The 144,179-nt window shown below is 36.0% G+C and overlaps 2 protein-coding genes and 1 long non-coding RNA gene across 7 annotated transcripts; 1 reads left to right on the top strand and 2 right to left on the bottom strand.

Annotated features, from left to right (window-relative positions):
• Window positions 1–25,320: 25,320 nt before the first annotated feature.
• Window positions 25,321–32,833, bottom strand: LOC105488975 (uncharacterized). Its single transcript, XR_011623052.1, has 3 exons — window positions 32,370–32,833; window positions 31,034–31,123; window positions 25,321–26,180 (listed from the first exon to the last, which is right to left on the bottom strand). It is a non-coding gene; the product is annotated as an uncharacterized lncRNA (long non-coding RNA).
• Window positions 32,834–37,383: 4,550 nt separating this feature from the next.
• Window positions 37,384–134,134, top strand: LOC105488977 (SNF2 histone linker PHD RING helicase). 5 transcript variants are annotated; one of them, XM_011753526.3, is made up of 30 exons: window positions 37,384–37,558; window positions 58,557–59,221; window positions 61,428–61,557; window positions 63,463–63,681; window positions 65,589–65,667; window positions 66,294–66,444; window positions 67,904–68,012; window positions 68,611–68,867; window positions 70,443–71,102; window positions 72,363–72,614; window positions 73,433–73,511; window positions 78,838–79,001; window positions 79,114–79,370; window positions 81,045–81,166; window positions 87,259–87,347; window positions 88,247–88,339; window positions 90,761–90,868; window positions 94,759–94,901; window positions 95,678–95,851; window positions 96,161–96,223; window positions 97,815–98,040; window positions 99,715–99,858; window positions 100,962–101,063; window positions 105,416–105,487; window positions 108,304–108,492; window positions 123,748–123,840; window positions 124,467–124,553; window positions 125,342–125,520; window positions 130,657–130,737; window positions 132,164–134,118. In XM_011753526.3, the coding sequence occupies exons 2-30, from the start codon at window positions 58,589–58,591 to the stop codon at window positions 132,258–132,260; spliced, it is 5,052 nt and encodes a 1,683-aa protein (XP_011751828.2). In that variant the 5' UTR covers window positions 37,384–37,558; window positions 58,557–58,588; the 3' UTR covers window positions 132,261–134,118. The 5 variants fall into 5 exon arrangements, 4 of the variants coding, with proteins under 4 accessions (XP_011751828.2, XP_011751826.2, XP_011751827.2 ...); XM_011753524.3 differs by lacking the exon at window positions 37,384–37,558 and adding an exon at window positions 49,616–49,818 and having other exon boundaries at window positions 132,164–134,134; XM_011753525.3 differs by lacking the exon at window positions 37,384–37,558 and adding an exon at window positions 49,616–50,237 and having other exon boundaries at window positions 132,164–134,134.
• LOC105488976 (nuclear envelope integral membrane protein 2-like) lies at window positions 92,330–94,009 on the bottom strand. The gene is given in 1 exon segment (XM_011753523.3): window positions 92,330–94,009. A coding segment is annotated over 1 exon segment (1,191 nt). The 5' UTR covers window positions 93,959–94,009; the 3' UTR covers window positions 92,330–92,767.
• Window positions 134,135–144,179: the final 10,045 nt, after the last annotated feature.

Below are 144,179 nucleotides of genomic sequence, written 5' to 3'. Positions count from 1 at the left end.
ATCAGGGTGGAATTTGAGCCAGTGTAGCTCATATTCATAGCTGTCAGAAGATAATTTGGGAGATAATTAATACCGGAAGAGGTTTCTACTTTGGACAGAAATATGTTCTGGTTTGCCCAGAACAGACTCGGTGTATACCTCTTATAGATTAATTCATGACTTTATTTTGTAGCATTCCCTTTTTTCATTCTCAAAAGTGTCCTGATTTGAATGACCAATGTCCCCAGGGATAGAAGGGAAGGTAAATTTAGTCCACAACACAGCTTGGAGAAAGACTTTAAAATAGTCCTGACAGTATTCTTCTGTGGCCCAGGGATTACAAGGTAAATTCGACTTCCTTTGTCTCCTGATAAGTAGATGTCAAATTCAGTACGTATATCTGCAACAGTAAAAGTGAGCAACTATAACATCTTTATAGGGTAGCAACCATTTTAAGGAAATAGGGCCAATGCTCTCTGAGAGATTTTTATTTCTACTGATTCAACTCTAGCAAGCATTGGTTACATAGGACATCCCCATTTTAAATTTTGATTGAGATTATATTATATTTAAAAATGACCTTTAAAAAAAAATCTGTAACTGTTTCCCCTCATTCTTCCCTGACAATTAGTGTAAATGAGATTAACTCTTATCACATTCCTGAGGCAATTCAAGCTTTAGATGAAAATTGTTCTCTTATTGCAGGAAGCAAAAAAAGCAAATATAATAGACACATTAATGGAATACAGAAGTTTTATAGGTCATGACTCCTAATTCAAATCCTGTAACTCCCAAGAATGTCTTCAACTATCATTAGAGAATGTCTTGGGAAAGAGTGCAGAAAATCAATCAGTCCATCAGTAGATTAACCTATCAATTGATATTCCCATAAAGAGATAAGAAAATACAAATGCTGGTATAGCTGCAGGATAAACAAAAAATAAATGCCAAAATTAATTAAGTAATTTAAACATTGTATGAGAGTGAAATTACATGAACTAAGGTACATTCCAACTTTGAAAATGAAGTTATCAGTATCAATACTGCTGAGCTATATTAATACCTGTATAGGGAGACTTGTGATATATGCAGTACATGTGCAATACAAATAGACCAAATAATTTGTTCCCCATATTTTATAAATTGGGGGGTTAGATTTCATAAAGGGATTTTTCTACTTCAAAAAACCATGAGTTCCTTTCAATTAATAAAGAGTTTATTCTTCCATAAGACTTTATAGAACACAACACAATACTTCTAGGATGATTTAAATGTGGATCTCTCCAACCTAACTTGTACCCCACAGTTGATCTTTACTTACCTACGCATTCCTCCACTCCCTCCATGAACGTACTCTTATTCCTACCTCTTTATCTCAGGCTTGTCTTCTCCCTGCCATGCTGGTCTCTCTCCTCCTGGAAAGCCCAGGTCTAGCCCCCTCTTCTACTTGGAGACCTTCAGAAAACATTGATTTTTACTGATTGCTGTTTGTTCTGATCCCTTCTGAACTGTGCCACTTTAATTAACACCAAGAAAATATCTGCATTGTACATGCCTCACATAATCAAGAAGAAAGACTACAGAACTCTTGGTTTTAAGAATCAGATCAAATTGTATACTTGTAATCAATAGTACAGATCCATGCACACAATAGGGTCTCAATAAAAATGAGTTTTATTTAAAAAGGTGAAAGAGAATTCTGTGACCAGCATGAGAGAAAAGATTCAAGCTTGAAATGCAAGGGACTTCTAGCTTTTCTTCCATTTTAGGCAAGTAGTATTTTTTTCTCAAATTACTATTATACTTTAAGTTCTAGGGTGGTTTTTAAGTGGTTCCAAATTAATTAGCTTTTATGAGGATTCCTAATTTCTTTCAAATCACACTTGGCTACACTGTAAAGCTGAGTTCTCAACTTCTGACTCCAACTCATCTAGCAATTTTACTTTTAGTCTTCATTCTATGACTATACTGACATTTCTATTTTCTTATCTCTTTGTGGGGGTGATTATTTTGCAAGTGATTTGCTAAGTCAAAGTTTTAATAGCACTTTGAAGAAGGGCCCATATAAAGGTGCATCTTCACTGATGCAAATAATGTCCAAACAATATGTGTTGTATGCTTTCCTCACATGTGGATACACAAGTGCTTATATCATCAATTGACTGATGCATTAGCATTTTACCACACCAGAAATATTGAAAACAGACCATTAAAAAATAGTTTGAGTTATATACAAAAGGAAAACTAATTTCAGAGCTGAATACAAACAATAAATTAGGCACATTACATTGAATTTGTATTTATAATAAATTATATGTATTTTATATGCATCTATTTTTGTATTATTGTGTAATATGTACACCTCAAATGATTAATAAGTATTACAAAGTGTATCCTGGAAAACTTAGTTTCAACACTAGATTCACTATCAAAACATACAAGTTCACCTTTTAAAGCCAAAAAATTTGTTTGCTGTGGATGTAACAACAGAAATTCTTTCATATATTTTTATCAGGTTATTTACGGGTGTGGTCTAGAAACAAAAGAAAGGGAGAGGAATCAAAATCTTTTTAAACATACTATATTTATAGATATCTATATATCTCATAAACATGTTAGAAGTGTGATAGTTTTCCCTGAAGAATCTAAAAGATATTTTTCTTCATATTCAATCACAAAAACAGAAACTGACATGAAAGAAATCACTCAAAAGAAATGAGACATCTTAAAATTTCACAGCTCGGAAAAGTCTTAGTTCCACTCTCATAGTACACAGATGGGTAAGTTGAGGATCAAAGTGTCATCTGGTCAAACTTTTAAGTAGCAGGACCAAATATATAATACCAATAAACTGACTCTAAGCAAGGCTTGCTATGTCATCTGATAGTCTATTATTATTTATTTATTTATTCATTCATTCATTCAATAAATATGGGGCAGTCGCTGTATGCCAGATACCATGCTAAGTGTGAAGGATAAAATAAAACTAAGTTCTTATTCTTAGCCTGGACAAGTTCAGAGCTTTTAAAGAAGATAAAGAGTTGAAGAAATAAATTGAAATAAAATTTGGTAAATGCTATAATACAAAAGCGGAATGAGCACAAAATCAGATAATCCTTCGTAAAATTACACTTGAGCTGGGTATTTTAGAGGATATATTATTTTTCCAGGGCTGCTATAATAAATCACCACAAACAGTGGCTGAAAACAACAGAAATTTATTTTCTCATAGTTCTGGAGGCCAGATCCCTGAAATGAAGATGTGAGCTTACTTGGTTGCTTCTAGACGTTCTGAGGAAGAACAGCTTTCATGTGTCACTCCTAGCACAGGATGGCTGCTGGCTTCTAGGCACATCACTCCAAACTCTGCGTCTGTCTTTGTATCACTTCTTCCTCTGTATGTTCCTTCCCCTTATCTTCTCTTATAAGGAAACTTGTCATTGGATATGGGGCCTAGCCAGGTTGATCTCACCTCAAGGTCTTTATCTTAATTACATCTACTAAGACCTTTTTTCCAAATAAGATCACATTCACTGGTTCCAGGTGGACTTCTCTCTTGGGGCTGGAGGGGGTGGGGCCGCTATTCCACCTACTCCAGAGACAATCAGGATTTCACAGGTTAAAAAAGTCTAAAAGGGTATCCCAAGAAATAAAAGCATATGCCAATGCATAAACATTCATGAAAAAAAAATGCCATTTAGGGGGAAGAGTAAGAAGTGTAATGTAATTAGAGTGAACCTAGAGAAATGATGGGAGATGAGGCTTAAGCAGCAGGTTGGGTCAAATTGAGAAGCACATTGTAGATCAAATTAAAAAGATTTGAGATAAATTAAAATTATTTTGAACAAAGATGTCAATAACAACTTGGAGGCTATAAGAGGTAGAGAGGACACTGGAAGCTGAAAGGTTTTAAAATGGGCTGGCAATTTTTTTCTGTTAAGGGTCAGATTGTAAATATTTTAGGCTTGCAGACCACATTATTTCTGTCAAAACTACTCAACTCTGCTATTGTAGCACTGAAGCAGGCATAGATAATATGTAAATGAATTAGTGTAGACATGTCCCGATAAATATTTATGGACACCAAACTTGGAATTTCATATAATACTCACAGGCCATAAAATAGTATTCTTTTGATTTTTAAAAATGTCTTACTGTAGTCCTGTAATATAGTATTAAGTCAGGTAACTTGATGCATCCAGCTTTGTTCTTTTTGGTTCCATATGATTTTTAAAATGGTTTTTATTTTTTAATCCTGTGAAGAATGTCATTGGTAGTTTGATAGGAATAGCATTGAATCTGTAAATTGGTTTGGGCAGCATAGCCATTTTAATGATATTGATTCTTCCTATCTATGAACATTGAATGTTTTTCCATTTGTTTATATCTTCTTTGATTTCTTTGAGCAATGTTTTGTAATTCTCATTGTAGAAATCTTTCACCTCCCTGGTTACCTATGGTACTTATACAAAAACAGGCACATAGACCAATGGAACAGAACAGATAGTTTGGAAAAAAAGGTCACACATCTACAACCATCTGATCTTTGATAAAGCTGATGAAACAAGCAATGGAGTAAAGGCTACCTATTCAATAAATAGTGCTAGGTTACCTGGCTAGCCTCCATATATAGAAGATTGAAGCTGAACATGTTTCTTATACCATATACAAAACTCAACTCAAAATAAAGACTTAATTGTAAAACCCAAAACTGTAAAAACTCCTGAAGACTATCCAGACAATACCATCCTGGACACAGGAACAGGCAAAGATTTCATGACAAAGACACCAAAAGCAACTGCAACAAAAGCAAACATTGACAAGTGGGATGTAGCAGAAGAAACTATCAACAGAGTAAACAGACAAGCTACAGAATGGGAGAAAATATCTGCAAACTATGCATCTGACAATGGTCTAATATCCAGCATCTATATAAAGCTTAAACAACCCCATTAAACAACCCCATTAAAAAGTGGGCAAAGGACATGAACAGACACTTCTCAAAAGAAGACATACTTGCCACCAGCTAGCATATGAAAAAAAGCCTAGTAACACCAATCATCAGAGAAATGCAAACCAAAACCACAATGAGATACGATCTCACACCAGTCAGAATGGCTATTAATAAAAAGTCAAAAAATAACAGATGCTGGTGAGGTTGTGGAGAAAAAGGAACACTTATAGACTGTTGGGGGAAGTGTAAATTAGCTAAACCATTGTGGAAAGCAATACGGCAATTCCTCAAAGAGCTAAAAGCAGAACTAACATTTGAACCAGCAATCCTATTACTGGGTTTATAACCAGAGGAATATAAATCATTCTACCATAAAGACACATGCATGCCAATGTTCATTGCAGCATTATTCACAATAGCAAAAACATGGAATCAACCTAAGTGCCCATCAATGACAGATTGGATTAAGAAAATGTGGGACATATATAACATGGAATGCTGTGCAGCCATAAAAAAGAATGAGATCATGTCTTTTGCAGGAAGATGGATGAAGCTTGAAGTCATCATCCTCAGCAAACTAACAGAGGAACAGAAAACCAAACGCCACGTGTTCTCACTTATAAGTGGGAGCTAAATGATAAGAATTTATGAACACAAAGAAGGAAACAACAGACACTGCAGGGAGAGTGACAGAAGGGAGAGGAGCAGAAAAGATAACTATTGGGTACTGGGCCTAATACCTGGGTGATGAAGTAATATGTACAACAAGCCTACATGACATGTTTTTACCTATGTAACAAACCATCACATGTACCCCCAGACCTAAAATAAAAGATTTTTTAAGTCTTAAAATAAAAAACCATTTATAGAGATAATGTTAGCAAAAACGGTAGGATAGCTAGCTTCAAGGGCCCATTTCAGTATAGAAACACCAAAAACTCAAGTAAAACTGTCAAAATCAACTTTGTCAGAACTCTGAAAAACAGGTAACAATTTATATCAATCAAGCAAATATTTAATCAAGAAAAAAAAAGCATCATGAAAATGGTAGGGCACTTATACTTGCTCTTGCGCAACTCCTTCTTAAGCTTGGTGATGATATTGAAGAGGGTAGGAAGCCCACTGGAAATGTGGGACTCTGGCCTCTGGTTTGTGAGAAAGCAGAGAAGACCCCATTCTCAAAAGAATTGTGTTTATCAGTTTTGTACTTTCCAGGGGCTACCAAAGGACTGATACAAGGTGCTTACCTTTGTTTAAGCTAACTTGGAATGCTCTCAGGTGGAAAAGGAGTCATGCTGAGGGAATTCTTTGAAAACACTGTAAGACAAAGGAGCAACCTACTACCATGTGAGGCAAGAGATTCCAGCTGAGGTAAACAGTAGACATGCCAAAAGCATGAGAAGAAAAGAAGGAGAGTTTTCTTGGGAAATAAGGGCATTGAAAAGCTCCCATGTAAACAGGAAAATTTAGAAAACCATGCACATGACGAGGACAGAACACAGACTTAGAAAAGATCTGAGAACACTCTAGGCTTTCACCACTGACTTATGTCTAGATTTAGCATAAACAGGAAGTGAAGGCTAAGGCAGAGTTGTAAACACCCTGGCTGAGTTGGAGTGTCCCAATGGAGCAAAAGCTGCAAAGTATAGGAGGGTTTCTCTCTTTTCTTTTTTACATTTTCTTCCTTCTTTCCTTCTTTTGTTTTCTTTTTTGTTATTGTTGTTCCATTCTGTTTTTGGAGCCAGGCATTTAAGGAAAACTCTGTCAAAATATTAGCTGAATAGAAGCTAAAGAAACAGATTGGAGACTACACGCAATAAAGAATACAGACGTTGCAAAATGACTTAGAAAAGTGACTAAACAAGCAACCAACTAAAACCCACAAAAAACTGCAAAACCAAACCCTGGGGAAGGGGAGAATTTGATTTCCAGAGGTACCACATTACAATATTTAAAATGTCCAGTTTGCAACAAAAAATACAAAGTATGAAAAAATAAGAAATATGCCCTAATCACAGAAATAATTAACAGAAACTGACCCTGTGAAGCAAAAACATTGGACTTACTAGAAAAAAACTTTAAATCAGCTGTCTTAAATATATTTAAAGAACTAAAGAAAACCATTGAAAAAGAGTGTAATGAAACCAAAATAACAATGTCTCAGCAAGTAGAGAATATTAATGAAGGGATTAAAAATTATAAAAGAAAGGTACCAAAAGTATAAAAAATGGAGCTCAAAGTATAATAACTGAAATGAAAAATCCACAAGTGTTTCCATAGCAGATTTGAACAGGCAGAAGAAAGAAACAGCATACCTGAGGATAGGTCAATTGAAATGATTTAGTCCAAGGTGTACAAAAAAGAAATAAATAAAGCCTCAAAGAACTATGGAACACCATCAAGTGTACAATAATACAAATAATAGGAGCCCCACAAGGAGAAAATAAAGAGACAGAAAGAATATTTAAAGAAATAATGGTCACAAACTTCCCAGTGTTGATAAAGACACAAATGTAGATATCCAAGAATCTGAAAAAACTCAAAAAAGGACAACACAAAGCATTCCATATCAAAACACATTGTAGTCAAACTGTCAGAAGTAAAAGAGATAAAATCTTGAAGGCAGCAAGAGAAAAGTAAATTACAGGTACAAGGAATCCTCAACAACATTAGCAGTCAGTTTCTCAGCAGAAACTATAAAGGCCAGAAAACAGGAATGACAGAGTTAAAATGCTGAAAGAAAATACTGTCATTTAAGTATTGTATATTCAACAAAACTGTTTTTCAGAAATGAATACAAAATTAAGATATTATTTGATGAACATAAGCTATGGGAGTTTGTCACCAGTAGCACTACCCTATAATAAATGCTAAAAAGGAGTTCTATTCTTCAGATGGAAATGAAAGGACTCTAGACAGTAACTTGAAGCCATACAAATAATTAATGTTACTGAGATAACCACATAGGTAAACACAAAGATTAGTATTATTGTATTTTTGGTTTGAAACTCTTCCTTCTTTTCCTATATGATTTAATGCCACAGGTATAAAACAATAATTAAAAATCCATGTCAATGCACACACGATGCAAAATGTATTTTGTAAAAACAACATAAAGGGGGTGGTAGAGCTGTAGGGAGCAAAGTTTTTGTATACTATTGAAGATAAGGTGGTGTTAATTCATAATATATTTTTATTAGTTTAAGGGATTAATATTCCTTGTGAATATAGATACAAAAATTTTCAAAAATATTGGTAAACTGAACACAGAAGCCCAGTAAAAGGATTATATGCGATAAGCATGATTCATCCCAGAAATGCAAGTTATTCAATATACAAGAATCGCTCAATGTAATTACCACATTAATCAAAATTTTTAAAAATTTACCACCTTAATTTATACAGGAAAAGCATTTGGAAAAATCCAACATCCTTTAATACTTAAAATAATTTAATTTAAAAATCAGAGATAAAATAGGACTTCCTCAACCTTATAAAGCACATTCATTTTAAAAAAGCTAATATTATACTCAATAGTGGAAAACATAAAGTTTCCCTAAAATCAGGAAAAAGATGTGGATGCTCACTTTTACCACTGCTATTCAATAATGCACTGAAAATTTTAGACAAAGACTACTAGACAAGGAAAAAGAAACAAAATCATTCAAATTGGGAAAAAAGAAGTAAAACTATTCCTGTCCATAGCAAAAATGGATATTTACAAAATACATACATAAAAAAATTCTAAAGAATTCACACAAAAAACTACAAAATGTAATAAATAAATTTAGCAAAGTTGAAGGATACAAGATCAACACACAAAAATTAGGTGCATTTTTAAAAACTTTTTATTTTCAATTGTGGGTATATAGTAGGTATACGTATTTATGGGGTACATGCAATGTTTTAATACAGGCATGCAATGCATAATAATCACATCATGGAGAATGGGGTATCCATCTCCTCAACCATTTATCCTTTTTGTAATAAACAATCCAATTGTACTCTTTTAGTTATTTTGAAGTGTAGTTATTATTTACTGTAGTCACCCTGTTGTGTTATCAAATAGTAGGTGTTATTCATTCTTACTAGCTATTTTTTGGTATGCATTAACAATTCCCACCCCTATCCACCCCCAATACCCTTCCCAGTTTCTGATAATCATTCTTCTACTCTCTCTGTCCATGAGTTCAATTGTTTTAACTTTTAGATCCCACAAATAAGAGAGAATACATGATGTTTCTTTCTGTTCTTTTATTTCATTTAACATAATGACCTCCACTTCCATCCATGTTATTGCAAATGACAGGATCACATTTTTTTATGGCTGAATAGTACTCCATTGTGTATATGTACCACATTTTCTTTATCTATTCATCTGTTGATGGACACTTAGATTGCTTCCAAACCTTGGATATTGTGGACAGTGCAGCAACAAACATGGGAGTGCAGCTATCTCTTTGAATATACTGATTTCCTTTCCTTTGAGTATAGAGTCAACAATAAGAAGATTGCTGGATCATATGGTAGTGCTATTTTTAGTGTTTTTGAGAAATCTTCAAACTACTTTCCATAGTGGTTATACTAATTTACATTCCCACTAACAGCATATGAGGGTTCCCTTTTCTGCACATTCTTGCCAGAATTTGTTATTGTCTGTCTTTTGGATTTAAGCCATTTTAACTGGGGTAAGATAATATCTCATTGTGGTTTTGACTTGCATTTATCTGACGATTAATGATGTTGAGCCCCTTTTCAAATGCCTGTTTGCCATTTGTTTGTCTGAGAAATGTCTATTCAGATCTTTTGCCCAGTTTTTGACTGGATAATTATATTTTTCCTATAGAGTTGTTTGAGCTCCTTATATATTCTAGTTATTAATATTTTGTCAGATAAGCAGTCTGCAAATATTGTCTACCATTATGTGGGTTGTCTCCTTCCTTTCTTGACTATATCCTTTGGTATGCAGAAGCTTGTTACTTGATGTGAACCCATTTGTCCTTTTTTGCTTTAGTTGCCTGTGCTTGTGGGGTATTACTCAAGAAATTTTTTGCCCAGGCCAATGTCTTGCATGGAGAGTACCTCCAATGTTGTCTTGTAGTCGTTTATAGTCTGAGGTCTTAGATTTAAGTCTTTAATCTTTTTTGATTGAATTTTTGTATACGGTGAGAAATAGGGTCTAGTTTCATTCTTCTGCATATGAATATCCAGTTTTCCCGGCAGCGTGTATTGAAGACTGTCTTTGCCCCAGCGCATGTTCTTGGCACCTTTGTCGAAAATGAATTCACTGTAGGTGTGTGGATTTGTTTCTGGGTTCTTTATTCTGTTCCATTGGTCTATGTGTCTGTATTTACATGAGCACCATGCTTATTTGGTTATTATAGCTCTATATTTGAAGTCAGTTAATGTGATTCCTCTAGTTTTGCTATTTTTGCTTAGAATAGCTTTGGTTATTCTAGGTCTTTTGCGGTTCCATATAAATTTTAGGTTTGTCTTTTCTATTTCCATGAAGAATGCTATTGGTATGTTTATGAGGATTGGGTTGAATCTGTAGATTGAGTAGTATGGACATTTTAGCAATATTGATTTTTCCAACCCATGAACATGGGTTCTCTTCAATTTCTTTCATGGGTGTTTTATAATTTTCATTATAGAGGTCCTTCACTACTTTGGTTAAGTTAATTACTAAGTGTTTAATTTTATTTGTGGCTATTGTAAATGGGATTACTTTATTGATTTCTTTTTCAGATGGTTCATCATAGAAGTGCTACTGATTTTTGTATGTTAATTTTGCATCCTGAAACTTTACTGAATTTGTTTATCAGTTCTAATAGTTTTCCTGTGGAATCCTTAGGTTTTTCCAAATATAAGATCATATCATCTGCCAAAAAGGATAATTTGACTTCTTTCTTTCCAATTTGCATGCCCTTTATTTGTTTATCTTGTCTGATTGCTTTACTAGAATTTTCAGTACTATGTTGAATTACAGTGGTGAAAGTGGGAATCCTTGCTTTATTCCAGATCTTAAAGGAAAGACTTTCAGTTTTATCCCATTCAGTATGATACCAGCTATGAGTCTGCAGTATGTTACTTTTATTATGTTAAAGTATGTTCCTTCTATACCCAGTTTCTTGAGGGGTTTTATCATGAAGGGATATTGAACTTTATCAAATGCTTTTTCAGCATAAATTGAAATGATCATAATGGTTTTTGTCCTTCATTCTGTTGAGCGATGTATCACGTTGATTGATTTGCATATGCTAAACAATCTTTGAATCCCAGGGATAAGTCTCACTTGGTCACGATGAATGATCTTTTTAATGTATTGTTGCATTTGGTTTGCCAGTATTTTTTTGATAATGTTTAAATTTTCATTGGAGATTATTGCATCAATATTTTTCAGAGGTATTGGCCTGTAGATTTCTTTTTTTGATGTGTCTGTGGTTTTTGGTGTCAGGGTAAAACTGGCCTCAAATAATGAGTTTAGATGCATTCCTTCCTCCTTATTTTTCAGAATAGTTTGATTAGGATTGGCATTATAACTTCTTCAAATGTTTGGTAGAATTCAGCAGTGAAGCCATCAGGTCCCAGGCTTTTCTTTATTTGGAGATTTTATTATGGCTTTGATCTTGTTATTTGTTATTGGTCTGTTTGGGTTTTGGATTTCTTCCTGATTCAATCTTGGTAGGTTGTATTGTCTAAAATTTGTCCATTTCTTCTAGGTTTTCCAATTTACTGGCATATAGTTGCTCATTGTAACCACTAATGATCCTTTGAATTTATGCAGTATTAGTTGTAATATCTCCTTTTTCATCTCTTATTTATTTGAGTCTTTCTCTTTTTTTCTTAGTCTGGCTAAAAGTTTGTCAATTTTGTTTAACTTTTTTAAAACCAACTTTTTCTTTCATTTATCTTTCATATTGTTTTCTATATTTCCATTTCATTTATTTCTGCTCTAGTCTTTATTATTTCTTTTCTTCTACTATCTTTGGGTTTGGTTTGCTCTTGCTTTTTTAGTTGTTTAAGATGCATCTTTAGGCTGTTTATTTGAAGTGTGTCTATTTTTTGACATAGGTGCTTATAGCTGTAAACTTTCCTCTTTATACAGTGCTTTTGTTGTTCCCATAGGTTTTGGTATGTTGTGTTTCCATTATCATTTGTTTCAAGAAATTTTTCAATTTCCTTCTTAATTTCTTCATTGTCTTTCAGGAACAGGATTTTCAGGAGCATATTGTTTAATTTCTGTGTATTTGTATAGTTTCCAAAATTCCTCTTGTTATTGATTTCTAGTTTTATTCCACTGTAGTCAGAAAAGATGCTTGATATTATTTCAATTTTTTTGAATTTTTTATGACTTGTTTTGTGACCTAATATATGGTCTATCCTTGAGAATGATCCATGTGCTGAGGAAAAGAATGTGTATTCTGCAGCCATTGGATGAAATGTTCTCTAAATATCTATTAGATCCATTTGGTCTATAGTGCAGATTAAATCCAATGTTTCTTTGCTGATTTTCTGCAAATCAGCAGAAAATCAGTTTGGAAGATCTGTCCAGTGCTGAAAGTGGAGTGTTGAAGTCTCCAGCTATTATTGTGTTGGGCTTATCATTTTCATTAGCTCTAATAATATTTGCTTTACATATCTGGGTGCCTCAGTGTTGGGTGCATATATATTTAGAATTGTCTTGCTGAATTGACCCCTTTATCATCGTACAGTGACCTTCTTTGTTTCTTCTTATAGTTTTTTTCTTGGAATCTATTTTGTCTGATATAAGTATAGCTACTTCTGCTCTTTTTTGATTTCCATTTGCATGGAATATATTTTTACATTTCTTTTTAGTTTGTGTGTGTCTTTATATATGAAGTGTATTTCTTGAAGCAATAGATCATTGAGTCTTATTTTTTAAGTTGCTTCAGCCACTCAATGTCTTTTGGTTGGAGTGTTTTCTCCACTTACATTCAACATTATTATTGATAAGTGAGGACTTAATCCTGCCATTTTGTTATTTGTTTTCTGGTTGTGGTGTGTTCTTCTCTCTCTTTTTTCTTCCTTCCTGTCTTCCTTTAGGGAAGGTGATTTTCTCTGGTGATACGATTTACTTTCTTGATTTTTATTTTTTGTGTCTTTATTGCATGTTTTTTGGTCTGAGGTTATCAGGAGGCTTACAAATGGTGGATCACTTGAGATCAGGAGTTCAAGACCAGCCTGGTCAACATGGCAAAACCTCATCTCTATTAAAAATAATGTTTAAAAAATAGCTGTCTGGGGTGGTGGTGCATGCCTGTAATCTCAGCTACTAGGGAGGCTGAGGAAGGAGAATCGCTTGAAGTTGGGATTGCAGAGGTTGCAGTGAGCCGAGATTATGCCACTGCAGCCTGGGTGACAGAGTGAGACTCTGTCTCAAAATAAAATAAAATTAAAGTAAAATTAAAAAAAAATTAACCTAGCAACAACTTAAAATTGCTCACATAAACAAATGAAAACTAATGAAAACTCTAAGACTTAACTTTGTCCCACAGCTTTTAAACTTTTTGTTGTTTCTATTTATATCCTAAGATACTATATCTTTAATAGTTGTAGTTATCATTTTTAATCGGTTCATTTAATCTTTCTGCTTAGGATAAGAGTAGTTTACACGTCACAGCTACAATTTTATAATATTCTTTGTTTTTCTGTGTACTTACTACTACCAGCAAGTTTTGTACCTTCAGGTGATTACTTATTACTCATTAACATAATTTTATTTCTGACTGATGTACTTCCTTTTGCAACTCTTGTAGGACAGGGCTGGTGTTGATGAAGTCCCTTAGCTTTTGTTTGTCTGGAAAAGTCTTTATTTCTCCTTCATGTTTGAAGGGTATTTTAATAGGATATACTATTCTAAGGTAAAAGTTTTTTTTTTTTCCTTCCACATTTTATATATGTCATGTCAATCTCTCCTCTACTGTAAAGTTTCCACTGAAAAGTCTGCTGCCAGTTGTTTTGGAGCTCCATTGTGTGTTATTTGTTTGTTTTCTCTTGCTGCTTTTAGGATGCTTTCCTTATTCTTGACCTTTGGGGGTTGGATTATTAAATGTCTTGAGGAAGTCTTCTTTGTTTTAAATCTTCTTGGTATTCTATAATCTTCTTGTACTTGAATGTTGATATCTTTCACTTGGTTTGAGAAGTTCTCTGATATTATCCCTTTGAATAAACTTTCTACCCATATCTCTTTCTATATTTACTCTTTAAGGCCAGCAAATCTCAGATTTGCCCCTTTGAGGCTATTTTCTACATTCTGTAAGCATGCTTCATTGTTTTTTATTCTTTTTATCTTTTGTCTCCTCTGACTGTGCATTTTCAAATAGCTCATCTTCAAGCTTACTAATTCTTTCTTCCACTTGATCAATTCTACAATTAAAACACTCTGATACATTCTTCAGTGTACCAGTTGCATTTTTCAGCTGCAGAATTTCCTTGTGCAAGGGAAATGGGGACCAGTGGAGCCCTCTATTCTGCCATCTTGCTCCACCTCTCCCTCCTGTTTTTTACCTTCTTTTCTCACTTGCTTCCCAGCGTGAGTGAAAATTCCCTAAAGCCCTCACCAGAAGCAAATGCTAGTAACATGCTTCTTGTACAACCTGCAAAACTGTGACCCAAATAGACTTCTATTCTTTATAAATCACCCAGCCTCAGATCGTCCATTATAGCAACACAAATGGACTAAAATACTATTCATTGAAGAAACAATAGTCTTCTCATAAATGGTGCCAAGACAACTGAATATTCCCACACAAAAGATGAAGTTGGATCTTTACCTCATAGTGTATACAACAATTCACTCAAAATGGATCAATGATGTAAATGTAATGTCTAAAACTATGAAACAGAAGAAAACATAGTGATAAATCTTCATAAACTTGAATTTGGCAATGGTTTCTTAGATATGACACCAATGGCATAAATAGCAAAAGAAAAAATTGATAAACAAAACTTTATTAAAATTCTAAGCTTTTGTGCATCAATATACATTATCAAGAATGTGAACAACCTGTAGAATAATAGGAAATATTTGCAAATCACATATCTGATGAGCATCTACTATTCAGAACTCTTATAGCTAAATAACTCTTATAACTCAATAACAAAAAGAAAACAAACCAATTAAAAAGTGAACAAAGGACCTAAATATATATTTCTTCAAAGAAGGTATACAAATGGCCAACAAGTACATGAAAAGATGCTTAACACAATTAGGCATTAGTGAAATGCAAAATATAAACCATAAGATACCACTTTACACCCAGGAGGATGGTGTTTTAAAAATGGAAAATGACAAGTATTGGTGAGAATGTGAAGAAATTGAAACATTCCTGCATTGCTAGCAGGAATGTAAAATGTTGAAGCCACTGTAGAATACTGTCTGGCAGTTTCTCAAAAACTTAAACATAGTATTACCAAATTACCCAGCAATTCCCCCACTAGGTATATACCCCAAATTATTAAAAACAGAGACTCGGCCGGGCGCAGTGGCTCACGCCTGTAATCCCAGCACTTTGGGAGGCCGAGGCGGGTGGATCACGAGGTCAGGAGATCGAGACCATCCTGGCTAACACGGTGAAACCCCGTCTCTACTAAAAAAAGACAAAAATATTAGCCGGGTGTGGTGGTGGGTGCCTGTAGTCCCAGCTACTCGGGAGACTGAGGCAGGAGAATAGCGTGAACCCAGGAGGCGGAGCTTGCAGTGAGCCGAGATCACGCCACTGCACTCCAGCCTGGGCAACAGAGCGAGACTCCATCTCAAAAAAAAAAAAAAAAAAGAGACTCAAACAAATACAGGTACATGAATATTCATAGCAGTACCATTCATAACAGTCAATTTATTCCTTCCTGCCTGCCCCATCCACTCCACACATGTTCCATTAAGACACTGAAAACAACTCATATGTTCATCAATGGATGTACTGGTAAATAATATGTGATTTAGACATACAATAAAATAATATTTAGTAATAAAAAGGAATGAAGTACAGATACATGCTGTAATGTGGAGGAACCTCAAAAACATTAGGCTATATGAAAAAAGTCAGATGCAAAAGGTCATATGTTATAAGATTTATTGATATGAAATATCCAGAAGAGTTAAATCTATGCAGACAGAAAACATAATGCTGGTTTCCAGGTAATATGGTCTGGCTCTGTGTCCTCACTTAAACATCATTTTGAATTGTAATCCCCACGTGCTGGAGGAGGGACCTTGTGGGAGGTGATTAAATCATGAGGGCAGTTCCCCTATGTTGTTCTTGTGATACTGAGTGAGTCCTCAATAGATATGTTGGTTCTGTAAGGGACTTTTCCTTGTTTGTTTGGCACTCATTCTCTCTCTTGCTGCCCTGTGAAGAAGTGCTTTATGCCATGATTGTAAGTTTCCTGAGACCTCCCCAGTCATACAGAACTGTGTGTCAACTAAACCTCTTTTCTATATAAATTACTCAGTCTTGGGTATATCTTCATAGTTGCGTGAGAATGGACTAACACAGTAAATTGGTACTGCAGACAGTGGGGTGTTGCTATAAACATACCTGAAAATGTGGAAACACTTGATGTCAAGGCAGAAGTTTGCTGCGGGGGTGGAGTCATCTTGGAGAACCTCTGCTAGGGCAGTGCAGAAGGAAAATGTGGGGACTGAGCCCCTACACAGAGTCTCCACGGGGGCACTACCTAATGGAGCTGTGAGAAGAGGGCCACTGCCCTCCAGACCCCAGAATGGTAGAGCTACCAACAGCTTGCACTGTGTGCCTGGAAAAGCTGCAGACACTCAACACCAGCCTGTGAAAGCAGCCAGGAGGGGGCCTGTACTCTGGAAAGTCATAGGGGCAGAGCTGCCCGAGTCCCTGGGAACCCACCTCTTGCATCAGCGTGACCTGGATGTGAGGCATGGAGACAAAATAAGTTATTTTGGAATTGCATGGGGCCGGTAGACCCTTTGTTTTGGCCCATTTATCCCATTTGGAATAGGTGTATTTACTCAATGCCTGTACATTGTTCATTTTATCTAGGAAATAACTACCTTGATATTGATTTTACAGGCTCATCGGTAGAAGGGACTTGCCTTGTCTCAGATGAGGCTATGGAGTTGTACTTTTGGGTTAATGCTGAAATGAATTAAGACTTTGGGCAACTGTTGGGAAGGCATAATTGTGTTTTGGAATGTGAGAAAGATGAGATTTGGCCGAAGCCAGGGGCAGAACAACATGGTCTGGCTCTGTATCCCCACCCAAGTCTCATCTTGAATTGTAATCTGAATTGTAATCTCCACATATTATGGGAGGGACCTTGTGGAAGGTGATTAAATCATGGGAGTGGTTCCCCCATGCTGTTCTCATGACAGTGAGTCTTCTTGAGATCTGATGGTTTTATAAAGGATTTTTCCATTCTTTGCTCTGCACTTCTCTCCCCTGCTGGCATGTGAAGAAAGATATGATTTCTTCTCCTTCTGCCATGATTGTAAGTTTCCTGAGGCCTCCCCAGCCATGCGGAACTGTGAGTCAATTAAACGTCTTTCCTTTATAAATTACCCAGTCTTGGGCATGTCCTTTTGCAGCGTGAGAACAGACTAATACACCAGGGAAGAGGGGGTGGTGGGAAACAATGGGGAATGACTGCTTAATGAATGTGGTCTTTTCTTTTGAGATGATGAAAATGTTTTAGAAGTTGATATAGGTAATAGCTGTGAATGTACTAAATGAAATTGAAATGTACAGTATAAAACTGTTAATTTTATGTAATGTGAATCTCACTCTTATTTAAAAAAGAAAAAAAGTAAAGGAAAAAGCTTTAGGTCACAATCCACGCAATAAAAGCCAGTAGGTTGGATTAGGCCCACGAGCTATAGTTTGCTGATTACTATTTTAAGAGGTCACTACAATATAACAAACAAGAATGACATTGTTATTGTCTATGACGTGGTTAGAAATTTCATAAGCTCTTTGAAGGCAGGATTCAAACTTCTCTTTCTACTATAAATTCATTATTCTTGGAGCAATCAACTGCTCAATAAATATTTATTCAGATGAATTAGTATTTTTTTTTTTTAATTGGGATACTGGATAGGTCTTAATCACCCTTTCTCACCGTTAGGTATTTAGAAAGTAGCGTGAAGTTTTCGAAGAGTGAAATAATGAATTCTTTGGGAAATGTTAAGCCTGTGAAAATTCCAGGTGTGTGTGTTCGGTGGGGTGCATGAGGGGATGGGTGCGTGTGTGTAGCAAATGTGGATCTGCAGCTTAGAGGTGAGGTCATAGCTGGACATATGGACATACAGATTTGGTTAACATATATGAAATGAATCAGTGCTATCTAAAGTCATGGTCTCCAACTACAGCCAGTCCCTCATCACTGATCAACAATCTTTTTGTTTGGCCCCAGTTAGTCTCCTATAATACTAATAAATAAAATTCATCACTATCTCTGGAATCCTTATTCCATAACATTATTTCAATCTCAGTTGACTTTTCCCCCCACCATATAAAGATTATCAGAGAGGATCATATTCAATGTTTCTCACCCATCTACAAATCCATCCCTATTTTCCCTTTTAATTTTTCTCAGAGGTATAGTGTCCCACTCTTCTCCTAAGGTGAACTATTCCTCTATATCTTAGGTTCCATTCCCTCTCTTCTCCCAAAAGTCCCAAGTGCACGAATTATACCTTCCATACTCATCCCTCTTCAGCAGATTAACAGGGTCAAGTCCCTCTTATCTATAACACATTCTCTCTCTGTATCACTTGCTCTCTTTCTCTTACTCTTTCTCTGTCTCTCTCTCTCTCTCCCTCTTTTACTCTCTTCCTCCTCCCTGTCTCTCCCTCCCTTTCTCTCTCCTCTCTCTGTTGTTACACACACACACACACACACATACACACAATCCAGAATAAACTCCACCCACTCTTATTTAATGAAGAGGAGGAGTGTAAAATTCCAGCTAAAGAAAATTTCTGAATTAAAGCAACACTTAGTAGACCACAACAGCTGGGTACAAGAAAAGCAGGAGATGCCATTCCGAAGTCAGGGATGGCAAATATAAGGTGTTATTTCTCAATGTGATCAATTAACATCCAGCACTAGCTTGAAAATTCTATGAGGTCAATGATTGTGTTTGATCACATCCTTAATTCCTAAAAGAATGTCTTGGAAGAGTTGGGGAAGGCTGAAATACCACTGAGATAAATAGGCACTTGGAAGGGGGACTTTAAAGGCATAATGATAATCCAATCCAGGGTGGAATTTATAAAATTTGTGACACCAATCCATATGTTATTCTCTATCATTGGTCAAAATCCTAGGTGCTGAAAAGGAAAATGGTGAGAAAGGCGGATGGAGAAAGACAAAGAATAAAACAGGTGCAGAAATAGGTTTAGTTGTGTACCTGACACCACCCAGGGTGACAGAGATTGAAATTCAGATTCTAATTATTGATAAGGATAAAACAATTAAGTACAGGTCAATGATTATTTACTATGATCCTTTAAAATTTTTAAAGCTTCAAAAGGGACCTTGTCAAGAAATCAACTTCGTTAAAAGTGAGTTGTGTGTGGAAGAAGCCCCACTTCTAAAGTGTAGGCACTCAGTTTTAGGTGCTGGTTCAGGAGAACTGAAAAAAGAAATAAACAGTTACCACCATACCTCTTTCATCAAGTAACAAGAAGCAGTAGTCTACTGCTGAGGGAGTGGGCATGGAGAGAGACCTCCTCAAAGGCACAGGTGTTAAGGGCCTGCTAAAAGCTGAGAATGTAGCAAGAATAGAAAGGAAGATGCTCTCCCACTCCAGGCCTCACAATAATCACAATATAAAGCAATCTCCACTGAGTAATATAAAGACTGTGCAGCATTAAAGATAAGTAGAGCAACAACAAAACCAAATCCAGTTCAGTTCCTGACTACATCAACTCAATCTTCTGTTGACAGAAAAGTAAGTATTCCTGTTTCTGAGCAAAAATCTTATTTATAAAAGTCTCTACTGTTATATATAATGTTAGGTATTCTTTAAAAAATTACTAGACACACATAAACAAAAGAAAAGCAAGAAAAAATATTACTAAATGTCTAGAGATAGAACAGTAAACAGAAACACAGTGACATCCTATATGTTGGAGCAATTATACAAATAGGTTGATACAACTACCAGCAGAGAAATGGGAGATATAAAGGCAATTGAAAATCTAGAAAGAAAAATATTCAGAAACAAAGAATTCCTTTATGTGCTTATCATCAGACTGAACAAAACAAAATTAGAAAAACAACAACAGTGAACTTGAAGATAGGTCAGTTGAGTTCTAAGTGAAATGCAAAGAAAAAAAAGTGGAGGAAAAAATATAACATAGTATCCATGGGCTCTGAAACAGCATCAAAAGCACCTAAACATGTGAAGCTAAAGAAGAAGGAGAGAATGAAAAAAAAAGATACGTTTTAAGGAATACTTGCCCAAACCTAAAAATCAACGAAAGTCAACAAATTTCATTTCAAGAAGCTGAGGGAACCCAAAGAAAGATAAGCACAAAGAAAAACATATCTGTGCAGATTAAAACCAAAGGTAAGAAAAACGTCTTAAAAGTAGAGAAAAATGCAACATTATATAGAGAAAAACAAGTAAAAGAATGACAGCATAGTTCTCATCAAAAAATAGGGAGCCAAAACTCAATGAAGATCACCTTTGAAGCACAAAATGAAACAATAAAACATTGTCAACTTAAAATTCTACAGCAAGGGAAAATATCTTTTAAAATAATAGCAAAATAAAGGCTTTTTCACACAAACAAAAGCTGAGAGAATTCACCTGAGCAAACCTGCACTACAAGTAATGTTGAAAATTCTTCAGGTAGAAGAAATGAGACTAGATAGAAACTTGGATCTACAAGAAGGAAGGAAACATACAAGAAATGGCAAAAGTAAGTAGAAATATAAAAGGAATTTTATTCTTATTTTAATATCTTTAACAGAAAATTGTCTAAAATAAAAATAGGAATGATGTATTGGGTAGTTTAAAACAAATGTAGAAGGAAAATGTGTGGCAACAGTACAAAAGATGTAAGGGAGAAAATGGAAATATGCTGACGTATATTCTTATAAGGTTCTTGTACTCTGTGAAGTGTTAACAATATTATTTGAAGATAGACTGTTAGAGATTTCTATTATAAACTTTAGAGCAATCATTTAAAAATTTTAAAAGTGGAATAACTAGCACGCCAAAAGTGAGCATAAAATGGAATCATAAAAAATACTCAATTAACCTGAAAGAAGGCAGAAGAAAGCAGATTGTTAAACATTAAGAACAGTTGAGCTCCAAATGGGCTGAAAATGTTCATTTTTAAAATAGAGCCACATTTCCTAGAAATAATGACTTGGTGAGGAAAAGATCAGAAAAGATATTATAACAAATGATTATCACAGTTTTGGGTAGTAAATAAATATTTCCATGGATATGTTAGTCATCCAATAACTATGACCTTATTAGAGAACATAATTACAGTAGCAAAAGCTTGCTCCAATACTGAGTGAGACCAAATATACCTTTTTTTAACTTTCTATTCTTTCAGTTTTCATTGAGAGGAGAACAAAACAGTTTGTAAACATCACTGAGAAATAGGATGCCATATACAGGGTTCAGATATAATGAATCACCAGTTAGAAAGAATATGAGGCTAAAATCATCACTCATGAACTAAAGAGCTCGAAATCCAGGGAAAGGCAGAGGTAAAGGAATGCTTTCAGAGAAGCAGAGAATGCAAAAAATAGAATTCAAATAAAGTTTCTTGATAGAAAAGCAACCAACCACCTATGGAAAACACACACACACACACACACACACACACACACACACACAAAATTTAGAGCTAACAGGACAGCCCTCTTGTCTGCATGTTATATCTCTTCTAAATCCTATCAAAGTTTGCCCATTTACTTTTCCAAGAAAAGAAAGCATATAATAGTCTAATGAATAAGCACTCTGGATTCAGACAGATCTGCTTTCAAATCCTAGCCCTTCTGCTTACCTACTCCTTAACCTTGAAAAAGTTACTCATGTCTTCTCAACCTTCACCTCTTTAATATTAAAATAAAAACAATGCCTTCATGGAATAGTTTTGAAGATTGATGAGATTGTGAATGAACAGTGCCAAAGACTGCCTATCACACATAAGATACCACATATGTAACCACTGTTATTTGAGAAAGTAGTCTAAATTCACATTGCTATTCTAATTGTTGTATTTACAGAAAAAAATTGGGTTGAAGCATCTTTTTAAATATAAATTATCATATATAACATATCTAAATTGCAGAATATGTGCTACCTATAACAACGTCCTGAAGAGGGTCTTTTTGAATGGTAACCAATCCTTTCATCACCAAGATGTCTTTTATGGTAACTTCATAACTTCATAGATGCAAAGAATTGTGCCACTTCATTTACAACAATGCAAAAATATCCCATTAAATTAACATCATCTAGCCGAAAGCAAAGAAACCTAATGCTTTAGTTAGCCTAAGTGGTGGCCTTTCCTTCGGGAAACAAAACTTCCATTAGACTTCCTTTTTTTTTTGAGACGAATTTCACTCTTGTCACCCAGGATGGAGTGCAATGGTACAATCTCGGCTCACTGCAACCTCCACCTCCCAGGTTCAAGCGATCCTCCTGCCTCAGCCTCCCGAGTAGCTGGAATTACAGGCACCCACCACCATGCCCAGCTAATTTTTGGTATTTTTAATAGAGATAAGGTTCCACCATGTTGGCCAGGCTGGTCTCGAACTCCTGATCTCAAGTGATCCACCCACCTCACCCTCCCAAAGTGCTGGGATTACAGCCGTGAGCCACCACGCCCAGCCAGACTTCTTTTAAAATTTAAATTTCTCTGATAGACCATGAAATATTTAAGAAAACTCTAATGCTCCCAGCATCCCTGATCAGGAACCACTACTCTAATATACTGAGAAGCATGCCTGGCAAAATCAAGTAATTTTATTGCTAACCAAGTGATAAGATAATCCTAGAAAACCAAATTACCTACATCACTTTTTCTTCTCAAATATTATTTTTGACATATTCTATTAAAAATTATGAGAATTCCAAATATAAAAATGCCAGAAAAGTGTAAAAACACCATAAAGCAACATCACCATAAATGACAAATATTTTCTTAGACACATAGGAACTAAAATTATACTTAGCAGTGGATCCTGGTCAAAGGACGTCAATCAGAGATTACTTGATGGAAGAGGCAATTTTTGAGTTTGGTTTTAAAGGGGGAAAGAACAGCTTTCCAGATAGGACATATTTCCAGATAGGGAGAACAGCTTTCCAGATAGGACATATTATATTTGAGAGCTAAAAGGCATTACAGGAATTGGAAACAAGATTAGCTTGGAAGAAAAGAAGGACTTATATTTGGGGATAAAGTCAAGTGTTGATGTGACTGGGGAAGGTCATCTGTACTATCTACTGTCTCCAACAAAGTTTATACCTAATTTATCATGATCTTGTTTTGTTTGTAGTTACTTTGTTTTTAGGGTTTCCAAGTCAGAAATTTTACCAAGTTCTGATAGTCTGCTCCAGGGTACATAAAACAAGGGGAGTATAAGTCTATAAGATACAGAGGAATTGCAATTGGCTATTTTCCCCTCCGTATGTAGTTTTGTTCTATTTTGTTTTTGTCAATTACAGATTTCAACATAGAAACAGTCTGCTGAAGAAAATAGCTTCTAGATATATGTTGTTCTTCTGACTGGTTGCTAAGAATTTTCAGTTCTTAATTTGGGGTCAGGTCCTTATTGTAATTAGAGATTTCACTTTGAAGCTTAAAAATAAAAGGGTTGCTGTGTGCTCATATATCTGTCCTGCATACATGTTATTTTTTTTAATGTGTTATTTTTAAAGCATTAAAATTGCTTTGAAAACGTATTGCTAAGTGTCTCTGTTTCAATAGAAAGAGCTCAAATTTTGTCTGAGACATAAGAAGACATAATACCAGGAAGTCCAGGAGTCAGTCCATTGAATGGCTAAAAGGAAAATGCCCCTCATTCATTCATCCATTCATTCAAGAAATATTTTTAAACACTGACTTTTATATATATTCCAAACATTTTGCAATAATCAATGACTAATGATATGGTTTGGCTGTGTTCTCACTCAAATCTCATCTTGAATTTCCATATGTTGTAGGAGGGACCCTGTGGGGGGTAACTGAATCATGGGAGCAGGTCTTTCCCATGCTATTCTCATGGTAGTGAATAAGTCTCATGAGATCTGAAGGTTTTGAAAAGAGGAGTTCCCCTGAACAAGTTCTCTCTCTCTTTGCCTGCTGCCATCTATGCAAGATGTGACTTGCTCCTTCTTACCTTCTGCCATGATTGTGAGGTTTCCCCAGCCACGTGGAGCTATAAGTCCAATCAAACATCTTTCCTTTCTAAATTGCCCAGTCTTAGGTATGTCTTTATCAGCAGCATGAAAACAGACTAATACAGAAGGTTGGTAACAAGAGAGTGTTACCTGCATTGCAGAAAAGATACCTGAAAATGTGGAAGCGACTTTGGAACTGGATAACAGGCAGAGGTTGGAACAGTTTGGAAGGCTCAGAAGAAGACAGGAAAATGTGGGAAAGTTTGGAACTTCCTAGAGACCTGTTAACTGGCTTTGAAAAAAATGGTGATAGTGTTATGAACAATAAGGTTCAGGCTGACATGGTCTCAGATGGAGATGAGAAACTTGTTGGGAACCAGAGCAAAAGTGACTCTTGTTATGTTTTAGCAAAGAGACTAGCAGCATTTTGCCCCTGCCCTAGAGATTTGTGGAACTTTGAACTTGAGAGAGATGATTTAGGGTATCTGGTGGAAGAAATTTCTAAGCAGCGAAGCATTCAAGAGGTGACTTGGGTGCTATTAAAGGCATTCAGTTTTTAAAAGGGAAGCAGAGCATAAAAATTTGGAAAATTTGTAGCCTGAAAGTGCAACAGAAAAGAAAATCCCATTTTCTGAGGAGAAATTCAAGCCAGCTGCAGAAATTTGCATAAGTAACAAGGAGCTGAATGTTAATCCCCAAGACTATGGGGAAAATATATCCAAGGTACATCAGAGGTCTTCACAACAGCCCCTCCCATCACAGGCCCAAAGGCCTAGGAGGAAAAAATAGTTTCATGGGCCAGGACCAGTGTTCCCGTGCTGTGCATCCATTTAAACAATGTGCTGCCATTTAATATGTCTTCTATTTTAGATACTGAGTTTCTAACAACAAATTAATTCATAAGTACCTACAATATATGCTTATATAAAAGCAAACACTCCAATACATATGACAACTGTGTACTTGACATAAAAACAACACAATAAACACACCTGCATGACTGGGTTATTGGAGAATTCATTGAGTTACAAAGATGAATTTTTTTTTAATAAAGCTATACCAAATCTCTTTTGTTGAACTTCCTTTTCCTTCTGAGGAACTATTGTCTCACTATCCTATCTAGATTATATTATTTTTAGCTGCTTTGAGTTACTAAAACAGTCTGATTCCAATTTTTTAAACTTTGCTTTGTTCATTTTAAAATTTAATTCTACATTTGATTCAAAGACCTTCTTATATCCTTATCCTAACCCAAGCTAGGGCTGTGGCTCTATCGGCAGAAATATCTATTTTTCACACACATTTTTCTTCTCTTTGCCTCTTCACTGTGCTGATTCTGTCATTATTGAGCATACCTGAACCATATGAGGAATGGAAGAAAATATAAAATGATCACTGCTTAGCGCTTGAGTCTAAGTTGCATACCCCAATTCTACTTTACCAAAGAGTTATTGGAAGTATGCATGGTAACTGTTTATGTGGTTCTTGAATCCCCATTCTGCTATTGTTTCTTAGATATGTGGTTTGTGTAGAAACCCTTAGGGAGTGGAGAAGGAGAGAAGAGATAATCTGGATACTCCTAAGTCCCAGTCTGAAACACTTCCAAATAGCACCCAACTGTATCACCATTAACCTCTAACAACTGTGCCCCACAAAACTATTCAGAACTGTTGGGCACACGAGTCAATGAAATTATGCCAAATAATAAGCATATATTCCGAGAGAGAAGAGAAAAATTAGATAATGTTACTAGTAGTTTCTGTGAGCTCACTTCGTCACTTGTGTCTGTGCTACCAAAGGATTCAAGAAATCTAAGAGGCAGATGTGAGTAGATACCATTCAGAAATTGAAATGCCAATCTTCTTCTTGCTGTGACCTTGAGGAGAGAGAGAGGAGAGAACACACTTTGTTCATAATCACAGCATTTCTCCAAATCCCACTACCTCTCCCTTATAATGACTATGAATGAGTGGACAGGGGCGTAGTGTCAGAGCCTCTTCTTGGAACTGGCACGTCTCAGTGAGCCCTAAACAACGACAGCTGTCCCCAACTACTGGTGGGCTTGGAATGTAATAGAAGGAATACATTTTCATTTTATTTTAAGCTTTGGGTCATAGTCATTAACTGGGGGCATCAGGGAAGGATGTTACTTTATATCTTGTCAAATATTAGCTAACAGAATCTCAGTTGTTTTCAGGTAGCTAAGATTCCTTGATGTGAGGGAAGGTAGAACTTTTTGCTAGCCCTAGAAAATGACCCATGATTAATATAAACCAGTCACAGAAGTTCCATTTTCCCATTCTCCTTCATTACAAACTCTCCTTCCCATATTCCTTGGAGCTAGAGGTAGCCATGTGACAACAGCCACATTCAATGAAACCTAAAGGAAAGTCTGTTTGGGAACTTTTGGGAAAAATTTTGTTTCAAGATACAAAGATCTTGCAAGAAGAAAGTTTTGTGCCCCTGCCCCTTTCTTTCCACTTGAGATACTAGTGTGTGGTTTTGCTGCCTAGAGCTGCTGTAGCCGTCTTGAGGCCATGAAGGCAAAGTCAATGAAAATGTGCAGGTGGAGGCCTGGCACAGTGGCTCATGCCTGTAATCCCAGCACTTTGGGAAGCCGAGGCGGGCGGATCACGAGGTCAGGAGATCGAGACCATCCTGGCTAACATGGTGAAACCCTGTCTCTACTAAAAATACAAAAAAATTAGCCGGGTGTGGTGGCGGGCGCCTGTAGTCCCAGCTACTTGGGAGGTTGAGGCAGGAGAATGGCGTGAACTCAGGAGGTGGAGCTTGCAGTGAGACGAGATCGCGCCACTGCACTCCAGCCTCGGCAACAGCACGAGACTCCTATCTCAAAAAAAGAAAAAATTTTCAGGTGCAAACAAAGCAAAATTTATGAACCAGCTGCTACAGCAAACCTGCAGCCACTTTCTTCCAGACTTCTTGCCTTTATTATTTAAGCCAAAATTCATCAGGAATTCTGTTAATTGCATGTAAAATCCTTCCTAACCAAGATAACTCATGCTTTAAAAAATTCACAGTTAAATTATTAATAGCCATGCATTTTTTATTTAAAAATTATATTTACCTCCAGATAACTTCCTTCAAGATATCAGGACATGCAAATACACTCTGTCTTGATGATAATATTGTTTTCTGTAATAATTATTGATTGGTCTCATTGTCTTTAATAGTTGTGACTTCAAGGGATTGGGAAAGAACTACCGTTTTATTTAAAAAAACAAAAAAACTAAACATTTTATTTTCAAGTTATTTAACATTTAGTTCCTAGAGTTGGGAATACAGATTCAATGAAAAAATAAAATAAAGTACTAAAGGGTGTGTTACAATTGGAAAAGTTAGAGTTAGACTAACCTTTGGAGTTAAGGTTATCATATAAAGAGATTATCATATAAAAAGAATTCAATAATTTGAACATCTGTCTCTGCAGAGGTATAGGTTATTGAACTTGGGAGAAACCACTACATGGTTCTAATTCCTACTTTAAAAAATTATTCTTTATGGGTAAAGGCAACAAAATATTTTAGAATAGCTTACAAGAACAGTTTAATTCATGCACATTTTTTCAAGGAAAACCTTTTTAAAAATTAAATATAAGGCCGGGCGCGGTGGCTCAAGCCTGTAATCCCAGCACTTTGGGAGGCCGAGACGGGCGGATCACGAGGTCAGGAGATCGAGACCATCCTGGCTAACACGGTGAAACCCCCGTCTCTACTAAAAAATACAAAAAACTAGCCGGGCGAAGTGGCGGGCGCCTGTAGTCCCAGCTACTTGGGAGGCTGAGGCGGGAGAATGGCGTGAACCCGGGAGGCGGAGCTTGCAGTGAGCTGAGATCCGGCCACTGCACTCCAGCCTGGGCGACAGAGCATGACTCCGTCTCAAAAAAAAAAAAAAAAATTAAATATAATCTATCACATATATGAAAAAGAACAATGGTTAATTGAATATGTTTATGATATATATTTAGATGTCACTTTCCATATTCTAACTGAATATTTCAGTTTAAGTAATATCTTTCTACAAACTACACATATATACTCAGATCTACTTTGGAGAAAAAGTGGCATATAACTATATATTGAATTATCTTTTACTTTTAATTTGTTCATAGCACATGTTCTAGTCATAAAATCAAGTTTTCTTCATTTTATTAAACTGATTAAGTGTGATAAATAACCATAGATAGAATTTATAAAATACAGCACTAGCTCTTTCTAACCAAGGGAGCTATTCCAGTTGTCTAGTTGCTTCATAGTCTAGTTATTGCAGCTAAAAGTAAATGGTTATTCTCTGGTTGGAGATTTTATCTTTGTAGGGAGAAATAAAATATTTGTTTGTTGAAGCAAGTTGAAGCCGTTTTTGTTTCCCACAGGTATATAAGACAGATATTTCCAATGCTGTTATTCTCTTAGTTAAATTTGCTAATATTTCAAAAACAAAATTGGTTTGGGATTTTTTTTCTGTTGCCACTGAAGAATCATTAGGCTGTATATCACAAACAAAATGTACTCATTCAAAAAGAAAGGCCCCAGTCTTCCAGTGTATCTAATCCCCTACATTGTTATTCTCAAATTGCTTGCAAAATAGTATTTTCCCTCTTGTAAGCTCAATGCATATAAACCACATATATACAAGAATCTGGGTATGACTTAAAAGTAAACCAATTTTCCTGTTTCTTAACAGTTGTCTTTACCAACCAACAATAATATTCTCTGATTATAATACCCAAAAATGGTGCAGACGTAGATGAAATTGTGATTTAGGCAAAGCTATTTTTCATGCCTTCTTAACCTCACCTCTGGAATGATCTTCCTGTTTTCTATAGCCCTAACCAACGAATCATTAATTCAACTGACTACTTTTCACACAAGCATCTGGATGTATTGGACTTTGCAGGGTCATTGCTTGTCAAATGTATATACCCTTTCTCCCAGTCATTTGGGACTCTGCTTTTCCTGGTGAATCTCATTCTACCTGGTTTTATTGGGTTACCCTCTCCTAAGATATTTCTATATTTACTAAAACATTCTAAAAATAAAGTAAATGTGTTTTAAAAACTCTAAATTGTTATGTAAATGTAAGTGACCATTGTTATTTTTATTATTATGAATTTACCAGTGATCAATATCTATTGAGTACCTATTATATGCCAGGTACTTTTCTTTTTTTTTTTTAATTATTATTATTATACTTTAAGTTCTAGGGTACATGTGTATAATGTGCAGGTTTGTTACATATGTATACTTGTGCCATGTTGGTGTGCTGCACCCATCAACTCATCAGCACCCATCAACTCGTCATTTACATCAGGTATAACTCCCAATGCAATCCCACCCCCCTCCCCCCTCCCCCCTCCCCATGATAGGCCCCGGTGTGTGATGTTCCCCTTGCCGAGTCCAAGTGATCTCATTGTTCAGTAATTGGGATACATCAATGAACAAACCACACAAAAACCTCTGACTTCTTTCTACCAAGGAGAAACAGAAGATAAATACTAAATACAATAAATAGATTATATAATATGCTATAAGTACCCTTGAGAAAGTAAGAACTATAGGTTAGGGAACAGAAGTATAAGGTAGACACTATAGAGTGGGATATAACTTTAACGGGTATTCAGGTTTCATTGAGGGAGTGACATCTGAACAAAGATTTGAAGGGGTTGAGGGAGTTACCCTTGAGACTACATTGGTGAAAGTGTTCCAAGCAGAAGAAACATCCGGTGACAGACCCTAGGGCTTGAGGGTACCCAGTGTGACTGAAGACATGCCAGGAAATCATTTCGTCTGAACAGAGAGAGTGGGGGAAAGAGCAGTAGGGAATGGGAAATGGGAAACCAGCTCATGTAGAGCCTTGTAGGCCATTAGGATTTGTTTGGGTTTTTGGGGGGTTTTTTTGGTTTGTTTATTTGTTTTTGAAACAGGGAGTCATTGAAAGACTGTGAGCAGAGGAAAGATCTGACTTATGATTTAATGAGATAAGTCTGGTTGCTTTGACAAGAATACATGGTAGGGAGGCATGAGTGCAAGCAGTGAGACTAGTTAGGAGACTACTACAATAATCCAGACAAAAGATAATGGTGCCTTAATTAGACCAGGCTAGTAGCAGTAGAGATAGTGAGAAATGATAAGTCCCTGGATGCATGTTATGGGTAGAGCCAACAGCATTTTCTGAACATGGGATGAAATTTAAGAAAATAAGAATCAGGGATGACTCCAACATTTTGGCTTGACAAGGAATTTTTGGCAGGATGTAGTTATCATTAGCTGTTACTACCAGTAGGCTTGAAAAGTTACTATTACCAAGGTCTGGGACAAACTGTAATGACTGTAATGACTGTTCTTTAGCCTGCTTCTCATCTTAAACACAAGCAAGCAGGGTCAATTCTACGCACCTGAGAAAAAGTGTCTACATGGTATGATTTCCAGGGTACCAGGAAGCTATAATGCCCTCCAAAATCTCCCACTTCTTGTTTGTATTAGAAATCCACATTGTTAGAACTTTTCTGAAAGATTTTGAATACTATTACAATACAAATGACCCTGAAGACAGATGCCTTTTAAGCTGTTATCAGTTAACAAATATGTTTATATTTTAGCATGCAAGAACAGTCGAAGAAACAGAAAGAGAGACCTGGAAAAAGCCTACTCAACTGGTACAGTTTCAAAAAATAAGAAACCTGAGGGCCATGGAAGTTAAGTGACTTACCCAGAATTATAAAACTCAGAGGGACATGATGTGAGACTAGAATCTAGGTCTCCTCATTCCTGGGTCAGTGCTGGTTTTAGGTAGATTTGCCTGGGAACAGAATGAATAGCGCAGGATGAATCCCTATTTGGGAAGACCATGGTGCTGAAGGCTGAAATGGACTTCAAACTCCAGCAAGAATCACATAGAAATCCTATTTGAGGCTGTTCCCTTTTGTGCTTTTGCATCATACCAGCTCTAGGACATCTCTCTTTATTTTCATCTTCTCCCTTTGATGCATCTTTCCCTTGAGCCTCTTCCTATAATCATTCTCAAGATTCTCTCCAGTTAAAATAAACAAGTTAAGATGTAAACAAAAATTCTTCCATTGATCCTAGATTCTTCTTCATCTCTCACAACCACCTCCAAGAAAGAAGACTTTACACTGGATGACCCCTTCTCTTCACCTCTTATTCAATCTTCAGCCCTACTGCAAGCAAGTTCCCCTTTCACTGCTACTTAAATTCTCCAAGAAAAAGTCATCAGTGGCCTCCTAAAAGATCAATAGGATATTTTTAGTTCCTGTATACTTGACCTCTCCCTAGCATTTAACTGCTGACTGTTCCCTCATCATTAAAACTCTCTCCCCACTTGGTTTCTGTGACTTTATGCTTTCTGGGTTTCCCTTCCTCTCACTCAGCTCATATTTTCTCAGTCTCCATATAAGCTCTTGCTCCTATATTTGCTCTTTATTTAGTGGTGTTCCCCAGGGTTCGATTCTTAGTCCTCATCACTTCCTGATTTACAAATTGTCACTGATTTACTTTGCCTTTCCCTTGACTTCAACTACTAACTATGTGCTCATGACATCTCTATTTTCAGCCCAGGATTTCTGCTAGCCCCATTCTCATGTAGTCATTCATTTGGTCATTCAACTCATCTAAATCAAGTGCCCCTATGTGAATGGGTGGCCACCAATACCTGAGCCTCAACACAGCCAAAGATGAAATCATCTTTCTCTCCAAATTGGACCTACTTATACACTTATTTCTGTGAAAAGCACTGCCCAACTCTCAACAGCTCCTCTCCTCTCCATTGCTGCCTTAGTTCAGCTCCTTCCCATACTTGAGTTCCCCAGCTGCAATGGTGCTCTGAGGGTCTCTCTGTCTCCAGTATTCCCAACTGTTCCATCTTCCATAACATGACTAGAATTATGTAAGACACAAAAACTGATCATATCACTTCCCTGATTAAAATCATTCCATGTTTCCATATGGATAATGGGATAAATTCCAAATGCCTTGTCATGGTATAAAATGTTTCGATACTCAAACTCTTAGCTACTCTCCTATCTTACTTCATCTTTTGTCCATGCCTCACCACCTCTTCATTTTCACTTTTCATTCCCCGTGTGTCCAGCAGCTTGCAATCTCTTCAAATAATGCAGTCTGCTTTCCATCTCCAGGCCTTCCAGATTTAAGAGGCTCTTCTTGTCTAGGATACCATAGATCCCTGTTTACCTGGAACATACCTATTAATCCTTCAACATACAATTATCATTTCCTCTATGAAGGAATTTCTAAACATCCCAACAAATAGAGTTTATCATACCCTCATTTGTGCCCTCACAATATTCTGTATTTCTATCATATCACATACAAAAGTTCATTACACAGTTTTTAACAGGTTTGCCTTTCTTACTAGACAGTGAGAACATTGACAAAGATGCTACCTCATTCAACTTTATGTTCCCAACAATTTGTAGTGTTTGACAGACAATTCTGTAAAATATTTACTGAACAGTGTTTATCATGTGCTAAGGATTTCTGCATATATGATATCTTAATTCAAATAAATATTTGTATACTAATACAGTTTCAAACACCAAGAACATGGCTAAAAGGGAATAATTTAGAGATAGAGGAAGGGGTGTGGATTTCCTGTATTCTCTAAATTATTCTCATATTGCAGGTATTCTTACAGTACCCGTCTATGGTGCTTCTGCCAAATAGACCTCATATATTTTCCTTGGTATTATATTAGCAATAAAGTAGCAGAGAACTCAACTCTGTAGAGAAATTGGCCATGTATATTTTGACTTCTTCTGTGCATTATTTTAAACAAACAAAGCCTCCTATAACTTTCAGGCAGGGTCTCTACCAAGCCACAGCATTTTTCTTCAAAACGTGGATGATGAACACTTTCCTGTGAGACTTGATTCCATAAGTGCAAAGCATCCAAATTTCTTAAGAAATTGAAGGATATCAAATTGTAAGGACAAGCTCAGACTAAGTTAGGAAATCTGTCTAGATTGGTATTTTGATACTTGCTACAAATGACTTTAATATACCAGGTTTTAAAAGAAAACTGAAATAGCAAAATAACTCATAAAATAGAGATAATAGCAACGAAACTTCTTGTTGATTTTATGTAGTTATATTTATCTCTAATTAGAAAATAAAGCATATGGTACAAGAATCTAAAAGCAAAGTTTATTTACATCTGCAAATATAGGGTTTTTCCCATCATTTATTTCAATATCTTAAATTTTCTAATAACATTTTATAGCCAGCAGTCACTTAAGAAATATTCTATTAGATCTCCTTGAAATGTGCACCATCAAAGGGATGAGGATAATGAGAAATTTAATAACTAAAACTGGTCCTTTAGGGTAGAGAAACCTTAATCAATCTGAAATGTTTTCTAAATATATATCTGTATTCAAAATAACTGAAAGCACATTTTCATAAATATGCTGTCCTACATAAGATGATGTTTCTTTTGTAATCAGTGTAATAATCACTGATGTTTTGGATTTATTTTAAATAGTTGATTAAATATTTCATTTCTGCCAACATATCCATTATGAATTATCTCCCTTAATGAGACAAATCTATGCTTTTCAGGTTGATTTTAATACATCACATCCAACTGGAAATAAATTGAACAAATATTCTGCACAGGAGAAAATAGGCATTAAAGCAACATGAACTTCTTCACTGGTCTCTGGTAAAACAGGGAAAACTTTATCTCCCACACCTTTGTAAATCAAAATTCAAAACCTCTCTGTTCAAAATATTTTGGACAAGTAAAAACTTCTGGCCATTTTCGTATTGTTTGGCTAAAAACTTTTCCTACATAAATAATTCCTTTTGAATGGATTGAAACGCAATGAAATATATATCAATTTTATTACAAATGAATCTTTTTTTGATGAAGGTCATTCAAACTGTTAAAATTCCAAGTTAAGAACTTCTTGTTTTTTTCTAGCTGTTAGGAACCCAGAGAAATAAGTTTGCTTGAGGTTTGGAAGAGGACAATGTCAAAAATTGCAGCATCTAAATTCTGAAGGTCCCAGGCCTGATACCATGTCCTTTTTGTTTCCTTACCCACATTCTCTATTCTCGTTTTAGGTAATCTCATCCACTTTCTTTTTTCTTTTTTCTTTTTTTTTTTTTTTGGAGATGGAGTCTCACCCTGTCATCCAGGCTGGAGTGCAGTGGTGTGATCTCGGCTCACTGTAAGCTCAAGCTCTGCCTTCCTCGTTCATGCCATTCTCCTGCCTCAGTCTCCCAAGTAGCTGGGACTAAAGATGCCTGCCACCACGTGTGGCTAATTTTTTTGTATTTTTAGGAGAGACAGGGTTTCACCGTGTTAGTCAGGATGTTCTCGATCTCCTGACCACATGATCCACTCACCTTGGCCTCCCAAAGTGCTGGGATTACCGGCATGAGCCACTGCGCCCGGCCCACTTTCATATTCATGTAGTGGTTCTCAAATGTGGCTCCAAAACCAGCACTGTCAGTATTACCTGGGAACTTGTTAGAAAAGCGTGTTTTCCAGAGCTCTCACTTCACAGCTTCTGAACTGGAAACTCTAAGGGTTGCCCCCAGCAACTGATGTTTTAACAAACCCTCCAGGTGATTAGACCCGCTGGGATAATGACTCCTTCTACCTATGTACAATTATCTGCTCCCTGAGATACCCTTGTGGATATTTAAACAGTCATTTCACACTTAGTATGTCTATCAAGAAGACAAACCTTCGTCTTCTTCCAAATCTTCTCCATTTCAGCAAATGTCACTACCATTGACTCAACTTGCTCAAGTTCAAAACGATGTCATCCTTGACTCCTCATTTTCTCATTTCCCCCCATCCATTCTATTACAAAATCTTGTCAATTTTGCCTCCCAAATATATTTTAAATCCACCTACTTCTCTCTACCTGCTCCTTTTACATTCTTCCATTCTGCTTTCTAATCGGTCCCTCTCTTCCCCTTTTATGCCTCTCTGATCCATTATCCATATGACAGTCAAAATGACTTTGAAATTCAAATAATATCACTTCCCTGATTAAAAATTTTACCATCTTTAGATTGCCTATAGAATAAAATTCAAATGCCTCACCATGATCTACAAAGACTCACATGATCTGGCTTCTCCCTACTCATTCCTTTTCACATGATACTACCTCAAGTATCTACTGCACAACAAACACATCCTCTTTGTTCTTTGAATATGCCAATAACTTCTTCCACCAGGAACCCTTACTCTTGCAATCCCCTTTGCCTAAAAGTGCCTAGAGTAACTGGCTTATTCTCATTCTTCAGTACTCAGCTAAAATGATAATTCCTCAGAAAAACCTTTTCTAACCATCTTATTTAAAATAAAATAAATCATCCTATTAAAATTTCAGCCCATTACATGGGTTCTTCATAAAATTCTCCAGAGTAAATATCACTTCTACAATCATCCTCCTTCTGTGTTGATTTGCTTATTGTTATCTGCCTATACCAATTCAACTCTAAGTTCCTTAAGGAAAAAAATTTTGTCTATTTTGCCATTTTATTCCGAGTTTCTAGCATGGTGCCTCACATTCAATATATGCTCAGAAGCAATTTTTTTTTTTTTTTTTTTTTTAGACGGAGTCTCTCTCTGTCACCTAGGATGGAGAGCAGTGGTGCGATCTCGACTCACTGAAACTTCTGCCTCTGCTCAGAAGTAATTTTTAAATAAATAAGGCAGCACTGCTTTTAGCTGAGTTCCTCAATGTAACATAATTAGCAATTTACTTTGAAACTATGGTATAAAGAAGGCATATCTTCTTGTTCACAAATTTTGCCCAAAGGCTTCATGCAAAAATGGTAATTTTTTTAAATGAAGTCTTGGGCAAAATTAAAATGTAATTAATATTTGGACAATTAAATTAGAAAATATATTATTGATTTGAACATAATACTTATATGCTTTTCACTTATTTTTTTTAATAGAGTGAAATGTTTTAATAGAGTGCCATGTTGTCCAGGCCGGTCTCAAACTCCTGGGATCAAGCAATCTGCAGCCTTGGCCTCCCAAAGTGCTAGGATTACAGGCATGAGCCACTGTGCCCGGCCTACTTATGTGATTTTTAAAAGATAAAACCCATTTCACAAGTGTGCTAGATGGCTTCAAAGGCCACATCTTCAGGCTCCTATGGCACAGCAGACCTTTCTCTGACCACAGGGACATTTTGGTAGAAAAGTTAAGAATCAAAAAAGAGATTTATCTTTAAAAATCTGGTAAAACACGTTCTCTTCCCCCAATCCCTATTTTTAGCTACCACTTTCTCTTTCTACTATGGGTCAGATACTGTCCTAAGTACATTTAGTCTTTTCAAGAACTCTGCAAAGTAGATATTATTAATTCCAGGAAACTGAAGTTCAGAGCAGTTAAGGAACTTGATCAAAGTCACACCAAAGATTAGTCTAACTAGTAGATGCATGTTTCCCAATATATATTTTGTCAACAAGATGTTACTAGCATTTTAGGAACAAAAAAAGAGTTCCAAGGTCAAATAGCTAAGAAAAGCTCTGGAATCTTTGATCTCAAGCATTCTCAGCTCTATGGAGACATAGGTATTCTCACATACTGATGGCTGGAGAATAACTGGCATAGCAACTTTGAAAGGCAATAATGACAGTTGTCTAGGCTGGGTGCAGTGACTCATGCCTGTAATCCCAGAACTTTGAGAGGCTGAGGAGGGTGGATCGCTTGAGGTCAGGAGTTCGAGACCAGCCTAGTCAACATGGTGAAACCCCATCTCTACTAAAATACAAAAATTAGCCGGATGTGGTGGCGGGTACCTGTAATCCCAGCTACTCAGGAGGCTGAGGCAGAAGAATCACTTGAACCCAGGAGGTGGAGGTTGCAGTGAGCAGACATCACACCACTGCACTTCAGTCTTGGTGACAGAGCGAGACTCCATCCAAAAAAAAAAAAGGCAATAATGACAGTTGGTTGGTCTCCATTTCTTCTCCATCCCAAGAGACATTTTCTGCATTTCTCTGCTCTAAACTGTTCCCTGAGAGATTGATTCCTACAAACTCATCACCTGAGCTGCATCACAGCTGGCTTTCCATGACACTCAGCCAACAGGAGATACCAGTAGAAGATAGGAAGACAGGTCAGACCATTTCTTACCTGTTGTCTCCCTGCTTGGTACCTCATATCTGATCACAGCTGCATCTCTCTAAGACTCCAGCTCCCTTTGGACAGTCAGCTCTCTCTGTAAGTAATATTATTTTTCCTTCTCCCTTCAAGTTTGGGCTAATAACAGCTTCCCTTGTTGCTAGTTTCTGGGTGGCTCACTCTCTCATGTTAGCTCACTCAATCCTGTCAATTCTTCTGTGGTGGACTCCTCACTAAAGTCTCTTGAACCATTTGAATCGCATTCTATTTTATGTTGAAATCCTGACTTGCTATGTGTGTGTGTACATGTGTGTGTGTATGTGTGTCTAATATGGAAATCCAAGATATACTGTTAAATGAAAAAAGAGGAGCACCATTATGATATGATCCAACAAAAAACACTCTAAGTATTTCTAAGTGCATATGTGTGTTAGTAAATATATAGAAAAAGATCTAGAAAGATCTTTTCCAATACAGCAATAAAATTTGGGATGATACACACTTTGGGTAGGAAATGGGATTAGGCATCTAGGAGAGATTTTATAATATTTTAATTTTTTAAGTGAATACATTCATGGACTACCTGTATAATTTTAAATATATATATATTTTTTAAACTATTGCAAATCATTCAGGGAAAAAAAATCTGCTACACCTCCACCTATTTAACCTATTATTAGACACATTTGGCCACTTAATCCTTCTCCCTGGAACCTTTGTTGCCATCTCACACAGTCTAGAAAGTGCTACATCGGGCCATCTGGCCCTTAGTTAAACATGATTAAGAGAACTTTCTCTGTTTGGATTTTGCTTCTTGAGACCTACCAGATCCATGATGCTATTCATGTGTATTTCCTCACTCTTCTTATTATTATCCAATCCTGTGACCTCCCGTTCATTGGTCTTCTCCTACACTAAGGGGCAGACATCTCAGTTCAGCATCAAGGATTCTGAAGGAAAATCCAGAAATGTCTGCAGTCCTGTTTTATGTTAACATGTTCTACTTAAGCTTTTACAGCTACACTGTCCAGTATGGTAGTCGCTGGCCATATGTGGCTCTTAAATGCTTGAAAGTAGCTAAACTGAGATGTGCTATAGGAATAAAATCGAAACCATATTACAAAGATCAAGTACAAAAACCAAGAATATAAAATATCTCATTAAGAACTTTTATATTGATTACATGTTACAATAAAAATGCAATTATAACAATTACACTATGATAATATTTTGGGTATAATGGGCTAAATAAATTTATTAATTAAATTAATTATTAATAAAACTAATTTCACCTAGTCCTTTTTACTCTTTAAATCTGGCTACTAGAAAATTTAAAATACATATGTAGCTCACATTATATTTCTATTCAACAGTACTAGCTAAGAGATGCCTACTTTTTTTATATTTAGATAAATACTTTTCCACAGGGCAGTCAGCTAGGCTGACAGTATAATTTTGACAGCTGCAAACAGGTTAGCCCCTCCAACAGGCAGTTCTCTCACCCTCAGGATAAGGTCACTCAATAAAATCAGAATCATTTTTACCATTCTTGACATCAACCTCCAGAATCCAGAAAACCAAGCTGAACATATCATGTTCAGAGTAAATATGTCCTCTGATGCTAACCTGGAACAGAAGAAAAAGAAGAACTTAAACTTATTGACTGAGTTGGCTCCCTCTTAATGAGGATTCAGTGATGAATAGGACATATCCCTTGCCCTCAAGGAGACTACAATCTACTAAAAATGAGACAACGAGTAAATAGCCAATTACAGTACAGTGCCAAAAATGTCATGAGAGGCACCTCCACAACGTACTGAAAAAACAAAAAAGAAGCACAGTAACTCACACTAGGAAAATCAAGGCAAGGTAGTCTGAAACAAGACCCAGTGAGTTTGAAAGGAGTGAAAAGTTGTGAGCTGGCCTGAATTGGATGGCATTATTTTATTTTATTTTATTTTATTTTATTTTATTTTATTTTATTTTGAGACAGAGTCTCGCTTTGTCTCCCAGGCTGGAGTACAGTGGCACGATCTCGGCTCACTGCAACCTCTGCCTCCTGGGTTCAAGCAATTCTCCTGCCTCAGCCTCCCGAGTAGCTGGGACTAAGACATGCACCACTACGCCTGGCTAATTTTTCATATTTTCAGTAGAGACAGGGTTTCACTGTGTTAGCCAGGATGGACTCGATCTCATGACCTCATGATCTGCCTGCCTTGGCCTCCCAAAGTGCTGAGATTACAGGTGTGAGCCACCACACCCGAAGCATGTATACATAGCTGGAGAGGAGAAAATAATGCTAGAGGAGCTTCAGGTAACACAGTATGGTTTCAGTACAGAATCCAAGAACATAATGAAAGATAAAGAAAGGCAGATAGGTAGAAGCCAGGTCAGAAAACTCATTACTGATCAAGCGAATTTAGAGTTCTTCTTGAAGGAAATGCAGAGTTATTGAATAGTAAGAACAAGAAATAATTTAATCAGATATGTTTAAAAAAATAATACTGACATGTGGAAAGGAGTTGAGTAGAGAGGCACATGACTTGAGGCAGGGTGACCTTTAATCTGTTGCAGTGCTCCAGTGGAAATATGGACTAAGGCAATATGAACTAGCATAATGAGAGTAAAAATGAAAGTTCATGGTCAGAACTTGGTCATCAAGCAGACATCGGACTGGGAAGAATCAAGAATAGGGAGTAGCACAATGAAATTTACTCTGTGCCTCCTACGTGCCCAGAACTCTACTCCTTCCTTAGATAAACCCCCCAAAATAAACTATTAGCAACTTTCCAAGAAAGAATCAAGCAAAAATAAAAATCTTAAGAGAGTTACTTCTAAAGAGAGTAGCTTCAGACAGTTTTCCATATTCCACCAAATTTAACGCCACAGAAGAAGTTAGGTTAATATTATCTATTGATAATACTAATTAATGTTAATTATCTATTGTTAACAGATAATATTGTTATCAATATTAAATATCTATTGACATTTTCACATTCTAGTTTTAGTAATTTAAAACACAATTTTTCAACGTGTCCTTTTAGAATCCGGGATAACACAGTATATTTATGGTTCCCAATACAGTAAATGCAAATCCTCCATATCGTTCCAAGGATTTTTCAGTCCTGAGTAAATCATCATACCTTTTTCTCTGGCCACAAGAAAATTCGTTTAATTGAAAACACCCATCAATTTAATAATCTACGATTTTTTAAAAAGATGCCAGCTTTATAAAAACTTTAAATTAATATAATAATTATAGTAACTTATGAAAAGAAAATATTTAGATGAAGTCAAGTCATATATGTGAAATTACATCAATGTCAGTTGCACTGTATGGATTATTATTGGCATTGACTGAGGTATAGAAAATGAATCATCACAGTATCTATCATATAACTTAGTGAGTAAATATGAAACATTAAGAAATACACAAGAAAAGCATACAAAAAGAGTAAATAAGCTCATTTCACTTATCAAGATCTGTTTAGAAAAGATAATTATAATTTAGACAAATTTTATTTTAAGAGTGGATATGATGCCAAAGCATCTGAATATTCCACCCAAAGATGAAAGTTTCAAAGTCTATATCAGTGGTATTTACCTGCCAACATAACCTAGTTATGAACACTTACATTACCACAAATATTTATTAAACACCTACTGTCTGCAAGATAATCTGGTAGGTACTGAGGATTCAAAGATACAGGTATCTAACTCAGTGATTCTCAACCAGAGGTGATTTTATCCCCTAGAGGATGCTTGGCAGTGTTTGGGGACATTTGTGATGGTCATGACTGTGGTGGGGGGTTGCTACTGGCATTTAGTGGGTAGAGACTAGGGATGCTCCTAAACATCCTACAATGCACAGGAGAGCCCATCATAACAAATTATCTGATGCGAAATGTCAACAACACTGAAAAACCCTGACCATGAGATGTTTTCTTTTTTGCTTTTCTGAGCTTCAGTTCTAAAAACTGAAAAGAAAAAAAAAAATTCTACCTTGCTTACGAGCAAATGTGTATACAGTACATAATACACTTAAAGGTGTTTATATTCCCATTATACTTCTTGAATTGTAACTCAAAAAGAGAAATGAGTTGCCCAAAGACATGCAGCTAGTGTTGGATCAAAGATTTTAACCTGTCTGCAGAGTCTGATTCATTCTACTAGAAATTTGAGAAATATGCCCCTGGCTAGGAAATACTCACCCCATATTGCAGAATATATGAACACTGTGATAAAATTTATCTCTATGATTTTCCCCATTAAATTTCAGTGTCTTCGACAAAGGTCTGATTCTGTATCCTTTTTCTTTTTCTTTCTTTCTTTCTTTCTTTCTTTCTTTTTTTTTTTTTTTTTTTTCTTTTTGAGATGGAGTCTCCCTCTATTACCCAGGCTGGAGTGCAGTGGCCCAATCTCGGCTCACTGCAACCTCCACCTCCTGGGTTCAAGCAATTCTCCTGCCTCAGCCTCCTGAGTAGCTGGGACTACAGGTGCACACCACCATGCCTGGCTAGTTTTTTTGTATTTTTAGTAGAGACAGGGTTTCACCATAATGGCTAGGCTGCTCTCGAACTCCGGAGCTCATGATCTGCCTTCCTTGGTCTCCCAAAGTGCTGGGATTACAGGTATAAGCCACTGCACCCAGTCTCTGTATGCTTTTTCTATTTGAAAGGGAAAAAAGAGCTCTACATGATGTGAATCCTAAGGAAACTTCTTTGGCCTTTACTTTTGCAACTCACCTTTACTTCATGAACTCACAACTAGCTACTATATTTACAGTAACCCACAGGAAAGGAGGGAAATAATTGAGGCACCCAAATCTCTTTATTATCATTTGGGAAAATTAGAAAGTTTTACATTGTCTGATCCATCCAGAAAAGTGATTTCCATCAGCACAACACAACTGGTGAATTGTCTTCCTTGTCCATTCATTCTATTTGAACCCACTGGACAATTACGTTTTAATCTGTCTTTGTGGCTATATTCTTTTCCTTCTGGACAAGAGAAATATAATTTCAAAAAATGAGTATTCTTGTCATAAAATAGAGAACCATATTATATAGCTAGAGAAGACTTCATTAAAATAACAATTACTCAAAAGGCTGAGTAATTCAGATGTCTCTGAATTTTAAGGTAATTCAACAATCTTTGGGAACATGAAGAATGCCTAAAATCATTCATTTCTGAAATATTTATTTTTTTAAAAAATGCATCTTCAGTCCTAACTTCTTTGAAATCATGTCTTAAGACACTTCAGGCATTTTAATCAATGCTGAAAATTTTCTCAAAACATTATTTAGGATATAATTTCCAATTAGGAGTTTTATTTCATGTACTTAAGATATGGTTCTTAACACCTGTATTTGTGGATGTTTATTTTCTATTTATTTTCATGACACTATTGGTATGTTAAAGGTACGAAATGGGTTTCCAGGAAGGAAGTCCCAGTTTATAACATTGTGGCTACAGGAAATGAGGGTTTGATTTACATGAGCTTGGTTTTTTAGCCATCCAGGAATCAATTAGTTCATAAGTTGGAGATCATCTGTTCAAGTGGTTCCCAAACATCTGTTGCTGTATTGGTTTCACTGGAGTTACCTGAGATGGTTGGATGGTTTGGTTAATTTTTGAAAAATGAACTCCCAGGAACTCATAGTCAACATGGGGGTGTTATGGCATAAGATCATAATTAGGCCAGGTCCAGTGGCTCACGCCTGTAATCCCAGCACTTTGAAAGGCTGAGACAGGCCGATCACTTGGGGTTGGGAGTTCAAGACCAGACTGGCCAACATAGCAAAACCCCGTCTCTGCTAAAAGATATAAAAATTAGCCAGGTGTGGTGGTGTGCACCTGTAAGCCCAGCTATTCAGGAGGCTGAGGCAAGAGAATCACTTGAACCCACGGGGTGGAGGTCACTGTGACCTGAGATAGAACCACTGTACTCCAGCCTGGGAGACAGAGTGAGACTCCATCCCAAAAAACAAACAAACAAACAAACGAAAAACATAATTAGTAATTAAATACTGTTATTGTGTGGTATTTAAAAATACTTATTTAAATTTATTTAAAGCCCTAATGACGAGTTCAGAAATTTAACAGAGCTTAAAGGAAATGGAATTCAAACTAATTTTGTCATTGTCCCAAGGTGACCTAAATAACACACAAATGCTGAAGTCTGAGCATGGCGCTGCCCTGCTAGTGGATGGAAGCTTTGGAAAGGCTCTTCATTTCCTGGCAAGCACCATTTTATGTTAACATTATTATGAGTAAGATTTCTTGAGGTCTTAGATTCATTTTGAAAATGTTATCTACTATTTTTGTACTTCATAATGACACATGATAGTGACCCTTGAAATACTCAAAGAATATTTTACTTGTAGATCTCAAAACTGCATAATGAATATTACTCAGAGTCATAAGCATTGACAGAGTCGCCTACAATATTCCTATTCCTTAATGCCTAACACCATACTGACAAGATTAATTGAAAAATACGCCTTAGGGGAAAAAGTAACAGTTGGGTAAGGAGGGTGGGGAGGATCTGGGATAGCGGGAAGGAGGGCCTATGATACAGATTACACTATCTTCATTGTTAAACACTGAATATAATCTCCCATCTTTCCTTACCAGCAGATTCACCTTCAACCTTCTTGCTTTTACCTAATTTAAATCGTTGCTTCATTCACACCTAAAACAAACACTGTCATAGGTTCATGTCCAATGCAGCATTTTGTGTACAGACTACAAGTTTTGCTTTAGAAGTTATGGGAGGCAGAAGGAACACAGCTTGAGTTTTTAGTTTTCAGGTTGAGCTTGCAGCAGGGGAGACAGAACAAACTTTGGACTTTGAAACCAATCCAACTTGTAAATCATCAAGAAAAAATGAAATTGAAAATTAAAAATTAAATCTATCCAGGTCTAGTCTAGGGAAAAGCTGTAAAGTTCTTAAAATGAGGATTTGGGTTCAGTTCGCACACCTCCTGTCCTTGATATATCCTGCTTATGCTCCTGCAAAGCATGTCCGACCCTTGGTACCATTTTATGTTTGGTTGATCTGATATCACTCCTTTCAGCATAGCTGATGACCCCTGCTAGCACCAATTTTCCATGACCATGTTTTTTCTTCCCACTCTTTTTTTAGTACTACATGCTTTTTAACAGTGGTTTTGGACATTGTAATTCATTCCAGAATAGTGGAGATTTTGATCCTAATATTTTCAATTTGTCAGAAGAAGGGAAAGCAGTCTCAAGACAGGTTGGTAGTAGGAATTGGCAACAAGGAGTCATCTTTGGGAATCCCCAATCATACTGGGTGGGCCACCTACTTTGTTTCCAGAGCGCTGGCAAAGGTAGGTGGAATACGGAATAAATTTCTCTAGTCATTTTGTTAATAATGTATTCAGGAGAACACAGTGTTGGTACTGAATGATCCTTATTGTTGATATACAAGCCCTATGTCACCAAGTAATGACACACCTCTTGCCTTCAGTTTGCCCATGCTTACTTAGTAAGTTTGATGACTAAGTTGTATATTTTTATTTGACAGACAACATGATTTAGTAATAAGAGACAATAGCCTAGACAGAGGAATCAGGAGTTTTAGGTCCTCTTGTTCTCTTACAGCTAAATTGTGGCAAATTACCAAATTTCTGAGTCTCAGATTGCTCTCCTGTAAAATGGAAATTTTAAAAGCCTATTACTAGTCTGGGAACCAAATGGAAAAATAAATATAAAAGGGCTTTGCAAAATATACAGTTCTTCACTGATAAAGCATCATTTATCTTGTTTCTGCCCCTAAAGGGAGTTAAATTTGCCTTAAGTCCTCTACTCCCTCTCAACTAGTCCTCTTCCTTAAGAACAACTTAGAATATTCATTTGTAAAATAGATGCCCCAGTTAGGGGTATGGCTACAATAAAGCCACTGTCCCCAAAAGAAAATGAATCTACAGCTAAAGTTAGTGAGACCATACAAGGAAGAAAGTGGTCTGATTGATCTCATATTACAGTTTCAAGAAGGAGCAGACGAACTCCATGAACACTGAGTTATTCGCTGTCAAGATGCATGATGTCCAATCAGTTCATTCTGATTTGTGGAATGTCATTAGATCACTAGCATCTAATAGGTGGATGAACTCAGTGTACTCAGGGGTGAACAGGTGTCTCACAGCTGGGAGCTGCCAGAGGGTCAAGGTGCAATCATGAATGATGTTTTCTGAAATTAGCTCTGATGATTCTAATATTGAAAAACATTGTTCCACAGAGAAATTTTTCGAAGAATACACAGAGCATTTGGTAAATACGGGATTGAACACTGGAAAATTTAAAAGAATTTTGTTTCATTATAATCACTGAATGGCAATGTACAGAATTCCATCTCTACAGTTGAAATTGCATCTCCATACAATAGACAACTGGACCTGAAGCTTAATATCTTGAATGGACATTACCATGATTACATATATAAATTACCACAATCAAGGTGAACAAAGGTGAAATGATGCTGTGGTTATTTTTAAATATTTCTGCCTAGCATTAGTTGGATAGACTCAGCCAAACTTTGGGCCTACTTCTCTGCTCCGATGATGAGAAGTGACATAAAAGTAACAAGGATAACCTTACACAGCACAATATATGTTTAAATAGCAATTTGCAAATTACACTTCCAGAAGCAAGGTTATATCATCTTGTATTTGACAAAATGATTGGTTTGCAAAGGAAGGAGGATCCTACTTGCCCATTGTTCCAGCATTAGCACTACTTTTTCCAGCTTGCCTCATAAATCCTGGAATAAGGTAACTGATTTCCATCTATAGGCATACTTTGGAGATATCACAAGTTTTGTTCCAGGCTACCACAATAAAGCAAATATTGCAATAAAGCAAGTCGCAGGATATTTTTTGGTTTCCCAGTGCACATAAAAGTGACACTGACACTACAAAGTAGTGTATTAAGTGTGCAATAGCATTATGTCTAAAAAAAGTATATACCTTAAGAAATATTTTATTGCTAAAAAATGCTAACATTCATCTAAGCCTGAGTCTTAATCTTCTTCCTGGTGAAAAGTCTTGCCTCAATGTTGATGGCTGCTGACTGATCAGGATGGTGATTGCTGAAGGTTGGGATGGCTGTGGCAATTTATTAAAATAACACGACAAGGTTGGCTGCAGCAATTGACTCTTTATTTCACAAACCATTCCTCCATGATACGCAATCTCTTTGAAGGCGTTTTACCTGCAGTAGAACTTCTTTCAAAACTCAAGTCAATCCCCTCAAACTCTGGAATGCTTTGTCCACTAAGTTTATGAAATATTTTTAAAATTTTGCTGTCATTTCAACAATGTTCACAGTATTTTCCCAGGAGTGTATTCCCTCTCAGGAAACCAGTTTCTTGGCTTATGTATAAGAAGCAATTCTTCATCCATTCAAGTTTTACTATGAGATTGCAGCAGTTCAATCATATCTTCAGACCCCACTTCTAACTCTAGCTCTCCTGCTGTTTCCACCACATCTGCAGTTACTTCCTCCATTGAAGTCTCAATCCCCTCAAAGCTGAGACTTTGAGTCTCTGGGTGTTGGAATCAACTTATTCCAAACTACTATTGATGATATTTTAACCTCTCCCATGAATCTCAAATGTTGTTAATGACATACAGAATAGTGGATCTTTTCCAGAAGTTTTCAATTTACTTTGTCTAGACCCATCAAAGGACTTACTATCTATGTCATCTATAGTCTTATGAAATTTACTTCTTAAATAATAAGATGTCAAAGTTAAAATTACTCTCAATCCATGGGCTGCAGAATGGGTTTTGTATTAACAGGCATGAAAACAACATTAATCTCCTTGTACATCTCCATCAGAGCTCTTGGGTGACCAGATGCATTATAAATGAGTGGTAATATTTTGAAACAAATCTTTTTTTTTTTTTTTTCTGAGCAGTAGGTCTCAACAGCGGGCTTAAAATATTTTGTATATCTATGTTATAAGCAGATGTGCTGTTATTCACACTTCATTGTTCCATTTATAGAGTACAGGCAGAATAGATCTAGCATAACTCTTCAGGGCCCTAGGAGTTTGAGAATGATAAATGAGTATTGGCCTCAAATTCAAGTCACTAGCTGCATTAGCCCCTAACAAGAGAGTCAACCTGTCCTGTGATGTTTTGAAGCTATGAAAGTCCTAGATGGCCTTTTCTTTCTATAGAAAGCTGTTTTATCTACATGGAAAATCTGTTGTTTTGTGTGGCCACATGCTTCAATTATTTTAGCTACATCTTCTGAAAAACTTGCCACAGCTTCTACAACAGCACTTGCTCCTTCACCTTATACTTTGAGGTTATGGAGATGGCTTCTTTTCTTAAATCTCATGAACCAACCTCTGCTCGCTTCACATTTTTCTGCTACAGCTTCATCACCTCTCTCAGCCTTCACAGAACTGAAAAGAGTTAGGGCCTTGCTCTGGATTGGCTTTGGCTTAAGGGAATGTTGAGAGTGGTTTCATCTTTTATTCAGGCCACTAAAACTTTTTCCGTATCAGTATTAGGCTGTTTCATTTTCTTATCATTTGTGTTTTCATTGGAGTAGCACTTTTAATTCCCTTCTAGAACTTTTCTTTTGCATTCACAACTTAGCTAACTTTGGCACAGGAGGCCTTTTTTCAGCTTATCTCAGCTTTCGACATGGTTTCCTCACTCAATTCCGTCTAGTTTTCGATTTAAAGTGATAGATGTGCCACGCTTCCTTTCACTTGAACACTTAAGAGTCCATTGTAGGGTTATTAATTGGCCTAATTTCAATATTGTTCTGTCTCAAAGAATTGGGAGGCCTGAAGAGAGGAAGAGAGACAGTGGCCATTGGTGAAGCTGTCAGAACACACACAACATTTATTAAGTTTAGCTTCTTCTATGAGCAGAGTTTGTGGTGCTCCCAAAAAACTACAATAGTAACATCAAAGATAACTAATCGTAGATCACCACAACAGATGAACAGCAAGTGAACACATGCTGCTTGAAAAATGAAGCTGACAGACTTGCTTGAGTCAGGGTTGCCAAAAAACTTCAATTTATAGAAAAACACATTATCTGCAAAGCACAATAAAGGGAAGTAAAATAAAAGGATGCGGGGATTTGCTTATGCAAACAGTTTCGTGTCTGTGATAAAGGAATATACTAAGTAAAATATGGACTACCCTGGACTGTCTCCACAACTACAACCGATGTTCACTTGGGCAAGAACTTAGTTCAAGTGCTTCTGTGGTCACACAACCCAAAAGGCCTCCACAGCAGAAATGCTGCTATTAGGTACTCACTCACTAATTATTGAGTCCCCAGTGTTTCCTGAGGGTTATTTCACAGGCTCCTGACTCTGAAACCTCTCAAAGTTATTCCAACGTTAAGCTCATTTCTACGAGAAAGAGGTGAGAGGAAAAAAGACCAATAGTGGAAGGCCAGCTTCAGCACAACACATGTACTTAATAGTTTCTCTCATCTTAGACTATATATTCACATTTCCCTTTAAAGTCTGTTTTTGCGGGAGAGAAGCTTTATTCCTACCTACTTAGTGGCTGCTTTATAACAGTAAAATAGACGCTTTTGCAGAATTCTTTTCTGCTTTTTTTTTTTTTTTTTTTTTTTTTTTTTTGGTGAGACAGAGTCTCACTCTATCACCAAGTGGGGAGACCTCGGCTTACTCAATCTCTGTCTCGTGGGTTCAAGCGATTCTCCTCTCCTGCTTCAGCCTCCCGAGCAGCTGGGACTACAGGTGCGCACCACAACGCCCGGCTAATTTTTCTATTTTTAGTAGAGACGGGGTTTCGCTATCTTGGCCAGACTATTCTCGATCTCCTGATCTCAGGAAATCCGCCCGCCTCGGCTTCCCAAAGTGGTGGGATTACAGACCTAAGCCACCGCGCCCGGCCCCTGCCTTTTATTAAAGCTACAAATCACACACACTCTTCGCCTCACAGGGGAGCCCGCTACTTCGGGGATCCAGCCCTCCTGTATTCTCTAATGGCGTGGGGCAGAGCTATCGCGAGACTCCACTGTCTCCTCAGCAAGTCTTTAATAGTGTGGACTTGCGCAGAAGAGACTCTTGAAGCCAGTTCAGGAGAAAGGGGGCGGGGTGCTCTGACGAGCGCGTTCGCCTTGACCCCACGCTACAGCGCGCGCCGGGCAGCTAGGCGCTGTGGTTTCTGGGTCTCCCGGGGAACCCGTACACTATCCCGCAAAAAGCGCTTGTGCCCACCTCAAGCCAATGTTCGGTGGGTGGCGAATGCGTACCAGTGATCTGCGGGATCTGTAGAGGAGCGCAGGCCTGGTGCAAAGAGACTCAAGAGGCTCGGAGAACCAGCTTGGGTAGGCGCTTGGGTGATGGAAGGTCAGGGGTCAGAGGTCGGGAGGGAGGGAGGTGGCTTCTGGCCTCCGGTACCAGGGAGGGAGGACGCTGGTTGTCCTGGAGCCCGGGAAGCTCAAGGGCTGAGAGGGAGCCGCTGCGCGAGTCTTCCCCACCCCTTCCCGATCCCGGATTAGCGAACCCCGGACCACCATGTCCCTCCGGGGATAAAGTGGGGTCGTGGGAAAGCAGGCTGTGCTTCTCATGCATTCGGGCCTGCGGTGTTTGTCTCGAGCGTCCAACACCCTAGGATCCAGGAGTCCGTCGTCACGCTCCTCGGCCTCGCGGTCGTTTGTTTGCTCGGCCTGCTGGGAGCGATCCGGCGCTGACAGACCCGCTCAGACTCCGGGAGCCGCTTGTGGGTCTTTCGGAAGATAACTGAGTGGGTATCACCGTGCGCCGCAGATCTGCCCCCAGAGGCTGGAACTGGGCGGCCGCCTCCCTTCTTTGTGCGCGGCATTGTGTTAGTAAAAGGGGAGGCAGAGGCTTCTCAGTCCGACTCAAAGTTCTCCGTTACCTCTGGAGCCAGATTAATTACATTCGAATTCAGAACCACTATTCCACATTGTACAGTTTGGTAGTTGCTAGGTTTATGAACGAAGATAGGGTGTTGTTTGATGATTGATGGTCACTGTATAATAAATACAGTATTATTAAATAATGACCAGGAAGCTTTACACTTTTTCCAAGTAGTTGGACATTATCACGAGGTAGAAATCTTAGATGTTTGATGCCTTCCAACTTGTACTTAAGGAACTTGGGGCTTTTTCTGAACAAAATAAGATAATTTTAAAGTTATTACTGTTACTTGAAATTATTCCAGTGGGCATTAGTAGGAATGATGAAACTCTTGAATAGAAACGATCCATGATATCTTTACTGTCACCAAAAAGACTAGTTTATGATTAGTAAACATGCTGGAGACAGAGCAGTCCTGAGCAGTATTGTGATAATTATGTCCGTGTTCGCAAACCTGGACTTTCTAGAGCTTTGAAGGACCAGTTAACCAGTAAGCTGGCAATTGAAAATAAAATAGTTTACTTTTGAGAGATGCTATTGTATATCCTCTTTGTCCACCCGAAAGGAGCTGGACTTAACAGAATTATTAAAGCTTTTATTATTAAGAGTTTAGGCTAGTAAGATTTAGGGGAAACAGAATTTGGTTGTGAAAAAACTTATGAGGGCATTTTTCAAGTTTATGTAACTAATATATTTTAGCATTTAGTAGATGGAAATACTCTCACCTTGCTGGAATTATTTCTACAGAAAAGGAAAAGATTATGTTAACCCTGGGTCATTAAGAGCTTCCTAGTACTTAGTAACGAGTGGGCTTCGTTTCCGTAAGACAACATTTTGGACAGGAATATGGCAAGTGTATAATCCTGTTTGCCCTTTATAGCCTAAACCCAGATCTACCATGGATTTGTTGTAATTCAGGATTTGTATGTATCTTATAAACATGAAATAATATTTTTGGGGGAAAAATGTGAATTTAAGTTGTGTTATTCATTTGTTGGATTGTCTTAGTAATTTAACATTTTATGTTTATTTTTCTAGCATTCCATCCTTGTTTTCTGTTGAAGGTAAAGTTCAGTCAGTTTTCCTGCCTTGTTCTAGTATTTCATTTTTCTCAGAAATACTAAAGAATAGTTTCATATTACCTATAGTCTTCTAGAATGTGGATAAGAGAGACTTCTCTAAAAAGAAATATGAGTAAAGTACTGTTAGGTCCTCAAAAGGAGGGAATATATCCACAGAATTAGAGATCTTTGTTTCACCCTTTTTGTATGTGTTTACTTCCTAGTACTGACCTGGCATTGGGAGTACAGCACTGAATGGGATACTACTCCTGCCCATCTTTCAAAGTGAACATTGTAGCAGTTGGGATCCAGGAGAGAGAGGACCTTAACTCAGCTTCTCTGGTCATGGAAGCCTTTCCAGGGAAGACTGGGATGGAGACAGGCATAAAAGCAATTCAAGCAAAAGGCTTTTACATTTAAATACAAGACAGTAAAAGTGTGGTCCATATAGAAAACTTCACATAATTACATTTTACCCAAACACTGCTAATTAAGAAGGAGGAAGAAATAGTTGTGACTGATAAGGTATGAAGAAAACTGGAAGAATATGGGATGTGGTTAGGTACAGAATTTCACCAGTACTTGACTTACTAGTTGCCATATTGCATTTTAGTCATAAGTATTTTTGACCAAATACTATTTTCTTTGGTGCGAAAAGTTAACCCTAAATAGAGATTTCTTTAAGTAAAGACTCAGTCAAAACCAAGAGCTTTTTGTTTGGTTGGTTGATTTTTTTGATCATGAATGTTTCCTCAGCTAAGAACTGGACAAAGGCAGAGCATTGCTAGAAATTCTGGTATTGACTTTTCTGCAGTGTATTATTATCACTGATAAGTGCCTTGAGGCACTAATATTGGAAGAATCAGGTTGAAAGAAAACATCTGAAGGAATGTGCAAATTATAATGGTGTACATAATTTAAAAGATACTGGATAGGTTTTACCAGAGAACAGAATAAATAGTTGAAGTAATGTTTTCTGGTTTGGTAATGTGTCTGTTACAAAATTATTGTAGGAAACATGGCACATGTTACTTCTCACATTCCATTGGCTAGGACTGGTCACAGGACCATACTAAGCTGGACAGCCATTTCTCAACTACTCTATACTTTGAGTGGAAATAAGTGGATTTTAGTAGGCAGCTGGTTATCCATAACAAGGTTTTTTGTAGGGATTCTAAAAAATAAAGGGAGTAGTGCCTGGGTGTTTCCCTGAGACATTCTGACTTAGTTGGCTAGGCATCAGGATTTTTTAAAATTTCCCTGGTGATTCTGATGTGCAGTCAAGTTTGAGAAGCACTGATCTGTGGTCCCCCATCCTGCGACATTAAAGTTTGGTTATTGTGAAATGTAATTTAGAGCAGGGGTCCCCAACCCCCAGGCTACGGACCGGTGCCAGTCCGTGGCGTGTTAGAACCGAGCTGCACTACAGGAGGTGGGCTGCGGGCAAGCGAGCATTACCACCTGAGCTCTGTCTCCTGTCAGAGCAACAGAGTCAGTAGATTACCATAAAAGCATGGACCCTATCGTGAACTACATATGCGCAGGATCTAGGTTGTACACTTCTTATTAAAATCTAATGCCTGATGATCTAAGGTGGAACAGTTTCATCCCTAAACCACCCCCTCCCGACCCCACCCCTCTCCTCCGGTCCATGGAAAAATTGTCTTCCGTGAAACCTGTTTATGGTACCAAAAAGGTTGGGAACTGCTGGTTTAGAGTATTCTCAGGATGACAATAAATAGCAACTACCATTTATGGAATACAGGCCAAATTTCTGGTACTGTGCTGTTGTACTTAAACTATTTCTAACCACAATCCTGCTATCATCCCCATTTTAGAGATGAGAAAATTGGCACAGAAGACTGCATAACTATTTCAGTGCCACACAGTAAATGCCAAAGCTGGAATTAGAATGAATGTAAGACTTCAAAGCATCGCGTTCTCACCTTTAAGCCACATTACTTTGCTAATGTGAGACTCTGCTAGAGAGTTGCTTTTGGAGTTTTCAGAGTTAATGATTCCACAAGAACCATGTTATTAATATTATTATGGTTAGTGTGATACATTTTGTAACTGGCCCAATTCCATTTCTACACTCCCTCTACCCCTTCACCCCCCATATCCATGCTTTTTGCCATGTGCAGTTTCACCTAGTAAAGAAGTGTAGTATATTTCTCCACTACTTAACATTGGGTCCATGGATATGTCTTGCTTTGGTCTGTGGCACCTTAGTGGTTTTTAAACACTTTGAAAACTACTTGTGTGATTGGATTTGCAAGATGATACACCTCAACCATTGCCATAAAGAACATTCCTGAGTTACTTTGCTGATCCAAGGAGAGAGGATAAGAACTATATTAAGCAGAGCCAAACTGCTTTTCCAGAAACCTAGCCTAGATTAACCTCCTTCAGCTAATGTGCAGATCTATGAGAATAAATGATTGCTGTATCAAGGTTTTGAGCTTTGGGGTAGTGTGTTAATACAGCATGTTTGTGGCAGTAGTTAACTGATAAGCCTAACTTTTCAAAGTTCCTGCAGTGACCTGACTCACTTTCAGTATTCCAGCTTATGCTTTGAAGAAAACTGGACAAACATAAACACTTAGGAAATTAAGAGCTTTCTATATTATTCCTCCAAGATAAGAGAGGATAAGATGCTTTAAAAGTAGTTATCATAGCCAGTGAAGCACTGGCTAAGAGAATAGAATTCTCATGATTGACTTAAGCACTGTCTGATATATAGACTTTTTGCAATTATGTGAATGCTGTATATTTGTGCTGTTCAGTGCAGTAGCCACTAGCCACATAGGGTTATTGAGCACTTGAAGTGTGGCTAGTGAGACTGAAGAGCTGAGTTTATAACATTTGATTTTATTTACAGTCACACATCACTTAATGATGGGGCTGTGTTTTGAGGAATGCATCATAGACAAGTTTGTTATGTGAACATCTTAGAGTATACTTACACAAACCTAAGTGGTACCGCCGGCCTACTATACACCTAGGCTCTATGGTACAGCCTACTGCTCTTAGGCTACAAACCCGTACAGTATATTCTGTACTGGATACTGTAGGCAGTTGTCACACAGTAGTATTTGTATATTTAAACATATTTAAATATGGGAAATGTACAGTAAAGATATGGTATAAAAGATAAAATATAGTACAGCTTTGTGGGGTGCTTAGCATGAATGCAGCTTATAACACTGAAGGTTGCTCTGGGTTAGTCAGGGAGTGAATGTGAAGGCCTGGGACAATACTGTACAATTCTGTAGACTTTGTAAACACTGCACGCTTGTGCTACACAAAATTTAGTAAAAAATAAAGTAATGCAGTCAGGCGCGGTGGCTCACGCCTGTAATCCCAGCACTTTGGGAGGCCAAGGCGGGTGAATCATGAGGTCAGGAGATTGATACCATCCTGGCTAACACAGTGAAACCCCGTCTCTACTAAAAATACAAAAAAAAAATTAGCTGGGCATAGTGGCGGGTGGCGCCTGTAGTCCCAGCTATTCGGGAGGCTGAGGCAGGAGAATGGCATGAACCCAGGAGGTGGAGCTTGCAGTGAGCGGAGATCGAGCCACTGCACTCCAGCCTGGGCAACAGAGCGAGACTCCATCTCAAAAAAATAAAAAATAAATAAAAGTAATGCATTATGATGTTACAATGGCTATGATGTCACTAGTCCATAGGAATTTTTCAGCTTCTTTATGGAACCACTCTAATATTTGGTCCCTTATTGACCAAAATGTCATTATGCAATGCATAACTATATTGAAAGTTAAGTAGTCATATGCAGCCAACAACTACCTTATTGGATTTGCTTTGGCCAATAGTAGACAGAAACTACTTACTTGGAGCTGCCAAGGAAACCACCTTCCTTTGAATCACAGGGCCACCTTGTTTCTAAATAAAGGTTCAATCATCAGGGAAGGAGAATAGACCTTAGGCAGGTAAATAATGTCACTTTAGTTTCTTTATGGTTATTGGTCTATTCATATTTTCCTTCTTGGGCCAATTTTGTTCATTTGTATTTTGTTAGCAAAATTTTATCATTTATCATTTTATCCAGATTTTTCAGGTTTATTGAATAAAGTTATATTTAATATTAAAATTTCTAAATCTTGTGCATCTACTTTTTGTTTCTGCTCTTTAAATCAACTTTAAGATATAGTTTATATATAAGAAAATTCAATTTAAAGTATATAATTTGATGAGTTTTGACAGATGTATACTCTGCAATCATGTGTTGAACATTTATGTTCCAAAGCCTGCCTTCCTGTTCCTTTGCTGTCAGTCACCTCTTTCTACTTCCTTGCCCCTGATAACCACTAATCTGCTTTCTGTACTTAGGTTTTTGCCATTTCTAGAATTTCATGTAAATGGAAGCGTATAGTATATAATCTTTCACATCTAGCTTCCTTCAGTTTAGCATAATGCTCTAACAGTTCATTCATGTTATTTTACAGAAGTCTCTTTTTATCACAGAATAGTATTCCATTGTATGAATATGCCACAATGTGTCTATTCACCAGTTGTTGGACATTTGGGTTTTCTTCCAGTTTGGGGCTTTTAAGAGGAAAGCTGTTAACGTTGAAGTTTAAATTTTTGTGGATTTATGTTTTGATTTCTCTTGGATAAATACCTAAGAGAGGGATTGCTAGGCTGCGTATTAAGTTATATTCAATTTTATTAGAAACTGATAAACTTTTCCAAAGTGTGCTGTGTTCGAATGTTGGAGAGTTCAGTTCTGTTTGAACCATACTTGCAGTGTTTTAAATTTTTGACTATTCTAGTGTGTGAATAGTGGCATCTCATTGTGATTTCTGGGTTGAATTTGCATTGCTTTAATGACTGATGCTGGTGAAAGTATTTTCATGTGCTTATTTTACACTTATGGGTCATCTTTGGTGAAATGTCTGTTCAAAATTTTTGACGTTTTTAAATGTTTATCTTACTATTGATTTGTGAGAGTTCTTTACATAGTCTGCAAACATATCCTTCATCAGATACTTGATTTGCTAATATTTTCTCCCATCTATGACTTGCTGTCATATTTTGATGACAGTATCTTTTGAAGAACCAAAATATTTATTTTTGATGAAACTTAATTTATCATTTTCTTACATAGTCTGTGGTTTTTGTTTCCTGCTTAAAAATTTTTGTGACTTTTTTTGGGCGAATCCAATGTCATTTAGGTTTTCTCCTCTGTTTTCTTTGAGAAGTTTTAGTTTTAGCTTTTATTTTTATTATCTATTTTTAGTGAACTCTTATATTTTATGAGGTAAAGCTTCATTTTGTTGCATATTGGTATCCATTTACTAAAAGGATACCTTTCCCATTGACTGCCTCTGAACTTCTTTCAGAAATCAATTGACCATACATGTGTGGGTCTACTGCAGGACATTTTATTGTGTTCCATTGATCTATATGTTTGTCTTTACACCACTGCTGCGCCATTTTTATTTCTTTTGACATACGTCTTGGAATCAGTGTAAATCATTCAACTTTATTTTTATTTTCTAAAATTATATTGACTTTCCTGTATTGTAGGCATTTTAATATAAATTTTAACATCAGGTTGTCAGTTTCTACTAAAGAAACCTGTTGGAATTTTGAATGGAATTGCTTTTCTGTAAGTTAATACTAAGAAATTGACATCTGAACATTTTGAGTCTTCTAGTCCATGGACATAGTATGTTGTATAGATCTGTAATTATATACTATTATACTATTTTCTAAATTTTTATGTATGCTTGAAAATTTTCAGAATAAAAATATAGTAAGTTATCTTTTGGAGAAATTTAAAAATCAAAAAAGTTTACTATATTTATGCACATATTTTTAATTTTTGCTTTTTATTTCCTTGTGTGTGGATCCAGATTTCCATCTGATGTTACATTTCTTCTACCCAAGCACTTCTAACATTACTTAGATTTTAGGTATACAAGTGATAAGTCCTTTTGGCTTTTGTCGATCTTTTCTTCACCTTCATTTTTGAAAGATATTTTGCCGAGTTTAGAGCTGTAGGGTGGGAGCAGTGGCTAAACCAGAAAAATAGGGCAAATCTGGAGAGAAGTCCTCACTTTTCGGTACTTTAATCATGGCATACCTTATTGTGATTGTTCTTTATGTTTGCCTTGATTGGGTTTCATTGAGCTTCTTGGTTTTCTGGGTTGATGGTTTTTATAGAATTTGGAAAATTTTCATGTATCATTTTTTCAAGAAGTTTTTTATATCCTTTCTTTTCTGCTGACATTCCAGTTTTATGCATGTTTGACTCCTTAACATTGTCCAGTAGGTTTCTGATGTTCTATTTATTGTTTTTTCAGTCTTTGTTTATCTTGGCTTCATTTTTGACAGTTTCTGTTGTTACTCTTGTTTCCATTGTTTAAGCTTATTCTCCTCCTTTTTTTCTTTGCCATTTCTAATGTGCTGGTAATCTCATACAATGTGTTTTTCGTTTCAGATGTTGCATTTCCATCTGCATAAATTTTATAGGAGTCATTTGTATATCTATAATTTTTTTGTCATATTCATATTTTCCTCTACCTTCTTGAACATATTGAGAATATTTACAGTAGCTGTTTGAATGTTTGTTTCTGCTAATTATATCATGCTGGGGCTTTTTGATTTTTTTCTTGTCATGGGTCTTATTTTTCTGTTTTATTTTCATTTTTTTTTTTTTTTTTACGTGCCTGATAATTTTAGATTTGATGCCAGACATTTGTGTTAGATTTTGTTTCACTCTTTTAAAGTATTGTTGGGCTTTGTTCTGAGGGGCAGTTAAATTACTTGGGATTAATTGAGAGATTTACCTTCCTATTATATTGCTCATTAAATTATTTCTACAATTTATTTTATACAACAAATTGCCTTTACTAAATTTATCTATTAAAGACTAGTAAAACCATTAGAATTTATTTGATGTATAGATTATGGTTAATATGTTCATTCCTTAGTCATATTGACCTGGTAAAAAATTGCTTATTGCTTTATATGTCACTGAAGATTTCATATTATGTTTATGGGCTGTGAATTTATGCTGAATTTCTCATCTGGTAACCCTTAAGTACTAAATCATCTCTTGGTATACCTCCTGTTGTTTCATTTGTCCTCTAGGGTTCACAGTTACCAGCCAAGAAAACTTGAAAATGAGCAGCCGGAGGAAACGTGCTCCTCCAGTGAGGGTGGATGAGGAAAAAAGGCAGCAGCTTCATTGGAATATGCATGAGGACAGAAGGAATGAACCTATCACCATAAGTGATGATGATGAGCAGCCCTGCCCAGGTTCCGATACCTCTTCTGCTCATTGCATCATTCTAAGTGATAGTCTGAAGGAAGAAGTGGCTCACAGAGACAAGAAGAAGTGTTCAAAAGTGGTGAGCTTCTCAAAACCAATTGAAAAAGAAGAGACTGTTGGTATTTTTTCCCCTTTGTCTGTAAAGTTGAATATTGTGATTTCTCCCTATCACTTTGACAATTCCTGGAAAGCATTTCTAGGAGAATTAACTCTTCAGCTTCTTCCTGAGCAGAGTTTAACTGAAAATTTTTCCGAAAGGAGTATTACATTGGTGAGTTCAGAGTCAAGCAATCAGTTCCTGATTTATATTCATTCAAAAGGTGAAGATGTAGAGAAACAAAAAAAAGAACCAATGAGTATTTGTGACAAGGGTATTCTAGTGGAGTCATCCTTCAGTGGTGAAATGTTAGAAGATTTGGGTTGGCTGCAAAAGAAGAGAAGAATAAAACTTTATCACAAACCAGAAGGAAATCACATTATCAAGGTACTCAATTTTTTGTGGTGTCTTTTGAGGCTCTTCTACATTGGCAGTCCACTTTTAAATTAACCTATGAGAGAAGTCTGAAAAGCCAGCAATAAGCCTTTCATTATTAAGTTTCAAAGTACACTTTAAGCTTTTAATAACTATTAAAAGTATGTTACAACTAATCATTTTCAGGCTACACTTTTTCAAGATCTTCCATCTCTACTTTCAGTGACTTGTTTTGGTCCTCATCGTCTGTTCCTCTTACTGCAGCAGTCATTTAACCATTTCTCTGTTTGCCATTTTGTGTTTTCAAATGCTTTGATTTTGTCTCTAGAATTGTATGATGTGAATGCAAATGAAATTCTGTTCATTACTGCCTACAGAATTAAGCATAATCTTTCTAATCTGGCACAGAAGTTCCTCCCTTGACCAGCCCTTGAGCCTTATTTACCCTTTATTACTCTGCTTTTTATTTTGTCCCAGAAACTCCAAATTGATTTATTTCTTCCATATACCACACTGACTGTCTGCGTCTTTGCTTTTGCTCTTATAGTTCCCTCTGCTTCAGTTGTTCCCTTTCCCTGATAATTTCTGGTTATTTTTTAATATTTAGTTTAGCATTAATTCACCCAGGGAGATCATTTCTCAAATCTATTGGTGGTATTATGTGCCCTCTCCTCAGAATCTCTGGTAGATTTTTTTTTTTTTCCCCAGCCTTGGCGACTTGTCATGTACTTAACATTTTATATCATTCCCCTTTGGTAAACTATGAAGCCTTTCATCTTTACAGCCTAGTAAAGTACCTGGTACCTAAATTTTCAGTAGATGAATGAATAAATTTGTAATTTATTTCAGTCTCTGCCATTCACTGGCCAAATAACTTTATGTGAATCATTTAAATGCTCTAATTTCAGTTTCTTTATGGAATGTCAGTAATACCCATTCTTCTTACAGCATAAAATTGTGTTTAAAATGAGGTCAGATAATGTAAGAAAGTATACTTTGCAAACTGTGAAGCAAATTAATATGCTTTTATGTTAAACTTGAAATTTTAAAACGTTAATTTCATGTTGTTTAACTGAAAACTGTTTCATATATTTCTTTCATCAATAACCTTAGTTATAGTTTTAGAATTGTCAGAAGGAAAGGAGAAAATTTAGAATTATTAGATTGCAATTAATTTTTCCCTGTACAGTGAAACTGTGTAACCAGACATTCCCTCTCTTTACTGATTTTGCCAAAATTGTGGCTCAGTGATAACAAGTATGTAACAATTTATGACTCACATATCTGTGTTCTATGTTCCCTACAAACCAAGTCTTAATCTATTGTGTTTTTCCCGATCCTGAATTTTACAAATATTTAAACATTTATTGCTGCTGTAGTAAGACATCTCCAAGCAAGCCAAGACAGAATACAAACAGGAATGAAATACACTTTGTCATTCATTTCTGTGTAAGGCTGGTGGATTTCTGTTCTTTAGTGAAAGAATATGAGATTCTCAGTGATTAGAGACTCAGGTACAACATAGTCAACATGAAGTAAAGGGAACTAACATTTATTGAGTGTCTACCATTAGAAACTTTTATAGTTATATTATTTAAGCTAGATGTCTCTCCATTTTGTAAATGAGAATACTTGGGTCAAAATAAATAGGTTGTTTTTTCTCCAATTCATTTAGCTTCTAAGTATCAATGCCAGGATTCAAAATCAAGTCTTTCAACCGTAAAACTTCATACTACATTGCTTCACTAGGGTCAAAATATTAACATTAATCAAGGTCTGTTTTTTTACACGTTTTAGTGTTTGATTCAGTAATAAGGATGCCCAAACCTAACAGTGTAGAAGATTCCTAGCATGTATATCATAATCTTCTGGGGAAATCTGCATTTTTAACAAACTTGACTGATTAATTCATTAGTTTTGGGAATCATTTTATTAGTAGATAGAACTAGGTGTTTTTATCGCATTCTCCCAGGTTCGATTTCAGTTAGGGAAATATTTTTTTCCAGCAACTCGAATTGTACATTGTAGGCACTTACATTTGTAATTTGTTAGTGAAAATGAAACACGGGAAAATTTGGTAGGTATGTATTTATTATTTGTGGCACAAATGCTATGAATACCTTTAAAAATAGTGATGCTAATTTTTTCTTTCTTATGTCCTCATAAAGAATGGTGTATTTCAAATGAAACTACTTTTATTTTGATTAATTATTTGTAGGTTGGAATTTATCTTTTGGAAGCTGGCCTAGCAAAACTAGACTTCTTGAGTGATGCAAATTCAAGAATGAAAAAGTTCAATCAGCTTATGAAGAAAGTAATGGAAAAGTTACACAATTATATTATTCCAGGTAATGTTTACAGTAAACTTAAAAATTGCTATTACTTAGGAGTTGTGAGTTTTTTTCTCTAAGTGCTGGACATAACAATCAGAAAAACAGCTGATAAAGTCATAATAAAAATTAAGTGATTATATGGCAAATTATGCTTATTTGAAATGCACCCACTAATATAATTTATTTCTTTGGTTAACTCTGTGTTTACCTTATTGTAAATATTAAAGGAATATTTGCAGAGTCAATATGCAAGTCTAAAGGCAGAGTGTAAAGGGATCTGAGCTGGTTGGGATTTTTGCATTATTCCTGTGCTTTTATTTTGTCATGGCCAGAAATTCTTGGCTGGCGTTTATTCCACCTCTCCTTTGCAGTCTGACAAATAATTTCAAAAGCCTGGTTCCCATAAAGACCAGATAACTTTGCTCTGTTTCTTGGCAAGACGTTGCATCTTTGGTCAGGACTGCAGATTCAGAGTTGTCTGCCATTGGTCACCATGGGAGAGTGTGGATGGCTTGGTGCAGCTCATCAACACTACTGGAAAAAGAGCCCAAATTCTCCAAGTTCTGCTCATGGTGGGTCAGCATTATTTCAGGTGCAAATTATAGAACATTGTCATACTGGAGTATTTAAAAATCAATTTCTAACTTTGATTGTTATTTCTCTAGTACATTTTTTGCAATGCTTTATAATATCAGTAATAGTAAATCATTTTGCAAGTTAGATACTTTAAATGAGGAAACCTCTGGTTTTGGGATTAGAAGGAATGAATTTAAGTACATGTAGAGTTTTTAAAGTTATGGCCTTTTAAAAATATTACAAATTTGTGCATTTTAAAACCTGGTATCTAAGGAAAGCTTCAAATTTAGCTATTAATCTTAGATTATATAATTACAGTAAAAGTCTAAAAGAACCAAGCATAAAGCTATACATTAATTGTGAAGTTTTGGAAATTTTACATGGCATATTTTTTATTGGAAAAAAGTAAGTCATGAATTTTTTGGTGTGATCTTTTAGTTTTAGAAGTTATGAGGTGTGTCCTGTAAAAGTATATAGGCCTCTTTCAAAGCAGTTCAGAAATAAATGATAGACTTTTTCACCTTGAAAGAGTTATGTTTTTAATAAAGAACCATTAACTGAAAGGAGTTTGTAAATATGTTCAAGGTTTTTATTACTTTTTTCATGTTATAGTAAGCATAAATCTTCTTCCACAGAACAATTGTGCCCACCAAATGAAATTAGTATTTTTACTATTTTACAAATTTGCATTGATAACTTAATAATCACTTGTCTTCCAATTGGCTGCTACTGCTACCAAATGCCTATCCTTTTTTAGCATAAGAAATAAAATGAGAACCCGTTTCTTATTAGGCATAGAACAGTTATGTCTCCATATGGATTTTGTATGTTAAAATTGTAAAAGGAAAATAAGTGTTCCTGTATAAACTTCAAACAGTATTCACATTGAGTTCCTCAAATGTTTGTAAAATATCTGCAGTGGACAATACACGTGTCAGCTACGTGTCAGCTTCTCTGAGGGGCTACAAAAATGAAAAACTTTGCCTTTGTCTCACTGGGGAAGGGACCAATGGACATAAATGATTGCAGCTGGTATTGCAGTAGATTACAATGTAATATTACTATATCCAGAATATAAAAGGATTGCACAACAGAGGAGAACATAATTCCAGCCAGGGAAAGCAAAAGAAAATGCCATGGAAAAAGTAGCAGTTAAACTTCCTTGAAGAATGGATGAGTGGATTTTTGATTAATGAAAAATTAAAGATAGGGCCTTTCAGTGACAAAACACGCTGAGCAAGAACCCAGAGTTGGGCAAGTTCATCGTATGCTCTTAGAATAAGAATTGCTTATAGTTAGAAAAGTCACGTCAGTTTTTGAGTACATTTGTTGTGTGATGTATAGATGTGTTGGAAGAGGATGAAGATGATCCGGAGAATGAGCCAGAGGGACAAGACATTGACGAGCTGTATCACTTTGTGAAACAAACACATCAGCAAGAAACACGGTCCATCCAAGTGGATGTCCAGCATCCTGCACTGATCCCTGTGTTGAGACCCTACCAAAGAGAGGCTGTCAATTGGATGCTACAACAAGAGTGTTTCAGAAGCAGTCCTGCTACTGGTAAGAATAAGATGTTTAAAGAAAAATTGATTAGAGAGATTACATCAGAGACAATTAGGGCAGGGGGAAATTAATCATTAAAATGAACATCCTGAAAATATAAGATAAAATGGGTGCTATGAACAAAATTATTTTCTAAGAAATTCTTTAAAATTGAAATCTAGAAAAATGAATTTGTGGGTTTCTTCATTCAGAAAAGTTTGAAATGGTTTTTCCTGCCAAAAGGAAATCAAAAGCTGCCTCAATTGGAATTTTCGAAAACCAAGAAATTTTTTTTACATTCCTTTCAAACAAAGAATTGCTGTTCAGAATCTGGTCCAGTGGGAATCTTACTGATCATCTGTAAGAAACTCACAATGTAATGGTGAATGTTAGTGACAGAAAGCAAATTTACAAAAGTAGGAGACTTATGTGTGACTAATTTACCTAGATTTTGCATTTTTTTCTTTACAATAATGTCATCTGTTGAGTATTTTTATGAAAATAGTAGTTTTACGGGAGGCTTTTATGCCACTTCTTTATTGCTGTCTTTTTTCAGTAACTTTGTGGGGGTAAAAGTGATTTTGGGTTACATGGACGAATTGTGTAGTGGTGAAGTCTGGACTTTTAGTGTACCCATCACCTGAATAGTGTATATTGTACCACTATGTATTTTTTCATCCCTCACTTCCCTTCTGAGTCTCCAGTATCCATTGTACTACTCTGTATGCACCCATGTACTTATAGCTTAGCTCACACTTGTAAATAAGAATATGTGGTATTTGTTTTTCTGTTCCAGAGTTACTTCACTTGGGATAATGACCTCCATTTTCATCCAAGTTGCTGCAAAAAACATTATTTCATTCTTTCTTATGGCTGTATAGTATTCCATGGTTTCCATGGTGTGTATACACACCTGCTCCCCTCCACCCACATTTTCTTTATCCACTCATTGATTGATGGGCACTTAAGTTGGTTCCATATCTTTGCAATTGTCAATTCGTACTGCAATAAACATGTGAGCATGGGTGTCTTTTTGATATAGTGACTTGTTTTCCTTTAGGGAACAAGTTCCAGTAGTGTTCTGGAGTGAATGATAGATCTACTCTTAGTTCTTTGAGAAATCTCCATACTGTTTTCCATAGAGATTGTACTAATTTGCATTCCCATCAGTAGTGTAAAAACATTCCCTTTTTACTGCCTTTGTGCCAACATCTATAGATTTTTGAATTTTTAATGGCTATTTTATTCTAGAAGATAAAAATATAAAATACCTATTAATCTCTAAAGAAGCCAACTAAAAATTACTTGCTGTTTCATTGGTGGGTAGAGACATGCTACTTATTTGGCATTTGGTTTAAATAAGTTAAAATATTAAGGGGAAGGATAGTGGAAGATTCTGGTAGAAACAAACTCAGCACTTCTGAGTTATGGTTTTAGATATTTTTTTCCCAGTTAAGTAAGCCTTTCTTCTCATTCTCAGACCCATAGAAGAAGTCAGGTCTGATTCGGGTAAATGTGTTAGCCAGCTGGCATATGTCTATTGAGTTATTCAAAGACTTCATATAATTTATTGCAAGATTTATTTAAAAAGACTCATTTATCAGGTAGGGACTGGTTATATGTATCAGTTTTCTGTTAATTCTCTGTAATCAGCTACAGTTTGCTTATCTGTCCCATTATTTGCTGATGTGGATTTGTGCCCAAAACAAAGAGAGCTAAAGAGTAATACCAGAAGAAAGGAAACTGAGGGACCTTTAGCTTTTTACTCACATGTTAAGTATGTGGCTTTTCCAAAATGAGATTTCACAAGAATATGGGTATCACTATGTCAGAGTATCCTCACAGTTAACCTATTCGTATTTTAATGTGATTATCTGACTGAAGGCAAAACAAAAATTTGTTATTATGATTATATTTTTCTTTAGAAAGTGCCCTGCACTTCTTATGGCGAGAGATTGTTACATCTGAGGGTCTGAAACTCTACTATAATCCATATACAGGCTGGTAAGGCAAAATTTTACTTATATGCTTGATTTAAAAAATAAATATAATGAAAAACTGTCTGAGATTGTTAGCATATCTGTAACTTTGGCTTTACCTCATGAAGGAGTCAAAGGTGAAGTCTTATTAGACATCTCTATGGATAGGATAAATTTAGAATTAATAGCACTTGTCATTTTTCAGTGAATGAATTTGGAATAATAGACATAAGGTGCTTAGTTATCAAGATTTAAAGAGATTATTATTCTAAGTAAAAATGTTATCTTGTTTATTATGGGGCCAGTTTTTTTTTTTTTTTAGTAATCATTAAACATCATGAATGAATCAGTAGTTATTGCCCTTTGTATTTTTCTTTTTATTCATAGATTCATAAAGGTCATAGAAAGAAGGCAGACATGTTCTCTTTTGACTGCCACTCATTTCTGCGGAGTTACTTGTCAGCTCAGGCAGTTTTTTTGGTTATCACATTTCTTATGTTCGTAATCTAAGGTTTGAATTATTTTACCCTAAAATACAGTTTCAGTAAACTTAGACTTTATGCATTGCTTCCAGTTCTCTTTAGAAAAAGTATAATTTGTATTCACATTCTTGTGATGTGATTTATCTTGTTTTTTTTTTTTTTTCCTTAGCATCATTCGTGAGTACCCAAATTCTGGGCTGCAGTTGCTTGGTGGAATTTTAGCAGATGAGATGGGTCTTGGAAAGACAGTGGAGGTTTTGGCTCTGATTCTGACACATACTCGACAAGATGTCAAACAAGATGCTCTCACTCTTCCTGAGGTAGGAGGGGTACAGTAGGGCTTGCAAAAGCAAGGGACATATGTTCTCGAAAAGCATCATATGTTGAACATTTGCTTGGCACTTAAGTCAACACTTTCTGTTCACTCTGTGGGTAATGATTTATATTAGTGGTTAGTTAACTTCAAGTGGGCAGAGAGAATGGGGTGTTTGTGACCCAGAAGGTTTATTTTTTAAGTAATGTTGGCCAACCTGGAAGAGAATTAGCAGTCACTTACTAAACTTCCTTCTAGTTGGCAGAGAAACTCCTTTACAAAAGTACTGTTGACTCCTCAAATGTTTTGTCACTAATAAAGTCTCCATATTACTACTAAATATTTTTAAGAGCTATTTAAAAATATTGTACAAATCTCAGATATATAAATCTTAGAACCAAATAATTAGAACTTTGTTAAAGAACAGGTAGCTTAGTAAATAGATTGCTAAGTGAAACAAATTTCAAGTCCTTGTCCCAAAATACATAATTGTGTATAAAAATATAAATTTTGGAGTTACAGAAACAAAATCCACTAAGGCAAATATAGTATATAGCTCATATTTTCTAGTAATGAAATCCAAAATCAGCGTTTACGTTAAATCTTGCTGAAATGAAGTCAGTAGTTAAAGGTGTAATTATAATTAATTACCTCTAGGATCCACCAATCTCACAGCTTTAGCATTATGTTATCTTTCAGTAGGGTCAAGTTTGCAGAATTAGCCTTTCAGATTTGAATAGGAAATAGAAAAAATTATGTTTTCTTTGTAGAAGTGTGACTTGGAATATGTTGATTTAGCTCAGTAACTTCTCTCTGAGATGTCCTACTCATTACTCCTTTAATTCCAAGTTATTTTCATATTATTATAAATTCAATGGGTTAATTTTATATTTAAATATACCTTTAAAAGTTAATTTCAGGCCGGGCATGGTGGCTCACACCTGTAATTCCCAGCACTTTGGGAGGCTGAGGCAGGCGGATCACGAGGTCAGGAGATTGAGACCATCCTGGCTAACATGGTGAAACCCCGTCTCTACTAAAAATACAAAAAATTAGCCAGGCGTGGTGGCAGGTGCCGGTAGTCCCAGCTACTCAGGAGGCTGAGGCAGGAGAATGGCGTGAACCTGGGAGGCGGAGCTGGCAGTGAGCCGAGATCGCGCCACTGTACTCCAGCCTGGGTGACAGAGCTAGACGCCGTCTCAAAAAAAAAAAACTTAATTTTGGAGGTTCCACACATAACATTTAGGTAATTTAAGATAATATGCACATATTTTTTAAGTGATAGCTAGCTGTAAACTCAGAAATAAAACAATGTATGTATCTACAGCTATTTGGCCCTTTCTCCTGCAAGTTTTTTACAACTGTTTTGCATTTCCATAAAGAAGGAAAGGAAAGTTAATTTCAATAAACAATTCAGAATACTGAGAGCAAAACACTATGTAACTACTGACTGTTGTTTGTATCAGGGAAAAGTGGTGAATTACTTTATTCCGTCACATTATTTTGGAGGAAAACTGAAAGAGACAGAAATCCAGAATATCGAATTTGAACCAAAAGAAAAAGTTCAATGCCCTCGTAAGTATGACATCTCTTAAAGGAAATACCTTTTTGTAGTGATCTTTGCTAAAGTTCTTGCAATCCTTAGAGATATCTTGTAATTGTTATAAATAATTGTTTTTACAGTTATGTATGCTTTTCATAAATGAATTCAATTACAAGTCATAATATCTTAACAAAAGTAAAGATGTATTCTTTTGTTTGACTTGGCCCAGGTAGTTCTTGCTCAATCTGTTGTATTTAAATCTCTTTAGCTTGCAGTTTAAACCAGGCTTTATCTATCTTTTAGGAAATGAACGTTTCATATACTAATCATTGCGTATACTTACATAATTGTGAGAGTTTTCTTTTATAATTCTGAATGATTGTTGTTTTATAACATTAACAATTCAATATGAGTAATTCTTCCTTCAATTATTTGTATTACACTAATTTGTTTCTTAATATGCTGAGATACATTTTTATTACATATTTTTTCAAAATGACACTATGTTGTAATAAATCTTTGATTTATTTTTTTCTTAACTCAGTCCTCATGCAGATTAAGATTAACCAAGTTTTACTTTCTTTTCATTTTAATTATTTTGACTGAATTAGCATATCCTTTTACATTTAGCTACACGTGTGATGATCCTGACAGCTGTGAAGGAAATGAATGGAAAAAAAGGAGTGTCCATCCTTTCCATCTATAAGTATGTCAGTTCTATATATAGATACGATGTTCAACGGAACAGGAGTCTTTTGAAACGGATGCTGAAATGTTTAATTTTTGAAGGTCTCGTGAAACAGATCAAAGGCCATGGTTTTTCTGGGACTTTTACATTAGGAAAGAATTACAAGGAGGAAGATATATGTGATAAAACAAAAAAGCAGGTAACAGAGCTTAAGTTAAGCTGCATATTAAGTACACGTATGTGATACCTTACCGAGTACATTGACAGATCCCACCTTGACACTGAAACTCTTACAATCTGAAGATAAAAAACAAAATAGGAAGAGTACTTATATCTGTAACTTATATTTTCTACTTTGTGGATATAAACTCCATGAGAGTAACTTTATTTTGGCTATCATTAAACCCAGAGGATAATGCTTGGCACATAACAAATACTCAGATATTTATTGAATGAATTATAAAATTAGTTGGCTAAGCGTATTATAGAGTCTAAAGCATCTTCTGTATTATTTATTTTTAGTATTTTTTTAAGAGACAAGGCATCTGTCTATTGCCCTGGCTAGAATGCAGTGGTCATAGCTAACTGCAGCCTTGAACTCCTGTGCCAAGCTATCATCTTGCCTTAGCCTCCCAAGTAATTATGAGTACAGGCTCATGCTACCATGCCTGGTTAATTTTTCTTATTTTTTGTAGAGATGGGGTTCTCACTGTGTTGCCCAGGCAGGTCTGGAACTACTAAATTCTTATTTTCTTTATATTATTATCTTATAAAATTTCTGCATTTTGTTAGAAAACTGCTTCTGTTGGGCCAGTAATTTCAGTTTGCTTTTAGGAAAATAGTTAAAATATTTGCAATCATAAATAAAGACTAAAGACAACAAGTCAAAATGTGGAACTAGCAGCTTGGCCACCAAGAAAAAGACAAAAAAATTATTTCCTGGAGTAGAAAGTCTGGTATTGTCCTTGGGTAGCATTGAAGACAGCAATCAACTGTGCTTTTGGTAATCCTGCTACCACCAAAACGAGAAAATTTCCCATTGAATACATGTTGTGTCTTAACTCCGCTGTTCGACCTCAGCCCTGATATCACTTGGAGGAAGCTGTCCCTGTTACCTACCTGCCTATCATACTTCCACTATGTTGTACAACCCTCTTAGGTATTCCTATAGCATCATTTTACTTTTTTACTGTTCTCACTTTTCCAGTAGACCCCTTTGAGACCAGGGGCCAAATATTGTTCATATTTGTGTCCCTAGCATCTAACACAACTACTGGCACAGAATTGGCATTTAATAAGTAATTATAAGAGAGGACACATGTAGAAAAGGGAAGGGAAGAAGGAATCAATTTGCTAATTGCAGTAATCAGTGGATTATCTTTTACTTTCTTTGGATGCAATATGTTAGTACTTGGTATTTTTGTAGTTGCCCCAATTTGTGTATTTATGTACTTGAAAGTACTAGTCTTGTATTGATTTAGGCAGACTAAATCATAGTATGTTAATAACAAAATATCAGTAGCTTCCTTTATCTTCCTAATTTTTTGTCTCTTCAAATCTTATACTTGTAGAGCCTTCCTTTTCTTTTGCGATAAAGTGAGGGTCCTTACAGAGGGCAGATTGGAAACCACTTATCAGGAGTGATTCTCCTCAGGGAAAAGGGTAGCAAAGACTGGCTGCTAGATTTTTATATGAAGTACTTACATAAAGTCAGGCGTTTAATTTCAGAAGTGCAACTATGTTGAAATCAATTAATTAAATATTTTTTTCATAGGCAGTAGGGAGTCCAAGGAAAATTCAGAAAGAATCTAGAAAATCAGGGAACAAGGACACAGATTCTGAATACTTGCCATCAAACACCTCTGATGATGATGACGATCCTTACTATTATTATTATAAGGCCAGGAGAAATCGTAGTAAATTGAGGAAAAAGCCTATTCCATCCACAAAAAAGGGAAAAAGTCAACCATTTATCAATCCCCATTCACAAGGTCTCTGTCCAGCTACTAGCAACTCCGGAATAACTGATGTTGCTATGTCTAAAAGTACATGTATCTCTGAATTCAACCAAGAAAATGAAACAGAGGACTGTGCTGAATCTCTAAATCCTGATGTTAGTGATGTGCCACCTTCTAATACCATGAGTCCCTTTAACACCTCTGATTATCGCTTTGAGTGCATATGTGGTGAACTTGATCAGATAGATCGTAAGCCTCGTGTTCAGTGCCTGAAGTGTCACCTGTGGCAGCATGCAAAGTGCGTGAATTATGATGAGAAAAATCTGAAGATCAAGCCTTTTTATTGCCCCCACTGCCTTGTTGCAATGGAGCCAGTGTCAACAAGAGCAACTCTGATCATCTCTCCAAGTTCCATCTGTCACCAGTGGGTGGATGAGATCAACAGGCATGTGAGGTCATCATCTCTTCGAGTCTTGGTAAGGCCACTTGGACTAGAGGGAGAGGAAGATGTGAAGTTTTTCTTGTTCATGATAGTTTCCGAATCTTTGTTTCTTTGTTGTTTATCCTCAAAACTAACTGAATGATTTAAAGTAATGTTAAAGCTTAAAGAAAAAAATTGAGACTAAGAACTAGAACAGTACAGTGTTATTCTTTTCTAACATCAGAATTTCAGCAGTTTAAGCATTCTGAATATAAAGATGTGAACACTTTTTAAAAATTCTTGAGTATGTAAATGAAAAAATCTTGGTATAAGCATTTATAGTCTTCAGAGAGAAATGCAATCCAAAGGCAGCACTGTGGTATAGGAGCTACTTATCTGACCTGCCATCTCTTAGCTCCAGAATCATCCTCTAAAGCTTCAGTTACCTCAGCTGTAAAATAAGAGTTTACTTATACAGCAAATCTTTATTGACCACTTAAATTATGTGCCAGGAACTGTGCTGAGTTTTAAAAATAGTATCCAGTCATTTGTGAAGATTATATGATTTCATCAAGTACTGGGCACATAGTAATATTATTGTTTCCTAATATTAATACCCATCACTAATTTCATTCTTCCTTCTTTCCATGCAAATGTTACTGAAGGTTTTTATATTTCATCCACTCTACATAGGCATGGAGAATACAGTAATAAGTAAAACAATTTTTGCTGTTAAGAAGCTCTGTTCTGTGTGGGTAGGCAAAGCTTTGAGTCTTAGTTCCATCAGTTTTGAGCAAGTCACTTTATTTTTCTTATGTGTGGGATAGGAATGTTAACTACCAACAGAGTTATTGTTGAAGTTTGGAGATAATGCTTAGCACAGTATCTGAAATATAAAAGATGTTTCATAAATAATAGCTCTTATTTTTCTACATTTTCATACCATTGTGCTTTCACATATGCTATTGATTCCATCCTCTTACCTACATATAGCCCTTTTCTTTTTTTGCCACCTATGAGAACCTTTAAGATATACCTCAGGTTTTAACTCCTCTGTGATTTCACCTTCTCCGCTACAGAATTGGTCTTTCCACTGTGATGCTGTCATGTTTACATTTATTACAGTTTGTTGCACATCAATTATGTAATTCGTCTTCCACACTGGAACATGTCTTTCTCTAAACAGATATGGGATCTGTCTCATAGCATGAATGCTCCTAAGAAAATAGAGAGGACTTAGTAAAGGTATAAATGAGTGAATATTTCATTGCCTTTAGTGAGCCTTTTTGCAGTAACTGCCTGTATTATTTCCTAGGTATATCAAGGAGTGAAGAAAGATGGCTTTTTACAACCTCATTTTTTGGCAGAACAGGATATAGTTATTATCACCTATGATGTACTTCGTTCAGAATTAAATTATGTCGATATCCCACATAGCAATAGTGAGGATGGGCGTCGACTACGGAACCAGAAGCGCTATATGGCTATCCCGAGCCCCCTAGTAGCTGTGGAGTGGTGGAGGATCTGCCTTGATGAAGCTCAGATGGTTGAATGTCCCGCAGTAAAAGTGAGAGTTTCTGCAAAATCTTTTGAGGGCTGGGGAAGAAGTGGTAAATGGAATTAGGGGAACTTGAGTAGTTTAATAGTTTAAGCATAGTTAACCTGTAGTACTGATATTGGTCACAAGTTTGTTATTAAACACTACTGGTGCTTTTCTCTTGTGCTTTGAACTACATAACCCTTTGAAATTAATTTTGTACTCTGTGAATCTTGGCTCTATGTGAAATATATATTTCTCAGTAAGATGTCAATTTATATATGATGCAAATCAAAGTAAACTGTGTTTAGGAACTTCTATAAGCATTTCTGCTAACTGGGAGCTCATCATGTAGCCTCAGATAGCTTTGAACCGTAGTTGACTTTGACAGCCTTTTAAATCAGAGGCCAAATGGTAGCAGAAAATACTACTTTAGAGACAGAATTTTAATTCAGCCTTTGAATGTCATATGTCTTTTTTCTTTTGTCTTTGGCCAGTCTATAACCTGAACTGAATATATGAATCATATCTATTAGTATCTGGAGGATAGAGTGATGTAGGACATGGATCAGTTATTCAGGGGGCTTTTTCATTCTGTATGTATTTGAACTACCCCTCTGTTTTAGGGGACTGCGTGGCAGCTTCCCATTAATGAGAACCACTGTACTGGAAGATGGTCCATTGAATATGACATTCAACATTAAGTGTGATAACTGTTAAATAAAAGCAGGTACATCTCACCGGAAGTGTAGCTTTTAATGGGCTGTTTTTCATGAGTATGACTGACTTCTGTGTTCTTTCTCTGGTTTTCTGGATTTTATTTTTATTTCATTTTTCTCTCTCATCAGGCTGCAGAAATGGCCCAGCGTTTGAGCGGGATTAATCGGTGGTGTATCAGTGGCACTCCAGTACAGAGAGGATTAGAGGGTAATGTATGGTTTCCTGATATATTGCATGCATTTGGAAAGCTTCATTTTTTAGAGAGAAAAGTATTGTTATGCTTAACCTTTGCTGAAGTCCTTATTGACGTGATAATTCATGTCTTTATAGTTGACTCCTAATAGTTTTAAGCATTTATCTTTTTAAATGGGACTCAGGTGATTTTTCTGTTTATGTATATGAGGACAGATATATATTAAGAGGTCTCATTACCTTAAGTTGAACAATTATTGAACCTGCCTAAACAGCATAGATATGTCTGAATTAAAATCAGAGTTCCAAAGTCATAGGTAGAAAACAGAAAGAATCTAACCCAAAAAGAAACACTAACCCAAAAAGAAACAAAGGGTAGAGGCAGGGAGGAGGAGAGGCAGAAAAAGAGAGAAAGGGAGTTAATTTCAATTGACTGTGTCTATGAAAATGGAGACTAGTTTTTATTGTGTGAACCCATGAATACTAGGGCCATAATTTTAGTAATTATAGAAGTTGTTAATAGCCTTATAATGTCACACTATATGTATATACCATTATTCCTTGTACCATTGCTTTTCTTGAACATTTAGATTATGTCTAGTGTTTTCCTCCTCTCCACACATACATTGAAATTATCCTTCTACGTTAATCTTATTCAATATCACTTTTTCTGTAGAACAGACACTGCATTTCTAAAACCTTTATTCAAGTTGTGAATATCTAAAATGAAAAGTTTAACTAAATCTTGTTTTATGTATTTCCCTAAAAGCTGTTATTAAAGTGTAGTTAAATTACAAAATTTAAACATACTTGGAGTTCTGTAGTAAATACTCATCTTCAAAACTTATCTTTCTGAAAACCCAAGTTTTTGTATGTTTGTGTTCAGCAGCATGACTTACTCTGCTAAAACAGAAATCTCAGCATCTGTTACTTTGACCTTTAAAAGCAGTGTTTTCCAATGATTATTTTTAGGAGGAAAAGGTTTTCTAGTAATATTTTCTAGTATATATTTAAATATGTGCATAACTTAAATGTTACGTTTAGATACATATTTATAGAATCATATCAGGTTCAGTAAAGGACCACATTTAGTGGTCTCCTTTCATGTTTGGAAACTGTCAAAATTGTAAATAGGCATTAATAAGGTCTAAGATCTTACTCAGCTCAAAAGTTAGCTGAGAGGATATAGAAAAGAGTACATGATTATCAGAGTTACTCTTTCTCATTTTAATATTGAGAGAATATGAGCAATAATTTCTTAGTTCCTGGGTAGGTTTTTTTGGAGATATAAGATGTTGGCAAGTGTTTTGAGCACCTGTCACCATTCAACAAATTCTTGAGTAATTTTTTAAAAAACAGCTTTATTTTATTTATATCTTTGAACTTCATTGAGGTATGAATGACATAGAATATAACTAAATATTTAAAATACCACATTTGAAAAGTTTTGACATGTATGTGTAGCCATGAATATATTTGCACAATAAGGCAAGTTTCCTCATGTTCCATGTCAGCTCCAAAAGAGCTTTTCCAGACTTTCTAGAAATTTGTCTTTCCCCCTTGCCTCCATATCTCTCTGGTATCTTTATGATTCTTGCAATTAAATGGTTTTTTTCTAGTTGTCACACTAGGAATGTTAGCCTACTCATGACTTACTATGTTGTATTTGGACATGGAAGTCTCATTTCTTTTCTTTTTGTGCTAAACTAGGGTTTCTCAACATTGACATTTGGGGCCAGATAATTCATCTTCTTTGGGAACTGTCCTGATGTTTTAGGATGTTTAGCTTCTACCCACTAGATGCTGGTAGCACTCCTACAATTCTGACACCCAGAAATGTCTTCAGAAATTGCCAGACTGAAATAATGTCATCTACTTGGAGTGTCAAATATGGAAGAATGCTTCCTAACACTTTCCATCCCCTACACTGTGTGTCTACATAATGTATTCATTTGTATATAGAAATCATTGGCTTTGGGGAATATAAAAACCAGGGTTTACATCCTGACTTACTAGTTGTTTGTCCATAAACAAATTCCTTAAACATTTAAGTCCTTATTTTTCTTATCTGTAAAATAACGTGTTTTAAAGGTGAATTATGATGAAGTATACAAAGGATTTAGCACAGTACCTAACAAATATTAAATATTCAGTGAATGATAGTTGCTTCTACTTCTGCTTTTGTTGTTTTTTTTTCCATTTATGTAGTCATTTATGTATTTTAGTGTTTTGAAAGTGTTGACTTTAAAATAACAAATGCTTTGTGATGCATTTATTATTTCATTTATTATTATTTATGTGTTTCATTTATTTCTTTGTGAGGTAGGATAGAATCTTAGTCAGATTTTTGCTGTTAGGAAACCACAGACTGGATAACTACAAAAAGAGAAGTCTATTTAACTCACAATTCTAGAGGCTGGGACATCTAAGAGCATGACACTGGGAACTGGCGAGGATCATCCCATGGTGGAAGGTGGAAGGGAGTACATAAGATAGAGAAAAGCATCAGGGGCTGGACTCACTTTGTAACAACCAACCCTTGAGATAACTAACCCAATCCCGCAATAATGACATTAATCCACTCATGAGGGTTCCACCCTCATGAACGAGTCACATATTATTAGGTCCCACCACCTAACATTGTTCATTGAAGTTTAAGCTTCTAACACATGAACTTTTGGGGGATATATTCAAACCATAACAGATGATAAGCAAAAGTACATACAATCCCTGATCTATTGAGCTTACAGCTTAGAGGAGAACATATATTTCTTAAAATATTTCTTACATACTTAGATAAATATCAGAATTGCAATTGAGATAACTTTCACAAATGAAAAAAATGGAAAATTCTAACTATAACAGGTGTCATTAAAAAAAAATCTTATTCTGTAACATCATACAATTGGGATGCAGAAGGAACTGACAACTGAGCTGTGATCTGAAACATTAACATGGGCCAGGTAAAGAGGAAAGAAAAATCCTCTGTTGTAGCGGAAACAGAAAATATTAATGTAAATAGATCATGTGGCAGAAATAGTGTGGCTAGAGCATAAAGAGCTAGGGAGATGATGGTGGATGGAGAGACTAGGTGAGTAGAGATGGGACCATCCATGGAGGATGTTATTCCCCATGTTAAAGAATTTTGGTTTTTTTCTTAAAAGTAGTAGGAGCTATTGAAACAATTTAAACACAGTGTTTGGGGGTCATTTTGTGGTTACATTTGTATTTCAAAAGATCACTCAAGTCGCAGTGTGGTTTAGAAGAGGGTAAGAGTGGGTGTTAGGATATCAATTGATTGCCTATAAGAAGTAATCTAGGCAAGTGGTGCTGACACTTAATTTGGACTAGGTTTGTCCTAAAGGTACAGAAAAAAGTGGATAAGGCAAAATTAACAAGCCTCAGGGACAGATCAGGAGATACCAAGATTTCTGACTTGCATAAATCCGTGAATGGTGACTGGTTTCCCCAGTGAATACTACCAGAAAAGAAACATGGGCCAGGCGCGGTGGCTCACACTTGTAATCCCAGCACTTTGGGAGGCTGGGACGGGTGGATCATCTGAGATCAGGAGGTCGAGACCAGCCTGGCCAACATGGGGAAGCCTCATCTCTACTAAAAGTATAAAAATTAGCTGGACGTGGTGGTGGGTGCCTATAATCCCAGCTAGTCGGGAGACTGAGGCAGGAGAATCCCTTGAACCTGGGAGGTGGAAGTTGCAGTGGAGTCGAGATTGCACCATTGCCCTCCAGCCTGGGCGACAGAGCAAGACTCTTTCTCAAAAAGAAAAAAAAAGAAGCACGTGTGCAAAAAGATTATGAATTTGAGATTTCGGCAAGTTGAGTTTGAGATGGCTTTGGGACCTCGAAGAGGTAGCATATAGCAATTGAATTGATTTGAGCTGAAAATATAAATCTGTGAACCTTTGTATAGCAGTGATGCATTGGTTCTTTCAGATGTTGCTAACTCCCAGCAACCATCAAGGTAACTTAATTCAATCTAAAGATTTGTTGATCATCTTCAGAATAAGTGTTGTAGGTGTGGGAAGGATATTTGTATTATTATTTTATGGCTTCCGAAGAGAATATATGCCCATTGTGGAAAAGTTTGAACTGTACATAAAAGTATAAATAAAATTACAAACTGTACATGGTGGCTCACACCTGTAATTCCAGCACTTTGGGAGGCTGAGGTGGGAGGATAACTTGAGCCCAGGAGTTCGAGATCAGTCTGGGCAGCATAGGGAAACCCTGTCTCTACAGAAAATTAAAAAAAGTAGCCAGGCATGGTGGCACACACCTATGATCTCAGATACTCGGGAGGCTGAGGTAGGATCACTGAGCCCAGGAGGTTGAGGCTGCAGTGAGCTAAGATGGTGCCACTGCAGTCCAGCCTGGGCAACAGCAAGACTTTGTCTCAAAAAAAAAAAAATTAAAATAATTACACTCATAGTCTTCATTTGAAGACAAAACCACATCGAATCTTTTCTATGTAGATGTTTATATATTTGAGCTTATTCTGCCTGCACAATTTTATATTCCTTTTTTTTTTCCCACTTAATATCATATCCAAAGCAGTTTTTCTTAACTCCTTATAGATAAATATATGGAAAACTGTTTAGGGTATGCTAAGTGGGTGGGTGGAGGGGAATAGAATATAAAATTGAGTGTGCCCAGTAAAGAGATATACAAGAAGTCCCATGTTCTAAAGCTAACAAATACAAGGCATGCTGAATCAGAAAAGAAAAATAGTTCTATTTTATGGGATTACCATAATTTATTTATTTGAGTCATTTTTCTACATATTGTTGCTATGAATATCACTGTGTAAGTAAATCTTATCTATATTTTTATTACTCTCTTAGCCTTCTTTTCTAGGAGAATTATTAGATAAAGGATATGAGGAATATTGCATCAGAGAATATTCTTCATGTCATCTGTGTGATTAGAAATTCTTTTTTCCAATCCAGCAAATCTTGCGTCTATTGGTTTCAGAGCATGGTATTTCTTACGTATGTCTTACCAAGTACATTCAGTTGAGTGGTTTTTTGGTTTAACTTCTGATAGAAATTTCAGATTTTTGAATTAAGTATAAGCTTTGTTTAATGAATGATTCTATAAACCTAACGTTATTTTAGCACCTAGCACAAAACCTAGGGCAGAATAGATGCTCAATAAATATAAATGGAATTGGAATTGAATTTCAGATTTAAGAGCCTATACAGCCTGTATTTTAATTCATGGAAAGTTCTATGTGCATGTAATGTCTGTAGAAACGCTTCTGCAAACTAGTAATGAAGTAATAGAGTTATTCTCAATGTACTTTATTTTTTTCTTTTCAGATCTTTTTGGGTTAGTGGTCTTTCTTGGTATTGAACCTTACTGTGTCAAACACTGGTGGGTTCGACTTCTCTATCGGCCTTACTGCAAGAAGAATCCTCAGCATCTCTACAGCTTTATTGCCAAGATACTGTGGAGGTCTGCAAAGAAAGATGTAATTGACCAAGTCAGTACAATAAGTTTTTATTGATACAGGTACTATAAGAGAAAAGAAACAACTGGGATAGAAAGTTAAATTTTTAGGTGACATCTTTTTTTTTTTTCTGCTCCTTTTACAGATCCAAATACCACCACAAACTGAAGAAATACACTGGCTCCACTTTTCTCCAGTGGAAAGGCATTTCTATCACCGTCAGCATGAGGTGTGCTGCCAGGATGCGGTGGTAAAACTCAGGAAGATTTCTGACTGGGCTCTGAAGCTCAGCAGCCTGGACAGAAGGACTGTCACCTCTATCCTGTATCCATTGCTGAGGCTCAGACAGGCCTGCTGTCACCCACAGGCTGTTCGTGGGGAGTTCTTGCCACTCCAAAAAAGGTTTTATTATCAACTTTTTTATATTGCAGTTGATATATCATAATAGACAGTATTTCTCACCCATAGTTGCATTCAGAGATGTGTAACTGAGTTGTCAGTTATTTTTAATGGTGTGGAGGGTTTTCTTTGGTGTGGAACCTCATTTGCAACAGAGAATTATATCAAAATTATTTTCATGGTTTTCAGCTTTTCTCTTTTGCAGTGGGTTTGGTTTTTTTTTTTGAGACAGTGTCTCACTCTCTTTCCCAGGCTGGAGTGCAGTGATGTGATCATAGCTCACAGTGGCAGCCTCAAATTCCTGGGCTCAAGTGATCCTCCTGCCCCAGCCTCTAAGTAGCTAAGACTACAAGTACACACTACTACAGCCAGCTAATTATTTTATTTTATTTTATTTTATTTTATTTTTTGAGATGGAGTTTCACTCTTGTTGCCCAGGCTAGAGTGCAGTGGCACAATCTCAGCTCACTGCAATCTCCGCGTCCTGGGTTCCAGCGATTCTCCTGCCCCACCCTTGCAAGTAGCAGGGATTACAGACATGTGCCACCATGCCCAGCTAATTTTGTAATTTTAGTAGACGTGGGGTTTCATCATGTTGGTCAGGCTGGTCTTGAACTCCTGACCTCCAGGTAATCCACCCCGCTCAGCCTCTCAAAGTGCTGAGATTACAGGCATGAGCCACCACGCCCGGCCTGTTTTATGTTTTTGTAGAGACAGGGCCTTGCTATGTTGCCTGAGCTGATCCTGAATACCTGGCCTCAAGCAGTCCTCCTGTCTCACCCTCCCAAACTTTTGGGATGACAGGCGTGAACCACCACACCTGGCCTTGAACATTTCTTTTAAAATTAGGATTATTGTTGAGGTTTTTAAAAAATTATTATTTTGTTATTTAGGGTTTTGGCTGTACTCCAGATATGAAAGGCTTTTGCTCTTTATTTCATAGTTCCCACATCAAGGAATTAGATTACCATTAAATGTTTTCTCTCTCTCTGATTATTCATTCTGAGAACATTAAGAAATTTGTGTTCATAATACTCTGTTGTCCCAGAAAGTTTTTGTGAATCAGACTGCAACTCAGAAACTGGCCTTTGGCTATAAGAGATAGAAAGAGGATTCAATTTTGTCTTTGCTTTTAAGCAGGTTATAGATAAATAAGGGAAATGATGAAAATTACAGATTTCTAAACTATGAAGTGAACATGGTAAATTTCAAAAGGTATGTGTACACATTACTATGTACAGTTAGAGTCCAAAAACAATTTATATGTGAATGGTTAAGGTTAGACAACCTTTCGGTGGAATGGCATTTAACCTTTGAGGATCTTCATTTTTTACTAATTAAAAAAATATTCAGGCTCAGAGGTTTTCTAATTAAGTTGCAGTGCTGGGATTTTTTGTAATGTTTAAATATATCATGTTGTACTTTGTTCTTGAGGAAGATTTTTCTAGTTTCATTCTACCTTTACTGAAATGGGAAAAATTTAAAGAATGATGTGATCAAATAAAGGTACTTACATGGGAAAAAATAATGGTAAAAATGGAAGCAAAAAAGAAATGCTAGAGATATCACAAAAACTGCAAGAGTCTCATACTCTTGATCATTTGTGATATAACACTCCCACTGGAGTAACACTTGGGATTTTCTTTCTGGTTTTCAACAGTCTACCTTTTCTTTTAGCACCATGACAATGGAAGAGCTGCTGACATCTCTGCAGAAGAAATGTGGAACTGAATGTGAAGAAGCACATCGACAGCTAGTTTGTGCTCTCAATGGCTTAGCAGGCATTCATATTATTAAAGGTAGAAGGTGATTGCTTTGTTATCTCTGATTCTTCCAAATACTTCCTGAGTAAAGTTAGTTATAGAATCAAAATCCCTCCCAAAAAGATACTCTCACACACTACTGAATATAGTTTAAATAGATTCAACTTAATAGAGAGCAGTTTCATAGAACATCTCAAAAAGCTTTGAAGTTTACATATGATTTAACCAAACATTTCCATTTTTAGTTCTTTTTTGAGGAAATGAGGATACACAGATTTGTATTTAAGTTGTTAATCTTAGTCTTTAATAGTATAATAGTAAACAACTAGTCAAAATAATTAGAAATAGAAAAATGGTTAAATTTTGACACATTAAAGGGATATTGTTCATTGATTTAAAAATAGTATTGTTTGTAGGATCATTTTTTCAGCAAATATTTGTGTGCCACACCTCATCTAGGTAACGATGATATGGTAAATAAAGTAACTCTCTGATCTTGCAGACCTTAAATTCTTACAGAGGGTGACAAGTACACACACACCCTCCCACACAGACACAAAATGTATGTGTGTAAAGTTATAGTGTTATATATTATGCACAAAATTAAAGCAGGTTAGAAAGAGCATCTTATATTTACATATCTACATGGATGAATATTAGTGACTTCTCCATCTGTCATGGATCACTCTTTTTGCGTTAGGTCTAATATCTTACAAACTGTCATTTCACATATTTTGCCTGTTACTATAGTTTTTACAGGAAAGAGAGTAAATCCGTTCTCTGTTACTCTATCTTGGCTGGAAGCAAAGTTATATAACTGGCACTTTTAATAAGCTCCATGTGGATACACCTTTCCATTCCATATAAATATGAGAAACATTAAAACTGTATTCCGTAGGTTCAAGAGTTAAGATGAAACGTGTTAAGTAGAAACACTGAAAACATTCAAACTTCTGGAAATCAAAATTTCAATGTCTAATATAGAAAATTGACTTAATAAATAAATTAGACACCGCCTAAGAAAAAAATCAATAAAGTCAAAGTATAGAATAGCGATAGAAACTCTCCAACATGAAAAGCAAATGAAGAATACTGAAAATTTTGAAAAAAGCATCAGTGAGGTTGTGGACTATTTCACATGGCCTGATATAAATGTGTAGAGTCCCCAAAGGAAAAAAGAAAAAAAAAAAAAGGAAGAAATATATTGTGGGTTTTATATCATGTAAATGTACAATGTACAAAAGCAATAATACAAAGTCTTTGTGGGGAGACATGGATGTATAATATTGTAAGATTATTATCCTGTATATAAAGAGGTATTATATGAAGGTGGACTGTGACAAGGCAAAGAATGTGCATCCCACAGCCACCACTTCAAAATACAACAAGGAGTTAGAGGTAATAATTCAAAAGAATAGATAAAAGTAAAAAAATAAAAAATCAGCCGGGCGCGGTGGTTCGTGCCTATAATCCCAGCACTTTGGGAAGCCAAGGCGGGCAGATCATGAGCTTAGGAGATAGAGACTATCCTGGCCAACATGGTGAAACCCCGTCTCTACTAAAAGTACAAAAATTAGCTGGGCATGGTGGCATGAGCCTGTAGTCCCAGTTACTTGGGAGGCTGAGACAGGAGAATCGCTTGAACCCTGGAGGTGGAGGTTGCAGTGAGCCGAGATTGCACCAGTGCACCCCAGCCTGGGCTACAGAGCGGGACTCCATCTCAAAAAAATAAATAATAATAATAAATAAATCTTCAATCAAAAAAAAAAGCAAAAGGTAAAAAAGGATTCAAAAATCAAATGAGATGATTAGAAAACAAACAGCAAGATGGTAGATTTAAACACAAGCTTATCAGTGATCACATAAACTGTAATGGTCTGAATAGCCCAATTAGGAGGCCTGGATTGTCAGACTGGATTAAAAACAAACAATAACCATCAATGTGTTCTCTATAAGAAACCCACTTTATATTTAAAGATGCAAATGTAAGAGGATGAAAAAAGATACGTTAACACTAATCAAAAGAAAGATAAAGCCACTATATTTCTGTCAAGTAAAATAGATTTCTTATTAATACTGCCGCTAACTGATTGTACCACTGGAGCTTCTAAAGTAGATTTCAGAGCAAAGAATATTACCAAGGATAAAGGGTGTTACTTTATCACTAGAGAAAAAAATTCTAAATGTATCTAAAACAAGAGTTTCAAAATAAATACTAAAAACTGATAGAATTATAATGAGAAATAAACAAGTGTGTAATGTCGGAGATTTCTACATCCCTCTCTCAGTTATGTATAGAATAATTAAAAAATAAGTGAGGGCATACATAGCTCAGACACTGCTGTGAACCAGTTGACCTAATCAGTGTTTATTGACTACCCAACCAAAGAGGAATATACATTGTTTTCAAGTACATGTTAAATGTGTATGCAGATATGGCATATTCTGGTCTGTAAAACAAGGCAGTAAATTTCAGAGGATTCATGCCTACAGAGTGTATTCTGTGGCCAGAGTGGTAGATGCCAATAACAGAAGGATAATTGGAAAGTCCCCAAATACTTTGAAATTAAAACACACTTCTAAACCTTTGGGTTAAAAAATAAAAGGAAAAGTAGGAGATACTTTGAAGTGAATAAAAATGAAATACCAAAATTTGTGGGGTATAGCAAATCAGTTATTAAAAAGCAATTCATAGCATTAAACGTACTAGAAAAGAAAAAGGTTTCATATCGGAGACTTCAACTGCTACCTTAAGAAATTTAAAACAAGAGCAAATGAAGTACAAAGAAATCAGTTGCCCAAAGAAATATTTGCTTTTTGTAGAATATAAGGAAATATTAAGCCTCTTTGAGAAGCCCGTCTGTAGTTGTTAGCTCTTTAGCATAATAGAACCAGAAATGGCAAGTATCTCTGTATCTCTTAATTGTGCTAGATACTTGGATAGAGTTACAAGGATTCTCAGAAGCTTAGTAGAAATAGCTCTAGACAAGAACTGAATAGGATGGGCCTTCTTTTATGCTGCAGTTGGAACCCTGTGAAATGGTGTATATTGGTCAAAATTTCCGAACTTCAGTGTCTTTGTCAATAAAATATACAGGTGCTTTACTTACCTCAACTATTGTTCTTAATACAAAATGTCGAAGCACATTGAAAACTTTATAAAAACATAGAGATGAAGAATGATGTTATTGATTATGGTAATATGAAGGTTACCTCGGATTCTTACCACTTTCAACCTACTCACAATGTAAATTCTGTTATCAATATTTAATAGAAAAAGGCATATTATTATATATTCCTGTTAAATTGTTCACATATAGTACATGTAACTTTGTGGGCAAATCTCCCCTCTAGGGTATTCCCTAGAAAGTCCTCAATTTAGCTAGCAGTGTATTGTTTATTATTAAGAGAAATCCCCCACCAGAAAGTCCATTAATAAAGGATATATTCCTTCTGAATTTAATTGTAATTTACTTTTTTTTTTTTTTTTTTTTTTTGAGACGGAGTCTCGCTCTGTCGTCCAGGCTGGAGTTCTGTGGCCGGATCTCAGCTCACTGCAAGCTCCGCCTCCCCGGTTTACGCCATTCTCCTGCCTCAGCCTACCAAGTAGCTGGGACTACAGGCACCCGCCACCTCGCCCAGCTAGTTTTTTGTATTTTTTTTAGTAGAGATGGGGTTTCACCGTGTTAGCCAGGATGGTCTCGATCTCCTGACCTCATGATCCGCCCATCTCGGCCTCCCAAAGTGCTAGGATTACAGGCTTGAGCCACTGCGCCCAGCCTAATTGTAATTTTCTACTTAATTGTAATAGATTTGCTGCTTTTAGTTTTTATTAACTTCATAGTGATGTGTTAAACAATATTCATTTTTTAAAGTAACATTACATATATAACTTACATAAATTAGATTCTTCTAATGTGAAGATCAGACAGTGAAGGTCTGACTTCTCAAATCTAAAATTAATTTCAAACTCTAAAAATACTTGCTTATATGTAAATAAATACGTGTGATACATTAGTTCATATTCTGAGATTCTCCTTGACTGGTATTAAACACATTTTATTATTCCAATTTTGAACATTGTGTTTTCTGCAGATGATTTTTGGAGAAAATTAACTTGACAATATCAAATCCACTACAGTTTACTCAGAAATGTTAGCGCCATCAAGTGGCTAAGAATGGGTATTTCCAAATTTGACTTAAACCTTTATAACATTGAATATGGGTATTTTTGTGTCTTCCTCAGAAAGCATGTCTTTTTAAAAATAAACATGAAAAACCAGGTATTATAGTGAATAGGTCAAATTCAGCTGCTTCACACTATAGTCTAATCACTATACCTTCTTTAAAAGGTATGGTAATTATGAAGAGAAAATTGTTAAATGAATTATTCTCTATAAATGATAGTATAAATACTGATAGAATTCATAATGTCATTTGAAAAGCTTTTATCAAGACTCTTAACTAAAAAAACTCACTGTAAAGATAACTGAATGTTAATGCCTGCGTTATAATGTAACTTTATTATTGTGAAAATAATCTCGCTTATTTAAAGGGAATAGAAATTGGCTGACTACAGTTCTTTGATAATGTGTGTTTTAGAAAACTTTGTATTAGCTAACTAATAGAACTAGATGTAAAGCAATAGTATAAGAGCTATTGTTCCAAAAATTTCTTTTAAATTAGGTATTTTGCACAACACTGAATATGCATAATGCCACTGAACTACACACTTTAAAAAGGGCTGAGATGGTAAATTTTATGTATGTTTTACCAAAATTAAGATATGTGTATAAACTTACATATGAGCTAAAAAAAGAAACGACCTCAAAATTTACAAAGGTTTGCATATATATATATATTTTATATATATATATCATTGTAACTATGAACATGGTCCTAATTACATGATATTCATCAAACCAGCTTGAAGTTTTTTTTTAAAAAGAAGTATGTGTGATACTTAGGAAAAAAACTTGCTCAGCAAATAAGAGCTAGAACATCTATGTACCTTTTTTTGGTATTTGATTGCATGGTTTTGCCACTGTTAGATTTTTGCTTTGATAGTATTTATAATTTACCTGTTTTGAATTTTCCAAGCAGCAATTAAGATAGATTCTATTATTCAAGCCATTAAAAATGTTCATCCCTTATTTTATTGAGGTATCATCAAACTTTCTATATAAAGAAGTAGATAATACATAGGCATTGCAAGCCATAAGATCTCTGCGCAACTATCAGCTTGACTGTTGTAGTACAACAGCAGCCACAGGCAGTATAAAAACAAATGAGTAGAGCTGGGTTCTAATAAAACTATTTATGAACCTTGAAATTTAATTTTCACATGTTACGAAATTTTTTTTTTTGAATTTTTTTCAACTATTTAAAAATGTAAAATTCATTCTAAGCTGATGGGCCCAACAGATAGGCAGAGGGTAGAAATGACCCATGGGCCATACTTTGCCAGCCTGTGCTTTAATCGATACTTTTTGAATTGCTTTATTTGAATGAGGTACTAATTATGAATAGTAGAAAACAGCATACATCTCAGACTAACTGATTTGTGTGACCAGAAGTAGAGGTGAGATCCCTAAGTTTCTGACATGAAGTTTTTAATTGCAAATTATTTGGCCTAATACCAAGAACAATAATAGCTACCAAGAATAGTATATTTTTCTGATCATTATATGTAGGTTGGTCAGAGTGTCTTAAATTTTTTTATAAATAATCTATAATTACCTTAAGTTTTTCCTTAATTTCAAACATCATAATGACTAGTGATTGACACCCTTTAACTTCAGCAAAAGGAAATGTTTTTGTCTAAATTAAAAGTTTATCCAGTAGCATAATCTCAAAACATTACAGACAGGTTTGATTATAAACATATTTCAGTATAATTTTAAAACATTACAAATGTAATATAAGAACATTATATTCCATGGAATTAAAAAAGGAACTGTACTCAGCCTTTTTTAAAACTTGGGCAATCATATTAATACCAAGTCAGATTTCTTTATTTAAAAAATAGGTATAATCATTACATTTTATTTTTACAGTATTCTTAAATAATGGACAACTAGATGACATTGGGAGCTAAATATGTGACTCTCATACTTTAAATTCTTTAGGTGAGTATGCCTTGGCAGCAGAATTGTACAGAGAAGTGTTGCGCTCCTCGGAGGAACACAAAGGAAAACTCAAAACTGATTCACTTCAAGTAAGTAAAGACTAAACAGTTTCATCATATGTATTCTGTTTTTTTTTAACAAAATAATTTTTCTGAACGTTTAAGAGGATAAATGGTAACAAACAGTCATAATCACTGGATGAAACTTGGGATTCAGTCTTCTCAATAAGCATTTTAGGTGATTTGTGTGTACACTATTTGAGAATCAACTACTATTCTATTCCATTCAGGGACGTTTTGGGCACAAGCCTGACAAGGTAAGTCTATATAAGCTACATTTAAAAATAGCTCAGAGTACTTGTACTTCCAAGAGTAGGTCAGTTTTATCACTTTTGCATATGAATATCAACATATTCACATGGTTTTCATTAAAAAGAAAAGGAACTAAGCAATAAAACCTATCTAATGATAATTTTTAGAGGTCATTAGGGAGATTTGGATATATTAATTATAACACTTCCCTGTGATCTGTCATTGACTTCTTGGATCTGTCATTGACTCATATAAACAAGGCTCTGTAGCTAAATAGGAAGTGAGCATGAGTTTATTAATTTTGGCAAGTTTAGGTTTGAGTCCCAGGTAAGATGTCATTACCATTCAGAATATTGACCTTGGGACTGACTAACATGTTCACAAGTACCAGAGTGGATATTTAGAGGAACGTATGAAAAAGTGGAGGGAGAGGAAAAATTAAATATAAATCTTATATTCTGCATGGATAAAGGTTACAAAAGGCAGGTCCTAGACCTTAACACCCTGCTCTTGAGTAAAGAAAACAAAGTAGTAGTACCCAGATTGTTTTATAGGAAAAGTATTCAGTGATATGATCTTAATGTGGTATTAGTGTTCTGTGTGCCATATTAATATTAGGTTCTCTTCAGAGTCTTCTTCATTGACTGTCATAATTATTGCCTTTGATGTGTTTGTAGAGACTTCATGCTACCCATAACTTAATGGAATTGTTGATAGCCAAGCACCCAGGGATACCGCCTACCTTGCGTGATGGCCGACTTGAGGAAGAGGTAATTATTATTTTTTTCATTATGTCTATGAAAGTATATTTTCTTCAAACTTTATGCTCCATATAGTTGATATATCCTAGGACATACAACATATGAATAAATGTAATCACGTTTTCCTGTTACTTTGATGTTTCAAATTTTGTCGTGATTTTGGGTAGCAGAGAATGGCGCAGTACGTATTATTTGGCTTCTCTGCTGATCTACCTGCAGTTATGTGATAAATGTTTGTTGTAGATATGGCTGTTGGTAGCCAACAGAACGGGATGTAAATAAATGAGTTTTAAAAAGGAAACTTTGATCTCATGGCAAATCTACAAAAGATGTAGCTTAGTAAATATACAAACTTTTGCACTCTCTCTACCTTTCTCTGTATTTTTTAAGGGGGTAAATAAAGTCAAATTTTTGGTGGTAGTTCTCTCAAAGAAGTTTCCTCTACAAAAAGTGTTGCCTGTTTTTGAAAAGAATGACATCGAAGAGTGATATTATAAATTATTTTACTATAAATTGTTAATAGCTTATGATGCAGATTCTTCCAGGGATTTTTGCTGTTGTTAAACATTAAAGAGCTAAATCAAAAGAGGTATGTTTGAAATGTATTGAGCCTATAAATGGAGCCTTTATTTGTGTCAACAAGATAAAAAAATGAGACATGCATAGCCTTTTTGCACTGGTTGTTTTGGGGATGGAGGGGCTCTGGTAAACTATTTTAATTAACAAAAATTTTATATATTTATGAGTAGAGAGTGATATTTTGATATATGTAGACACTAGAATGGCTAAATCTAGAAGAAAACCTAGGTAATACCATTCAGGACATAGGCATGGGCATGGACTTCATGTCTAAAACACCAAAAGCAACAGCAACAAAAGCCAAAATTGACAAATGAGATCTAATTAAACTAAAGAGCTTCTGCACAGCAAGAGAAACTACCATCAGAGTGAACAGGCAACCTATAGAATGGGAGAAAATTTTTGCAATCTACTCATCTGACAAAGGGCTAATATCTAGAACCTATAAAGAACTCAAACAAATTTACAAGAAAAAAAACAGCCTCATCAAAAAGTGGGCAAAGGATATGAACAGACACTTCTCAAAAGAAGACATTTATACAGCCAACAGACACATGAAAAAAATGCTCATCATCACTAGCCATCAGAGAAATGCGAATCAAAACCACAATGAGATACCATCTCACACCAGTTAGAATGGCATTCATTAAAAAGTCAGGAAACAGGTGCTGGAGAGGATGTGGAGAAATAGGAACACTTTTACACTGTTGGTGGTACTGGAAACTAGTTCAACCATTGTGGAAAACAGTGTAGAAATACCACTTGACCCAGCCATCCCGTTACTGGGTATATACCCAAAGGATTATAAATCATGCTGCTATAAAGACACATACACACGTATGTTTATTGTGGCACTATTCACAATAGCAAAGACTTGGAATCAACCCAGATGTCCATCAGTGACAGACTGGATTAAGAAAATGTGGCACATATACACCATGGAATACTATGCAGCCATCAAAAAGGATGAGTTTGTGTCCTTTGTAGGGACATGGATGCAGCTGGAAACCATCATTCTTAGCAAACTATCGCAAGAACACAAAACCAAACACCGCATGTTCTCACTCATAGGTGGGAACTGAACAATGAGATCACTTGGACGCAGGAAGGGGAACATCACACAGTGGGGCCTATTGTGGGGTGGGGGGAGGGATAGCATTAGGAGATATACCTAATGTAAATGACAAGTTAATGGGTGCAGTATACATGGCACAAGTATAGATATGTAACAAACCTGCACGTTGTGCACATGTACCCTAGAACTTAATGTGTAATTAAAAAAAAAAAAAGAATGGCTAAATCAAACTAATTAACATATCAATTACCTATTTTTATGTGTGTGTGTGTGTGTGTGTAGTGAGAACATTTAAAATCTACTTTCTTAGGACTTCAGCATATGAATTTTGGGGAAACAAAATTTAGTCCCTAACACCTATATTACTGGATATTCTCAAGGATTGTTTTTAAACTGCAGTAACTCTAAGAAATTTTAATAACTCAATTGGCCAAATTTTAGAAAGGCGTCTTTGCTTTGCCTATCATTTGAAATATTACTCTTCTTTTTCTCCCCTCTTTGCTTATTCTAACAAAAAAAAAATTTAAATGAAAATTTGGCAGACAAGTCTTTGGTGTTTCTTAAATTTTGTTACTTGGACAGGTACATTTTGTTAACTTCCATATATAAGGAATTTTTAGTGTGACTTGTATGTTCTCTACAGTGTAGTTGTACTTATATGTTTAAATGCAGTTAAGTAACTTTAAATATATAAAATGAGCCATTCTTCTTGAAACATCATACTGAATTATATTCTGGATTGGGAGTGAAAGTTTATATTCTGTGTTTCAACACAGGCCAAACAGCTGCGAGAGCACTATATGAGCAAGTGTAATACAGAAGTTGCTGAAGCCCAGCAAGCTTTATATCCTGTGCAGCAGACTATCCATGAGCTTCAAAGAAAGGTATGCCAAAATGCAGTGTTTCTTACTTGTATTTGTCTCCAGATATCATTTTGGGTTTTAGTTTTTTTGTGGGGAGAAACTTGAATTTTTTATACATCTTGGAATTCCTAGCACCTAGTACATTGCCTGACCCACAATACAAGTTTATTTAACTGTTAGCAATGATTATTGGTTGAATGATCAATAAGTCAACTATTTGAGTTGCATAAATAAGTCAACTATTTGAGTTCTCTTTTTTTTTTTTTTTTTTTTAATGTTCAAACTTCTATTTACTCATAAAATAGTTACCATAAATCTGAATGGGAAATACATCCTTTGGTTCTTTAAAAATCCAAGTCTATATAAAGGCAGATTAACTTTAGTGGATATTACAAAAAAACAAAGTTCCTAGTATGAAAAGATGTCTGGCAAAAACAGACCTGTAAATACTTCAAAGAGGAACTATCATTTGAAAATCAATCTAGAAAGTTCCAGATGGATAGTCATGCTCTTTTTTCATGATTTAGAAAAACTACTAAATTTGGCTCAGGAAAGCAGCAGTGCCAAAATTCTGTCTATCCTTCCCCCATAACCCTTGTCCTGATAAAAAGATTTTTATGATCCCATCACAGGAAAAAAAGCCTGATCTTGATTCTCAGAATCAACTAAGCAACATCTTAACCCTGAGATTGTCTTGCCATGTTCAAATCTTTTCTCAGATCTATGTTTTGGCCTTCTTTCCTCAGGATCAAAGCTCACAGCCCTTCATTGCACTCTGGAGTTGAATATCATGACTCAAGAAAAAAATTGTTTTGTAAGAAACTGTTATAAACACATATAGTTAAACAATTTTTTAAATGGATCAGTCAATTCAAAATGTCACAAGAAGTTAAATGCCTTCAATTTGAAAATACAAAAAAAAAAAAAAAGTAATCATAGTATCTAATCCGTATGTATGTATATAAAAATCTTATGTATAAAAAACTTTAAAATGTCTTAAGAAACATTTCCCTTTATCACAGTTAAATAGCAAGTTGGCCATTATCGAAAAATAAAAAGTAAAGCCACCAACATTGTGAGGCCCATGGCTTTGGAAGATGGCTTCTAAGCTTGTACCTGAAGATCTTATCTACCTGAGTCAAAGGATACACCAGGGCTGGATTTCTACCAGTGCTGCATCTCAGTGTGGTCTTGCACAAGTTGTTTAACCTCTCCAGAGCTCAATTCCACTGCCATTAGCACTTTCCAAACATGTGTTCCAAGGAATATTAATCTCATGAAAAAGAGTTCTGTGGTCAAATTAAGCAAGAAACTGCAGCACACACTTTCTCCTCTTTGGGAGATTCACAGTGCACATGAGCATTATGAATGACTCTGAGAGGTACATTAGTTTAACTTTATATCAATCTTAGCTGACCTCAGAATACGTTTACTGACCAACACTCGGTAGTATCCTGTGAGCTGTACTTTGGAAAACACTGGTCCAGCATGTCTCAGGTCTCTTTTAGGACTTATACTGATGAAAATATAGAAAGAGTGTTGCAGAGTCTTCTGACACAGGTTCAGGGGATTAAGAGCGGATTTAGGGCCCTGGTTTTGACAAAGCACCTGTTCACGCTTATTAGCCCCTTGAAGAACAACGCCATTCCACTGTTCCTAATGAAAGCCTTCATTCAAGGAAGGTGGTAGTGGCTGTCACAGAATCTTGGTATCCACCTACAGTACAGTAAATAGCAGAACTCACCAAGAATGTTAAGTTATCTTCAAAATGGGTTAGTTTTCCTTTCCAGAATGACTTGTTTTTCTCCACAGCAAATGTTTTTGCCACTGTTCACTAGAACAGTTCTGCCTAACTTTAATAGAATCCCTACCCTTTGCCCACTTCCTTGTCCAGAATGAAGTCAACTTGAAGGTCGCATGTCAGGCAGTACTTGGGTTAAAGAGCTGCTCTTCCAAGAAGGCACCCCCAAGGCCATACTGCTCTTCATGCAGACTGATTTCTTCAGGTGACAAGTGGCTTCCTCCAAGAACAAAGTCTGCAAATTTTCTAGGAGTGTGAAGTCTGGAGACCACCAGCCACGAGGGGAAGTCGGGTTTTCAGCAGGCCCAGCGCAGCTCCTCCAGAGCGCTGTTCGTTTCAGCATCAGCTTGCTCCCTATACTCGTCTTCTGTAAGATACTTCACCACCAGCTCTTTCGATGTAAACCACTGCTTTATTTTCCACCTCATATAACTGAATGCTCTCAGTGGGTAGTGCAGACTCCAGGAGGACATGAGGAGGATTATGGCTGCATAGGCAAACTGAGGCACGGCCACACCAGCATAGACCAGAACCAGGGAGAGGAGTCGTAGTGTCCACATCAGAAGACTTTTGCTCCTGTCATCTAATACATATATCCTGTTTTCATACCACAGCCACTTCAGATCTTCCATCAACTGGCACACAACATAAACTGAAGCAAACCAACAACCAACCATTAGAGCCCAAAAGGTGCTATACTTCGGAATGAATCGTTTCACCAACAGCAAGACAAAGACTGATGTCATTAGAACACCTAGCACAGTTCCCGAAGAGTAATAGAAAGTAGGGCTTTGACTCAGGGTCTCTGCATAAAAGGAAAGAAAAACTCCTGCCACAAACACAAGGAAGAGTTTGAAATCCATGATGTTTCGATTCACATGTATCATATAGTTAAATATCTTCCTGACAGGCTCCACAGAAAAGCACACAGTCTCTCCATATGGATTGATGATTATGGTTATTTCATTACATTCTTTTGGTATCCAAAAGTTATGAATCACACATTTGATAAAAGATAAAATGGTTTCTGGATATTGGCAATTATGTCTTTCTGTGATGTATACAATTCTGAACAGGCCTGAACTGGTAATTTTCACCTGCATAGTCGACCATATGTATTTCCACTCCACTTGGGAATTTTGATTGTAGCAGTAACAGTCTGACTCAGACGTTCTAATTAAATCTTTTTCCTTCAAAGCTTTACACCTACGAACTGACAACGCCGCCGCCGCCGCCTCCCCCCGCACGGGCAGTGTGGCCAGGGGCGGCAGCCAGAGCAGCAGCCACCACCGCCCCTGGCACGGCCCCATTTCTTTAGGGGTCAGCTCCGTGCGACCCCGAGCCCTAGGGGACCGGCTCCGCCGCGAGGAGCGGAAGTGGCGCCGAGTTCTCTTCCTTTTGAACTCATGGGTTTTCTCTGACCTTGAGTGTATAACAGTTGTCTTTTGAAGAAAGTAAAGACTTCTATACCCTCCTTTTTATCTTGTTTCTGAGATGTTTTAAAATGTTAAAACATTAGAACCACAGTTATTTTTCCTGCAGAATTTATACCATTTGTCATTTCTAAAATTTCACTTTTATGAAATCAGTAGCAAAATCTAAAGAGGTTACACAAATACACTTTTATTTTCAATGTTTAAATCAGGTGTTGCAAATTTTTGTCTTTCTAATTTATTTATTAGTATTCTGGGATATAATTTTGTTATTGTGGATTATTCATTAAGTAGAATCTAGTTCAATTGGTTAAAGATTAGAATGAAGGCTTTCTTATGCTGATAAAGAGACCTGTGACTTTTCACATATATAGATTATTGAATTTTCATTTGGTGTTAATAATTTTTTTAGTTACAGCCTTGTTATATAAATGCATACAATAAATTCTCATTTATCCAGAGTAACTAGGAAATAGGGGTTTCTCTTTAATTATATTTTCAAAAGAGGAAGCGAGCATTGTACATGGAATATGTATACTCATCTCCCCTCTGTGATAGTCCTTTTGAGAATAGCATTTATTACTTACTTTGAATTTTGACACCACCCTGCCCAGTGACGGAAGCTTTGTGAGTACTAAAAAAAAATAATAATTGATTAACTGCTACCTTTTTTACAGATTCATTCTAATTCTCCTTGGTGGCTAAATGTGATCCACAGAGCAATAGAATTTACTATTGATGAGGAGCTTGTTCAGCGAGTGCGAAATGAAATAACCAGCAACTACAAGCAACAAACTGGCAAGCTTTCTATGTCAGAGAAGTAAGAAAACAGGAAGAAAAAGTGTCTATCATAACTTTAAAAGCAAAGAAATCCTTGTATTTTTTAGTTTCTAATTTTTCATTATTACTGACTTTTTTTCTCCATTCATAAACTTATACACACACATTCATACTTCTTTTTTGCAGCCTTTTTTATGGGTACTATAATTGGGTTTAACTCACAACTGCCACATACCTTTGTTATTTTAATTACTTTAATATTTTACACTTCATAATGTGAGCACATTAGTAGAAATTATACAGGAAAAGTGCTTGGCAAAGTGCCTCGTATATAGTGCATAATTACAGATTTAATTAAATGTATATACATATATATATATTCAACCAAGGAATATAACTCTTAGCCATTTTTCTTCTTTCTTCCCAATTTTCTGCTTTTATGTTTCATCCTGCAGGCACCTCATATAGAGCAAGGATGTCAGGAGGGCGTCTGTAGTCAGGCTTAAAACGGAAGAATGTGGCAGTCGTACACTTTCAAAGATATCTGAGACAGAGACATACGTTTTTCCTGCTCTTTTTCAGTTCCTGGTCACAGGACTATCAAATTTTTTTGGTGTCTTTTACAGTAGACAGCCCAATATTATACTTTGAATACACTGAAGGAAAACTCAGTCAAATGTTGCTGGTTAAAAAAAAAAACAAACAAACAGCAAACAGTTTCTTTAACACTTTGTTTGGCAACTGTTTTCTGAATTTGAGGAAATTGACCTATTATTCTTTTCTTTGTGTTGTGTGTGGTGCTGGTGTGGGAATCAGGTTCCGTGATTGCAGAGGTCTTCAGTTCTTACTTACAACACAAATGGAAGAGCTAAATAAATGCCAGAAGCTAGTAAGAGAGGCTGTAAAAAACCTGGAGGGACCTCCATCTCGTAATGTTATTGAGTCTGCAACAGTCTGCCACCTCCGACCAGCCAGACTTCCTCTCAACTGGTAGGTAATGGAAGAAATCATACAATGAAATGGTACTATTTCTTTAAGTTAGATTTCTTAGAGAAGAAACAATTGACTCATATAGTAAAGGTTTTTTCGTTTTAATTGAGATGGAAGTAGAAAGAGATGTATCTAATTTAAAAAAAATTAAGTCTCAAGGACAAGGTATGAAAAACCATGTGATTTCTTTTTTCTAAAATGGCGTATCTAGTAGAAAGAGAAATGAAATTAAAATATTAAGCTTCTCCTTAAAATTATCAGATTGCTGGTTATTTTTGTGAATGTTTCTCTGTTAATCTTTTTTTTCAGCTGTGTCTTTTGTAAAGCTGATGAATTGTTCACAGAGTATGAATCAAAGCTGTTTTCCAACACGTAAGTTCTCTATTTGATTATTACCTGTCAAGAAAATGAAACATTTTTCAAGACTCAGTATTTGATATGACTATATTTTCCCCCACAGTAACCTTTATTATATTGTTTCTTTAATTAAATTGATGAGTACACCTTTGGCATTTTGATTGTTTAATATGCCCAATTTTACCTATCCAGAAGTTACCCCCTAAATGTTCTTAGTGTAGTAATATATAATTAATTGAGGTGCAGTTTTGGGGAGTGGTAAAATCCCAGACTCTAGAGTCCAATGGATTTGAATTATACAGATTTTACTAGCATTTTACTGCTATTCGAGGTAGAACTTATAGTGTCTGGCATAACTTCTTCAAGAATAAAGAATGACACAATCAAATATGTTATTACTTTAATAAAACCATAAGTAAACATTGTCACAAACACCTGGATTCTCAGAGGGAAGCTTGTTAGAATAATAAATGTGTCCACTTTCATCCAGTTATGTTACTATTCTGTTTTAGGTCAAATCTGTTTCTGTTATTACTGAAGTAAATAATACATTTCTTCATGTTTCTATCCAAATTCTGTTCATTCATCTCCAACAGATATAACTTCTCTAGAATAGAAATTTTCCCCACGTTTCCTTGCCAAGCGTTCACTTCTGCATGTGAAGGAAGAAAACAAGATTTTTGTGTTGTGTTATGGCAAATGAATCAGTAGTCTTTTTGTTTACTACAGTCTACATGATAGAATTAAAAAAAAAAAAAAACTGGCCAAATTTATGATGTTTTCAGCTTTTCCAGGGTTGCTTTGTTTTTTCAAAAGACTTCCAAACATGTTCTTTTAGAACTTACATTTTATGGAAAACAGTATGGTGATTCCTCAAGGATCTAGAACTAGATGTACCATATGACCCAGCCATCCCATTACTGGGTATATACCCAAAGGATTATAAATCATGCTGCTATAAAGACACATGCACACGTATGTTTATTGCGGCACTATTCACAATAGCAAAGACTTGGAATCAACCCAGATGTCCATCAGTGACAGACTGGATTAAGAAAATGTGGCACATATACACCATGGAATACTATGCAGCCATCAAAAAGGATGAGTTTGTGTCCTTTGTAGGGACATGGATGCAGCTGGAAACCATCATTCTTAGCAAACTATCACAAGAACACAAAACCAAACACCGCATGTTCTCACTCATAGGTGGGAACTGAACAATGAGATCACTTGGACTCGGGAAGGGGAACATCACACACCGGGGCCTATCATGGGGAGGGGGGAGGGGGGAAGGATTGCATTAGGAGTTATACCTGATGTAAATGACGAGTTGATGGGTGCTGACAAGTTGATGGGTGCAGCACAGCAACATGGCACAAGTAGACATATGTAACAAACCTGCACGTTATGCACATGTACCCTAGAACTTAAAGTATAATAATAATAAAAATAAATAAAAAATAAAATAAAAAATAAAAAAAAAAGAAAGTTGTTGTTGAAGTTACTGACCCTGCTTCTGTATTTGCTTTGCAATATCACTCATTTACAGTGCTTTTCACTCACTGATAGCAGTTACCGTTGTTTTGTTCTGTTATGTTTTCAGAGTCAAAGGCCAGACTGCAATATTTGAGGAGATGATAGAAGATGAAGAAGGACTCGTGGATGATCGAGCACCTACCACCACCCGGGGTCTCTGGGCAATAAGTGAGACAGAGCGATCTATGAAAGCAATACTATCATTTGCAAAATCACATAGGTTTGATGTTGAATTCGTTGATGAAGGAAGCACTTCAATGGATCTCTTTGAAGCATGGAAGAAGGAATATAAGGTATAGTATTTTAAAACTTCCTTCCAAAATTAAAAATTCCTTCTTTTTTACATCAATTTTGACTGCTACTTTTTCTCTCTCTCTAGTTTTTTAAAATCTTCTTTTCGGATTGGGGTGGCATAATTTCTCTTTGCCTAAAATGTGATTGTTGTAATAAAGGATAGCAAATACCATAATACTCAAATAAAGACATTCTATTTATTAAACTACTATAAGAAAATCATTATTAAACTGGAACTTATATGAAACTTTTTGTTTAGCCATGAAAGTGTTTTCATTCTATTATTAGCTTGATCTTCCACTGCTATTGTATGAAATTAGAGCTTTGTTTTCGTTCTGTGAATAAGAAGCAAGTACCAACTACCTTAAAGACTGGGGAACATAGTAAATACTTCTCATCCTATAAGTCTGGAAACCATTCCAATGAATAAAGACCAATATGCCCTTTCATATTTGTACTTTAATGATTCCATCATATTAAAACTCTGTACTTGATATTTCATATTCATTAATTTTCAATTATTGTTTTATTTGGATTAGTTATCCATTGTACTGCTTTGCAGATGAGATAGGTAAAGGAAGGAAAGAAGTGTTTTATTTATAATGACATATTTTTATTCAATTTCTTTTTTTTAAAGTCTTGCTTTTTTAAAGTAGGATAAAAATTTTTATGCAGAAAGGTAGTTATTTGTGCTATCAGTTCATATGTTGGGGAATACTTTTATAGCATCGAAATCATTGGTTTATAATAATTTTTTTCTCACACATTACTCTTGTGAATACAAAGCAGATTAACACAGTTAATTACAGTAAGCTTTGGAAGAAGTGTTATGTACGATGTGCAGTTTCCCTTGTATTCCTCCTTTCGACTCAGTTTGGCCACATGCCCTTTATCCAGAAGAGAGCTTATTGTGCAGTTCTCCCAGGTCTTGGTACATTTTTTTTGTACATAACTTTGCAGACCTTTTCACAGAAGAGCAACTTGAATGAGGTCCTGCTATGCATATCCACCAGATCTACCTGAAAATGTAAAGTCAGTGAAGAGAGCCTGTCAAAAAATGCATACTGATTGATACCATTTCTGTGAATTTCAGAAACATATATAACTGAATTATTAAGAATACGTTTCATATAGTGTAAGTGCAGTGAAAAGTGTAGCAGAATAAGTACAATTCAGAATAGTGGTTGCTCCATCGTTAGGTATTGAAGGAGTGATATGTGAGGAAAGAGTGATACAGTTGAGAAAGAACACGCAGAGCCTTTCTAAGGAATTCATATTATTCTTTCTTAAATTAGATGGTGGGTACTTGATTGTATATTTTAGTATTCTTCATGCCATTTATACATAGTTGAATATGTGAAATATGTTATAAAAACATTTTAAAAAAATAAAACAGAGAAGAGATTCTGGCAGCCTATAATTGGACTTTATAAAGATTTTTGGTCCTACCAAGAAATCTTTGTATTCTGTTCCTGAGAATCTAAAGAGGCAGTGTCCTATAGAGATTTTTTCATTCACATTTCATTCTAAAAATGACCCCAGGAACTACTTGTTTTAGACACATAGCGAAAAAATGTGAGATCTCATTGAAGATGTTTGCTTAAGGCACATCTTGGTGATTTTAACCAGTTTTAATTACATGCTTTACCACTGTGTTTGTCTTTTCTGTTCAGTTGCTTCATGAATATTGGATGGCTCTGAGGAATCGTGTGTCTGCTGTTGATGAACTTGCAATGGCTACAGAACGACTAAGAGTGCGTGATCCTAGGGAGCCAAAGCCTAATCCGCCTGTTCTTCATATCATTGAACCACACGAGGTAATTGGCAAGTAAATCACAGAAAAGGGAACAGCAAGCAGATGTCACAGATATCAGAGACCCATAGAAGAGGCAGAATCAGGGCACTGAGCTCTACTATAAGTGTGTATTTAATCTCCATTTTTAATTTGACCCATAGAAAATTGTCTTTGTAGATCAAAAATGGTCGAAGATGAGCGATTTCGTATCTATTACATGCTTAGCATTTTGGTGCATCTTGTTTCTCTCCAGGTTGCACGTTCATCTGTTTTTGAATTTAAAACCTTATATGTGCTATTAAGACCAATGGATATTCTCAGTCACTTTTTAGACATTTTCTGTTACCTTAGTTTTATCAGAACTAGAAAAATCTTCCTTAAAAACAACTGAAACCTTTTCTTTTGCAGTGTTTCTTTTGCTAATGATGAACTAATATTAACAACTTTACCTTCTAATAAATTTGTCTTTGTAACTCAGGTTTAAAAACAGTACTCCACCAATTTTTTTTATTCTCCATTAAAAGATATTATTTCCTTTATAATTCATTATTCCTTATTTGTTTAGTGCTTTAAGTCTTTCTGTACAGCTTGGAGACTGTAATTTGGAAAAATTTAGATATATTCATTATATACTATCTCACTTAAATGTGAATTCTGAATAAGTTTTTCTGAGAAAATACATTCTTGTTTGAGTGTTCCTTCTCTGTCTGCTGTATTCTACCAGGGGGACAGAGGAAAGAAGGGCAGAGAAATTCTTTCCTGGATTTCATGAAATCACTGAGGCCAAAGCAACAAATCATGTAACTTTTCTTTATTCCATGGATGTATTACTGAAAAAAATGGTACATAATAGAATTTGAGTTTATTTTTTATCTAACTTCAGGTACACAGGGACATTTCCTATTTGAAAGAACTCTGCACTGAATTGTGCCTTTCATGAAGCAAAAAAAAAGAAGTCATTTGAAGTATATTATCTAGTATCCATTTTGAAAACTTGTGGTTTAGAATGTAAATGGGTTTTTTTTAAAAACAGAACATTTGTGTTACTGGAGAATTGTTCATATTTAATATAATTTAACTGTCTTTCTGAAAGAATAAAGAAGTTTTTATTTTTATTTTCTTTAGGTAGAACAAAACCGAATAAAACTACTAAATGATAAAGCTGTTGCTACATCACAGCTTCAGAAAAAACTTGGGCAGCTTCTTTACCTAACTAATTTGGAGAAGGTATTGTTTTTAAGACATGCTACTTTTTCCTATGCTGTATTATCATAAACGATTTTAGTGACTCCTTTCATAATGGTGCAAATTTTTTAAATTAATATTTTGTGTTATATGAGTCCAAACACTATGTCTCTACAATAGCTACAGAGATCACAGAAGAATATTGTATCTATAGAAATTATATTATGCAGATGATATAGAAGGCATGCACTGTATAGTAGAGAACAATGTAAATGGACTGTAGTTCAAAGCCTTGAATAGTAAAAGTATTACAACATATCTCTTGGTGAAAATGGCATAATACAATTTATACACATGCATTCATTTGTAAATACAAAAATATGTTGTAATTTGTTATTTGAAACTGTGAAGTGTGTTTGGAAAGCTACTAAATCAGAGTACATGGTAATAAAGGTAGACTGAAAATATTAAGTGTAATTCAAAACACATGTTCTGAGTTGTGATTTAAGTATTATATTGGACACTGATGAATTGGTGGGTCATTGATTAAATATAATTTCATTTTATTGCAGGCATTCATATTTTGCTAGTTGACAGAGAACCTTCTAGGGGCAAGATATAGTAGTAAATATTTGGATAGGGCAAGTGAGGACAAGCCACAGATTTGAATTCTTCTGGAAACTGGCATAACATATATTTAAGTGAATCAGTAAATCTCAGACAAAATTAAAAGTTAGACATTCATTATAGATTTAGCATGGTGACTAAGAAGATAGACTTTGGATCTGGACAGCCCAATTTTGAATCATGACTCCACTATTTTCTAGATATGTGACTTTATTTAAGTTATTCACCTTTCCGCGCATCATCAGTAAAATGAGAATGATATCAACACTACTTCATAGTATAGGGCTGTCTTGAGGATTATGTGAATTAATGTATGTAAAATGCCAGAGTAGTTTCTGCTCTGTTAAGCACTTTCTAGGTTTTTGCTGCTATTAATATTATTAAGATCATTATTACTGTTATGATTACCAACACTTGTTCTGAAAGGTAAAAAGAAGAAAAACATTTAAAAGTTTCATGCAAATTGCTAACATTAAGAAGATAACACTTAGGCTGGGCGTGGTGGCTCAGCACTTTGGGAGGCCAAGGAGTTTGAGACCATGCTGACCAACATGGTGAAACCCCATCTCTACTAAAGATACGAAAAATTAGCCGGCATGGTAGCACACGCCTGTAATCCCAGCTACTCGGGAGGCTGAGGCAGGAGAATCACTTGAACCTGGGAAGCAGAGGTTGCAGTGAGTTGAGATCGCGCCATTGCACTCCAGCCTAGGGGACAGAGCGAGACTCCATCTCAAAAAAAAAAAAAAAAAAAAAAGATAACACTTAGGAAAGTGTCTCAACATTCCTGGGCATAAGTTTTTTAAATGTAAGATTTCTATACTTTAAATATGATAGTCAAAATAAAAAGACAGTTATCTTGTACGTCATTGTTTATATGTTAAAATATTTTTAAAATTTTAAGGATATAAATAATCTACCTAAGAAAATCCATTTGGCTATTAATAAAAGAAAAAGCATTTAGTCTATGATGATGGAAAAATCAAATTACACGGGTGCTATTTTCTGCCAACAAGTAGGCACAGATATTTTAAATGATTACACACCCCAGTGGTGAAAAAGTGCAGGGAATGGATGCATTGTATGCATTACCAATGGAAATATAAATTTATATAAGCTTTTCCTAAAAGCACTTTAACAATATCTATCAACAATTTTATGTAGGTTGAACATCTCAAATCCAAAACTTGAAATGCTCCAGTGAGCATTTCCTTTGAGTATTGCATCAGCACTCAAAAAGTTTATGATTTTAGAGTGTTCTAGATTACAGATTTTTGGATTTGAATGCTCAACCTGTATGTGAAAGAAAGGAAAAGGAAAACTGGACAACATAGATAAAACGAACTGGAATCTACACGGTAGGATTAAATGGACATTATAGAACTGCAAAAATATAGTATCTGAAATCAAAAACTCATTGAATGGAAACCAGATACAGAAAAAAACAGGATTCATGAATTCAGGTATAGTACAATAGAAAATACCCAATTTGAAGTGGCATAGATAGAAAAAGAGCAAAATAGGGCAAAAGATTTAAGACACAGTTGTTTGATCTAGCATACTTGTAATTTCATAGATCTAGCATACTTATAATTGAAGTTCAAGAGGAAGAGAATAGGACAGGAGCTTGAAGAGATAATGGCTGAGAATTTTCTAAAACTGATAAAAGTATGACAAATGACTTAAAGATTCAAGAAGTTAAGAAACACTAAGCAGAATAAGTAAAGAAAAAAACAAAATACTGCCTAGGTACATCATAGTCAAACTGCTGGAAACCAAAAATAATGAAAAATAGAAATAAAAAAAGTTGAGGGATAAAACACTTAATACTTACAAAGGAGCACTAATAAAACTGGTGACTACGTAGAGATGTTTTTCTTTTCACCTTTAGAGATGTTTCAGTGTTTCCATAGTTTAACCAGTTGACATTGGAACATCTTCAAACTGCTAAAAGAAAAAAAACAGCCAAGCTAAAGTTCTATACTTAATGAAAATTTCCTTTTTTAAAAAAAGTAAAATGAAGATATTTTCAGACAAACATAAACTGGAAGAAGTCATCTCCAATAAACCCACATCACAATAAGTATTAAAGGAGCTTCTTTGGATTGAAGGAAAATTGTTTCAGATTGAAGGATGCAATTACAGTAAGGAATGAAGAGCAAGAGCTTAAATACGTGAATAAATATGCAAGGATATTGACTATTTAAAAGCAACAGTGCTGTCTTATGGGTTATGCAACATATATAGAACTAAAATATATGTCAGTAGCACAAAGGAAGGAGGTAAGCAGAGGTAAACTATTATAAGATTCCTCCAGAGGAATGGACAAAAAAGTCCATAAGGCTATTGATCATTTGAACACTAATGAACAAATATGACCCAATTGACACAGACCACTACACCCAACAACTTCAGAATGCATATTTTTTAGGTGTATATGGAACATTTATCAAAATAGACCTTATGCTAATTCAAAAAGCAGCTCTTAAAAGTATGTGAGAGCATGTTTTCTGACTGAAGAGGAATTTAAACCAGAAATCAGTAATGGAAAGGCAACTAGATAAATCCCTAAAAGTTTGGAAATTGAGAGGATACTTCCGAATAACCCATGGGTCAAAGAAGAAGTCGAAATGGAGGTTAGAGAATGCTCTGAACTGAGTGAAAGTAAAAATATGTGACAGTGCTTAGAGGAAAATTTATAACTTGTTTAACTTAAGGATCTGCAAATTATCATGCATGGGAAAAATTCATCCCACTACCTTTTTTCGTAAGTAAAGTTTTATTGGAATATAGCCACACTCATTCGTTTATCTATTGTCTGTGGCTGTATTCATGCCACAGTAGCAGAATTGAGTAGTTACAACACAGATCATATGGCCCACAAGGCCTAAAATATTTATAATCTCACCATTTATATACATGTCAACTCTTTATTGACATATTGGAAAAGAAGGGCTATTGTGAATTATGGTAGATTATTTACGAAGTGCTACAGCAATGACCCTCCCATTCTTGTTGCCCTTTGGAACTCTGTGAGACTATCTGAAAAAGCCTAGTTTACCTTCTTGAGCAGCAGAACCCTCAGCTCAGCCCTCCCTGCAGAACAGATAGCCTACCAACTGCCAAACATGAGCATGAGGCCTTCATAGACCATCCAACCCCAGCCAACTCAGCCCATCCCCAAATCACCTGTAGTATCATGGGAAACATGTTTGTTTTAAGTCACTAAATTTGTAGGTGATTTATTATATGTAAAAAGGAAAACTGGACAACATAGTAAAACGAATCGGAATCTATATGGTAAGAACAAATGGACATTATAGAACTGTAAAATATATACATACATTATTGATTTACTTATAAAAATCAATAATTAACAGAGGAAAAGAATAATTCATTGATTCAATTTGTTTAGATGCCTTATCTGAAAATCTGTTACCTGAAATGCTCCGATGAGCGTTTACCTTGATTGTCATGTCAGCACTCAAATAGTTTGGATTTTGGAGCATCAGATTTCAGATTTTGGATTAGGAATATTCAATCTTTATGATTAAAATTGTTTTTTTTTCCACTCCTTGAATAAATGATATTTGTAAGTAAGTCTCAGGAATAATAATGTTAGGTAATATATTGATGGGTCATCTACATTGTTAGATTATGTAAATTATAATTGCCAGTATTCATTTCCATAAATGAGTTACAAAACATGGATCAGGTTTTATATGTAAAAATGTAACTAATATATTTTTTAATTCTTTTTTGGATAGTCTCAAGACAAAACATCGGGAGGTATTAATCCAGAACCTTGTCCAATCTGTGCTCGACAGCTGGGAAAACAGGTAAAATTATAATAAACATCAGATGCATTTATAAAATACCTTATGGTTTTCAAAGGTTTCTACATAAAATTTTTCTTTTGCTCTCTCTCGTTTTTCCCACCACTAGTTTCTATGAAAGGCAAGTATTACCATTATCTTAAAGATAGCACTAGAGGTTAGGTGACATGCTTAGGGTAAGATATTTGAGCAATGCTTTTCTGAAATGGGAAGTGAAAAAATATTTCTAGAATGACCCCATCTTTTTCATTAAAGATGCATAGTTTTGAACATTGTTTCCAGTCACAAGGTTGTGTCCAGTAATTTGACTTTGTCGGGTTAATATAGTTATTCAGTAATTATACAGAAATGTAATATAACACACATAGACTTACTTAAGGAATTACATTAGTATAGAATCACAGTTCTTACTTGCCAGTATTAATATCTCATAATACTTGTACTTTAGAGTACAAATTAATCTCTCCTACGGAAATTTAGATGTGATTTTGGTAGACCACTTAAATATATTTCTTTGTGAATATTAATATACATAATGTTCATAAACATTCTTTAGGAGAACTGCAATTTATGAAAATACAAGTTTCTGCTTTCTATGATAAATCTATATATATATGTATCAGAATATTCATTGCCCTTGAAAATTTGAAAGATAAGCCTATTATTGTTGAAGAAGTAGAGATATTCTTGGCTGTTTTTTTCTATGGAACCGAGAGATGAAAGGTAAATATATGCATTCCATATTCTGACCAGTAATAATCAAGAAGAAAGTACCTTTTGGTTTCCAAGATTGGTGGAGAAGGTGAGATCACAAGAATATGTGGTAATACATCTTAAAGGGAAAGATGCTACATTGGAAACTGAGCAAATAGTAGTGTACAAATGCTGGTGACTTCTGACAAAAGTCAGTGATGAAACTGTGATAAAAGTTGTGATAAAAATGGAAGAAATCATGACATAAAGTAGTCTTTTTTGCTTTTAGTTTTGATAAGATTTATGCAACTAGAATGTCTCAGACATTTTATTTCATTTTGTCTTAAACATTTTCAGTTTTTAAAGTTCTTTCATATACATTAGTTCATTTAATTGTAGCATAACCTAGAAGACCATATTGGATTTCAATAATAGTAACAAAACTACTTTTCAAGCCCTGTTCATATTCACAATGTATAGTAGCTATATATTTTTTTCCTTTTTGGTTCCCCAGTTCTCCCCTTCTTCTAATTTAGAGTTATTAAATTAGAATCTATCAGAGATGACTCATATATACCAGCTGTTGCCCCTAGAGGCATTGTCATTTGTCTCTTCTGTTTGTGTCAGTCAGCGTCCTGTCACTCCTAATGCTCAGGTGCCAGGTATCTCATTGCTTCTTCTCCATTGCACATGTAGGTGGACCTGTCTTGACATTTAGTTGGTCCATTTTGAGCTCCATTGAGTCAGAAAACTCCTTTCTAATAAGAGTACCCCAGTGGCACTAGAGGTACATAAAGTACAATATAGTGCTGCTCTGTGTCATACAAAAATACTAGTAAAACAGCTCTTCAGTTTCATTAATCTTAACTCCTGTGGACTCTGGCAGAGGTACAGCTAGAGAACAGTAGGAATAGTATTAGCTGATAATAGGCAAAATAGTGGTTTTAAAACCAAGCTTATATACCTCAATTTTCTCTTCTTTCAATGTGAATTCTTTTCCTAAGAGCATCTTAGTTGATCCAGCAAAGAACCTCAAGTGGGCCAGCCTCATACTTTCTTTCCATACATGTGCATATCCTTAAAAAAAAAAAAAAAAAAAAAAAAAACATAGCTTAAGGATTTAGAAGTTTTGTCACTCAAAAGACAGTTTTTCTTATTGTTTTTACCAGATGAAAAAAGTTAAATCTACATTTCTAAGATGCCATAGCTTTTAGAACTTACACCTAGACTAAATCTGTTGCTCTTTTACATCTCTCATTGCCAAAGTCTCCATGGTATGTTGCAGAGATTCACAGAGGATTATTTTATTTTTTCCAGATAGGACAAGGGGTTTCTTAAAAATTTCTTTTTGGCCAAGTGCAGTGGCTCACGCCTATAATCCCATGCCAAGGCGGGTGGATCACGGGGTCAGGAGTTCAAGACCAGTCTGGTCAACGTGGTGAAACCCCTGTCTACTAAAAATACAAAAATTAGCCAGTCGTGGCAGCGAGCACTTGTAATCCCAGCTATTCGGGAGGCTGAGGGAGGAAAATCGCTTGAACCCTGGAGGTGGAGGTTGCAAGGTTGCAGTGAGCCAAGACTGCGTCATTTGCACTCCAGCCTGGGTGACAGACCGAGACTATTTAAAAAATAATAATAATTTCTTTTTGGTTGTATTTTAAAAAATATAACCAGAACCACTTTCAAAATAAATTTGAGATACTAACTAACCCATAATTAATTTCTATGTAAGTGCTTTAATTGTGAAAATATAAATCTGTTTTTTAAACTAAATGGAATATGTCGAGTATGATATTAACTCCAAATTAATGTTCTGATTCCCTCTGTTATATCTGTTGTTAGAGTGCTGAAGGACTGATTTACGTTCCTCCCAAATACAGAAATGAGACCACCACCTTTCTACAATGACTATCATGCTCACTTTTAGGATGAACACAACCAAAGATTATGAAAGCTTACTTTGGAATAAAAAATTAATTTAAAGACACAACTTGGCTTTATGACAAAGAATATTAATGTCATAAAATCTTTGGGAAGAAAAATTGTGATTTTCTTCTCCTTTTGATATACTTCTAAGTTGTAAGGCATCTTTGATAGCACTAAGGCTTGTTCTGTTTTCTTTTTAGTGGGCAGTACTGACCTGTGGTCACTGTTTCTGTAATGAATGCATTTCTATAATTATTGAACAATACAGCGTGGGATCTCACAGAAGCTCCATTAAGTGTGCAATCTGCCGCCAGACCACATCTCACAAAGAAATCTCATATGTCTTCACCTCAGAGAAAGCAAACCAGGAGGAGGACATCCCTGTGAAGGTAAAGTAGGTCAGGAACACGTAGAAGCATAGGTAAGGCAATATAATATAGGAAGCAGTATCTGATTAAGAAAGCATGAACATCAGAACGAGCTTGACAGTGAATAGGTAGATGCCACTGTTGTCCATAGATATACTGCCTGAAAGCCTCAGCTTAACCATCTAATTTTTTATTGTGAGAGGAACACAGAATGCTTATTCAAACATAATAGCGATAGTCATGTACACTGTGGCTAAAATGTAACAGCTTAAAATTCCAGTTTCCTATCATCCTCTATAATATTGCTATCCACCACAAGTAGATAGAGGTCTGGTTACATTAAAGATTTATTTAAAGTAAGAGTTTTCCTCATTCTTTTACTCAACCCTGGATCTAAGGAAAAAAGGATGTGTCTAAACAGAAGGATAAAATAAATTGGCTAATGAACACAGCTACAAGATAGATGTAATGTGCTTTTTAAACAGCATGGATTGCTATTTCAGGGTAAAGCCAAATTTTGGCTTTATTTTCCTAATTTTTTTCCATGCTTCATTCAGAATTTTAAGAAAATTGCTATAATTTGATATCCAGACTGGGTCTGTAATTGGATTTACTGCTTTTAAGGGGTATTTAATAAAAAGCCAAGACTATTTTGTCCTTTCTTTTCCTTAAATATGCTTTTTTAATATTTTGTTTCTAACCAAACTTAAACAAAAGACACATCAGTATCTAAATGTAGTAGCAAATGTGGGCTTTAAGGAATAATTAGAGAATGCGAATTAGAGAATGGTGGGGTTGACTCTTAAGCAAGATGAAGTATTCTTTATTCCTTCTTCTGAGTTTTTGATACTCTCTTTTCACTTTTAAGTAATGTGGTTTGTAAGTAGAATCAGCTATAAGTTGAAATTCACTACTAGTAGTTAGGCAGTTATTAGGGTACCCTTCTCCCAAGAAAACTGTAGTTGCGTTAAAGAACTTTTAATTGCTCTTTTTCACTGTTATTTGAGTAAAACCTGAAAATATCAGTCATATTACTCTTTAGTCTGTTGGGATAAACAGAATCCCACAGTTAGAATAAGCGTTCATCCATTCATTCCACACATATATATTGGACATATACTAGCACACAGGCGGTGTGCTAGGCCTCATAGACGCAGCATACACATAAATAAAACAGATATGGTTACTACTCTTGTGGAGATTGGTGAAGGAGTTTGAATTGGGACAAGAAGCACAGATGTTAACAAATAATTAATGTGTTATAATTGTGATAAGCACTACAAAAGAACAAAGCTGGAGGCATCACGCTACCTGATTTCAAACTATACTACAAGGCTACAGTAACCAAAACAGAATGGTACTGGTACCAAAACAGACATATAGGCCAATGGAGCAGATGATTTGGCTGATGGCAGCCAATGATTTGGGTAATGGCAGTAGAAATGGAGAGACGTGGGTATATTCTAGACATGTTTAAGGTAAAGATAGTAAGAGAATGTTGGCAGCATTAGTGAAGGAGATTTCATAGATCACCCCTGGTTTCTGATGTGAATAAGCAGGTGGGTAGTGGTATGGCTAATGATACAAGGCATTTGGAAGAAGATACATTTAGACATACCATATTTAAGGTGCCTAAGACATCCAAGTAGAACTGTCCAGAAAAGTGTTGATAAGTGGAGCTGGAGATACAAAATTCAGAGTCACTAACAGAAAAGTTTGCTTCAGATCACGTCCTATGAAGTCCTTAACTTTAAAAGATTGAATCAAGTTGAGAGGGCTGGAAAATGAGAAGGAGCAACCAGGGACCGGCAATCCAGTGGGGTATGCTGGCAACAAAGGCCACAGGGAAGCTCTGCTTCGGTAAGGAGGCAGTAGTTCTGAAGGTGGATCAACTACAGTATGGACTAGTTTGTCTAATGAGGTCACTGATGACTTTAGAAGGAGCTCTTTTAATACAAATGTAGAGGCAGAAAGCAGATTGGGAGGGATTGAGGGATGAGCAGGAAGTCAATAAGTACAAAAAATGCCCAACTGTTTTGTAAATTTAACTGTGAGATAGAAGCAGAATTGTAACCAGAAGATATGAGTACAGAAAGACATCACTTTTTTTTGGTTGTTTTGTTTAAGACAAAAGATTCTTGAGCATGTTTAATCTCCAGTGGAAAAAAAGGATAGACTGAAGATATAGTAGAAAGGATAATTTGTAATATAAGTTTCTTGAAAAGAAGGAGAATGTTGATGTATAGAAAGTAGAGGTTTCATTGAAGTCAAATATCTATTGAGCCCAAAAGATATAAACATAGGTGTTCTTATCTGAGAATGGGAAATTATAGTCATTGCAGAGAGGACAGGTCTGCCAGATGTGACTGTAGAAGTAGGTGACTCAAGTGAGAAGGAGAAGAAAAGATGCCAGAAGATTAAACAGTGAGACCTGAATTTTGGATGAGTTGTCCAGACAGACAGTATGTAATATCTAGAGTTGAGGTATAGAGTAAATTAGGCACCAAAATTCTTAGTGAATGTAGGGTAGGGTTCAGTAAATTATAGCAAAGAGTAGAGTTGGGATAACTGGGCTTCAGGAGGCTCAAAAAATGGAAGTTGTTATACAAATGAGAACTAATGCTCTGAAACCTGCATTTGCGTACCAGCAGTCAAATGCAACACTCAAATCCTTCTTTCAAAAGGGCTGCTGAGAGACCAGTATGTTTAGAGGATAGCCAGGTTCTAATTAGAGCAGGGAAGTGAAGAGCAGTATTTCTACAAGAGGTAGAAAATATGAAACAGTTTGTTTCATGAAATACAAGTTCCAGGGGGCGCCAGCGAAAGGTCCAGCAGTGAAAGAAGAAAAGTGAGAGGGTGAACAAGCAGGAAGGAAGTGCAGGACAGTATAGGAGGAACAGAATAGGCAAGGATACGTGATGAGAGCATCATGACCTAAGGATCATCTAGTCCTGTTCCCTATCGGTGAATCCCCTGAATACATTTTACAGTCAGCCCTGTGTGTCTGTGGATATAGCCAACCATAGATCAAAAATATTTAGAAAAGGAAAAATTTCATGAAGTTCTAAAGAGGAGAACTTGAATTTGCAGCATGCTGAGATTACGTTGAATCCACGCAAATGAAATGATGTGTAGGGATTACATAAGGTAATCTGGAGATGATTTAAAGTATACAGGAGGATGTGTGTATGTTAAATGTAAGTACAGCATCATTTTATACAAGGGCCTTGAGCATCCTGGGATTTTGATATCCACAGGGGTTTTGGAAGCAGTCAGTCCCTCACAGATACTGAGGGAGGACTGAATTTTTAAAGCAAATGCCTAAGAGTTACTGAATGAAGAGGTAGGTGACTTACGGTGCAGCCCTGAGGCATTTGACAGTTACTCTTTATCCTGCCTGCAACACTGAGAGCTACGCTCCTTCCCAGTCCCTCTCTCTGCCTTTCTTCCCACTCCTATAGTTTCTCTTTTCCTTCCCATAAAGATAGTCTTTCTTAGCCCTTCCTTTTTTCTCTTCATTCTCTTCCTCTGGCCACAGCATCTCAAGGGCCACAGATGGCCTTTGTGGCTAAGAAGAGGTGGCTCACCCTTAGGTAAAAGCATGCATCCCAGTACAAGGAACTGGCGTAAGAAAGAACTGCTGTGTCGGGTTTTGTGCAGAGAGGTTAAGGAAGTGATTGCTCTAGCTACCAGTAAACAGCACAACCTCTACGAAACTGAGTCATTGAGCCCATCAAATCCAAACACCTGTTCATTTTATGGCAACTTTCCTAGACACCCAGGATAGAGATTGGCACAGTTACATGTGCCGTGCTGTTGGAGCAGGGATATCAGTGTATAAATACTGTTTATTGTGCTCTCACTTCTCGCTGTCTTTCATGGGTATTGATGAACACGTGAATTAACTGAAGCATCTTTAAAAAAAATTAAGATTATAGAATTTACTAAAGATAATTTCCCTTTGATAAAAAGATGCACATGTAATTACATTTTCTTTTCTTGAACGTAAGACTGAATATTGTATCATTGTGCGGGCAAGTTTTATCCCTCCTCGATGTCCTCACATTGCTTCATGCCATGTTTAGGTTGGCTCTTCGCTGCTTTTTCTGTTACCATTTGTGTCTGCCACATTTGCCTTGTGCTTCCTGTCTCTTCTTCTGACTTCTGTCACATTTCTGGCCTGCTGTCTGTCATGTCCTCCTTGAAACATCTGCTTATTGTATTCTGAGACTTCACCCCTCTCTTGTGACTCTTTGAAACTTCCACATAAAAGGTCATATTGCCTATTTTGGATTTGTATGTAAATAAAGATGGCTGTGTGTAAATAATTAAGGCATTATTTTCAAATTTTAGAACTACTAGTTCCAATTATTTCTAAACTATTTATATTATTGTTGATTATCAAATCCCTGATCTTTAACAAACAATACTGATAAGTAATTTTTTATTTAATTGAAATATTTATATTTTCTGAAATATGAAATTTATTTCTGAAATGGTTATTTCACTGTATTTATGTCAAGATTCTCAGACATAGCAAACCATATATCATGCATAATGCTTAATCATATAGCTGTTTTGTGGATAAAAGATATTTGGAAAACATAAAACTACTATTTATTAGTAGTAGACATTTTTAAGTAGTATTTCTTGGAAATAAGAGATTTTCCAATGTAAGGAATGCTGTTGATTGACCATAGATACAAAATGAATACTAGGATCACAAATGTCCTGTTTGGTGGATACACTTAAGTTGAAGACCATTTCTTCCCTAGCAACAGTGTGACAGTATTCCTAAATGACCTTTGGAACCTACTGGGCATCTCACAAAGTAAACAAAATTCCCCTTGCAAGTTCTGACAACTGCCAGGCATTTTGGATGGTGAAGTGGGCCTCCTGGCAGAACATATGGCCCATGTGTCTTGTTCCCTGTGTCTTATGTTTGGCTAGGTTTCATACAAAGCGTTTTGCCCGTGGAAACCCTGACCCTATAATGAACAAGAGTCTTAGATAATAAGAAATTTCTGTCCGGGAGAAAATAGACATAACCACTACGTAGATACAGTGACAGCAATACAGCACCCTCTCCACCCACCACATACTACACAATTGCTTCTCTTGTCAAACTTTTAAGTATCTGACCATCAACTAGCCTGCTTTTTAAAATAAGTATTTTTGTTCATTCTCTACCTCCATAAACTTTGACTCATTAGACCTGGGATGTGGTCCAGAAATCTGCATTTTTAGCAAGCAAATATCTTAATAATAGAGATACCTTATATGGCCTGTTTGTAGGAAAAAAACTCTGTATCTCTACATTCCAACTCACAGAGAAGCCTAGCCATAGTATTGTAGAATTCTACATGTGGAATCCTGTTCTGTTCTTTTTTAATTTGAATTTTTGTTCAATTAATTTAAAGATCATTTGTGACATCTGTCTCACACTTTTAAAATATAATTAAAATAAACATCTGAGTGGAAAAAAATGAATTATGAAATTCTGACTGAGTTTAAAATGGGAATAAAATAATTTGGTAAATATAATCCAGAAGTGATTATATTTAAATATATTTATCTAAATATTCTTATATAAGACAAGATTTGTATAACATGAACATTAACTGGTAAATTTGGAATGCAGTTGTATATTTTTTGTTAAAATATGTTATGACTAAATATAATTGCAAAAAAAAATACCATTTCTCTTTCTGTTCACTGGCCAAGTTAATACTTGTAATTCTGAACTGTTAGCCTCATGTTAAAGTTATCCATAGCTTGCAATAAATTGAACACACAGTAGAGACTTCTAAGATATGAACTAAAAGTTATCTTTATGAAATTATCTTTATGAAAACATCATTTGTAGAGTATAAACTCCATTAAAAGGTAGAGGACTTTTCATGAGGTAGGGATGTTGTTTTATTCACTATTTTATATGAGGCATTTGGAACAATACCTGGCATATAATAGACACTCAGTAAGTATTTGAATGCATGGATGGATGACAATTGAATAGTCTGTATACCTAGTAACCCTAAGAGCCTTTGTATCCAAATAAAATTCTTAACTTTTTTTCCATTGCTAACTTACATCTTTGAAATAATTATGCAAAATGTTTAAAAGAACAGGATAATATTTTTGTGGCCTAGTACACTTGTAAGATTTTCCACAGCCTAGACATAATTTCCATTGAGCTTTATTCAAATATCATGTGAATGCTTGAAGAACCCAGTACTTGCCCTACGCATGTGCTTAAAAAGTATTTCCCCTTTGTAGCACCAATCATACAAGCTTCATAACTGCACTCAATTGTATCTGTGGCCACCAGTATGGGTTTTTAGCATGGTCAACAGGTGCAGACAGAAATAAAACAATGTTAACTGATCTTACTCGGCTGAACCTACTATGGACAACACACACACATTGAAGGAGTTAGCTCTATTTCAAAAAGAAAAGTCTAGAATAAAAGTAACAGAAGTCAGAAAATACCAAAATAGGAAATAACTTTTGACTAACAATCCTCTTAATATAAAACATTTTTGGAAGTTTTTCCTATATATTTGTGTGTATTTCATATGTATGAATACATATATTAATTAATATATATAAAATCTCTAACGATACAGCCTGCTTGTTGACATAAAGTAGTCTCCAAACAAGAATGTTCTCTCTTTTGTTTGATTAAAAAAATAAGACTGGGCCGGACACAGGGCTCCAGCCTGTCATGCCAGCACTTTGGGAGGCCGAGACGGGCGGATCACGAGGTCAGGAGATCGAGACCATCCTGGCTAACACGGTGAAACCCCGTCTCTACTAAAAAAATACAAAAAACTAGCCGGGCGAGGTGGCGGGTGCCTGTAGTCCCAGCTACTCGGGAGGCTGAGGCAGGAGAATGGCGTGAACCTGGGAGGCAGAGCTTGCCGTGAGCTGAGATCCGGCCACTGCACTCCAGCCTGGGCTACACAGCGAAACTCCGTCTCAAAAAATAAATAAATAAATAAAATAAGACTGAGTGTATTCATCATCTTCATTGCATTGACTTTTCTCTGATGTTCTTGAGGAGTCAGCAGCGACTTTAGCTCTTAATTTTACAAATGGAGCTAAGCATGACCATGGGAATCCACAGGTCCTGCACAGAAAAAGAGGTGGCAGAAAGATGTGGACAGATGAGGTAAATAGAAAAAATAGAAAATGGCAAAGGAAAAGGAACTAGATTGGTGACAAAGGGATATATTGAGTAACAAGCTCTTAATTCAGGGTGATGGATTGCCAAGCCCTGTTTCAGATAGTGCTCCAGTATTCACTTTTCTTATAAAGTCATTGAAATGAAATACAAAGCAACAATACCTTCCTAGTCACTGAGCATTATTTTTCTTTTATATGTGTAAATCAAGTGCAAGTAGCCCTTTGCTGCTGCAGCAGAGAACTCTCATATGTGTTCTCATTCCTTTCCTTTCTCTCTTAAGTAAGGAATCTCAGTAGATAGGATATGGACATGAATCGAAATAGAGTAAAGCCAAGCTACAGTGTATCTTTCTACACCAATACTCAGATTTTCACTATTAATGTTGCACCCTCTTTTTTCCCTAATAATAAGTCTTCAGTGCATAAGAAGCAGTTCATCCCTCTGAAATTGCATCAGTAAAATAGTTCATCTCATTCTGGAGGGGAGAGGATTAAAATCTAGATCGGATGCTACTTGGTTACTTTATTAGAAGAATTTTTTCAGTCTACTGAACATACGGCAAAGAAACAAAACTGAATTTTCTGTCATTTTAACACATTTAACAACTTGTAATTCAAAGGTTAGATTCTCCACATTTTACAACAGGAGGCTGCAACTATAGAACACCTTATTCCAATGAGACTTAACTCTGATAAAAACAAGTTAGTGGCACCTGTTAGAGCAGATAAGAAGCCACATGACATTTCTGATCTTGAGTTGTGTTACCAAGTGACTTCCAGGCCAAACTTCATTGGAAATACTCTTTATTGGCCTTTGGTGCTATTGGGTCTCTACTGTTTTTTCAGTGTGTTGACTTCCTGCCCCAAATTCTGGAGCTTCTAACTTTGCACTTTATTTTCCAGAAAGTGAAAGACTTCACTTTACTTCACTTCTTTATTTTTAAACATTTTAGTTCTCCGGGCTGCTGACTTTGTGTCTTGAGTAGAAAACCAGGAGAGATAACAGCCATGAGCTGAGTGGGAACACTTTGTATGTCTCCCATCCCAGTTTTCTAGTTGACCTTAGAGAGAATTAGTGCCTTGGAGAGAAGAATGACAAAGATACAGTCAGTGAGGGTACAGGACAGAAGCTGTGTCCTTACTCCAAAACTGGGCCTTGGTCATTAATGTTTCAGAAACATGAAGGAAAACCAGACATTAAGCACAAAGTTAGGATTGGGGGTGTGTGTGTGCTGAAGAGACTAAGGAGAAAGGATGGGAGTAAGGAAAGGGACAATAATGTCAGAAGAGGACAGAGGTGCTTATAGTTAAGTACAGCTTTATCAACCTAATATATTAAGAGATTATCTAGCAGGTTTGTGGGATTTCTCTTCCCATGTACACTCTTCCCTAATGCATGACATTCCCTAATGCATAACATAGTATGCATCCCTAATGCATAAGCAAAGCTTAACTTTGCATCTGTTTACTGCTGTAGCTAAATAATGAGTTTGCCTGAGGCTACCAGTTTACCTGTCTTGAGAATGTTCATACTGTGTTAACAGCTTATACAGGAATAGATTAGTATCCACATTTCCTTTTGTTACTTTTTTGCTTTTTTGCAAGCAGCCTTGCCTGTATGTAGCCCATTCCCTTTTTCCTGTGTTAATCTTACCTTTTTTTAACAATGTGAATATTTACTTTCTATAGCAGTAACCGCATTGAGTAGTCTTCTCAGAAGCCGGCAGATTTGAACCCAAGTTTATTTACATATTTAAAATAGAAGAAACATGAAAAAGAGCAGTAGAATGTGTGTAGTGCTCATTAAGACAGTATAAAGCATTCATTTCAATTGCCAAACCAGCAGATAAACCATCCTTTTATGTTTTTCTCCATATTCTGTAACATGCGTTAGAGTGTTATGTATTTGGAGACAAGGGAGTGTGTTTTTTCATCCAGTTCCTCGTATAGTTCTTTGTTAACTCCAAGTGAAAAACTGTATATATTTGTGGTAGTATACAACATGATGTTTTAATATATGTAGATATTATGGAAGGATTGAGTCAAACTAACATATCCATCACATACTTAACCAATTTTTTTGATAAGAACATTTAAAATCTGCCTTCTTAGCAGTTTTCAAGTACAGTTGGCCTCCCATATTTGCAGATTCTGCATCAGCAGATTCAGTTAACCGCAGATAAAAAATACTCAAGAAAAACCCAGCAACAATAAAAAATCACGATACAACATATTTAAAAACCACAAATTTTTAAAAGACACTATAATTATTTACATAAGAGTTACATTGTATTAAGTATTATAAGTAATACGGAGATGATTTTAAAGTATACAGAAGGATGTGTGCAGGCTATTATGTAAACACTGCCATTTTATGTAAGGCACTTAGCATCTGCAGATCTTGATATCCAGTGGGAATCCTAGAACTCCCCATGGATACCAAGGGACAGCTGTATACAATACATTATTATGTACTGTAGTCACCATGCTGTACAGTAGATCTTTAGATCTGTTCCTTCTGTCTAACTAAAACTTTGTACCGTTTAACCCACTCCCTTCCCCAACAAACTCCAGCCTCTGGTAACCACCGTTCTGCTCTCTGCTTCTGTGAGTTCAATGTTTTTAGATACCACATGTAAGTGAGATCATGCAGTATCTGTCTTTTCTGTGCCTGGTTTATTTCAGTTAGCATAGTGTCTTTCAGGTACATAGATGTTATCTCACCAGACAGGATTGATTTACTTTCAGGTAAAAACATATTCCATTGTGTATATATACCCTGTTTTAAAATTTATTCATCAGTGGATGGACACTTACATTGATTCCATGTCTTTGCTACTGTGAATAATGCTGAAATTAACTGGAGAATGCAGATATCTCTTCCACATGCTGATTTAATTTCCCCTGCATATATACCCAGAAATAGAATTGCTGGATCATGTGATAGTTCTATTTTTAATGTATTGAGAAACCTCTTTACTGTTTTCCAAAATGGTCCTACTAATTTGTATTCCTACCAGTAGTGTACAGGGGTTTCGTTTTTCTCCACCTTCTCACCAATACTTACCTCTTGTCTTTTTTATAATAATCATTGTAACAGGAATGAGGTGTGTATCTCGGTGTGGTTTTAATTTGTATTTCCCTGATGATTAGTGTTCTTGAGCACCTTTTCCTATACCTGTTACCTATTTGTATGTCTTCTTTTGAGTAATATCTTTTCAGGTCCTTTGCCGAGTTTTTACTCAGGTTGTTTTCTTGCTCTTGAGTTTTTTGAGTTTCTCATATATTTTGGATAATAACTCCTTATCACATGTGTGGTTTGCAGATATTTTCTCCTTTGCTGTAGATTGCCTTTGTTAATTATTTCCTCTGCTGTGCAGAAGATTGTTACTTTAATGCAATCCTATTTATCTTTTTGCTTTTCTTGCTTATGTTTTTTGGGTCGTATCCAAAAAGGCTTTACCAAGATCATTGTCAAGTAGTTTGTAGTTTTGGGTCTTATATTTAAGTCTTTAATCCATTTTGAGTGGATTTTTATATATGGGGTGAGATAAGGGTCCAGTTTTATTCTTCTGCATGTGGATAACTGGTTTTTTCAGCACAGTTTATTGAAGAGACTGTGTTTTCCCCATTGTGTGATCTTCTTATGTTTGTTAAAGATTAGTTGACTGTGTATGTGTGGGTTTATTTCTGGGCTGTCTCTCCTGTTCCATTGGTCTGTATGTCTGTTTTTATTACTGTAGTTTTGTAATGTGTTTTAGAATCAGGGAGTGTGATATATCTAGCTTTTTGCTCAAGATTTCTTTTGTTATCCAAGGTCTTTCATGGTTCCATATGAATTATAGAATTGTTTTTTTCTATTTATCTTTGTCTGTTTTATGTTGACATAGTAGAATATTTGAGACTGGTTAATTTATAAAGAAAAGGAGTTATGGCCAGATACGGTGACTCATGCCTATAATTTCAGTGCCTTGGGAGGCCAAGGCAGGAGGATCACTCAAGGCCAGGAGTTCAAGACCAGCCTGGGCAACATAATAAGACTCTATCTGTATGAAAAAAAAAATTTAAATTAGCCAGGCATGGTGGTGCACACCTGTAGTCCCTCCCAGCTACTTGGGAGACTGAGGTGGGAGGATCACTTGAGTGCAGGAGTTCAGGGTTGCAGTGAGCTGTAATTACACCACTGCACTCCAACCAGGGTGACAGGATAAGACCCTGTCTCAAAAAGAAAAAGAAAGAAAAGAGAAAGTGTACTCGGGAAGTTGAAGGAGATTGCCCTTCTGGTGAGGGCTTCCTTGTTACATGATAACATGGCTTAAGTCACAGGGGTAGCAGACGAGTACAAAGAGAGAGCAACAAACAGGAGGAGGAAACTTACATTATAACAGCCTGCCCTCACAGGAGCTAATTCTTCTTGCACAAGAAAGAATTTACTCACTACCAAGAGAATGGCACCAAGTCATTCATGAAGGATCCACCCCCATGACTCAAAACACCTGCCACTAGGCCCGACCTCCCTACACCTCCATGCTGGGTATCAAATTTCAGCATGAATATCGCTGAGGACAAACTCAAATCATAGTACTATTTCCATGAAAAATGTCATTGGAATTTTCATAGGGATTGCATTGAATCTATAGATTATGTTAATATTTATGTAATAATATTATTTCAGTTCACGAACATATGTCTTTCCATTTATTTGTGTTCTCTTTAATTTTTTTATTAATGTTTCATAGTTTTCAGTGTACAAATCTCTCACCTTGATTAAATTTACTCCTAAGCATTTTTTTTTACGGTATTATAAATGGGAATTTTTTCTTGATGTCCTTTTTGGATCATTCATTGTTAGTTATAGAAATGCGACTGATTTTTGAGTTTCTTTTTTATCCTGAAACTTTACTAAATTCATTTATTTTAACAGGTTTTTGGTGGAATCTTTAGGAATTTGTATATATAAGATCATGTCATCTGCAAACAGTTTAACCTCCTCCTTTGAAATTTGAATGCCATTTATTTCTTTTCCTTGCCTAATTACTCTAGCTAAGACTTCACTATGTTGATTAGCAGTGGCAAGAGTGGGCATTTGTGTTTTGCTGATCTTAGAGGAAAAGCTTTCAGCTTTTCACCACTGAGTATATTGCTAGCTGGTAGGCTTGTCATTTATGGCCTTTATTGTTTTGAGGTACGTTCCTTCTATACCTAAGTTGTTGATAGTTTATTAAAGTATGTTGAATTTAACAGATATTTTTTCTGCAAATACTGAGATGATCATTTTTTTCCTTTATTCTATGGTGTATCACATTTATTGGTTTGCGTATGTTAAACCATCCTTGCATGCCAGAGATGAATCCCTGTTGATCATGGTGAGTGATCCCTTCTAATGTGTTGTGGGATTTGGCTTCCTAGTATTTTGTTGAGGATTTTTGCATGTTTTCATCAGAGATACTGGTCTGTAATTTTCTTATAGTATTCTCGTCTGACTTTGATGTCACAGTACTTCTGGTCTTGTAAAATGAATTAAGAATATTCTCTCAAGTTTTTTAGAAAAGTTCAAGAAAGATTGGTATTAGTTCTTCTTTAAATGATTGTTCGACTTTACCAGTGAAACCACTAGTTCCTATGCTTTTCTTTGACGGGAGACTTTTTGTTACCAACTCAATCTCCTTACTACATACTGGTCTGTTCAGATTTTCTATTTCTTTGTGATTCAGTCTTGGTAGATTGTATGTTTCTGGGAATTTATCCATTTCTTGTAGATTTCCTGATTTGTTGGCATATAGTTGTTCATAAGTCTCTTACGATTTTCTGTATTTCTGTGGTATCAGTTTTAATGTCTCTTCTTTCATTTATAATTTTTTAAATTTCACTCTTATTTTTTCTTAGTGTGCCTGAAGGGTTGTTCATTGTGTTTATGTTTTCAAATAACCAACTAAGAATTTCATTAGTCTTTTCTGTATTTTTTTTTTTCCGTTCTCTATTTCATGTATTTCTGCTCTGATTTTTATTATATCCTTCCTTCTGCTGACTTCTTACTTTGCTCTTCTTTTTCCAGTTCCTTGTGGTGCAACATTAGGTTGTTTATTTGGAACATTTCTCTTTTTTTATGTAGTTGTTTATTTCTATAAGCTTCATTATTAGAACTGCTTTTGTTGAATTCCCATACCTTTTATTATGTTGTATTTCCATTTTCATTTGTCTCAGGGTATTTTTAATTTTTCCTTTTAATTGCTTCATTGATCCATTGAATGAATGTTCAAGAGCATGTTATTTAATTTCTATTTAATTTCTACATTTTTGTTATTTTTCCAAAATTCTTCCTATTGTGGATTTCTAGTTTCATTCCATTGTCAGAGAAGATACTTGATGTAATTTCAGTCTGAATATGTTTTCAAGACTTGTTTTGTAGCCTAACATTTTCTGCTAGGAGAGTAGGAAGTAACTAGACTGGGATGAAATGGTTCAGAACTGTAGCATTTGGAAGGGATCATTGAGCGCTACCACTGAACTGGCCAGTCGTTGATAAAAGTGAATGCTCTGTTCTTTTCCTCCATAGAGTTAGCACTACAGTGCTAGGAATGTTGGTTACAAAAAAATTATTCTACTTTTTTTTTTTTGAACTTTTAGTAAGAAACATTAATTGGTGGAAGAATTCATAGTTATCCTGGTATTTCACTTGAAATATTTTTGAAAGTAAGCGCTTGCAGGGAACATGGATGTTTTTGTCTAAATTCTGAAATGATCACCTTTACACTAATTTCCTATTTTCTCTTCGCTCTTATTTGAGATAATTATTAGACTGAAATAGGTTCTTTGTAGTACATTTCTAATCTTGCAAGTATACTTGAAAATCTGCGTATCCAGAGAAAATAAGTGTAGAATCATTATTTTAGTATGAGGATTTTAAAACTTTTTCCATTATTCTATCTTGCTGACTTAAAATTAGTATAGCTTTCTTTCTTGTTTTGTTTGTATTTTTACCTTTGAATGTTTCTTCATGTAAAAGTGTGTTGAGAGGATTGAGGGAGAGGGTTATGCTGCTGTGGAAATATTTTTCTTTCTTTTTGGTTAAATCTGCCCTCCCTTGTGATATAATCTAGGTCATTATAGTGTTCATATTTAATATCTCAGAAAGATAGTAAGTTCTTGAGTGTTTACTCCTTACCAGATGTTAGGCTAAATACTTTGTATACATTTGCTCGTTTAATCATCACAGCCACCTTTGGAAAGAGATATAATTATCATTCAGCCCTGTTGGACAGATGAGGAAACAAAGGGTTAGAAACTGTAACTAGTGAGTTGCAGAACTATGAGTTCAACTTAAATTTCTCTCATTCAAAATCTCATAACCTTAATTTCTCTGTCATACCATCTCTGAGAGTACTCCAGAAGGAAAACTTTCTCACTGAGGGCTGCAGAAATACTTGCACTATTTTCCTCACTTTCTTATTTCTCCATTTTAAAAATCATTTTTTCACTTTCATCCTCATCTGATAGAAATGGTTATGGAAGATGCAAAAAAACAAAAACAAAAAACAAAAACCCAGTGTCTAGCTTTGTATGAATCTGTCTCATTCTAAGAGGCCATCATTTATACCTCTGTCATTGTTTTTGGTAATACCCTTGCAAGAAAACGTTCTCTGTTGGTTGGATCCTTCACTGCTTAAGTTGGGAGTTTTGATTCATTGTATTCTTAACATTTCTAATGACATAATATCTGAAGAAAGGAAGAATAAATGAAGAGTGTTTTAAAATACCATTTCTGCTAATCTAATGTAACAAAATTTTGTAACTATAAAACCTGACTACTTAACTAAAAGATCTTATCTTCAGGGTCATAGCACTGAATTACTTTCTGGCATTCTTTTACATTCAAATGTCTGGGTGTAAATTTAGTGACTTCTACATTTCGAAGCTAAAGAAAATTTCCAGCAAACACAGAATGGAAAAGAGTAAACACATATGCACTTGATAATTTGTTTTGATGCATTTGTAGCTTTGATAATAAAAAGTATTTTATATTGCTTTTCATTTCTATTCTTAACTAGATTTTATTTAGTAGTAATGTGTATTTTTTGTGTGTGTTCAAAGGGCAGCCATTCTACAAAAGTGGAAGCTGTGGTCAGAACTCTGATGAAAATACAGCTTAGAGATCCAGGGGCCAAAGCACTCGTTTTCTCAACGGTATAATCAACATTTTCATCCTCATTATTAACTCGAACTGATTTTCCCTCGCTAATCAGTTTGCAGCTGAGAACTAATTTTTAATGTTTACTCTTTGATTTTTTTCCCAAATCCATAAGATAGAATTATTTTTAGAGAAATGTGATGATGCTTCACAAGGCAATTTGTATAGCTACATTTCATGATTTTTTATTCGTTTCGTTTAAGGATTTTCTTAGTTTAATATTTTTAAAATTGGAATTTCTGACCTTGAAAGTCTCATTTCACAAGAATTTGGGTTAAAAAAAGAAAATCTACTGAATAAAGTGTTGAGTAAAACCCCTAGTTTTCATTTTAGAAAACTAAGTAACTATATTCCAGTGTGCACTCCATTATGTATTTTCTACTGTTTGTTTCTCTTAATTCCATTTTCAAAACCAGCATTTGATGCAAAAAAAAAAAAAAAAAAAAAATACTGTTTCAGATAGAGCTAAATAATATTGATGATACTACATTTGAGAGTTTTGGTTTTGGTTTTATTTGCTTAACTCCAGTATAAAAGTCATTTTGATTTAATTACTTTTCAGATACCCTTAGATAAATGTTACATGTAAATATTGGTTTTCTAATTGTTTTATGTGTTCTAGTGGCAAGATGTATTAGATATTATTTCAAAAGCTCTCACTGACAACAACATGGAATTTGCACAAATCAGTCGGGTTAAGACATTTCAGGTATGTTAAGATTTTACTCCTGGTTTTTGTAGTAGATACAGTTGCAAATTGAAACTGCTGTTAACTAGCTTAGTTACATTTATTGTCTTGTGTCACATAAGCCACATAAACAGCATCTGAGTTCTTGATAAAGTGAACATTTAGAAGCAGAGAAACTCTAGGTATTTTCAGTCTATGTAATTATACTTATATATAACAAGACCATTGGCTTTTTAAAGATCTCCCAACTTGAGGTTCTTTTTTTTTTTTTTTTTTTTTTTAAGTACAGGAAAAGATTGCCTATGATACACCTGTTGAATGGACAGGGGCCTCGCATCGCAAGGATTAAGTTCTAAAGTCGCCGTCAGGCAGAACTGCATGTGGTCACAATTATCCTTACATCATGCTCAGCATAGTGACAGACGTATGACCTCAGGCACACACAGAGACCAAATGAAAATTTAACAGATTCATGTCTCTTATCTCACATTCACTCTTGCACATTCTTTCTCTTTCTTTCTTTTTCCTCTAACCTCGTATAGCTTAATTTGCATGCATCACATGCATCTGTCTTGTGATTCCTCTAGATATTATGAAGAACAAGAGAGCTTATATGATACTTTTCTTCATAATTAAAATCAAGTGACAAGTTTACATTTTCTAAAGTTGGTTATTTTGCATTTAAGTTTCTTAGCTGTTACGTTTCACAATAGTAATAGATAGCATTAGACATATTTAAAGTGAGCTATTACATACTGCTCTTATTTTAACTGATCCAGCTAAAATTAAAATGTACCTTTCTTTTTTAGGAGAACCTTTCAGCATTTAAACGTGATCCCCAAATCAATATTTTGCTGCTGCCCCTGCACACAGGTTCTAATGGATTAACTATCATTGAAGCAACTCATGTTCTCTTGGTGGAGCCCATATTGAACCCTGCCCATGAGCTTCAGGCCATAGGGAGGGTGCACCGAATTGGACAGACAAAGTAAGGACTAAAATTAGAATCAGTCACATTTGCTTCAGTTTTCTGAGAAACCAAATCAGTCTTTAGACTGTTCATTTATGTTCATCATAGCCTACTTGTTTTTAATTACTTCCTTAGATACTACATTTTTTAATTATTTAATTATTTTATAACTTATTTATTTATAACTTTTTAATTATTTAATTAAAAGGCATGAGATTTCCAACCCTCCCTTCTCTCCAAGAAGCAAACCCCCAGATTGTCCCAAATTTTTCTCTTCCCTCCCACAAAAACCTTATCACTTTATCCAAAAAAACTTGTTAGAAATACTTAAGACAGCTACAAAGTTGAAGGCATCCATCATGCCTTTGAGAATGGAGTTTTGTCTAAAGTAGTCCCGTGTTTAAAAGAAGACATGCTTTGTACATGACTGAAAATAAATGGCTCTTTTTAAAATTCTTAACCTTAAGAAAAGACACCTCCTAGGTCAGCTCCAAGAGATGATTAGATTCAGTTTAAGGCCCAAAGCAAACCTAATAGTGAATATTATTATATGGCATGTATTAGCTTTATTCATATATCAGAATAGACAGTTATCTTTGATAAGGCCTGCTAAATGTGTTACCTTCTGGGTGTTTAAAAAAGAAGTATCTTTTTTATTTAGAAATGTTAAATATCTTCGATGTTTAAAAAAGAAAAAAAAACACACATCCATAATAAGCACTTATTAAATCAATATTTATTGAGTACCTACTGTATGTCAGGCATTATTCTAAATACTAAAGGTTCAAATTGAATGATACATAATTTGTTTCCCCAAGTAGGTCACTGTGTAGTACAGGAAGCACGATTTAAAGTGTTGGGTAGAATGTGCAGAAGTATAATAATAAAAGGACTGTGTTAACAAAAGAAGGTAATGATCACTCGAGCCCTACAGAGTCAGGAAAGGCTTTATGATGTTGAGTCTTGAAGGAATAATTATTTCAAAGTTGGCTGGAAAAGGGTAGTCACACAGCCAAAGAGAGTTAGATATGCAAAAATACAGTGGTGGGAAATGACATGACATTTCTAGGGACTATAAGGAGTTTGGAATTGTTGCAGTATAAAGTATGAGAAAGGGGTCATTGGCAGGAAATGAAGTCTTCTGTGTCATACTCAGAAATGTAGACTGCCCTGTAAGTAGTAGCGGGAGAGAAAATAAAGGATTTACTTGTAAACAGGGAAGAGACATGTTTATTGAACCCCTTAACAAATAGGGCAAAGTAACTGTAATAAATGCAGGCTTCTTCTAACTTACCACCAAGTGCCATTTAAAATGCAGTCACGTCTTTACTTGGTTTTTTGTTGGTTTTCTTCTATGTTTTTAAATATTGATATTTTGTCCTACCAATGTTCTTCTAAAGCATAGGCTGGACTGGTCTCATATTTAAAACCATAAGTCCAAATGGCCATTCAGCATTACCCAACAATCTTACTATGCCTCCCAAGTGAATCTGTTTTTTTCTGCCTTCTGAGGAGTCTGTCTTAAGTCTGTCTTCTTTCTCACCATTGCAATCTTGCCTCGTACAGGGGAAACATATACAATCAGATTAGAAGTACCTCATCTTTCCATCATCAACTTGAACAGTCTGCCTGCATCAGTACTCAATGCTTTTTGGTAGATTTTTATTGAGTATCTTCTGTGTGCCAGGTACTGTTATGGGAACATGAGATGTCCTCATGGAGCGCAATTCTAGCTGTAACGGGGTTGGTAGAAAGATGGTAAACAATAAACATAAGTACAATCTAGACTATGTTCGGAGCTGGAAAAGTAGAGCAGGGTGAGGAAGTAAGAGTGCAGTGTTTGGGCAGGAAGGCATGCAAGGCCTTATTGAGAAGGTCTGAGCAAGGACTTGAAAGAAATGGGAAAATGGGAAAGTTAGTCATGCAGCTCTCTTGCAAAAGAATGTTCAAGTAAACAGTGCATTCGGTGCAAAGGCCCTAAGTCAGAAGTATGGTATGTTAGAAGAATAGCAAGGAGCCACAGTTGCTAAAGGGGAGAGAAGCAGGAGTTGAAGTGAGCGCACTCAGTGGGGAGAGGGATTATATTGGGCCCAGGAAGCCACTGTGAGGACAGTGCTTTTGCCCTGTGTGAAATCGGGAGCCATTGGAAGGCTTTGAGCAGAGGCCTGGCATATCTTAAGTTTTAAAAGAATCATTCTGAGTGCTATGATGGGGTGGGAGTGAAGGGGAACAAGGGAGAGTAGAAACAGGGAGAGTCTTGGAGGCTATTGCAGTCGTCCTGGTGAGAGATGAAGGTGACCTGGCCATGGCGGTAGCAGTGCACATGGTGAGGAGTGGTCAGGTTCTGGATATATTTTGCAGATAGAACTGATAGTACTTTTGGACAGACTAGACATGGGGTGTGAGAGGGTCAAGGATAACACCATGGGTTTTGGCTTAGATAACTAGAAGGATGAAGTAACCTTCAGCTGAGCTGGAGAAGTCTACAGGGTGGAACAGATTTGGTAAGAGAAGAACTGACATCCAAATGGAGATTTCTTTTCTGTAACTAGATGTACAAGTGCATTAAGTCACGAGACTGAATGAGATTACCTAGGGGTGAATTTAGATAGAGATAGAATTTAGACAGAGGACCATGGACTGAACTCCAGGGCACCAAATTTCAACTATTCTAGGAGAGGAGAAGAAACCAGCAAAGGTAACAAAGATCAAGCAGTGAGTTAGAAGAAAACCAGAAGACGGGTGTCCTAGGAGCCAAGTAAAAAATGTACCTCAAAGAAGAGGATATGGTCACCTGTTGCAAGTGCTGTGAAAAATGTCAAGGAAGATAAGGATTGAGAATTGATCATTAGATTTAGCAACATGGAGATCAAAATCAGGTTAAGTGGTAGAGGTGACAGTCTGACTTTAGTTTTGAAGAAAATGGGATTTTGTGTATTTCTTATTTAACAAATACTTGTATAACAAAGAGAGGTTAGGTAACTTGCCCATGGTCAGACAACTAGTAGAAGCGGTAGCAGATTTCAGGCACAGCCATTCTGCCTTCACAGTACAAGCTTTAACCACAGTGCACTGCTGCTTCTGTGTGGCTGGTACAGCTAGTATTTTGAGGAGTTTTGCTGCAGAGAAAAGGAAGAGAATGAGATCAAGAGAAGTATTTGTTTTTCCTTTCAAATGGGAGAATTCGTAAGAGAATGATTCATTAGAGACAACAAAAACTAGTGAAGGAGGAGAACAGGGAGAATGCTTGACAGTGTCCTTAAGTAGCCAAGAGGATACGGGATGGAACACTGAAGTGGAGGGAGGGGTTGGTAGGCAGGAGCATGGATATGTCATCCAGTAATAAGCAGGAAAGTACCTCATATGCCTTCCCTTTTATTACAGCAGAAGTGTCCCTTTTCTTTCAAAAGCCACTCATTCATTTGTCCTGGACTCCATTCCTTCTCGTATTTTCAAGGACAGGTATACATTTCCCTTGTACAGGTTGAGTATCCCTTAACTGAAATGCTTTAAGTGTTTTGCCTTTAGAATTTTTTCAGATTTTAGAATATTTGCATATACATAGTGAGATATCTTAGGAATGAAACCCCAGTCTCAACATGAAATTTATTTATGTTTCATATACAACTTCTACACATAGCCTGAAGGTGATTTTATATAATATTTTAAATAATTTTGTGCACGAAAGCAAGTTTTTACTGTGTTTTCACTGTGACTCATCACATGAAGTCAGGTGTTGAATTCTCCACGTCACGTTGGCACTCAAAAAGTTTTGGATTTTAGAGCATTTTGGATTTTGGGTTTTTGGATTAGGGATACTCAACCTGTCATATATTACTCCATAAATATGTCTTAATATTATCCATCTTTAAAAAGAAAAAAACACTCCGATACATCCTACCTCCATCTCTACTTTTTTATCCCCCATTCTCTGTCAAACTGTCTGGTTTATTTTTCTCTCCACCATATCACTGAAGTGAGGCTTATAACATTTTTAGTGACCTACTTCTTGCCAGTGGTCTGAGGCTTCTTTGTCTACACCCCTTCGATGAATTTTTCCAGTCTTAGGGCTTTAGGTAGCTTTTACGGGTTGACGACTCTCAGGTATATATTCCCCAGCCCAGACATGCCCATATAACTCCTATCCCAGGTGCATATATCCAGTTCTAGCTCTGCACACATATCTCTGGACTCACCGTGGATACCTGTCTAATAGTTATCTGATAGGTTTCACATGGACAAAATAAAACTGTGTTGCATCTGCACTCTCACTCCCACCCTGAGCTTTCCCCATCTTATAATGTGGCACTGTCATCTGTTCCTGCCCAGATCAGAAATCTAGGACTCTTCTATATTTTTGTTTTCACATCTCACATCCCAGTCATCTTTTAAGTTTTGTCAGCTCTGCCTCCAAAAGATATTCCAAATCTACTTGACTGCTGTCTTCTCCATTGACACAATCATAGTGCATTCACCCTTACTTACCCAGATGACTACAGAACTTAACTGACTTCTCTGGTGCTCTTCTTGCTGAACAAGAAGTACATCCTCCACACAGTCGCCAAAGGGATTTCTAAAGTACAGTCAGGTATACATCAAATCATGCATACAAACCCACCAAGGGCTTTCCATTATAACCACAATACAATTGAAATCCTTGGTCACATCCTGGAAGGCCCTGTGTGACCTGGCCCCTGCACACTTCTCCACCCTTATTTTCACCTCTCTCCCTTGCTTGCAGGATGCTTCTGCCATGCTAGCCTTCTTTTGGCCTCTTGAACATGGTAGACTTGTTCCAGGCGTGTTCCCTTCCCGGGCAATGTGCTGTTTCTTCCGTTTGGATGTTCTTCCTACTCCTCCTTTGCCTACTGGCCTCATTCCCATCACTGTTGTTTCAGTTTGCATGTCAGCCTCCTCTCAGCATTATATTTACTTGAAACTGTCTTACTCCTTTATATGTTTATCGTCTGTCTCTCGTTAGAATGCCAGTTCAGGAGATTAAATAGTTCATTTTATTTGCTGCTGAACCCCTCCCAGCACCTGCCACAAGTGGGCACCAACTGACTGATGAATATAGCATGTAAACTGTGAAGTCAGTTTGTACTGATTCGTTTTACTGTGTTTTTAAGCTTAAAATTCTTCTGTACCTTTTAGACCTACTATTGTACACAGATTCTTAATTAAAGCAACAATAGAAGAAAGAATGCAGGCGATGCTGAAAACTGCTGAGAGGAGGTAGGTAATAATTTATGACAAGTAGAAGGGGGAAGGTTTTCCTGTTAAAAGTTTGTATCTTTGGAACTTCTTCACTTAGATGACAACAAAAAATACAACACAAATACTTCTTAAAAGCAAGGTCTGACGTTTTGCCTTTTCACTGTTTCCCAGTCAGTGCTCCAGACTTTGTATATTTGAATTAATGTATTAATCATAACATAAATATAAACTATACTACATTTCTTTGCCACATTGGATCACTTTCTAAACAAAATATATCTTTATGCCTGACGTAAGCCTTAGTCTCATATGTGTAAACTAAACTCTTATTGCTACTTTCTACATCACACTTGTTAGTCACGTGCAAGTATAAATATCTGAACTTTAAAATTTGATTTTAAAATTTAAAATTTGACTGTAAAATTTAAAATTTGGGAGTCTGAGGCAGGTGGATAACCTGAGGTCGTGAGTTCGAAACCAGCCTGGCTAACATGGCGAAACCCCATCTCTACTAAAAACACAAAAATTAGCCAGGCGTGGTGGTACATGCCATAGTCTGAGCTACTTGGGAGGCTGAGGCAGGAGAATCGCTTGAACCCAGGAGGTGGAGGTTGCAGTGAGCCAAGATCGTGCCACTGCACTCCAGCCTGGGCACCAGAGCAAGACTGTGTCCCAGGGAAAAAAAAAAAAAAACTTAATTGGTTAAGGTTAATTGTGGTGTCAATCCAAAGACAAAACAAAAGCAGAGAGACCAAACCAGTCTTAATTTTAAAAGCTTGACTCTGGAATCATAGAATTTTCTAATATTTATGGTATAATTTATTTAAATCTTTTTGAAAACATAAATCTTTCTACATCTTTAGGAGGTAGGTAGGATTGGAAGGTACCCAAGGAAGAGATGATTGCCTTAGAAGGGATTGTCACATAGCAAAGAAGCAATTTGAAACCACAAATTTTCTTCCATTGTTGATTTCTGGGAAGGAAAGAGGCTTCCACAGGAGCCTTTTTACCTAAAACATGAAGGCTTTTTAAAGTTCTTGTTTCCTTGCGTATCAGACTTCAGTGATTTTTATTTAGGTTGTTTTAATAAAATAACAGTTATGAGTTGTTTGAAATTCTCTTGAAACAATTTAACTTTAGGTGGTAAGAAGGTAATTTGTAAGGTGAGAGCCTTAGTAGCAGTTGTCAAGGGTTTTATTCTTTGTTCTGTTAATTGCACAGAGAAAAAAACATTTTGACAAACCCTAAACGTAATATATAGAAGTCTTCACTAGTTTTGACAAGGTATAACAATGATCTTATCACTTGCTTTCCTCTGGGAGTTTCTTATAGCCCAGTTACAAAAACTTAAGAAAAAATATGTGTCTAGTTCGTATTACTACAAATACAATCGCTGATGGCTTGGGGTTTCCTTCTGACTGTGCTCATTTGGAAAACCTTGCAGTCACACGAACTCATCAGTGAAGCATTCAGAGGCTTCCGTCTTGACCGTGGCTGACCTGGCAGACCTGTTTACCAAAGAAACTGAAGAGCTTGAATGAACTACACTTGATTCATTCCATGGACTTTAGTGTATTAATAAACTTTCATAGCTGTAGAGCAAAGTTACAAGTTTTAAAAACCCAGTAGATAACAGTTACCACTGTTCCTAGTTGAATGAATTTGTTTCTTGTTCTGGTTATACAGTGGCCTAGTACTTACTGAGTCCTTTTCAATATACTGTTTTCAAAAGATCTATAAAGATTTTTAATTTTACACTCCTAATAAAATATTTATTTTTTGTCCCAAATAATATCTATATCTGACAATACAAGGGAATTAAGAGAGGTAATGTGTACTTTTCTTATGAAAAGATCAGTCATAAAAAGAGTTGGAATAAGAAAGTAAACTAGTCTAGTTTTATATGACCTGGTATATTCAACCAACATAGATCTCAGTTTTTGGAAGGGCCTTCAGTATCTTTAGCACATGATTCACCAGTATCTTGTTAGTAATATTTTAAGTAGATGGTGAACTACATTAACTCATTTTTTGAGTAGGCTTGTACCATAACTTTACAACTAGTAATTTTGCAACTCCTTAGAATAAGTTAATGTCAGACAGTTATTTCTTTCTTCTGCATCTTGCTACTGAAAACAAAAACAATGAAAATACTCATATTTCTATTATGTGTAAAGTGGTGTTAGTGTAGATAGTTAACTCCAAATAGATTTTTTTAATGTATTAATGATTACCTTAAAATTATCTGCTTTCTCTACTCTTAATTTTTCTTATTGTTAAAGTTTTTATATGTTGTAAGATTGATGTATCTGTAAATATTGCAGTTTTTATGATTTTGTTTTATTATAACATGGAAATATGGCAGGGTTTTGTTTCAATCATTATTATACTGATGTCTTGGATTCTTTTCCTCTCCCATGTTCTTGTGTAACTAGAACTTTTTAGCCAGTGATATCTGAATTCATGGTAGAGTTGTTATTTCACTCCAGTTGTTCCTCCCTTAAGCACGAGTCTTTGACCTTTTGAACAAGAGAATGCCATGTTCACATAAGCGAATCGTTGCAAGTGGTAATAACCAAGTGTTGTTCTTCTGTGAGGAATTAATGGACTTTGAAATTGCTGAATAAGGAGTAGCTTGTTATATCCTAGCCATTTGATGTAATGCAAATGTTCTTGTTTGGCTTCCTTTTCTTTGAGCCTTCAGAGTTTTAAAGGACCTTCTTTGACCCTCAGGACTTACTAGCTCCTAGTCAGCTGCCTGGAAAACTCATAGAACCATCCCCTGGATCCCATTTGTCCGAGAGGCTTTGGTGCTCAGTTAAGGTGCATTTTCTTACTCTAGGTTTATAGAGTGATGTAATTCAACTGAAGAAAACACACACATGCTTTTGGTGCTTATTCTTCAGTTAAAAGGAAGTATGCATTGATTCTTTTATATGAAATTAAATCAAACTTATTTTTATAGCTCTTTACATATTAAAAAGAGCTTTCCTGTACATTTACGTGCTTAATTTGCCCAACAATCTTGTGAAGTTGATATAATTAATATCATTCCTGTTTTAAAGGTAGAGAACTGAAGTTCAGATACATTGAAACTTTCTTAGGACATGTAGCAAGTAAACAGTGGAGCCCAGGTACCCTGACTCCATATCTTACATTCTTTTACTAATAACATGTCATGCTGAGATTCAGAAGGCCCATGCTTATAATTTAAAAATGAGACTACTTCAGTATTTCTTTGTGTTTATTTTCTACTATTCCTTTCTGAGCTATGTTTTAGAGAAAATTTGATATGCTTCAATTTTGTAAAAACAAATTACATATATATATAAAAATTATCTGTATTAGACAAAAACTGTTTTTATTTATTTCTGTAAGATATCAATTAAATAAATATTTTAGTGGAAATGAAAATTGTGGAATTCTTTGATTTCTGAGCCTCAGAACATATGGGGGTTTTTTATTTTTTCTTTCAATAAAAGATATCAAAATGGCTAATACTACAGAATCCCATATTTTATATACATTTGTTACATCTTAAAAACAATTATGACAGTTTCCAGTTGTTCAAAACAAATACAAATCTGTTCCTCACATTTTCTTGGCTGCAAAGGATTTTTTAAGTTTTCTTCCTCTATTATTTTATAGCCTCTGAAATATTACTATGTTTATAAGTAGTTCTTTTTTTAATTTATTTATTATTATTATACTTTAAGTTGTAGGGTACATGTGCATAACGTGCAGGTTTGTTACATATGTATACTTGTGCCATGTTGGTGTGCTGCACCCATCAACTCATCATTTACATCAGGTATAACTCCCAGTGCAATCCCTCCCCCCTTCCCCCTCCCCATGATAGGCCCCGGTGTGTGATGTTCCCCTTCCTGAGTCCAAGTGATCTCATTGTTCAGTTCCCACCTATGAGTGAGAACATGCAGTGTTTGGTTTTCTGTTCTTGTGATAATTTGCTAAGAATGATGGTTTCCAGCTGCATCCATGTCCCTACAAAGGACACAAACTCATCCTTTTTTATGGCTGCATAGTATTCCATGGTGTATATGTGCCACATTTTCTTAATCCAATCTGTCACTGATGGACATTTGGGTTGATTCCAAGTCTTTGCTATTGTGAATAGTGCTGCAATATGACCCAGCCATCCCATTACTGGGTATATACCCAAAGGATTATAAATTATGCTGCTATAAAGACACATGCACACGTATGTTTATTGCAGTAGTTGTTCTTAAATGGGTGCTATGCTAATGAACCAGTGAGAAAAAATGAGATAGCCGCAATTGTTAGAATAGCCCCAGTCATTAAACTTAAATGTGTTTGGACCTGGAGAATCATTTTCTGTTACATGATTCCATATGAGTTTACTAGAACTGAAAAGATATGTACAACGTAAAGTGCATATACCTTACTTCACAGCCGTTTTGCTTCAAACCCAGATAACTTTACTGTGTTTATTGCAGCATCAGTGTTTCTCTTTGTATGTGACCTGAGCTGAATAAGCCATGCATTCAGTTTTACGAATTGTTATCTTTCATAGCACATGAACAACAAACTAAAAATCTTAACATGATAATTCAACATGCCACTACTAATACTTTACAAATAATGATCAGACCAACTATTTATCTAAATATTTAGGAACTGAATTTAACAGTGCAAGATTAATCACCAACACAAGCTCTCCTTTCAGGTGGACAAAGTAAGAAATCATGTCTTTTTAATCTCCTGCTCTCATTTAATAGCTCTTCCAGTGTGCTTAAGTTATTTGTGTTTATTAAACGACAAGATAACCTTTCAGAAATGCAGAGATCACCCATGCTGAATAACCTCAGGCTTACTTAATTCAAATAAAAGGTGTCTTTCAATCTTTCTAGAATTTAGGTAAACAAAATCCCACAATGTGCCATGTCATAATTTTTAACTGGCATACAAATGCAAAAATGGAATGTAAAAAAGAATTTAAACCAATTAAATGAATTAAAAACCAATGCAAAAACAAAAAGAAGGCATTACAACAGAATACTACAAGCAATGCATTTTAAGCCTGTCTACTCTGATAAAGGACATGTAGTCAGTAAGACTTCTTCAAAGTGAGATCAGTTAACTGTTTATAAAATTTTCTGTTTACAAGAATCCTTATGTACCTCTGTTACATTGTGAAGCCGACATGAATGCTTATCACATGTAAGGGTTGAATATAAATCATTTGCAAGCCTTCCCTTAGAGGAAGGCTATGTAAGTAATTGATAACCCCAAAGGGGGTTCGAGCCCTATGCTAGGTATGTGGTGTTGCCTCTGAGTTACAAAACAGATAGTATCACATCCAGAAAATAGCACGAGTACTTGGCAGAGGCCAGAGTTGCCATCTCCAGCCTTCCCTTGCCTTCAGACAGCCTTTCAGGGGCATGTATAGCTCGTCTTTGAAGAGTGAAGGTCCCCACACTATCCTTGTATCTTCTTCATTTAATGTCAGTGACTCTCAATACTGACTTTGGGGACTGACTGTGTTATCTTGAAACCAAATTTTTACTGCAGCTTATGCTTCTTTTCCTGCAAAATAGAAATTTAAAAAAAGCAGCCTCCATTATCTGTATAAAGATCTTTGTATAGGTGACTACTATTATTAAAATCAGTAACTTTTTCTCTCCCTATCAAAAAATCAGCCTTTTTTAAATGGTCTGCCTTTCCAAACCCTATTGTTATCTTTGTCTCTCCGGTAAACCTGTTCTTAATGCTCCATACCTGCCTAGAGAGCATATTAGAGGAGCGATTTGTCCAAAGACACATTTTCGATCTATGGGATCTTTCCAGACCTGTGATTTGTATGTGCGCACAGTTCTGATCACTGACTCTTCCAGTATTCTAAGGAGCAAACATTTGTGCTTATATTTCCTTAGAAATCATTTCTGTACATTTTATTATTTATTTAGGTTATACTTACTGAAATTACCTGTGGTCATTTTCTGCCAAGACTATTTAACATTTACCGCATCATGTCCCTAATTCTTTACCCAGATCCGTAAGGCACCTCATGCGTGCCTCTTCTGTTCTCTTGGCTTCCCATAATCAAACAACTGCTATCTCCAGTTATTTTTCCAGAGCCTTTGTAAAAATTTCCATTGACTGAGAGCATCATTGCCTGTTGATAACGTTGAGTGTATTTTTCCTTTGTTCCAGAATCATGTCTTCTTTGGTAAATGCAAATCTGTGTTTTAAACAGGAATGCATTTTAGTTTCTGATCTTTATCAGAACGTTTATAAGTGATTCCGCTATTAAACTGTGAAAGCATCAGTGTGGAATGTTGTATTTACCTAAAACTTCCCCAGTGCTTTTCACTTCTCAAGTCCATAATTAAAATCATGTTAATGTTTATGTTCTGCAACTGACCGTTTTCTACCCTGCACTCAGATTTGCCTTCCCAGGTTTTCTACCAGCATGATAGGGTGCAAGTAAAACTTTACACCTCTGTAAGAGGCACTTCTGTCTTTTTAATAAGTTGTTAATGATGACTCAAGCAGTCATCTCGTTTACCCAGTGATTTATTTTTAAGGGATTACTCTTTACGCATACAGCAGAAGATTTAGCAAGTTTCCTTCTTAAAATGGCTTTGGTCTTTCAAGCAAGATAAAGATCTCTACTGAATAAACCACGTGTTTTATTTTTAATTTTTTAATTTTTATTTTTTGAGACACAGTCTGTGTTGTCCAGGGTGAAGTGCCATGACAGCTCACTGCAGCCTCAACTTCTCAGGCTCAGGTGATGTCCCCACCTCAGCCTCCCGGGTAGCTGGGACTACAGACATGCACCACCACACCTGTTTATTTTTTTGTAGAGACAGGGTTTCGCCATGTTGCCCAGGCTGGTCTCGAACTACTGGGTTCTAGCAATCCACCTGCCTCGGCCTCCCAACGTGCTGGGATTACAATAAACCACCTTTTAATTCTCTCTCTTTTTCCCTTCCTTTCTTCCATTATTCCTTATTTCCTTTTCTTCAATCTTATTTCCTCTTTGGTTTTGAAACTGTGTGTTTAGACATTGGAAAAAGCAATTTATCCACCATTACATAAAAAGGACGCTTATCAGACCACTGCCCAAGCATTCCTAACCGGAGTCAGTGGACTTATGGAGGGAAAGAAGGTCCACAGGTGAGCTTCAAAGGGCAAACTCCCAACATTGTGTACCTTCCAGCCGCTTCCTAGAGACAGAGTTTCATATTGTCTGTCAGATTCTTAAAGGGATTCAAGGCCTAAAAGGACCCATTGCCATAGACCATCAGTTTCGAAGTGTGATCCTTAGGGATCTCCAAGACCAAGCAGTCTGAAAGGCCCTGGGATTTTCTTCATATGTGTCAATGAAAGCAACATAACACATTTATTAACAAAGCTGACATATGAGAAGCTGCTTGCCTTCAGTTAGGGAACTTTAAAGAGATTTGCAAAATTGTACAACAATGCCATTCTTTTCACTAAGTCTTTGTTTTATTTTAGAAAATAGTTATTTTTCATTTCACAATGTGTTATTATATGTTAACATGTAATAGGTTTATTATTTCTAGTTAAAATTTTTATATTGCTTAGTTTTAATTTCTAATAAGGTAAATAGTTGTAGATATAACCCATATAAACAAAAGCAAAGTCTTAATAGAGTCCTTAATCATTTTGAAGCATATAAAGTATTCTTGAGCCCCAAAAGTTTGAGAAACATTGATCGCTTGTATCATCTTCAGTTTCTCTCCATCAAGAACAAGGCAAGGAATTGGCATAATTTTTTCCAGCCAAGCTCATATCAAGGTGCTATATGCACATTTGTAGAAAGAAGTCTACCCACAACAGGTGCATTGGCTCACACCTGTAATTCCACCCCTTTGAGAGGCTAAGGTGGGTGAATCACTTGAGACCAGGAGTTCAAGACCAATCTGGGCAACATGGTGAAACCCCATCTCTAGTAAAAATAAGAAAATTAGCTGGGCATGGTGGTGGATGCCTGTAATCACAGCTACCAGGAGGCTGAGTTGGGAGGATCACTTCATTTTAGGATGAGGGAAGGAGGAAGAGAGGGAGGGAGGAAGGGAGGGGAAATCTGGTGGACTTAGTATAACAAGGAGTTTGATTTAATTTTGCACCTTATGCTTTGTTTGAAAAAAAATTAAATGGTTAAGGTTGTATATGGTAGCTTTTTAAACCAAACCCTGTCTCCATATGAACGTAAAGTGGACAGTGATGTTCTGTGCTTTGTAATCAAAGAGATAATTGTCACCTGTAATGGTCAGTATTATCTATCAACTTGGTAAGGCTGTAATCCCATTTGTTCAATCAAACACTAATCTCTGTGTTGCTGAGAAAATATTTTGTAGATGTGATTAACATCCATAATCAGCCTATTTTAAATAAGAGAGATAATCCTAGATAACCTGGAGGATTTTATTCAGTCATTGGAAGGGTTTAGTAACAGAGTGGAGCTTCCCAGAAGAAATGCTGCTCAAGGACAGCAGCTTCAGATCATTCCTCTGTGTGCCAGCCTGCCCTCCCTGATGGCTGGCCCTCCAGATTTCAGACTTGTCTAGCCAACTCCTACAATTATGTAAGCCAATTCTTTGGGATAGATCCCTTAATTTATTGCAGCTACTGTTTTTTTTTTTTTTTTTTTTTTTTCTGAATTGTGACTGGTACACCACCCTTGGGGAAGACTTTCAAATGTACAAAAGAAGGTACCCAAACTACTAGATTTTTGCTCAGCAAAAGGTGATACTGTTTATGCTGCAACTTTTAAACAGCACTATAATGTTTCTAAAAAAAAAATACCCAGAAAGTTTAGCCATGACCTAAACACATAAAGAATAAAGATTGTGAAAAAAAAAAAAAAAAAAAGAGAGAGAGAGAGAAAGAGAAGTTGGCTAGACGTGATGGCTCACATCACACCTGTAATCCCAGAACCTTGGGAGGCCCAGGTGGGCAGATTGCTTGAGGCCAGGAGTTTGAGATTAGTCTGACCAACATGTGAAAACCCTTTCTCTATTAAAAATACAAAAATTAGCTGGGAATGGTGGCCCATGTCTGTAGTCCAGATGCTGAGACACAAGAATTGCTTGGACCCGAGAGGAGGAGGTTGCAGTGAGCTAGATCATGCCACTGCACTCCAGCCTGGGCTGCAGAGCAAGACTGTCTCAAAAAAAAAAAAAAAAAAAAAAAAAAAAAAAAACCTTGGGTGGGTGATATAGTTTGGATATTTGTCCTTTCCAAATCTCACGTTGAAATTTGATCCCCAATATTGGAGGTGGTGCCTGGTGGAAGGGTTTTGGTTATGGGGTTGGAACCCTCATGAATGACTTGTTACCATATGTGTGATAATGAGTGAGTTCTTACTCTGTTATTTCCCATGAGAACTGCTTGTATAAACAATCTGGCACTTCCCTCCTCTCTCTCCATCTCTTGCTTTCTGCTTTTTGCTGCCATGTGATGCCTTTCATGAGCTTTTTCTTATGAGATCTGAAGATCAACACCAACACCCTTATTCTCATCCACTTATCAGTCACATGTCACCTGTCAATGGAGATGACAGCTAATCACTAAGAAAGGAGAGTAATTGGACTCTAATTTATTTACTCCAAGTATATCGTTGTTTCCATGTGCATGATTACATGAGTAATTGCAGATTATACTCTCTAGCTTTAAACTCACTTTCTCAAAATGAACAAGTGACATTAAAAGATTGCTCCTACAAAGAATCCTTGTATCAAAGATAATAGTAATAATGCCAGAAAACGACAAAATAATAGCACAGCTGATACTTTTACAACTGACTACTGAGTTCTGTTAGCTATGTGACTAGGTAAAAACAATGAAGACTGATCAGATCTGTCAAGCTGTCATACAATGAAAATTCTGGATTATCAAGAAAATCTAAAATACAAATTTACACCCATTATTAATAACTACATTCCTATTTTATTTATCCATTCCCACACTGCTAATAAAGACATACCCAGATTGGATAATTTATAAAGAAAAAGAGGTTTAATGGACTGAAAGTTCCATATGGCTGGGAAGGTGAAGGAGGAGCAAAGGTACCTCTTACATGGCAGCAGACAAAAGAGCTGTGAAGGGGAAGTGCCCTTACAACCATCAGATATCATGAGACTTATTCAAAAAGCTGCCCCCATGATTCAGTTACCTCCCACCAGGTCCCTCCCATGACACATGGAGATTATTATAGGAACTAAAATTCAAGATGGAATTTGGGTGGGGCACACCCAAACCATATCACCTGTTATGTTTCAGTCAGATATATCTTTGCACTGTGACAGCCCATAAAAGAGAACTTCAAAATACACTGAACTTAGAATCAAGTCAACATTTGCCATTTGACAAAGTGCTGAACAACAATGATGTGGTTTGGCTGTGTCCCCATCCAAATTTCATCTTGAATTGTAGCTCCCATAATCCCCACATGTCATGGGAGGGACCTAGAGGGAGGTAATTGAATCATGGGGTCAGGTTTTCCCATGCTGTTCTCATGATAGTAAATAAGTTTCATGAGATCTGATAGTTTTATAAAGGGCAGTTCCTCTGCACATGCCCTCTTGACTGCCACCATGTAAGATGTGCCTTTGCTCCTAACTCACCTTCTGCCATGATTGTGAGGCCTCTCTAGCCATGTGGAACTGTGAGTCCATTAAACCTCTTTTTCTTTATAAATTACCCAGTCTCAAGTATTTCTTCATAGCAGTATGAAAATGGATTAATACAGTAAATTGGTACCAGTAGAGTGGGGTACTGCTATTAAGATACCAAAAAATGTGGAAGCAACTTTGGAACTGGATAATAGGCAGAGGCTGAAACAGTTTGGAGGACTCAGAGGAAGACATGAAGATGTGGGAAAGTTTGGAGCTTCCTAGAGACTTGTTGAATGGTTTTGACCAAAGTGCTAATAGTGATATGGACAATGAAGTCCAGGCTGAAGTGGTCTCAGAGGGAGATGAAGAACTTATCGGGAACTGGAGCAAAGGTGATTCCTACTATGCTTTAACAAAGAGACTGGCTGCATTTTGTCCCTGCCCTAGAGATCTGCAGAACTTTGAACTTGAGAGAAATGATTTAGGGTATCTGATGGAAGAAATTTCTAAGCAGCAAAGCATTCAAGATGTGACTTGAGTGCTCTTAAAAGCATTCAGTTTTATGCATTCACAAAGATATGGTTTGGAATTGGAACTTATGTTTTAAAGAGCATAAAAGTTGGAAAATTTGCAGCCTGATGATGCAATAGAAAAGAAAAACCTCTGAGGAGAAATTCAAGCTGGCTGCAGAAATTTACATAAGTAATGAGGAGCCAAATGTTACTCACCAAGACAATAGGGAAAATGTCTCCAGGACATGACAGACATCTTCATGGCAGCCCCTCCCATCACAGGCCTGGAGGCTTAGGAGAAAAAAATGTTTTCACGGGCTAGGCCCAGGGCCTTGCTGCTTTGTGCAATCTCAGGACTTGGTGCCCTATGTCACAGCCATGGCAAAAGGGGCCAACATACAGCTCAGGCCATTGTTTCAGAGGCAATGGGTAAATACATCCATTCCAAATAAAAGAAATTGGCCAAAACGATGGGGCTACAGGCCCCATGCAAACCCCAAGTGTTGGCAGCTTACACATGGTGTTGGCCCTGCAGGTGCACGAAAGTCAAGAACTGAGGATTGGGAACCTCCCCCTAGATTTCAGAGGATGTATGGAAACACCTGGATGTCCAGTCAGAGGTGTGCTGCAGGGCAGAGCCCTCATGGAGTACCTCTGCTAGGGCAGTGCAGAAGAGAAATGTGTGGGAGGCCCCCACAGAGTTCCCACTGAGGCAATGCCTAGTGGAGCTGTGAGTAGAGGGCCCACCATCCTCCAGAGTGCAGAATGGTGGATCCACCAACAACTTGCACCATGCCACAGACACTCAATACAGTCCCATGAAAGCATCTAGAAAGGGGGTTGTGCCCTGCAAAGCCACAGGGGTAGAGCATGAAGTTGGATGTGAGGCATAGAGTCAAAGGAATTCATTTTGGAGCTTTAAGATTTGACTGCCCCTCTGGATTTTGGACTTGTGTGGGGCCTGTATCCCCTTCATTTTGGCCAATTTCTTTAATTTGAAGTGGGTGTACTTACCCAATGCCTGTACCCTCATTGTATCTAGGATGTAACTAACTTGCTTTTGAGTTTACAGGCTCACAGGCAGAAGGGACTTGCCTTGTCTCAGATGAGACTTTGGACTGTGGACTTTTGACTTAATGTTGAAATGAGTTAAGATTTTAGGGGACTGTTGGGAAGGCATGATTGGTTTTGAAATGTGAGGACATGAAATTTGGAAGGGGCCAGGGGTGGAATGATATGGTTTGGCTGTGTCCCCACCCAAATTTTTTCTTGAATTGTAGCTCCCATAATCCCCATGTGTCATGGGAGGGACCCAGTGGGAGGTAATTGAATCATGGGGGTGGGTTTTCCCATGCTGTTCTCATGACAGTGAATAAGTCTCACAAGACTTGATGGTTTATAAAGAGCAGCTTCCTTGCACACACTCTCTTGCCTACCACCATGTAAGACATGCCTTTGCTCTTCCTTCACCTTCCACCTTAATTGTGAGCCCTCCCCAGCCATGTGGAACTTGTAAGTGAATTCAAGCTCTTTTTCATTATAAATCACCCTGTCTTGAGAATTTCTTCCTAAGAGTATGAAAATGGACTAATACAAACAACAACAAAGAATTTAAATAGTGACTTATATTCAATAGCCTGTTTTTGTTTAAAAATTTTAAAATACTGTGTTTTAATAACAGCAAAAAATTCTGTCCCTTTAGTAAGTAAAAACACAATATTTTACATTGTTTTACTTTTATTCTTACTCCAACTATAATTTATGCATGCTTTAAAATAGAAATAGCTAATAAGCTATTTACATTTTAAACAAATATGCACTGGATATAAAGTTGTACAAACCTTTTACTGGTGAGATATGTAATTAAATAAGTTTGGAGGTCACTGGAAGTGAAATAATTGTTGCTCTTATGAATGTGAGAAGCTTTTATTCTAGATACGATTTCATCACTCAAAACTTTTTTAGGATGCTTGAAATTGCTTTCAAAACCAATTAAGAAATCACACAATTTCTTCATAACCTCACATCATTTTATTAACCAAAAATATATGTTTTCTATTTTATGTACATTAACTTATATTTTCTAATGTATATAGTTTCTAATTTATACTTATTACGTGCCAGGCTTGCTTTACATGTATACACTTCCTGAAAAGTTTCTTTTCAACCTTTTTTTTTTTTTTTTTTTTTTTTTTGAGACAAGATCTCACTGTGTCACCCAGGTTGGAGTGGCATGATCATGACTCACTGCAACCTCAACCTCCCAGGGTCTGGTGATCTTCCCACCTCAGTCTCCCAGGTATCTGGAACTACAGGCACA

The sequence above is a fragment of the Macaca nemestrina genome, chromosome 5, assembly GCF_043159975.1.
Source record: "Macaca nemestrina isolate mMacNem1 chromosome 5, mMacNem.hap1, whole genome shotgun sequence".
NCBI lineage: Eukaryota > Metazoa > Chordata > Mammalia > Primates > Cercopithecidae > Macaca > Macaca nemestrina.
Note: the sequence above shows the minus strand (reverse complement) of the source record. Positions and strands in the feature narration are given on the sequence as shown.

Bases quoted from the DNA above. Each gene is read 5' to 3' on its own strand.
- LOC105488977 (XM_011753524.3), top strand. From the start codon at position 58,589: ATGAGCAGCCGGAGGAAACGTGCTCCTCCAGTGAGGGTGGATGAGGAA. The intron at 59,222-61,427 runs GTACTCAATTTT...AATTATTTGTAG, and splicing joins AAGGAAATCACATTATCAAG to GTTGGAATTTATCTTTTGGA. The intron at 88,340-90,760 runs GTAATTATTATT...GTTTCAACACAG, and splicing joins ATGGCCGACTTGAGGAAGAG to GCCAAACAGCTGCGAGAGCA.